Below are 144,179 nucleotides of genomic sequence, written 5' to 3' on the forward strand. Positions count from 1 at the left end.
CGTACAAGATGCTAATAATAGGGGACTGGGAGAGGGGAGGATTATGGTAATGCTCTGTACTTTCCACTCAATTTTTCCATAAACCAAAAAAACTGCTTTAAAAAATAAAGTCTATTAAAAACCAAACCAAACACTCATTTAGCTTCTTTTAGGAAGTGTAAGGGAATGTGTTGGCTTGAATCGGGCAAAAAGAGAGCTATGACATTTTCTTCTGAGTGAGAGAGAGAGAGAGAGAGAGTGTGTGTGCATGCGAGCGGGGGCGGGTGGGGGGGAGAGGTAGAGGGAGTAGGAGAGAGAAAATCCCAAGCAGACCCCACACCCAGCACAGAGCCACACAAAGTGCTCAATCCCAGGACCCTGAGATCATGATCTCAGCTGAAATGAAGAGTCAATGCTTAACTGACTGAGCCACCCAGGCGCCCTGAGAGCTATGATTTTTTTTTTTATTTTTTATTATGTTATGTTAATCACCATACAGTACATCATTAGTTTTTGATGTAGTGTTCCATGATTATTTGCGTATAACACCCAGTGCTCCATGCAATACGTGCCCTCCTTAATATCCATCACCGGGCTAACCCATCCTCCCACCCCTCTCCCCTCTAGAACCCTCAGTTTGTTTCTCAGAGTCCATACTCTCTCATGGTTCGTCTCCCCCTCTGATTCCCCGCCTTCATTTTTCCCTTCCTACTATCTTCTTCTTCTTCTTTTTTTTTTGATTTTTTTTTTTTTATCTTTTAACATGATCAGAAGCCTTGGCTACTAAGTTTCCCAGTCAAGGACAACACAAACTCCATAATATTCTTCCTCCATCTCTATGGTCCATTCTTTTTTCAAAATGAATATTAAAGACAACAACTTAATTTGTTGTTTGATGCTACATGAGATTTAAAATATTTTGTATTTTTCCTTTTTTTAAAAAAAATCAACTTGTCTTCGTTTGCCTTTAAATAGCCTTACTATCTTATTTGTCATTTTTTTTTTTTCTAAGCCAAGATCTCATTATGGCTGCTTCGTATTTTTTCTCCATTTTTTTCCCCGTTTATCCATTATGGTTTACAGATATTTATAATATTGTAAATGTACATATGATGGGACTTTTAAAAAAGTATCAAATATTGTAACAGTAATGCAGATCAAAACCAGAAAAAACTCAGACTCTCAGGGAAAAAAACTGCCCATTTTCATTTTTCCATCTTACTTTTTATATATTGTAATCATTGCAGAAATACACTATGTCTTCCTTACAATAATTTATATGTATTTTCATGTTTATGTAGTTTTGACAGTTATAATTTTATTTTATTTTTTAAAGATTTTATTTATTTGACAGAGAGAGACACAACGAGAGAGGGAACACAAGCAGGGGAGTGGGAGAGGGAGAAGCAGACTTCCCACTGCAGGGAGCCCAAGGAACACAGCGCTCAATCCCAGGACCCTGGGATCATGACCTGAGCAGAAGGCAGACACTTAAGGACTGAGCCACCCAGGTGCCCCAACAGTTATAATTTTAGAGGAAATATATTTCAATTAAAATAACACAATTATTATTTATTTTTTATTTACTTTTTTAGAGAGCAAGTATGCATGCACCGAGCGGGGGAGGGAGAGGGAGAGAGAATCTTAAGCAGTCTCCTAGCACAGAGCCTCACGACCTTGAGACCATGATTTAAGCTAAAATCAAGAGTTGGACACTTAACCGATTGAGCCACCCAGGTGCCCCAACACAATTATTATACATTTTTTAAAATTTTATAAACAAAATGTATATGTGTGCATGCATGTGGCTTTTCACTTTTTAAAAAAGATGTTACATTAGAATAAATTCTGGGGGGTGCCTGGGTGGATCAGTCATTAAGCCTCTGCCTTCAGCTCAGGTCATGATCCCAGGGTCTTGGGATGGAGCCCCCCATCGGGCTCCCTGCTCGGCGGGAAGCCTGCTTCCTCTCCCACTCCCCCTGCTTGTGTTCCCTCTCTCACTGTGTCTCTCTCTGTCAAATAAATAAATAAAATCTTAAAAAAAAAAAAACAGAATAAATTTCTGGGTAAAGGATGCCTGATCTTTTAAATTTTGCTGCTACTATAGGCCAGAAATTCATTTATACCCAGAACTATGTGTTATCTTGAGGCAGATTTTGGACTTCATGTCTCTCATTAGATGAAATTACAGAGTGCCTCATATCTAAATAATACCTAGATATAGCAATGATTCAAGTGTAAAAACTAAAACCAGAAAAAGGAATAAAAGTAAACAGAAAAATACGGTTATAGTCTTGAACGGGAAGATGTTATTAAGCCTGAGGCAAATAAATAAGCCAATTGATAAGTTTAACAAATGAAAACTAAAATCCTCTGCAGAGCTGAGGACAAAATGCAAGCTGAGAAAATATATTTGCAACAGTCAGTAGCCTAACGTGCTTAGTACAGAGTACTCATAAATCATTAAGAAAGGGTGAATAGTCCCATAGGAAAATGGGCAAAATGAGGAGAACAAAGGCAAAAGGAATGCAGATAAAATTAAATCTCGTTACAACTTGCAGCCCATTGACAAATACTTGAGACAGGCAGACTGTGACAATCCTCAAGGAGTTCACAACCGCCTTAATGTCAGTGCTTTGCAGAGGCAAAAAGCAAGCTTAGCTTGACAATCAATAGCCAGACCTCCTGTTCTTTAACATAGGAAAATCCTTTTGGAAAATTCTTTTATCTCTACTCCCCCAACTTAAAAGTATATGATCAATTGCTCCTCGAAATCCCAGTGTAGAATTTTCTGCCCACAGGCCCTGTTCCCATGCCTTAATAAAAACATCTTTTTGCACCGAAAACATCTCGAGAATTGTTTCTTGACCATTTGCTCCTGGCCCACCCCACATCAAAAAGACCAAAAAAGCAGGGGTTGTTCAATATCCTCAAATCAACCACATTAATACAAGAAAGGATAAGAACCATATGATCCTCCCAATAGATGCAGAAAAAGCATTTGACCAAATACAGCATCCATTCTTTTTTTTATTGTTATGTTAATCCCCATACATTACATCATTAGTTTTAGATGTAGTGTTCCATGATTCATTGTTTGTGCATAACACCCAGTGCTCCATGCAGTACGTGCCCTCCTCAATACCCATCACCAGGCTAGCCCATCCTCCCACCCCCCTCCCCTCTAGAACCCTCAGTTTGTTTTTCAGAGTCCATCGTCTCTCATGGTTTGTCTACCCCTCCGATTTCCCCCACTTCATTCTTCCCCTCCTGTTACCTTCTTCTTCTTTTTTTTTTCTTAACATATATTGCATTATTTGTTTCAGAGGTACAGATCTGAGATTCAACAGTCTTGCACAATTCACAGCGCTTACCAGAGCACATACCCTCCCCAGTGTCTATCACCCAGTCACCCCATCTCTCCCACCCCACCCCCCACTCCAGCAACCCTCAGTTTGTTTCCTGCGATTAAGAATTCCTCATATCAGTGAGATCATATGATACATGTCTTTCTCTGTTTGACTTATTTCGCTCAACATAATACCCTCCAGTTCCATCCATGTCGTTGCAAATGGCAAGATCTCATTCCTTTTGATGGCTGCATAATATTCCATTATATATATATACCACATCTTCTTTATCCATTCATCTGTCGATGGATATCTTGGCTCTTTCCACAGTTTGGCTATTGTGGACATTGTACAGCATCCATTCTTGATAAAAACCCTCATCAAAGTAGGGAGAGAAGGAACATACATCAACATCATAAAAGCCATATACAAAAGACCCACAGTTAATATCATACTCAATGGGGGAGAAACAGAGCTTTTCCTCTACAGTCAAGAACAAGATAGGGATGTCCACTCTCACCACTGTTATTTAACATAGTACTGGAAGTCCTAGCCTCAGCAATCAGATGACAAAAAGAAATAAAATACATTCATATCAGCAAGGAAGAAGTCAAACTCACTATTTGCAGATGACATGATACACTATGTAGAAAACCCAAAAGACTCCACAAAAAAATTGCTAGAACTACTACATGAATTCAGCAAAGTTGAAGGATATAAAATCAATGTACAGAATCTGTTGCATTTCTATACACCAATAATGAAGCAGCAGAGAAAGAAATCGAGGAATTGATCTCATTTACAGTTGCGCCCAAAACAATAAGATACCTAGGAATAAACCTAATCAAAGAGCTAAAAGATCTGTACCCTGAAAACTATAGAATACTTATGAAATTGAAGAAAAGACACAGGAAATTGGAAAAAATTCCATGCTCATGGATTGGAAGAACAGTGTTAAAATGTCTATACTACCCAAAGCAATCTACATATTTAATGCAATCCCTACCAAAACACCACTAGCATTTTTCACAGAACTGGAACAAACAATCCTAAAATTTGTATGGAACCACAAAACACCCTGAATGGCCAAAGCAATCCTGAAAAAGAAAAGCAAAACTGGAGGCATCACAATTCTTTCAAGCTATATCACAAACCTGTAATCATCAAGGCAGTATGGTATGGGCATAAAAACAGACTAATAGGTAACAGAATAGAGAACCTAGACATGAACCCTAAAACTATATGGTCAACTAATCCTTGACAAAGCCGGAAAGAATATGCAATGGAAAAAAGACAGTCTCTTCAACAAATGGTGTTGGGAAAACTGGACAACACGAAGAAGAATGAAACTGGACCACTTTCTTACACCATACACAAAAATAAATTCAAAAATGGATGAAAGACCTAAATATGAGACAGGAAACCTTCAAAATCCTAGAGGAGAACACAGGGAACAACCTCTTTGTCCTCAGCTATAGCAACTTCTTGCTAGACACATCTCCGGAGACAAAGAAAACAAAAGCAAAAATGAACTATTGAACTTCATCAAGATGAAAAGCTTCTGCACAGCAAAGGAAACAATCAACAAAACTAAAAGACAACTTAAGGAATGGGAGAAGATATTTGCAAATCACATATCTGATAAGGGGTTAGTATCCAACATATATAAAGAATTTATCAAACTCAATATCCAAAAAACAAATAATCCAGTTAAGAAATGGGCAGGTGGTGCCTGGGTGGCTCAGTCAGTTAAGCATCTGACTTCGGCTCAGGTCATGATCTCAGGGTCCTGGGATTGGGCCTCGCATTGGGATCCTTGCTCAGCGGGGAGCCTGCTTGTCCCTCTCCCTCTGCCCCTCCCCACACTTGTACCCTTTCTCCCTCTCTCAAATAAATAAAATCTTTAAAAAATGAGAAATGGGCAGAAGACATGAATAGACATTTTTCTTTTTTTTTTTTTTTTAAAGATTTTATTTATTTATTTGAGAGAGAGAATGAGACAGAGAGAGAGAGCATGAGAGGGGGGAGGATCAGAGGCAGAAGCAGACTCCCTGCTGAGCAGGGAGTCCAATGCGGGACTCGATCCTGGGACTCCAGGATCATGACCTGAGCCGAAGGCAGTCGCTTAACCAACTGAGCCACCCAGGTGCCCAGAATAGACATTTTTCCAAAGAAGACATCCAGATGGCTAAAAGACACATGAAAAGATGCTCAACATCACTCATCAGGGAAATCCAAATCAAAACCACAATGAGATACCACCTCACACCTGTCAGAATGGCTGAATCTAACAACACAGGAAACAACAGATGTTGGTGAGGATGCAAAGAAAGGGGTTGGTGGGAATGCAAGCTGGTGTAGCCACTCTGGAAAAGAGTATGGATGTTCCTCAAAAAGTGAAAAATAGAACTACCCTATGACCCAGCAATTGCACTACTAGGTATTTATCCAAAGGATACAAAAATACAAATTTGAAGGGGTAGATGCACCCCGATGTTTATAACAGCATTATCAACAATAGCCAAATTATGGAAAGAGCCCAAGTGTCCATCAGTTGCTGAAGGGATAAAGAAGAGGGGATATAGACAGACAGACAGACACCCCCCCACACACACAATGGAATATTACTCAGCCATCAAAAAGAATGAAATCTTGCCATTTGCAACAACGTGGATGGAGCTAGAGAGTATTAAGCTAAGCAAAGTAAGTCAGTCAGAGAAAGGCAAATACCATATGATTTCACTCATGTGCAGTTGAGGAAACAAAACATGCATGCGTGGGAAGGGAAAAAGAGAATGGGAGAGAGGGAGGCAAACCACAGGAGACTCTTTTTTTTTTTTTTTTTTTTAAATTTATTTGACAGAGAGAGAGACAGCAAGAGAGGGAACACAAGCGCGGGGAGTAGGAGAGGGAGAAGCAGGCCTCCCGCCGAGCAGGGAGCCCGACGTGGGGCTCGATCCCAGGACCCTGAGATCATGACCCGAGCCGAAGGCAGATGCTCAACCAACTGAGCCACCAAGGCGCCCCACCACAGGAGACTTTTAATGATAGAGAACAAACTGAGGGTTGATGGAGGGAGGGGAATGGGGGATGGGCCAGATGTGTGATGGGTATTAAGGAGGGCACTTGTTATGATGAGCACTGGGTGTTAAATGTAAGTGATGAATCACTAAATTCTACTCCCCAAATCATTATGACACTATATGTTAACTAACTAGAATTTAAATAAAAATTTGAAAGAAAAAAAGCAGAAAAGATACAAACATAGCTAATAAACATGAAAATGTACTCAATTTTTTTCATCCCAAAAGAAATGCCAATTAAGTTAATGAGATTATTTACATTTATTCGATTGACAGGGATAAGGTTTGGTCATACTTAGGCTCCTGGGTAAATGGCAGTGTAAAATGGAACTGCTTTTTAGAATGCCCATCTTCTTTGATGAAAATGATAGCTTGGATTTCCCAGAAAGCAAAGCCTAAGGCAAAGGTTTATGTACCCCAGGTTTATCCCAGGAAACCACAGTGGAGCAGAGTACGCAGGGCTGGAGGGAGACCCATCTGGAGTGTTCACTGTGCCTGGTTGCTCCCTTTTACCAGACTGGCTCCTGAGATGCACACACAGGAAGGCTGCTTGGGACAGCAGATCCAGAGAGAAGCACGGGTACCCCGGCTCTGCACTCCCTGCTCAAATATTCTCCCTGTGGGCATTCTTCCCCCACACTTGTGCATCACACATACATCTTGCAGAGTCTCTTGTCAACCATGAAGGAGAGTGGATTAAAGAAATTATGGAAAAACTGCTACAAATATTTTAAAACTATAGAAATTATAGTTGGCATGACCATCCTGGGACTTTCCCATGTGGCTAATATGGAATAAAAAGAATGAGCAATTATGTGATATTCTAAATTCATAATTTTCAGTGTTTAATTGAAGTATAATTGGCATACAATGTTATATTAGTTTCAGGTGTGCAACACAGGGACTCACTAATTCTTTACATTATGCAATGCTCATCACACCAAGTGTAGCCATCACGCGACATTATATTATTGACCATATTCCTATCTTGTGCTTTTCATTTCTATGACTTACTTATTTTACAACCAGAAGTTTGTACCTCTTAATCCCCTTCAACTATGTCACCCATCCCATCACCCATTTTCCTTCTGGCAACCACTGGCTTGTTCTTTGCAATTAGGAGGGCTTGCTTCCACCCTTGGCTATTATAAATAGTGCTGCCATGAACGTGGGGGCACAACTAGAGCTCTTTTTAATGGCTTACCAGGAGAGCCTGCAGGACCTGCCTGCATCCGGGTCTTCCCAGCCGACATGCACACCTGAGCCTGCAGCCAGGGGGCAGATATCTCTGGCGTCTGCTTCGTGCCCTATAGGTCCACTTCTGACTTCCTATGAGGCTGTGCTGGACAGGTGCTCAGAGCTCAGTCACCTGCCTTCTGCCCCAGGCCCTTCTCATGAGCCGCAGGAGCTGCCTTGGCTTGGAAGTGCAGGAGAGTTAAGGTCCGGAGTCAACCCTCAACCAATGGGTCTAGCAGGTGGGTAACGCCCAGTCTCCCATCTTTCTGGTGGGGAATTCTGGAAAGCGTTCAGCTTCCTAGAGGTCCCAGGAGAACTGAGGGACCTGAATAGCACACCTTTATGTTGGAGTGTCCTCCCTCCGGGCGCCCTCACTCCTGCAGCTTGGGATCACCTCCAGATAAGCCTCAGATAAGCCACTGCTCCCAAGTCTTTGCTTCAGGCTTTGCTTTCAGGGGAACTTGAACGAGCACAAGGGGTGGTCCTTGCTTCTGAGCATTTGGCTTGTAGTTTTCCTTTCTGCACCCTGCCCAGGGCGCCAACCATTGGTGGGCTAAAAAGACCAGAGGCTTCTATGAGGGGAGAAGCAGAAGGACCCGTGAGAGGTTGTCAGTGACCTGGCCATGGAGCTCCCTGGGAAGGTGACTTTATCCTCACAGAATCCTTTCTTCTACACCAGCAGTTCTCGAAGTGTGGTCCCAGGATGGCGTCCGCAGCAAGCACCAGAGCCTACTTAGAAGTGCAAATGCTCAGACCTCCCCCCCCCACCACCGGACCTACTGGATCAGGAACTCTGGGGGTGGGCCAGCAAATCGCATTTTAACAAGCTCTCCAGGTGATCCTGATGCTGAAGCTTGAGAACAACTTCTTTACATTTACCACTGGTGTGAATAAAAATAGCATTTCCTTGCACGTGGGGGGAGGCGGTGGTCCTCCCTTCTCTGGCCCTACTGCTTTCTCTCTACCACTTCTCAGATGCTCACACCTGGGAAAGAAAAGAATTTAAGCCCTTATTTTATGTGGGCTCCCCTCCCCCCAACAAATACAGGTTTTTTTTCTTCCTCTAAGTAGCAAAGTCCTTGCTACCTAGATATAAGGCTAAAGACAAAGCCTCAATGAACTTACATTTTTTCCTTTTAGTTATTCAGTCGGAGTTCACTTGCTGCTAATCAACTTGTGAGTTTTGCTTTATCACACACTTTGTGACTCTTGATATGATTTAGTTATTTCAGGTGATTGTGAATTACTGGTGAGAGAAATTACAAAACAACAGTGTGAAATTAGTGATTGTCACCAAATTGTATCAATTGTGGTAACGATTCAGCAGTGAGTTTTGGAAGATTTTCCTTAAAGGTGTATTGGATTCTGTGGGGAAGGAAAAACACTCTTTTCTTTTACCCTCTTGGATTCAATGACTGGGCCCTGCAAAATAAACTGACAAAGCTAGATTAATAGGAGAAAAGATTTATTTTGTATGCACAAGGAGAGCCTCACAGAAAAGAAGTGAAAATCCTCAAAGGTGGTGAGGCCTGGGGGCTTTTATACCATTTTAACGAAGGTCAATAAATTGTGCCGAAGTGACAAGACAAAGAAAGAGGTTTGGGCTTCTAGGAGTGGTAAATTGTGTCAGGGTCAATATATGGGGAAAACTAATGGAAGAGAAAGGCTATTTAGTAAGATTTGTTATGAAGACTCAAGTCAGTGCTGTCTCCAGTGACAGAGTCATCTCCTCTTGCTGGTACAGAAGAACAGAGGGTGGCCAGGACACTGTTGCAAAGGGAAATTTTATGCCCTGCTTTTGGGCAGAAAGGGAGAGGGCAGAGAGTGCAGAGGAGAATGCTGCAACGTAACGCAAAATTCAAGGAGCATTTTTAGATTCATTTTAGTTCAAGAAAAGTTTAGTCTGCTTGAGATTCTCTCTCCCTCTTCCTTTGCCCCTCCTCCCCACTCATGTGGGTGCTCTCTCTCTCTCTCTCTGTCTCTCTCTCTAAAATAAAAAAAATAAAACTCTAAAAAAAAGAGGTAAGTGTACTAAGCCACAGTTTGCACTGTGCTTGTAAGAGGTGCTTGGCTGGCAGAGCAGATGCATGTGTGTATGGTTGCTCCCTCCAGTGGCTGGTGTGTGTGCTCGTCTGTGTGTGCGAGGTGAGAAAGTGGTTTAGAGAGGGGATGGGTGTGTGGATGGGTGGGAGGCCTAGAAGGGTTCACAGAGGCAATAATGTTGCATAACAACCCACCCCCAAACTCTAGGGCTTATAGTAACGAATATTTATGGGTTTTTTTTAGTAGGCTCCATGGCCAAAGTGGGGCTTGAACTCATGACCCTGAGACCGAGAGTTACAGAGTTACATACTCTATCCACTGAGCCAACCAGGCACCCCTGGAAGACAGTACTATTAACCATAGTCCCTGTGCTGTACATTACATCCCCGAACTTATTTTATAACTGGAAGCTTGTACCTTTGGCTCCCTGCACCCGTTTCCCCCACCCCCTACCCCCACCACTGGCAACCGCCAAGCTGTTCTTTGTATCTGAGCTTGGTTTTTGTTGTCGTTTTCTGTTCATTTCTCAGTTCCACATATAAGTGAGATCGTACGGTATTTGTCTTTCTCTGTTTCCTGACTTACTTCATTTAGCCTGCCTGTCTCCCCTTCACCGTGGTTCACCTCGGCAACTGCACACAGTCTCTTGGCTCCTCCAGCCTGCTCATCTCATGTCTGCCCTGGGCCTTTTGCACTGGCCGTTTGCTCTGCCCAAAATGCTCTCCCCTTGAGTTTTTGCAGAACTGGATCCTGTCATTCAGAGCTCAGTTCAAATGTGTCTTCCCAGGGCGAGCCTCCCTGGTCACCCAACCAAAAGCAAGTCCCAGTTCCCATCTCTTGCTCTTTATGCCCTTAACTCGTGCCCCGCACCATCTGGAATCTTTACATGTGGGTCTATGTACGTGTTTATATGTTTATTGCTGTGTCCACACACCAGAATATAGAGATATTGTCTCCATCCCTGCTTATGGGACAGTGCCCGTCCCATAGGAGCTGCTCAGTAGATAGCTTTCTAACAACGAACTAATTGAATGGGCTCCCAATTCAATAAAATTACATTTTCTTTACTTTTTTTAAAAAAGATTTTATTTGTTTGTTTTTAGAGAGAGATCAAGCGAGAGCAGGGGGAGGGGCAAAGGGGGAGAGAGAGAATCTCAAGCAGACTCTGTGCTGAGCATGAAGGCCAAAGTGGGACTCAATCTCACGACCCTGAGATCACGACCTGAGCTAAAACCAAGAGTCTGACGCTCAACCGACTGAGCCACCCAGGCGCTCCTTTTCTTGTCTTTTTGAATTATGCTTCTAATTTGCTATTTCTTTTTTTGGCTTCTTGCACAAAACTCTTACTCACATAGAATCACTTGTGCCAGACTGTGGAGAATCTTATTCCATATCCTCATTGTTCCTTCTTTACATACAACCTATATATATATTTTTGCAATTATGAGCAAAATTCCAAGAGAATTTTTTAGGGAGCTTCAAAAACCCAATTCAACAGTTTATAGGGAAGATATAGGAAGGGGAAGAATATTGTAGGAAGAGCTAAAAATATTTTGAAAGAGAATAGTAGCTGGAGATATATGTACAAGAGTGTGTACCTATAGCCCTGGGCACATCTTAAGTGGGATTGGGGCTGGTTAAATAAATTATGAAACATCAACCCAATGAAATATCATGTGGTCATTAAGAAAAAAAGAAATAGCTCTCTATCTGCCAATATGGAAAGATCTCGACGCTAAGTGAATGAATGATATGTGAAGAATTAATTTGGGGCAGACTAAGCATTTGAGGCATCAAATGACATGGGTTGTTCTTTCCCACCTTGGCTTAGGGTCTCTGCTCCCATTGGGGATGCAATGAGACAGACCACGTCTTTATACCAAGAACAGTTGGAAGGCACTGAGTAATTTTGAGCAAATGGGAGAGTTGAACATGATTAGGCTTACATTTTGGGAAGATTACTCTGGCTGCCATGTGGATAATAGATTAGAGAGGATTACAGAGGGATTAGCAATGATGAAAGGAGACCAGTTGGGTAATCCACAGGAGAGATAATGGTGGCTCACAATATGGAGGTGGTGATAAAGATGGAGAGAAATGGATGGATTTGAAAAAACATGTATGGGGCAAAATGGACAGGACCCGGTGACAGATATGGGGTATATGTGAGGAGGAGAGTCAGGAGTGACTTCCAGGCACTGTCATACCTGGTTCCTGCCTTCAAGGAATTGGCAGTAGTTAAACCAACACAGCAACGGCTGAAATTAGTCTACTTAGGGGTTTTTCCTACTGGGTGAGTGATGATATCTCCGTCTTCCCCAGGCCAGCCCCCTTGCATCCCCTGTGTTCTCATCTGTGGTTCTGCAGCAGCACCTAGCTCTGGGCCCAGCATGTGCTAATCGATGCACCTTTGTGGAATGAGGGGGAGTGCGGGTTACCATGGCGTGCACTGATTATTTAAAACCCTGTAGCCAACTTGTGCAGGGGATTCAACATAGGAGGAGCCAAATCAATGACTCTTTTTTGAAAGGGCAGCAATAAAATGCATAAGCAGTTACCAGAACGTGAGATATGGTATTAAAACTGATGAACTGATTACATTAGAAAGAGATTTTTTTTTTTTTTTTTAAGTCTAAAGAGCATAGCGAACATCAATGCAGGGACTAGAGTTTACTGCCTCTGTTCCTTCATACCTGTTGTGCCTCTGCTGGGGACACCCTCCTTCCTGGGGCCCCAAATAAGTTGAAAACTCCCATTTCCTTTTTTGAGATGAGGCTTAACCATCTCTGCCTCTGGGAAGCTGCTCACGATCCATCCAAACCAAGAGGACTTCAGTGATGACATTTACACTGGGCTGTACCTCTTTGTGTCCAGGTGTCCCCCACTGTGGGCAGGGAACCTGCCGCGTGTGCACTTTTTTTTTTTTTAAGTAGGCGGCACACCCAGCATGGAGCCCAATGCAGGGTTTAAATTCACAACCCTGAGGTCAACACCTGAGCTGAGATCAAGGGTCGGACACTTAACTGACGGAGCCACTCAGGGGCCCTGATGCACTCTGCATCCCAGCATCCATTAGAATGCCTCTCTTATAGTAGTATTTCAGTTGAAAATCTTTTCAGGGTCAAAGTGATCATAAGAATGAAAAAGAAAAAGAAAGAAGGGAAAGTAAAAAAGAAGGAAAGAACAAAAATGCTCAATCAGTTATTATTAAATAAGAGCTTGAAAAATGTAATAAGGAAAAATGTATCAAGGTACATGAAGCACATTTTGTTCAACTCAAGTTAGAGGCAGCGTGCTTTCCGGAAAAAAATAATGTGCTGGACCTCTGATGCAGAAGCCGGTTTTGACACTTGACTTTGTTCACCCTGCTGGGTTTTTGTTTCTCATCTGTTAAGAGAGGAGGGCCGGGCCACCTCTGTAAGGTCCTTTCCAGTTCTGAAGAGTCAGGACAGCAAGTTGGATGTCAGGAGGTCTAAATTCAAATTCTATTCATTCATCAAACATTATAGTCAGATGCTCTGCTCAGCTGAGTGTAAGATGACGACTCAGAGCTGTTTGTCCTTTGTGCTCACATGATTACTCACATAATGTTTCCAAAAATCAGAACTATATGCCCTTTTACACAGTAAGGTCATTCTCTTCCCTATCCCTTGATGCCTGCACCTCCTCACCCCTTGAAGGCAATCAATCCACTTCATAGTTTCTGGGTTAATCCCCAATGTTTCCTTTTTCAAGATAAGCACATCCGAGTTATGTTTTCTTATTTTCCTCCTTAAACAGAACGTAGCTTACCCACATATGCTCTTTTGCACTTTGTTCTTTTCAATTAACAGTATCTCCGAGAAATCACAATGTATCAGTGCATGGAGATCCTCCATATTCTTTTTTACTTTTAAGAGTTTATTCATTCATTTGAGAGAGAGAGAGAGAGCACAAGCAGAGGGAGAAACAGGCTCCTCACTGAGCAGGGAGCCCGATGTGGGCTTGGACCCAGGACTCCAGGATCGTGACCTGAGCTGAAGGCAGACACTTAACTGACTGAGCCACCCAGGCACCCCCAACATATTCTTTTTTATAGCTGTGTACTTCTCCATGTAATGTATGTGAGTATTTCACCAGTCTCCTGCACTTACATGTGCATTTCATACTGTTGGAGAGAGATCTTCAGAATACATGCATTCTGAGAGGCTTCCATGCTTACTGCTGACTTGTCCTCCAGAAGACTGTGTTAAGTTATACTTTCACTTCTAGGGCTTTAGACCATAGAATATTTTTTTTTAAATGAAAATAGACTTTTTTACTTTCATGGACTATTTGGTATTGTAGACTTAAATTTCTTCCTTTCTTTGTAAGATGAAACCATCTATCAGATGCTTCTCGCTCATTGAAGTAAAAAATTCAACCTGGCATAGATTTCTTTTCTTTTCTTTTCTTTTCTTTCTTTTCTTTTCTTTTCTTTTCTTTTCTTTTTGTTCTGGGGAGAGTCATTCGGTGGTGATGGTGCTCTCTTAGTTACAGTGAGTGGAAAATATAAGCGAATAAAATACTATGTTCATGGGGCGCCTGGGTGGCTCAGTTGTTAAGCGTCTGCCTTCGGCTCAGGTCATGATCCCAGGGTCCTGGGATCGAGCCCCGCATCGGGCTCCCTGCTCCGCAGGAAGCCTGCTTCTCCCTCTCCCACTCCCCCTGCTTGTGTTCCCTCTCTCGCTGTCTCTCTCTCTGTGTCAAATAAATAAATAGAATCTTTAAAAAAATAAAAATAAAATAAAATACTATGTTCATCTCGGTGTATTTGTTTGAATAAATAACAAAGCTGTCTGAATACCATATGTTAAGTGAGATAAGAAATTCAGATTATGCTTTATAAATGGTAAAACTCTGAACAAATAATCATCATCCTCTCTAAGCTCAGAGACCACAAAAGTACATCAAAAAAGGGCATGCTGGGGCACCTGGGTGGCTCAGTCGGTTAAGCGTCTGACTCTTGATTTCTGCTCAGGTCATGATTTCAGGGTCATAAGTTGAAGTCCTGTGTTGGGCTCCATGCTGGGCATGGAACTTACTTTAAAAAAAAAAAAAAAGGCATGTTGTCAGCTGGGACTAAATAAGTGCCTAGGTAGGGGCACCTGTCTGGCTCAGTCAGTGGAGCCTTTGACTCTTGGACTTGGGGTTGTGAGTTTGAGCCCCATGCTGGGTGGAGAGATTACTTAAAAATAAAATCCATGAACCAGGGGCGCCTGGGTGGCTCAGTTGGTTAAGCGACTGCCTTCAGCTCAGGTCATGATCCCAGGGTCCTGGGATTGAGTCCCGCATCGGGCTCCCTGCTCTGCGGGGAGCCTGCTTCTCCCTCTCCCACTCCCCCTGCTTGTGTTTCCTCTCTCGCTGTGTCTCTCTCTGTCAAGTAAATAAATAAAATCTTTAAAAAAAAAAAAATCCATGAACCAATCAATCAGTAAGTGCGTGCCTAGGTATTATTTGGGGTGGGAAGGGGGCATCTAAATAAACATGATGTCCTAAATCTAAACCCCAAAGTACAGGGTTGTTCTGTGTTTCAAAAGCCCAAGGCTTAGTTCAGCGTGATAGGTTTTGGTTGTTTTCCTTTTTTCCTTCTATTCATGTGTATCCCAAATCCTTTGATTAGTGTCACCAAAAGATCTGGTTTATTATCACCCTATGCCTCTAGTGACATGAAAAATAATAACTCCCTTTCTCAAGATTACAATGTCTATTTCTATTTTCAAAATTGACAGTAATTAGATTATTGGTTCTGTTTCTGGACCTGGTAAGAGACCCCAGGAGTTCCTTTTTAATTGGCCCATTTCCCCCTTAATAATTATTTCTTAATAGAGAGCTACATTAATTCAGAATTATTGTGCTTATTTTCATTATATGATTGTATCATTCAAACATTAATTTTCCCACAGTGATTTTGCAGATGATTATATTTTGGTGATTTCTGAATCCTGATTAGGTTACCTACTCTTTTAACAAAACACTGTGCGTTTCTGTAGGCCCTAATCTTATTTTTTAAAATATGATTTAGGTTGATTTTATTACCATTCTAGAAACAGATACAAATTACAGGGAAATTAGAGACCAAATTGGCACAACAGGCTCTCAATTTCACGATGCATTAAATTTGGAGGCAATTTATTACAAGTGGGAAAAGTGGCAGCAACGACAATGTAACTGAGAGCCTGGGGAGAGAGATGATTTTATCTTTAAGAGGTAGAGCAAGAAAACTCATCTAGTCCCTGCCTGAATAGGATTGAGCTCATGGGCTTCATCTTCAAGAGTGCAACCTACAGATTATTCAGGGATTGATTCTAAAATTTTTGCTTTGGAAAATAACTTGGCACATGCGTCATGGTGTCTGCCACTGTGGGGTTAGTAGCCACATTTGGAACTGTCTGGGGCACTCCCAAAGCTACAGAAATGTTATCTTCTCTGACAAATTTCTGGGGAAATGATTATGAGGAGAGAAAATGTGTTGCATAGTGAAGGGAAGATGTTCTCATTCATTCAGTAGATACCTGGGATTATTTTATGCATTTATTCATTCACTCCACATAGAACTATGAATATTTATTATATGTCAAGAAATATTCTAGGCACTGACAATATGACAACAAACAGAAGGACAGGATTCCCAGTGGGAAAGATGGACCAATATTAGTGGACAAGGAAAAAAATCATATACAATTTTAATAATGATATAGTAAAAAAATCATATATAATTTTAATAATGATATAGTTGTAGGATTATACAATCATATAGATACTAAGCAGAGAATTAAAATAAGGTTGTGTGTTGGAGATGGATGGGGTGGCCTCTTTAGACTAGCTGGCCAGGGAGTGCTCTCTGAGGTGAAGCGCTAGAATCTGGGATATAACAGATAAGGAGGAAGCAGCCATGAGAGATCCAAGGGGATCTCACTCCAGGCAGGAGAGAGCCCACTATCAATGTCCCAAGGCAGGAACACACTTAGTAGTTGAACCAAAAGAAGGCCGTGTGGCTGGATGACGGGGTCTGAGGGACACTAAACGTACGATGAAGTCACCAAGTATGAAGGGATCAGAAGATGAGGGTTTTGTGGATGTTCACTTATACGCCTCATTGTTGACATGCCAGGACCTACCCTGTTACCATCCATCCCTATTTCTTCCCTAACTACCATTTTGTTTGGGGTTGCTTCGTATCGAATGAAAAGCCCTTAATTCCCCAGAGTCCTTTGCATCTAGGGATGGTCACATTACATGGTTCTGTTAATAGTGTGTATCTAGAATTCTGATGGAAAGAGCTTCCCTTCCAGAATAAAAACGGAAGCTTATCAAAGATGGCTTTTCATTCTTCCCCATTCTTCCTGCTTGACACATTAATGCAATGTCCATAGGTGTAGCAGCCATCTTGAAACCATTTGAATGAAAACCACAAGTAAGAATTGAGATAAGAGAAAGGCAGGAGTCTGAGAGACTGACGATGATGTCATGGACCTACCACACTGCCCAGTTCTGCAGACCTCTGCACATCTTGTTGGATGCAATGAACAAAACTTTGTGTCTTTTAGGTGCTGGCATCCGGGCATTCTCTTACTTATAACCAAACACAATCCTCAATCATAGGACACAGAATAGGAAAAAAACAATAGTTTAGGGAATTAGGGAAAATATTGAAATAAATCCGGCAATAATGGTAACCCCAAAAGAAGGAAAACTAATCCTGCATAATGGCTATATGTCATCGTGAAATTTAGTCTCAAATATTATAGAAGCCAAAACGAAGAAGAAATTTCTCAACACAACAACTACTACTAGTACTATTGTTAATACTAGTAATACTACAGAGCAAAGGTACACACTAAGGCAAAGCTCACATTTCTTATGTGTTTACCATGAGTCAGATTCTAAGCACTTGATATGTATTTAATCATTTAAGCCTCAGATATTTCACAGATGAAGATATTGAGGTATAGAGAGCTTAAGTGGGCTTGCCGTGGGTCAAAGAGCCAGGATTGCAATCCAGGTTGTCTGACCACAAGGCCTTTAGTAGTAACCAAAGTTTAGCAAATTCTCATAATGTCTGATGTATTTTCTTCTTTTATCTTTGGCAAAGAGTCTGCTCAAATCTTTTGTCTAAAAAAATTGGGTGGGATGAGCGTAAGGAAGACTGGAGCAAGAACCAGTGGCTAGCTCTCCCAGGCCATAATATTCCAGCATGGAAGAGCTCTAAGTGTGAATTTAGAATTATAAATTTGAATTTGGCCTTCCCAATTGTCATGAAGGATTATTGGTAAATGTAGAAAATAGCATATATTGTAGTCATTAATTCGCTAGCTTGATTTATACTTTAAACTATTTAGATATACTGTGTATGGGCCTCCATTTGTACTCCTCTGAGAAATAAAAATGTTAGGGGGTAGATCTCTCTATACAGAATGAAAATACATGAAAACAATTGTACATACATTGAAATGGGGAGAAGTGGAATCAGAGGGTCCTAAGGTAACAGTATGATTGAAACGTGGTGAAACAACGAACACACATTGGTTTTTAAGAAGTTGAGGATGTTTGCTGTAATATCTAGGGTATCCACTACAAGTATAGGAAGATCATGTATAATTAACAAGCAAATAGAGGAGGGGTGAGGAATAATAAAAGTATTCAATCAACCCAAAAGTAGACAAGAAAATCAAGAAAGAGTAATATAGTCCAGGTAGGAAAAACAGAGAGCAAAGAGTAAGATGTTAGATATTGATTAACTAAATGATTAAATTACATGGGAATGGAATAAGTACTTCAATGAAAATCAAATATTGTCAGTCTGGATAAAAAAATTCCAATGGTATGCTGCTTATAAGAGACATAGGTATGAGAATACAAAAAGGTTAACTAGAAAAGGATGGGAAAAGATATATCATCTAGACATTAATAGAAAGTTGGTATATCAGGGTACTTGGGTGGCTCAGTCAGTTAAGCATCCGCCTTTAGTTCAGGTCATGATCCCAGAGTCCTGGGATCTGGCCTCTCGTCAGGCTCTGTGCTCAGCAGGGAGTCTGCTTCTCCCTCTCCCTCTGCTCCTCTCCCCACTTGTGCTCCCTCTCTCTCAAATAAATAAATAAAATCTTTAAAAAAAAAGAGAGAAGAAGCATCATTAGAGGGAAAGAGGATGCTTCCTCTTAATCTGAAAAGTTTTGTTCATCCAGAAGATACAATATTTCTAAATTGCATGCCTTGAATAACAGCCTTATAGATGAAGCAAAAAATTAATAGAACTGAAAATAAAAGCAAAGCCCCCTTGAATCACAGTGGCAGATGTTAATACACACTTTCTCTCAGTAACTGACAAACAAAAATCAGTAGATCTACTGAACATTTGAATGACATGACTAACAAATTTGACATAATTGCTATAAATAAAAATCTATGTCCAATTATAGAGGGATATAAATTCTTTTCAAGTACACACAAAACATTTACCAAAACTAACTATATGCTGGCCCTTAAAGCACATTTCATAGCACAGAAGTCACACAAAGTATGTTCTCTGACCACAGTGGAATTAAGCTAGAAATCAATAACAAAAGAATAACAGAACATATCCATATATTTAGCAACTAAGAAATATACTTCTAGTTATTTAAACACAATACACTTTTAAATAATCTTAAAGAATTCAAAGATGATATCACATTGGAAATTGGAAACTATTTTTTCTAAAATTTTTTTTTTAAGATTTTATTTATTTATTTGACAGAGAGAGAGAGCACAAGTAGGCAGAGAGGTAGGCAGAGGGAGAGGGAGAAGCCGGTTCTCGCTGAGCAGGGAGCCCGACATGGGGCTCCATCCCAGGACCCTAGGATCATGACCTGAGCCAAAAGCAGCCGCTTAACCGACTGAGCCACCCAGGCGCCCCTCTTTTTCTAAATTCTTAAGATGAACGTTAAATAATTGATTTTTGCTTTTCTTCTTTTCTAACATATGCATTTAGGTCTATAATTTTCCCTGTAAGCACATCTTTGAGTTGCATCCCACAATTTTTTTGGATACCCAAATGGGGAAATAATGAATCTTGCTCTCTTTCCTTATCATGTACGAAAATCAATCCAGGTGGATTGTAGATCTAAATATGAAACATAAAACAATAAAGCTTTGACAACATAAGTAGAGAGCTTCACAATCTTGGGAGAAGTAAAGAATTCTTAAACAGAATCCTCAAAGCTTTAGCCACAGAGGAAGAGACTGATAAACTAGACTCCATTAGAATTAGGAATTTGTTTGTCAAAAGACAATACTAAGAAAATTAAAAGGCAATGTAGGGAATTGGAGAAGGTATCTGAAATACATGTACAAAAGAACTCATATCAGAATGAAGATTTCTGACAAAGCAGTTAGAAAAAAGGGCAACACAATAACAAAAAGCTGACCAGTAAGCACATGAAAAGGGGCTCACCTCGCAAGTAAGCAGGAATATTCTAATAAAAATACAATGAGATATCACTACACCTACCAGAATGACTAAAACTTAAAGGGACAACAATACAGTCTTAGAAAGCAGTGAGACTTCATATACTCTGCTGGTAGAACTGTAAATTGGTACCACCAACTCTGGAAAAATGTTTTGCATTATCTGCTAAAGTTGAATATCTTCAGACTCTGAAATCTAGCAATTCCACCCAAGAGAATTGACACGTGCACACACGTGTATCAAAATAACTTCATAGCAAGAGTGCTGTGCGGGTTAATTCCAGCAGGCCTAGAATTAGCCTGAGCTCTTTTGCTAAATGTCCCGCATCACAACCTACTGTGGCATGAAAACTACTGATTTATATTGTGGCTTTGTAACCATAGGTCTAAGAAGTTTGGGGGTGGTTTGTACCACCTTATCAACATGGTTTATTGATAAGAGTGATATTGACGATTCTCACCTGGTTCCATGAGACTAGCAGTTGCTGGTTATGGAGCAGGAATACGCCTACTTGACCAATAAAATGTAAAAAGTAGTTGAGACTCCAGTTCATGCTCCCTGATTCTAAAGCGTTCCATGCACGCATTGATTCCTGAATGGAGAAAAGGAGTGTGTCCAGTATGGTCCTTACAGAGGGAGGACAATTCGAGCCTCCGTCTGGTCCCTCTGTACCCCTTGCTGTCATCTGTGACGCATATCCTTACTTTACTACTTTGCCATAATAAGTCCTTTTCCTGCAATAAACTGGAGACTTGTAAGCATTCAGACTTCGGGTCCTGTGAGTCTTCTCTAGCAACCAAATCTTGCTTAATGGCCAGTGGTATTGCAAAGCCTTTTTTGTAATAACCCAAAACTGCAAATGACCCAAATATTCATCAATAGCAGACTGGATAAATAAATCAGGCTATATTCATACAATTGAATACTGAACAGCAATGAAAATGACTGCTAACTACATACAGATCATAGATGCATCTTACAAACATTATGCTCAAAGAAGCCAGATACCAGAGAATCTGTTGAATACATGTTCAAATGTGTGTTTACATTTGTATAAAACAGTGCAAAAATAGACAAAAGTGAATCTAAGGTACACACTGGTCACCTCTGGAGGGCGGGGGTGATGGAGTCATGATTAGGAGAGGGGCTTGTAGGCCATGTTATATTTCATGACCTGGGCTGTTTCCATGGATATGTTCAGTGTGCTATAATTCATCAAACTTGTGATTTTCTGTGTGATATTATAATTTTTTAAAAAGCTTATTAAAGGGGCACCTGGATGGCTCAGTCGGTTAAGCGTCTGCCTTCAGCTCGGGTCATGATCCCAGGGGCCTGGGATTGAGCCCCACATTGGGCTCCCTGCTCAGCAGGGAGTCTGTTTCTTCCTCTCCCTCTGCAATTCCTCCCTCTTGTGCTCTCTGGCTCTCTCTATCTCTCTGTCAAATAAATAAGTAAATAAATCTGAAAAAATAAAATAAAATCTTTAAAATACTGCAGCAGACACCACAGACCCAATAACAGATTGGAACAGATGAACTAAGCATTGGGAAAATCTCTCTCTCTTTTTTTTTAAGATTTTATTTATTTGAGAGAGAGAGAGAAAGTGTGTGAGACAGAGCGAGCATGAGCAGGGGGTAGGGGCGGAGGGAGAGGGAGAAACAGGCTCCCTGCTGAGCAGGGAGCCCGATGTGGGAGATGTGGGACTCCATCCCAGGACCCTGGGATCATGACCTGGGTTGAAGACAGATGCTTAACCAACTGAGCCACCCAGGCGCCCCGCATTGGGAAAATCTTAATAAATGTTGAATCTAGGTGATGAGTATGTGTATGTTTTTTTTTTTTTTAAAGATTTTATTTATTTATTTGACAGAGAGAGACACAGCGAGAGAAGGAACACAAGCAGGGGGAGTGGGAGAGGGAGAAGCAGGCTTCCCGCAGAGCAGGGAGCCCAATGCGGGGCTCGATCCCAGGAACCTGAGATCATGACCTGAGCCAAAGGCAGACGCTTAACGACTGAGCCACCCAGGTGCCCCGAGTATGTGTATGTTTATTACACAATTTTATTTATTTTTATGACTTTAAATATTTTCACAGTAAAAATGGGAAGAAAGATGGCAGGACTAGGTGGTTTATAAAACTGAGCGCTAGCTAGATTTTAAAGAATAAATATTTCCAATATTTAAATAGCGATGGCTTCACACATAAGATGAGCCCCCCCAATTCATTGTATGAAGGTCAGACAACTTTTAAAACTTTTTTTAAAAAACTAAAACATGCATGAAGAAAAGTTTATAGTTGTGAGTACATAGCTGGGGGAATTTTTGCATGCTCAACACACTTGGGCACACGGATGAAAAAACAGAATATTACGAGCACCCTAGAAAACCCCTTCATGCCCATTTCTAGACAGTATCTCCTGCTGAAGATATTCAGTATGCTGAAGGCAAAATCCGATTTTAAAAAATAGTGCCAAAATAGGAAACTGCAGAATAAAAACTTAAATTGAGGCAAATTTTCTCTTTAAAAATGTTTTTATCTTATTTTATTTTAAGCTTTTATTTATTTATTTGGGAGAGAGAGAGAGAGAGATAAAGATAGCAACAGAGAGCATAAACAGGAGGAGAGGGAGAAGCAGACCCCCTGAACAGGGAGCCCGATACGGGTCTTGATCCCAGGACTCTGGGATCGTGACCAGAGCCGAGGGCAGTTGCTCAACAGACTAAGCCACCCAGGCGCCCCTCTTTTAAAAATATTTTTAAAAGATTTTATTTTTAAATATCTCTACATCCACCGTGGGGCTCGAACTTACAACCCCCAAATCAAGGGTTGCTTGCTCCTCCGAATAAGCCAGTCAGGCGCCCCAAATGGAAGCATATTTTCTAAATAAAACATCAGGAACTCGATTCCAGAATTATATTTTAGTATCTACACAACCACACACATATATTATTGATCATTTATTTGTTCACCATTATTTCTTGCACTCCTCCCAGTTCTTACTAGAATACATACTTTGCTAGTGGTTTTTTCAGTAAGAGATTGTGGGTGGTAAACAGTTTCGGCTTTTACATTTTTCTAAAATGTATTTATTTTAACCCTGCTCTTTGAAGGACATCTGGCTGGCTGGTGAGTTTCAGGCTGCCAGGTGTTTTCCTTCAGCATTTTGAGTATGTGACACCATCGCCCTCTGAAGTGTGCTGTTAATGGAAGCTCCGCTGTTGATCGGTCACTTGTGTGTGTGCAATTCATCATTCTCTCTGTATTTTCCTTTCTTGCTTACTGTGGTGCAGTTATGCTACGGTGTTTCTGGGTAGAGAGTTATTTCTATTTTCTTGCCAGTCATTCAGTGAGGTTTTCCATTCAAGTTTTCATTCATATCATTTCTCGAAAATTATCAGTCATTTCATTTTCAAACACTGCCGTTCACCCTTTTTTCTTCTGCATCTTCCAGTGGCTAGACTTCTAAACTTCTCATTCTACCCTCCACAATCCTTCTTTCAGAATTTGCTCCTTTGGTCTTATTGCGCCATGATCTAGAAACTTCTCTCTCAGTGCTCTTTCAAGTCATTAATCCTCTCTCTTAAGATACATCCAGTATACCATTGCAATAATTTATTGAGGGTTATTATGATTATTGGTTTACTTTCAATAATTATATGTTTCACTTTCAAGATTTCCAATTTGTTTTTTTTCCCCAAATCTTCCTGTTCTTGTTTTGTAAATACTACTTCCTTCCTCATGTCTTTAAGCAGTTAACGTATTATTTTTAAGTTCTCAGATTGATCTCTACATCCTCAGATTCTTTGATTTGTTGAAATTCTTTGATTTGTTGAATTTACCAACTTTTTAAAAATGATAATACACTTCTTCATGTGCGTAGAACATTTTAAAGAGCTAGTCTTGCTTGGTAGTTGTTCTTCATAGGTGCCCTTACTTTTCACATGATCTAGATTTACCTCAGCCCTGGTCCAGATGGGCTTCACTGGTCCAAACCTGGTCTTATATAAGCAGATCAATCTGAATCTTGTTCTCTATATTAATGGTTCAATTTTGGACTTTACATGAATATCGTATAGACTCTGTTCCTATGTTCCATCTGCTTCTTTACTTTTCACATATAAGTTCAATGTTCTCAAAAACAAAATCCACATCCAAAACATTTAATACACTACATATTTTATTTAAGAAGAAGCTGCATTTTTTTTTAGATAATCAATTTGAGGGTAAATGACTAAAGACCTACGAACTACAGGGGGGTAAATGACACCAGGCATCTGCTGGTTCGCCACAAATCTCTTCTCACTGACGTAATTTATGTCTATGAATGAATCTAAAGTACTGTGCTTCCACGACGCAAGCCCCTTGTAGTATCTCCATTCCAGATCCCTTAGATCCATGAATTGTTTTTCTGCAAAGAATCGTATTTTCAAAGAATTACATGAAGCTGTTATTTAACCTTCAGCTATTCAGAGATGCTTCATGGACAGAATAAACCTTTGATGAACTTGAGTTTCCTTCTCCCTTCTGGTAGAAATCTGTTTCTAGAGCTTTATAAATGAAGTGGGCACCTATGGTGTTCATCTGATCTAAAGTCCTCCTCCAAATGGGAAACTGGGTGGGCCTGGTTAACTGGGCTGGAGTGGACACTGCAGGGCCATAGCAGGTGGAGGGGCTCCCAATTCAGTGCCTGGATACTAATAATGGACAAATGGAGAGATCTACAGAGCACCAAGATCAAGACGGAGGAGAAAAGGATCGTAATGAGGGCTTAAAACAAGGACAAAGATTAGTCAGAAGTATATAGATTGCTAGTGTCATTTCTTCCAAGATGCTGGTGTAAGCCCTGGGCATAAAAGGCAGTGGCTAGCTACTCTTTCAGGACCTACCAACTTCAGGTGTCACTAGTAATTACAATCCTTTCAAGAAGCCAATGAACCATGGAAAGTCAGGCCAAGATACACTGCATATTCTCCTACTCAGCATTTTCCTTTCCCTTCCTTTCAGTTTCCTTAATGACTACCTAAAATGTAAACCACCACCACCCCCCAAAAAAGAACAAAACAAAGAGCAAGGCCTGAGGCAGAGACTTGAGTATAAAACCAGAGGCCAGAGTCAGGGAGATGAGTGTGAGGAGTACAAGGAGAACAATGGGTACAGCAAACAAGCAGGAAGGCTGGTTTAATTCTCTCTTATCATTCTCCCTGTATGGTGATATTTGAGCAGATCAGCTATGGTCCAGATATGGCCCCTGTGCCAATCAGGCCTCCATCCCTGTCCTGGAAGAGCCTGAGTTTCGGTATATATTCTGTACATGTCTGAAATAGGAGACTGGAACCAGGGACTGTTCCTTGAGTTCATACCTTCCCTAGTGGAACAGATACTGGAGCAAGCTACTGGTGTTGAACATTGGTAGGCAACAGTGTCTCCTTAAGGGCAATTACCAAGTGTCAGGGAGTTTGACAAGATCTTGGCAGGCTTGGCATTGGAAGATCTGGTTACAGAAGGAAGGAAAGGGATATTTGACAAGAGAAGGCCACAGAGTTGATGATTTTGATTACTACAGAGCTTTAGATTGTGATCTATGGTAGATACTATAGGTTGGCTCACTGCACATCCATTGCAATCCTCTTTTGCCTTCCTCTACTACAGAGGGTAAAAAGCTAAGATTTCAATGCAGTAAAGGGTGGCTATTGGACACAATTCTGACCAATGAGATGTAGGGAGAAGTCACTGGAGGAGGAGTGTTCTGAGAAAGTTTTGCTTCCCTATTAAAAGAGGACAGAAGTAGCCAATGTGGCCCTTCGTCTTAGCCCCTTTTCCTGCCTGGAATGTGGCCATAGTACCTGGAGGTGAAGGAGACATCCTTTGGCCATGAAGACAAAAGCCATACACAAAAAGTTGGTGGAGCCTGGGTCCTTGACAATATCAAAAAGCATTGCTCCAAAACTTGTCTGCCTACTTCCAGACTTCTAAGTATATAAGAAAAATAATCTTTATTTGGTTTCTCTGTCATTTTTCATCAAACACATTCCTAACCTACATGGTCCTACAGAATTTAGCCTGAGCAAGAGGAGCTGGTATGATAGAAGAACAAAATGGCAACACCCATTCTCTTTTCTTTCCCCAGTGTTTGGTGCTAATAAGCATATGTTCTATAATATTCTTTGATACACTAAGAGTCCTAAAGTTCTCCTGGGCTGAGAATACTTTAGGGACTGGCTGGCTGATAAAATGATAGTAATACTGGGCAATATAAGAGAATAAAAGATGAATTGCTGCAATACCAATTAAACCTAAGAAATTACTGGATATTCTTCATATGGATGCCTACCTGGCTTCACGCATATTCCTTGAATAGACAGGATATGTACTTGAAATTCTACCTATAGGATCTGAGGAAATGAAGTCATGAAGACAGAGAAGAAACTCCGACAGAGTCTGGAAGGCCACAAGAGAGACCTCTAGAAGTTAGGTAGCCAGGAGGCAAGCCATGCGTTGGGAAGAAAGGACAATTTGGCTCCTGTGGATGGCAAAACCATAAACATCCTATCAAACATCCAAAGCCCTCAGTACTTTTTCAATAGGCTCTTTGGCAGTACTAATTGATTCCTAATACTTTCCATGCGTTTTCCTCTCTGGTCCCAGACTTTACCTTATGCACTTCTGTGGATTATCTAGGTCATTCTTATAATTGCCATGGTTTCTACATCTGCCTGGGTCCCAGAACACACAAAGTATAACTCTATCAAAGGGATTTAAAACCTGCATTAGATTCTGTCAAGACATTAGTGCGGGGAATTATAGCAAAGACTGTTCCAGCATCTTGGACCAAATGTGAGCACAGTAATCAATCTATGCCTTTAAATTTGTTCCTCTACCTCTCCCACTACTTTTAGTATAAAAATGGTGCTGTTAAAATATTTGCTGTGCAAATGGTTTTATCTTGAGTCAAGAACCTACTTCAGGAAGTTTCAAATATTTTGTCATTGACTTAATCTATTTTTTTACAGCTACATAGAATGACAAATTATTACCTCCCTCAAATGAAGGAAAATGAAGACCTTAGAAGGCACCCCCTTCTCATTGAAACTCACCATCATATATTTTATATATTTTTAACTTTCTCTGAATAGTCTCTGTTTTTTAAGGAACATCTTCCTATTAAAGTGTGAGAAATGAAGGGAGGAGTTTCCTCTTGTTGTTTGTAGAGATGTATCAGTAAAGAAAGAGTAAAGGTTCCTGAAAAAATATCTAAAAATACCCCTCTCAATTGCACTAAAGCAAAGATACTTAAGAAAAATAAGCCATTATTCAGTAAATATTTAGCTAAGTTCATAATAGTTATGGGTGACTTAGGGTCCAAGTTTAACTAGCTAATTTTATAAAGGTGACTTTAAGTACCACATCCATAATACACCTTTGCGAGACTGGACCTGAGACTGGACCCTGGAATGTTCGGGTCTCTGTTCTCTACCTCACATTGGCACTGTAGGCAGCAAGCACCTCAGCCATGAGTCCCAGGACTGCAAGATTCCCATGGGTCACCATTTGACTATTTTGGCTCTCATAACCTAAATAAACCTTGCAGTAAGATTTCCACGAATTTCCCCCCACAGAGCCTCAACTGTTTAGATTACCTGGATCAACTAAGAAGTACTTAGCAATTTTGTCTTCAAAGATAAAATTTTCTGGCCTGATCCTGGAAATGCCGAGCATGTGTAATATGTTGGCACTCTGAGTCTTCTCATCTATGGGGACGGGGACTGGTGACAAAGATTTGGAGTGATTGGTGAGAATCTCATAGGGAAAAGTGTGTGCAGGAGGAGGAATCCCACATTGAAAGAGCCTCTGCTGGGATCTGGTGAGTCTCTCCACCGGAGAGAGTGAGCTGGTCAACAAGCTTCGGTACAGCAGTTCGGTCATAGAGTCTGGTTTCTCCTCTTCTTTTCTCACCACCTTGCACACAAAAACAGGCTGGAGGTGTTCTCCCTTCACATCGTCAGTTCCACTGGTGAGTGACATGGCATTCACATTTTGACTAAGCATTTTCTGAGCTTCACTAGGTGAAATACTGTGTGTTTTTAGGAGATTTGATTTCTTGCTGTCCTTATTAAAATCCTCAGCAAAAGCATACAATTCTGGCAGCTGTGGAGGGGAAGAGGTGGGAAGTCATGAGATTGGCTGACAATGTAACTGGTAGACCCCAAAACCCTAGAACAAAAAGGATACCAAGTAACCATGAAAACAGAAGCATCTGTCTTTGGAAGATATTTTTGCCTAACTAACCCGGTTAAGGGTGGCAGTGTAAATCTCACAGTCATTCCCAGAAAGGGGTATTATTTAGATGCACCACTTAAACCATGAAATGGGCCCGTCAGACTTGGACCCTAAAGTCTGTAAGATCTTTCTAATGTAAAGTATGATGAGCTGCCATGGAGAGAGAGAGAGCTGTGGAGGGTTGCAACCTTTGTTTTGAGTAAGGCTACGTTTTTTTTTAAGTCAAGAAAGAGAGCCAGATAATGCAGATATCAAAGCTTCATCCTGGTGTGCAAAGGGTTCAGAATGTTCGGGAATGCAGTGCAAAGGAAGCTCTAATAGTCCTCATTCACTGGAATATTTTACCAAAGCAAGTAGATACATTTGCGGAGTGTTTGGCAATAGTTGCTGGCAGAGAAGACAACAAAGATTTTCTCAGAGTACCTTCCTTATCTAAAATCCTATACTGAAGGAATAAAATCTCACTTTCTAGAGCATCTTGCTTACTAACTCCATTATTCCTAAGGAACTAGTTGGAAGGCCAGAAAGGCCAAAGTGAGAGCCCAAATTTAGGTCATTGGCCCCAGTGCAGTTTCCCGTCAATCCTAGGCTGTTCTGTGCAAGAGCAACAAATACAAAGTGGGCTGAGGTGGGTGAATGGCTTTTTAACAACTACCATTATCGTGAAAACAATTTAGCTCTCGCACTTTCCTGCCCGAGGAAGTGCTTCATTTCACTGTGACAAAAGAGCATAAGTCTTCCTGGGGCCCCCCAAGTATGCCACCAGGTATTCGGTAGCTCAAATTTTCACCATTTTTGAAATGTCAAGTTTCCCCTGTGGAGTATTACAGAATTGTAAGCACGTACCGAACATCTGAGAGACTCTGCCGCCTCCCCGTCTTCATCTGGATTGGTGTCACTACTGAGAAACATTATGAGGGGATTTTATTCTCTAATTCCTGAGAAAGCAATAGAAGAGAAGATGGAGTGAAAGGTCAACAATCCAGCAAAGTACAAGGCAGGAGGGTTGGGGATGGGTAATACTTTTTATGTCCCCAGAACTTTGTAAGTGGGACACTTTTAAAATTTTATACCATTTTAAATTTTCTTTTGTTTTCTTCTTACCCTAGGTCTATCAAATTACTCACATGCCAACCAAATATTTTCTCTGAAACACCTCAAATTCATATATGACATATATGCTCAGGCATTTAATACTAATTCAAAGAATCCTATATGGGTTGTTTAGTATTTTTGTCTTACATATTTTTTTTGTCTTACATATTTTGATCCACTTCCAGTTTATCTAAAGAAAAACTCCCTTATTCCTTACCCAGGAAAAGTGCTTTTTATTCAGGAGGAAAAAGCTAATAAAACAATAGCAGCAATTAACCTTTTGAAATGATTTGCTTTGGGCCAGATGTACCAGTCCGCATTTTACAGATGGAATTGTGTTTAATCCCTTTGTGAGGAGTTAGAGACATCCACAGAATCTTTATCATTGGTCTCATCAGTAAGTGGCAGTTCAGGATGCTCCCACATTTTTAAAAAAGATTTTATTTATTTAGAGAGTGAGAGAGCAAGTGGGGGGAGGGGCAGAGGGACAGGAAGACAGAATCTCAAGCAGAACCCCCCACTGAGCATGGAGCCTGAGGTGGGGCTTGATCCCACCACCCCAAGAGCATGACCTGAGCCAAAACAAGAGTCGGGTGCTCAAGCGAGCCACCCAGGCGCCCCTGTCTGCTCCCACATGTGACCCTGGGTTGGCTTTATGCTTCTCTTTGACCGGCAGCATGAGGTATAAGTGACATTGTGTGGGTGCCAGAGCCTAGGCCGTAAGCTTTGCAGCTTCACTTCACACTCCTGGAATCCCAAGCCACCATGCAAAGAGGTCCAGCTACCCTTCTAGGAACCCCATGGGGAGCTGAGAGCCAGCACCAACCACTAGACATGTATGTGAGGCCATCTTGAATCACCCAGCCCCATTCACGCCTCCAAATGGCCACAGCTGCCTGAGCAACTCCAGATGAGCCCAAATGGAGAACAACAGCCACCCAGCTATGCCAGCCAACAGCAAAATTATGGCAAATAATGAATTATAGATGTTTCAAGACACTAAGGTTTGAGTGGACTGTTAGTTACACAGCAATAAATAGCAGATAAACCTCACAATACTTCACATTCTTGGTTTAATTTATTCCAGTGAATCCTCTGTTGGAGATAAGGGAGTGTATGAGGGAAAATATCTTCCTGGGTACCACTGCATCCAGACTGGTAACTGCAATAATTGGATGAGTATCAGAGATGAGCCAACAATACTCTTGGTGTTTGGGGTGAAGTAAAAATAATTAGGTTCTTCCTCTTTTCCAAGCAAAACAGAAAAGCCCAGAATGAATACATTTATATATGAATATGTTTATATTCATTCTGGGTTTTTCTATTGCTTGAGAAGAAGGAAAAAGTAATATATATTTGAATATATATTCATTCTGGGATATCTATTTATCTAACTATCTATCTACCTATTACTTGGATATACATATATCCAAATATATTACAGTCACTAGTGAGTACACTATATCAATATATATGACCAAAAAAAGCACAATGTAATGCAGCGTGATGACCCCCTTTCCTACATTTGCACAGCGGCTTCATAGATATGTCTATCGCTGACCAGTTAAAATAAGACTTGATTGTGCTTTCCTTTTTTTGACTGTACTTTCCTTTTGTTAGTTCTTGCAAAGGAAAACATTTCTCTAACTCGCTTCATTTAAAACCTCATTGTCTCCTGGGCAGCCATTACCTCTGTCTTCCAGTGGTAACACCCACCATGAGAGGGTTGCCTTTTCCCATGACCAATGGACAATACATTTTTTTCCTTTTTCCTCCCCCTAAAGAGAGTTTGACTTAACCCCCAACTACACACACATGCTGAACTTTAATCAGAATTACTGATGCAGATAAATGATTTCCAACTTCAGTGGCCAATCTGACAAATCTGTACTCATTTCATTACAATAAGATTGACAACAGGGAGTGGGACACAAGGAAGGTTAGATTCCTGGTGATTCTCTTTGCAGAATTACTATGGAGGACACCTCCCTTTTGTTGAAGAGTCAGGGTCAGGATTCAGAATGCTATAATAGATCACTAGCCAAAGATGCTTTTATCCACTCTAATGCTGACTTCACTAACATGCTTTTCACTTAATGCTCTTGGCTGGAGCCAAGACAATGACTAAACCTAGATTAGCCCCTTAATCCAACTTCTCATGGAGAGTGTTCCTGGAGAGATCATGAAAATATAACCAGTGGGCCTGTTACAGATTCATGCAACTTGAAGGAGCCTCTGCAGGGGCTCTTCAGTACTTCTATTCATCTTTTATTATTCCTAGAAATTCCCACAATAAATTCTAGTTTTCCTGAGAAGAGCCAGGGCATCTCACAGGAACTCCCTCAGGTGGCATCCTCTTCTCCAGTTGTATACACATGCAATTCTTCATCCTGCCCTCTGATCCAGAAGGAAGAGGCTCCCTGCTCATCTAATGGTAGCATTCTCTCTCCTACCCAGGGGGTATATTCTATTCTCCTCTTAACTCTTGTGCAAAATTTCCCTGGCACTGGGAAAACAACTTTCTCCTCTTTGCTTCTCCACCATTCCCTTACCTTCAATCTCATGCTCCCCCATGGCTTCTTCCTTTCTTTACAAACATGTAAAATCTTTTTCATTTGGGAGAAAAATACAACTTCTCTTTTCTTCTATCATACCACTAACTCTCCAATTTTATCTCTCTTTTACTTCTGCACTTGCTATTTTTATATACTCATGATCGAATCTCCAGTATAATGACATTAGCTTCCACTCTTCTTGAACCAAAATTGAATTTTTTTAAAGTAATCTCTACACACAACATGGGGCTCAAACTCACAACCCTGAGATCAAGAGTCACAAGCTCTTCCTACCGAGCCAGCCAGACAACCCCCAAAACTGAATTCTTGAAGGCAGTATTGACTTCTTAATCATCAATTCTAAAGTAGTTTTTCCAGTCCTCATTTTTATCCATCTCAACTCTTTTATTCATTTATTTTTTTTAAGTAGGCTCCATGACCGGCACAGAGCTCCATGTGGGGGCATATCTCATGACCCTCAATCTCATGAGATCAAGAGTCGGATGCTGAACCGACTGAGCCACCCAGAATGAAGCTGGACCCCTACCTCAATCCATAAAATGAAATTAACATAAAATGGATTATAGACCTGAATGTAAGAGGTAAAACTATAAAACTCCTATAAGAACATGGGAGTAAATTTTCATGATCTTGAGTTAGGCAATGGCTTTTTGGATAGAACACCAAATGCACAAGCTAAAGAATAATACAATAGATAAATTGGAACTTCATCAATTAAAATTTCTGTGCTTCCAAAGACACCCTAAAGAAAGTGAAAAGATAAGTCACAGAATGGGAGAAAATGTTTGTAAATCATATATCTGACAAGTGACTTGTGTCCAGAATGTACAAAGAACATTTACAACTCAATAATACAAAGACAAATAACTTGATTTAAAAATGGACAAGAGATTTGAATAGAGATTTCTGCAAAGATATACACATGACTGATAAACACGTGCAGAGATACTCAACATCATGAACCATCAGGAAAATGCAAATTAAAGCCACAATAAGGTATCTTTCACTCCCACTAGGATGGCTATAATAAAGACAGATAATAACAAGTGTCAGCAAGGATTTAGAGAAATTGGAACCATCACACATTGGTGGAAATAAAATATGGTGTGGTCATTTTGAAAAACAGTTTGGCAGTTCCTCAAAATGTTAAACACAGAGCAGCCATATGACCCAGTTGTTTTACTCTTAGGTATATACCCAAGAGAAATAAAAACACAATCCACCCAAAAATTTATATATGAATATTCACAGCAGTATGATTCATAATAGCCAAACAGTGGAAACAACCCAAATGCCCATCACCTAATGAAAGGATAAACAAAATGTGGTACTTCCATACAATAGAATACTATTCATTGATAACAAGGAACGAAGTTCTGATACATGCTACAACAGGATAAACCTTGAAAAATTAGGCTAAGTGAAAGAAGCAATTCACAAAAGGTCACGTATTGTATGATTGCATCTATATGGAATGTATAAAATAGGCAAACCCATAGAGACAAGAAGTAGATTAACAGAAACTAGCCTAAGGCTGGGGGGCATGCAGGAATGGGGAGTGACTGCTAATCAATATGGGGTTTCTTTGGGGGCGTGATAAAAATTCTAAAATTGATTGTGTGATGGTTGCACAACTCTCTGAATATACTTAAAATTATTGAATTGTGACTGGAAGAATTTAATGGTATGTGAATTGTTTGTCAATAAAACTATTAAAAATGATCTGGAAGGAAAATGATAGCTATGAAAGATAGACTAAGGAGATGCAACATATTTAACTGGTTACCCCAAAAGAAAAAACCCCAAATCATAGAATAGAAAAATATTTAGAAATAAAATTCTAGAAAATTTTCCTGGAATTAAGGATTTAAATCTGCATATTAAAATATCAGAATGGCTAGCACTAAAACATATTCTAGTAAAGTAATTGAGTTTCAGGAAAAAAAGAAATGAAGTCTCAGTTTTATCTATAGCAACAGTCAGACAAAAAGACAAAAAAGCAAAACAAAGTTTGAGTCAAGGATTTTTCTATTTATCCAAGCTATGTTTGAAAGAATAAAAGCTCAAGAAAAATTTTTGATCTTGCAAGAACTCAGAAATATTGTTCCCATGAGTCCTTCCTGAGAGAACTACCTGTTGATGGACTTCAGGCAGCCAAGAGATGAATGGACTTCAGAAGTAAAGGATCTTCCAGCAGTAGGGCAAGGTTGCTTGTAAGGGAAAATTACAAATGCATATACTCTCTGAACCTAGGATTCCCACTTCTAAATACTATATATTCTTACATTTGAAAAACATATTTTCATAGGCGACAATGAAACATGACTGAGGTTATTCACTGCAACACTGTTTATAACAGCAACAGACTGAAAACAACTTGAGGGTCCTAAGAGAATGAGGGCTCCAGACAAACTCAATGTCCATCCACAGTATAAAGGATAAGTTGTGTTTTTTCATACAATAGAATAATCTTCAGCAAAAGATTCTATACTTTATGTTACAATGCATGTAACACTCAAATATAAGCAAACTTAATCTATAAGGTTAGGAGCCAAGATAGTTTTTACCTTGGGAGGGGTCAGTGCTGGAACATGAGAATTCCATAGCTCTGGTCATGTTTTGTTTACTTGATCTGAATGCTACTTGTGCTTAACTTACAGAAATCCACTGAGCTTTATCTCTATAATCTGTGCACATTTTCATATGTATGTTAGACATCGGGGCACCTGGCTGGCTCAGTCAGAAGATCATATGGCTCTGGATCTCAGGGTCGTATGTTCAAGTCCCACTTTGGGCAGAGAGATTACTTAAGTAAATAAAAATTTTTTTGAAAAAGATATCAACAGAAACTTTATCTAAGATGGAGAAAAACAGTTTCCAGGGAAAAGGGAAGAAAGTCAAGAAAAATCCATTCACAGTGTTTGTGGGCAACCAATGGGTCTGGATGTAACTGTCAATACTGAAGGATTAATGATAATGGAAAGGATCCAGTATGATAAATAGATGTCACAAAGTAGGAAAAAAACACATTGGAAGAGAAGTATAAAATAAGCAAAATCTAGGTTAAGGATGTTCTATGACAAAACATGAGGAACCATAGTTGATAATCATTGACTGTGTAACTGTTTCATTGAAATTTATGATATTTTTCTACTTTTCTTCAATTTTTAAATTATATTTTTATCTCCACATTTTGTTTTTGCAATTCTACTTTTGTTTGCAATTTGTCATAAATAATTACCTAAATGCTTAGTTTATGGAAGAATTATTCAAGGAAACAGGCAATTTTATAATCAAAATTCTCCATGCTCTCAGTAATGTATAGAATTGTTGAATCACTATATTGTATGTTATATTCTATGTTAACTATACTAGAATTAAAATAAAAAGCTTAATAAAAAAAATTAAAAAAAATTCTCCATGCTCTGAAAGAAAATAAAACGTGGGTTCTGTGAAAAAGAAGGGATAAGACAATAGAATATATTAGGAAAAAAAGAATGAAGGCATTAAGACTATAAGAAGATGATAATTATAAAAAATAGTAAAGAACATATACTTGGTCCTACTAAAGAAGAAAACAGAACAAAATATTAAAAGGTATAATTTTTTAACTTTGCTAAATGAAAGGCCCATAATAGTTCATCATGACTGAAAAAGTAATAAGAATAATAGAGATGGAGCCACATATTGTCAAGGAAAATAATAATCACAAACACATATAGCGTTTACAATGTGCCAGACACTGCTCTGAGTTCTTTTATATATTAACTAACTTGATATTCATAAAAATGAGTAGATGCGGGGCACCTGGGTGGCTCAGTTGGTTAAGCGACTGCCTTCAGCTCAGGTCATGATCCCAGGGTCCTGGGATCGAGCCCCGCATCGGGCTCCCTGCTCTGCGGAAAGCCTACCTCTCCCTCTCCCACTCCCCCTGCTTGTGTTCCCTCTCTCACTGTGTCTCTGTCAAATAAATAAATAAAATCTTTAAAAAAAAAAATGAGTAGATGCTATTATCAGCCCCACCTTACAAACTGGGGACTGAGGTATAGGTAGGTTAAGAATACAGTTAAGACTCCAAAATGGTGAAGATAAAAACATTGAAATTATTTCATATCGATGAGCTGTTGGGAATAAAGGCAAACTTACAGGACATTTGGGAGAATACAGCCTTCTTGGCAATCTGGCAATATCTATTAACATTCAAAATGGTGTTGTTGCTTTTTTTTAATGACTCTAAAGTTGTGTTTCTTGAAATTTTTCCCGCAGAAATTGTTGGCCAACTGTATAAATTATGAACCAAGTTCTTCATGCAGCATTATTTATATTAACAAGAAATAAGGAGAATTAAGATAATGTGCAGAAGAAAATCTGAGGTAAGGAAGACAGATGCAGAGAAAGTCCTGGTGCCAGTCCATTTCCTGGTGCCTGTCACTCCTGTAACTGGCACCATGGTGTACCTTCTGCATTGTAGTTATGTTTGCCAAAAATTTCCCTTTGCTTATGATCATTTATATTTGGGTTTCTGTCCTCCCCAGCCCAATTCTGATAAATATATTTGATGTATAAAGAGGTTTTTTTTTTTTAATTAATTTTTTTTTTTTTTAAGATTTTATTTATTTGACAGAGAGAGACACAGCGAGAGAGGGAACACAAGCAGGGGGAGTGGGAGAGGGAGAAGCAGGCTTCCCGTGGAGCAGGGAACCTGATGCGGGGCTCGATCCCAGGACTCTGGGATCATGACCTGAGCCGAAGGCAGACGCTTAACGACTGAGCCACCCAGGTGCCCCTATAAAGAGTTTTTTAAATCATTAAGAAAAAGATGAACAATTCATTAGAAAAAAATAATGGAAAAATAGTCAAAGGGCTTGAAGAGGAAATTCTCAAAATTAAGCATGAACAAAGTCAGTAAACATAAGGATATGCTCAATTCACAGGAAATTGCAGGCAAAAACATGTAAAATGACATTTTAACATTATCAGGTTGGTAAATGTCAATATAGTGATAATGTCCATTCTCATTCAATGTTAGAGGGAGTGAAAATTGTCCAAACTTTAGAGAAAAATCTGTCAATGTGCACTAGAATATGTGGGCTCTTAGAACTAATAGTGCTATTTCTAGGGATATGTGCTAAAGAATAACCAGAAAATTGGGTAAAGGATATTCATTTTCAATTGCTCATAATATTAAAATGCTGAAATAGGTAATTAAATCAGTAAGAGATTAACTTTTTAAAAATCATTTAAACTACAATGCCATGTAACCATTAAAAAGGAAAAGGTAATTTAAAAAATATTTTTCTTGGAGAGGACGATGGTGACAGAGTAGGAGGCATTAGGTTTGCCTTGTCCCACAAATACAACTAGATAACTATCAAATCATCCTAAATATCCCAGAAATCGATTATAAGACTGGCAGAACAAACTCTACACCCAAATGTGGAGAAGAGGCCACATCGAAGAAGGTAGGAAGTGCAGAGACACATGGCTTGGGAGAAAAATGGGTAGTGGCTGCTGTGGTGGGGAGAGAGCCGCAGTCATGAAGAAGTGCAAGAGATAGACCAGCACACAGGAGATCTCAGAGGAGAGCTAAACGAATTCCCACAGCAATTGGCTTGGAAAGCAAGAGGGCCTGACTTTTGTGAGTTCTTATAACCAGTGAGGCTTAGAGCCTGGAGTTTCAAAGGTCAGTGTGCTTGGCTCTGGGAGAGCTCAAAGGACATTAGGGCTGCTCTTGGAGAGAAGGTAGAGCAAATAGTCCATGGACACACAGCATGGAAACAGCAATCTGAAAAGCACCTGGGACATACAGTGGGGAGGTTAGTTGCTCATCTCAGAGCTGTCCCAGAGAGACAGCATTCCCAGAGAGACCCTTCTGGGAACAAAGGAACTAGCCAGCACTGTTTCCCTCCCCCACCCCTCAGCATAAACACAGACCCACCTGCAGGAACCAACAATGCACCAACACTCACTACCTAACTTGCTTACACCAAGCCCTGCCCATCTTGCACTGGAAATGCCCCACCCCCCAGTAATACTTGCCTCAATCCCAGCGCAGCTGGCCCCCTCTCCCAGAAGACTGGCCCAAACCCCTGCCAGTACCATGTGTCCTGACCTGAGAGCTTTGTGAGGCCTTGGCTCCAGTGGTGGTGGCAACAGGTCTCATTTTGCAAGCAGGCCAGAGCTTACCTAGTTAAAACGTGCCATATTCAGGCCAGGGACCAAACACTGCCCACGACAGGCAAAAAGAACCCCTGCCAGTGACTGGCACAAAGGATAAAGTGGCCAGAATACAAAAGCAGAGTGTACACAGCACATACTGGAGACACTCCCTGAAGCACTAGGCCCTGGGGGAAGAACAGACACAGTACAGGAGGCACTACAGGACCTCTTCTTCAGAAGGCCATTACCCTCAAGAACAGGAGACGTAGCTAACTTTCCTAACACAGAAACAGGCACAGAGACTTAGACAAAATGAGAAGACAGAGAAATTTGTCCCAAATGAACAAACAGGACAAGGCCATGGACAGAGATGTAAGCAAAACAGATACAAGTAACATGCCTAATGGAGAATTTAAAGCAATTATCATAAGGATACTCACTGGATTTGAGAAATGAGTGGAGGACATCAGTGAGACTATTAACACAGAGATAAGGAATAACATAGCAGAGATAAAGGACTCAATAAACAAATTAAGAAACAGGCTTAATGGAATGAACAGCAGGCTGGAAGAAGCAGAGGAACGAATTAATGACCTAGATGACAGAGTAACGAAGACTAAACAAGCTGAACAAAATGGACTAAATGCTCCAATCAAAAGATATAGGGTGACAGAATGGATAAAAAAATAAGACCCATCTATATGCTGCCTACAAGAGATTCATTTTAGACCTCAAGACACCTGCAGATTGAAAGTGAGGGGATGGAGAAACATTTATCATGCAAATGGATGTCAAAAGAAAGCTGGAGTAGCAATACTTATATCAGACAAACTAGACTTTAGAACAAAGACTGTAAAAATAGACAAAGAGTGACACTATATAATAATAAAGGGGACACTCCAAGAAGATATAACAATCGTAAATATTTATGCACCCAAATTGGGAGCACCCAAATACATAAAACAATTAATAACAAACAAAAGGAACTAATCCACAATAATACAATAATAGCAGGGGCCTTTAACACCCCTTTATATCAATCAATGGATAGATCATCCAAACAGAAAATCCACAAAGAAACAGTGACTTTGAATGACACACTGGTCCAGATGGACTTAACAGATATATTCAGGACATTCTCCTAAAACAGCAGAATACACATTCTTTTCAAGTGCACATGGAGCATTTTCCAGAATAGATCACGTATTAGGCCACAAAACAAGCCTCAACAAATTCAAAAAGATTGAAGTCATACCATACATCTTTTCTGACCACAACACTATGAAAACTAGAAGTCATCCACAAGAAAAAATCTGGGAAGAACACAAATACAAGCTACTAAACAATGAATGGCGAACCAGGAAATAAAACAAGAATAAGAAAGTACATGGAAGCAAATGATAATGAAAACACAATGGCTCAAAACTTCTGGGATACAACAAAAGTGGCTCTAAGAGAGAAGTATATAGAAATACAGGCTTATCTCAAGAAGCAAGAAAAATCTCAAGTAACCACAACCTAACCTTATACCTAAAGGAGCTGGAAAAAGAATAAACAAAACCTAAAACCAGCAGAAAGAAGGAAATAATAAAAAAATTAGAGGAGAAATAAATGAAATAGAAACTAAAAAAACCCAGTAGAAAAGACCAATGAAACCAGGAGCTGGTTCTTTGAAAAAAAAAAAAAAAATCAATAAAATTGATAAAACTCTAGCCAGACTTATCAAGAAAAAAAGAGAAAGGACAACCCCTCCCCCCCAAAAAGAGAAAGGACCCAAATAAATAAAACTACAAATGAGAAAAAAATAACAACACACACCACAGAAATACAAACAATTATAACAGGGTATTATGAAAAACTATGGGGCACCTGGGTGGCTCAGTCGTTAAGCATCTGCCTTTGGCTCAGGTCATGATCCCAGGGTCCTGGGATCGAGCCTGTCAGGCTCCCTGCTCAGTGGGAAGCCTGCTTCTCCCTCTTCCACTCCCCCTGCTTGTGTTCCCTCTCTGGCTGTGTCTCTCTCTGTCAAATAAATAAAATAAAATCTTAAAAAAAAGAGAATATTATGAAAAACTATATGCCAACAAATTGGACAACCTGGAAGAAATGGATAAATTCCTAGAAACATACAACTTACCAAAACTGAAATAGAAGGAAATAGGAAACTTGAACAGACTGGTAACCAGCAATGGAATTGAATGAGAAACCAAAAAACTCCCAGCAAACAAAAGTCAAGGACCAGATGGCTTCACAGGCTAATTTTACCAAACGTTTAAAGAAGAGTTAATACCTATTCTTCTCAAACTATTCCAAAAAAAATAGAAAAGGAAGGAAAACTTCTAAATTCACTCTATGAGTACAGCATTACCCTGATACCAAACCAGATAAAAACACCACAAAGAGAACTACAGGCCAATATCTTAGATGAACATAGATGCAAAAATCCTCAACAAAATACTAGCAAACTGAATCCAACAGTACATTGAAAAAAGTCATTCACCACGATCAAGTGGGATTTATTCCTGGGTTGCAAAGGTGGTTCAATATTCACAAATCAATCAATGTGATACATCACATCAGTAAGAGAAAGGATGAGAACCATATGATCATTTCAACAGATGCAGAAAAAGCACTTGACAAAGTACAACATCCATTCATCATAAACTCTCAACAAAGTAGTTTAGAGGGAACATACCTCAACACAATAAAGCCTATATATGAAAAACCGACAAATGATATCATCCTCATTGGGGAAAACCTGAGAGCCTTTCCCGTAAGGTCAGGAACAAGACAAGGATGTCCACCCTCACCACCTTTACTCAGCATAGTACTAGAAGTCCTAGCCACCGCAATCAGACAACAAAAAGAAATAAAAGGCATCCAAATTGGTTAGGAAGAAGTAAAACTTTCACTATTTACTGTGACATGATACTATATATAGAAAATTCAAAAGACTCCACAAAAAAACTGCTAGAACTGATAAAAAATTCAGTAAAGTTGTAGGATACGAAATTAATCTACAGAAATCTGTTGCATTTCTATACACCATAATGAAGTAGCAGAAAGGGAAATTAAGAAAACAATCCCATTTACAATTGCACCAAGAATAATAAAATGCCTAGGAATAAACCTAACCAGAGAGGTGAAAGACTTATACTCTGAAAACTATAAAACACTGATGAAGGAAATTGAAGATGACATAAATGGAAAGACATTCCATGTTCATGGACTGGAAGAACAAATATTGTTAAAATGTCTATACTACCCAGGGACTCCTGGGTGCCTCAGTTGGTTAAGTGTCAGACTCTTGGTTTTGGCTCAGGTCATGATCTCATGGTGACAGGATCGAGTCCTGCATCAGGCTCTGTGCTCAACGGGGAGTCTACTTGAGATTCTCTCTCCTCTTTCCCTATCCCCCGTCCCTCTCCCTGCTTGCGTATGCTCTCTCTCAAATAAATAAATAAATCTTAAAAAATGTCTATATGCAAAGCAAACTACACATTTAATGCAATCCTTATCACAATACCACCAGGATTTTTTCACAGAACTAAAACAAACAATCCTAAAATTTGCATGGAACCACAAAAGACCCCAAATAGCCACAAAAAGAAAAGCAAAGCTGGAGGCACCACAATTCTGGACTTCAAATTATATTACAAAGCTGTAGTAATCAAAACAGTATGGTACTCGCACAAAAATAGACACATAGATCAATAGAACAGAATAGAAAACTCAGAAATAAATGTACAGTTATATGGTCAATTAATCTCCAACAAAGCAGGAAAGAATATCCGATGGGAAAAAGACAGTTTCTTCAACAAATGGTGCTGGGAAAACTGGACAGCTACGTGCAAAAGAATGAAACTGGACCACTTTCTTACACCATATACAAAAATAAACTCAAAATGGATTAAAGACCTAAATTTGGACAGAAACCATAAGTATCCTAGAAGAGAACACAGGCAGTAAATTCTCTGACATTGGCCATAGCAACTTTTTTCTAAATTTGTCTCCTGAGGCACGAGAAACAAAATAAAAAATAAACTACTGGGACTATATCAAAATAAAAAGCTTCTGCACAGCAAAGGAAACCATCAACAAAACTAAAAGGCAACCTACAGAATGGGAGAAGGTATTTGCAAATGATGTATCAAATAAGGTGTTAGTACCCAAAATATACAAAGAACTTATGCAACTCAACACCCAAAAAACAAATAATCCAATTTAAAAATGGGCAGAAGACATTCACAGACAGTTCTCCAAAGAAGACATACAGATGGGCAACAGACATATGAAAAGATCCTCATCATCACTGATCATCTGGGAAATGCAAATCAAAACTACGGTATCACCTCACATCTGTCAGAATGACTAAAATCAACAACATGGAAACAACAGGTGTTGACAAGGATGTGGAGAAAAAGAAAAGCTCTTGCACTGTTTTTTGTTTTTTGGTTTTTTTTAAGATTTTATTTATTTATTTGACAGAGAGAGATACAGCGAGAGAGGGAACACAAGCAGGGGGAGTGGGAGAGGGAGAAGCAGGCTTCCCATGGAGCAGGGAGCCCGATGCGGGGTCCATCCCAGGATGCTGGGATCATGACCTGAGCCGAAGGCAGACACTTAACGACTGAGCCACCCAGGTGCCCCAGGCTCTTGCACTGTTGTTGGGAATGCAAACTGGTGTGGCTACTGTGGAAAACAGAATGGAAGTTCTTCACAAAATTAAAAATAGAACTACCTTATGATCCTGCAATCACACTACTAGGTATTTACCCAAAGAATACAAAAACACTAATTCAAAGGGATACACACCCCTCTATGTTTTTAGCAGCATTATTTACAATAGACAAGATGTGGAAGTAGACCAAGTGGCCATCAACTGATGAATGGATAAAGATGTGGTATTATTTAGCAACAAAAAAAATGAAATCTTGTCATTTGCAACATGGATGGAACTAGAGACTATGAGTCAGAGAAAGAGAAAGACCATACGATTTCACCCATATGTTGAATTTAAGAAACAAAACAAACAAGCAAAGGGGGGAAGGGAGAGAGACAAACAGAAATACTCTTAATTATAGAGAACAAACTGATGGTTATCAGAGGGGAGGTAGGGTGGGGGATGGGTGAGCTAGGTGATGGGGATCAAGAGTACAGTTATCATGATGAGCAGGGAGTAATGTATAGGATTACTGAATTACTATATTAGACACCTGAAACTAATATAAATTTTTTTCTTCACTAAATGAAAATGAGAAATAGTAGAACCATATGCACAATATGATCTTGTTTTTATCTAATATATATATATGTATACATATATCATAGAAGCTTATATATTCATTGTAAAATCTCAAAGGATATATCCCAACAGTGGTAGTCCCTAGGAGTTTGGGTTAGAGTGTAACTTTGTTCCCTTTGAAAATTTTTCTTTCATGAATTATTACAATAAAAAATGAAAGCATTCACAGTTGGATGACAGGGAGTGATGTAACAGATGTCAGAGAGGTGTATAGAAATGTAAACACAGGGGCGCCTGGGTGGCTCAGTCGTGAAGCGTCTGCCTTCGGCTCAGATCATGATCCCAGTATCGTGGGATCGAGCCCCGCATCAGGCTCCCTGCTCCGCGGGAAGCCTGCTTCTCCCTCTCCTACTCCCCCTGCTTGTGTTCCCTCTCTCTCTGTGTCTCTCTCTGTCAAATAAATAAAATCTAAAAAAAAAAAAAAAAAAAAAGAAATGTAAACACATTCAGTAGAGTGTTATGTAGAATAGAAGACAAATGGGAAACAAATGTCCAGTGCTGAGCTCGTAACCTAACAAATTCGGGGAAATCAGAAATATTTAATAATAGGGAAGTTTTTAAACAAAAAGATTCTAAAAAGGATATTGTAATATTACCCTGTTTCATTAAAAAATCATATATGGTTCACCTAAAAATCTTAAAAAAAATTTTTTTTTAAGATTTATTTGAGAGAGAGAGAGAGAAAAACGCGGGGGGGAGGGGCAGAGGAAGAGGGAGGAGAGAATCTTGAGCAAACTGCCCCAGCAGAAATCAATAGTCAGGGGCGCCTGGGTGGCTCAGTTGGTTAAGCGACTGCCTTCGGCTCAGGTCATGATCCTGGAGTCCCTGGATCGAGTCCCGCATCGGGCTCCCTGCTCGGCAGGGAGTCTGCTTCTCCCTCTGACCCTCCTCCCTCTCATGCTCTCTGTCTCTCATTCTCTCTGTCTCAAAAAAAAAAAAAAGGAATCAATAGTCAGACGCTTAATAGACTGAGCCACCAGGCGCCCCATTCACCTAAAAATCTTTTTTTTTTAAAGATTTTATTTATTTATTTGACAGAGAGAGCAAAAGAGCACAAGCAGGGGGAACAGTAGAGGGAGAGGGAGAAGCAGACTCCCCACTAAACAGGGAGCCCGATGTGGGGCTCGATCCCAGGACCCTGGGATCATGACCTGAGCTGAAGGCAGAGGCTTAACCATCTGAGCCACCCAGGCGCCCCTCGCCTAAAAATCTTAACAGTAGCTCTATGTGTAGGATTGATTTTGGGTAATTTGTATTCTTTCTTAGGATTCTTTGTGCTACTATGCCTTTTACAATAAGCATTTATTTTGCAATTGAAAGAACATTTGAAGGTCAGTATTAGGAAAAATAAAGAAATGGCTAGAGGCAGTTATCTGTGGAAAATGCACATCATAGGGGACTGCTCATAATGTCTGGCAGAGGAGTTAGGGCAGGGGACTCCAGGGGAGGTACGTCCTCGTAGTCCCTGACCGCTCAGCTCACAGCTGAAGAGACGGGGCTGTAACTCAAAAGCAAACAAAGGATCAGTGGTTACCTAGGGCTGCAGGTGGGAGCTGGGAGTGAATGCAAGTGGGCACTGGGTTTCTTTTTGGGGACCACAGAAAAGTTCTCCTGGTGGCCCCGGGCTTTCGGCTGAGGATTGGGGGGTTGCTTTGGCGCCGCTCTGAGCGAGCCCCACCCGCTCTGCGCTTGCCCTTCAGGAAGTCCAGCCTGGAGCCATACACAAACCCTCTGATTTCCCCCTTTGTTAGTCACGTGTGGCCTAGAAAAGCTCTAGGAGAATCCCTTGATAAAAACAAAGGCGAAGTAGAAGGCTGCAGGCATAAATGTATTACCAACAAAAGGATCAACGCAAATCTCTGATAAAAAGAAAGACTAAAGTGATGGTTCCAAAGGATCTCATTGTTTTTAAAATGGACCTGATAAGGGGCGCGTGGGTGGCTCAATCGGTTAAGTCTGCCTTCTGCTGAGGTCATGATCCCAGGGGTCCTGGGATGGAGCCCCTCGGGAAGCTCCCCGCTCAGCAGGGAGTCTGCTTCTCCCTCTGCCCTTCGACCCGCTTGTGCTCTCTCTCTCCCTCTCAAATAAATAAATAAAATCTTTCTAAATAAATAAATACATAAATGCAAAGAGAAATTCTAAAATCAGATTCCAGTGATGGTTGAACAACTCTGTAAATGTATTAAAAGTCATTGACTTGTGTGCTAAAAGGAATAAATTTTACTGTAAGTAAATTACACCCCAATAAAGCTGTCTTTAAAAAGGAAACAAATGAAAAGACAGAGCCCCCAAATGGGTCAATTATATTGTGATCTGCTTGAAGAAAAATTGTATAAACAGATGGGTGGTGGTCTGCGTGGTGCCCATAAAAGGAACCTGGGTGGTTATAAATTTACAGCAGTATTCGGGCTCAGCATTTGTGATGATGGAGTAGTTCAGTGCCCTGAGCTGTGTGCTAGATGTAATAGAGGTACCAGGGCATACAAACCAGGGGTACTGACCATTAGTAATGGCTATGAGTGCTAGCTAAGGGTTTGGTGAACACTCACTATGTGTGCCAGACATGGTTCCAAGAACTTAAATGAATCATTCCATATAATCCTCTCAACAGCTCTTGGACATAAATACAATTATAATCTCCGTTTTATAGATTAGGAAATTGAGGTATAGAGAGGAGGAGCACTTTGCCCAACATAACAGGGCTAAGAATTTGTAAATCTGGGATTAAACCAAGCAGTCCTACTTCAGAACTTCAGAATTATTAAAAAAAAATTTTTTTAAATTATTTTTTAAGTAAACTCTACCCACCAGCGTGGGGCTCAAACTCATGACTCTGAGATCAAGAGTTGCATGCTCTACCCACTGAGCCAACCAGGAGCCTCCAAGAGCCCAGATTTTTATATATTATGCTATTGTCCATAAATATAATCTTGTCACACATGCATTTTTCAGTGTATTTTTATTTGCTTCTCCTTTTTGCTCCTTCTCCTCTCCCCCACCTTCTTTCATTAACTCCTTCATCAGGTAACCTGTATAATTAAATTTCTTTTCCTCTGTGCTTATATATCATATATTGCCATATATGCACACTCATACCATACACTTTCATGGTAATTATTTACAGGGCTGAGATCACATTCTGCATCTTGTTCTTTCACTAACGATTTCTCATGAAAAGTCCACAACTCATCTAGTATGCCTCTGGCCATTATGGCTGTTCCCTTTTATTATTTCTACAAGAACATGTTCTAGTTTCTGCTTCAACCCTATAATTCAATGTGCGCCCCCAACAGCTCTGGCAGCCACACCCCAGGCCCTCCTGCTTGGGGATGGGAAAGATGCCATGAGAAAACTGAGACTCCTTGCTCCAGGTTTTGTTTGGACTGCCTGGGGGGCATCTATCCCTTCTTCCCCAGGTGGGGGAGCCCCATTTATTTCAGGGCTTATTTTAAAATACAGTTGACCCTTGAACAATGCAAGGATTAGGGGTGCCTAGCCACCACACGGTGGAAAATCTGTGTGTAACTCCTGAAAAACTTAACTACTAAGAGCCTACTGTTGACCAAAAGCCTTAACAGTCGATTAACACAGATTTTTTATGTTGTATGTATTATAGACTGTATTCTTACAACAAAATAAGCTAGAGAAAAGGAAATCATAGGAGAAAAATACATTTATATTACACACACACAAAATCCACATTTGCAACGACATGGATGGAACTTGAGGGTATTATGCTAAGCGAAATAAGTCAGACAAATACCAGATGATTTCACTCATAGGTGGAATTTAAGAAGCAAAACAGATGAACACAGGGGAAGGGAAGGAAAAATAAAATAAGATGATAAATTGAGAGGGAGACAAACCATAAGAGACGCTGAACTGTAGGAAACAAACTGAGGGTTGGTTGTGGGAGGGGAGGTGGGTGGGGGGAGGGGGTAACTGGGTGATGGGCATTAAAGAGGTCACTTGATGTAATGAGCACTGGGTGTTATATGCAACTGATGAATCACTAAATTCTACCCCTGAAACTAATAGTACACTACGTGTTAAACTAAACTGAATATAAAGAAAATTTTAAAAAATCCACATATAAGGAATAGAGGGACAAAATTAGGAACAATAATACCCACCTAATAACTTGTATTGTAAGGATTATTCTATTATTTGTTTTTATTATCTGCTTCAGTAGTAAGGGTTGAGGAACTTGGATTTCCTTGGAAAATGTTTTTTTTTTTTTTAATTGTCTGAATAGGCATTTAAATACTTATCACTATTGAATACTTGGAGCAAGAAGTCTCCAAGGATATACTTTCCATCCCTGTCCTCAAGGACATACTACCCAGAAATAATTCATATGCAATCCCTTTATAAGGGCCATGCAAAAGTGTGGCTTTACAGGTGTTACTTTAGGGGCGCCTGGCTGGCTCAGTTGGTGGAGCATGAGACTCTTGATCTCAGCGTTGTGAGTTCGAGCCCCAGGCTGGGTGTAGAGATTACTTAAAAATAAAATCTGGGGCATCTGGGTGGCTCAGTCGATTGAGTGACTGACTCTTGATTTCAGCTCAGGTCATGATCTTTGCACCACCCCCCCCCCGACTCGTGCGCACACGCGCACTCTCTCTCTCTAATTAAAAAATAAACAAACAAAATCTTTAAAAAATAAAGGTATTACTTTATCTTATTCACACAAATCTGTTCTTTTTTGCCCAGGGAGCCTGATGGCGCTGTCCTGCCACCAGATGGCGCTCACTGGAAGTTTTCGTCCACCATTTCCTATTTTTTCTTTCTCAATCTCCTTTCTTCCTTCTTGACTGAATTTTTGGCTGTGAGACAGCATTAATCCAACAACACTCAGTGTTCATAATGTGTCGGGTACTGGACTAGGCCTTAGGAATAGAAGGCAAATGAAGGGCAAATAATAAGGAAAACATTTTAAAACATTTACAAATAATTCATTGAACCCCTGTTCTTAAGCAGGCACAGCTTCGGCCCTGAGGATAGATCCACTGACAAGCAAAACAAACATTTCTGCTCTTGTAGAGTTTACATGCCAGCAAGGGGAGGCACACAGAAAATCATATAGTTCATAAATGAATTAATAAGTTTGAAAGTCAGAGTGCTCTAAAGGAAGTAAAATATAAAAGGGCCAAAGGGGTAGTGGGAGTGCTGGGGGGCTGGATGTAACTTTAAATAGGGTGGTCAGGGTAGACCTCATTGGGAAGGTGACATCTGAGAAAGACTTGTAGGAGGTGAGAGCCCTGAGAATAACTGGGGGGGGGAACTTTTGAGGCAGAGAGCAGCCAGGGTAAGGGCCATGTGATTGACTGACTGGAGGAAGAGCAGGTTTCAAGAGGAATGAAACACAGGGGGTGAGGGGAAGAGGGCAGGCAGGAGGGAGGAGGGCCCTGACACCCTGGGGCTTTGAGGCAGACACAGACTTTGGCTTTCCTCAGAGGGCACTGGGGAGTCACTGCAGACTCTGTGACAGGCTCTGACTTACATTTGTAAAGGAACGCTCTGGCTGCCGTGTGGAGAAACATATTGCTAAAATATGTTCCATAAATGTTAATGGTAGTTGTACAACGATTCCACATGTGTAACAATAAAGCCATATATGTATTTCATGTAGCCGACAAATATTTTTGTATATAAAGTGGATATATGAACACAGTTGTCAATTCATAGCAAATTATCTGGAAGGACATGTACCAATTTCAACAGAAAGAGAGGTAATAGGAAGGGAATGGAGGGGAGATTTGCTCTCTGCTCTTTATCAATAGTGTGCATTTTGCTTGAAGTTTTTATATGGTAAGCATATATTCCTTTTGTAATGTCAAAATGATGAGGAAACAGAAGGGAAGCTGAGGACAAAGCAGAAGCTGAAACCCCACAACCCCCTCCCCCCCACCCCACTGCCATGGGATATATGTGACATTCCTCAGGCACTCCTGGCTGCCCTAAAACTAAGGAAAGGAAAAACAAATAGTTAACTTATAGAGATCACAATCCTGCAAGACCTGAGTCTCCCTCAGTTTACAAATGTCCTAGTGATTTACAAGGAAGAAGCTTTCTTTTTTTTTTTTTAATTTTTTTATTTTATTCTTATGTTAATCCCCATACATTACATCATTAGTTTTAGATGAAGTGTTCCATGATTCATTGTTTGTGCACAACACCCAGTGCTCCATGCAGAATGTGCCCTCCTCAATACCCACCACCAGGCTAACCCATCCTCCCACCCCCCTCCCCTCTAGAACCCTCAGTTTGTTTTTCAGAGTCTATCGTCTCTCATGGTTCGTCTACCCCTCCGATTTCCCCCGCTTCATTCTTCCCCTCCCACTACCTTCTTCTTCTTCTTCTTCTTCTAGGAAGAAGATTTCTTATCAATAGCCTAACTTCCGGAGGACTCAGTGTCCTGAAGCCCTAACATCACCCTCCCCTCCATAAAATTGAGGGAGGCTGAGGCAGAAGGAAATGTAAATAAAATTGAATTTCTTTTAAACCTTTAGCCCATTGATAAGGACGTGTGATAGGAGGAATGTAACATTCCTCCAGGAAGCTCCCAACTATCTTACTGTTAATGCCTTACTAGAAGGAAAATACCCTTAACTTGACAAATAGCAAAGCCTCCGGTATCCTGTGTGTCTTCTTTAATACATGAAAGTTCTTTCAAAACCTCCCTTTTTCCTTACCTCCCCCAATCCCATAATATAGGATCAGCCACCCTTCACAACCCTGGGACAGCAGCTCTTCCTGGCCACGGGGCCTGTCCCCACGCTTTCATAAACCACCATTTTGCACCAAAGATGTCTCAAGAATTCTTTCTTGGCCCTTGGCTCTGGACTCCATCCCACTGAACCTAACCTATATTCCAAAACTACATCAACAACAATTCCCTTAGGACACAGCTGACTTCCTGTTTTGAGGAGAAAGTGGCACATATGGGAAAGAAAGATAACCTTATGTCTTCTTGTATCTACAGTTACTTATGTGCTCAGTCACAGGATAGGCCCTTTTGAGGCCTTTGAGGATACTTGAAACAATATTTGCAACAGTTCTTAACTCTCAAGAACATTTTTTTTAGGGAGAGAGAGAGAGTGGGTGCATGAGCAGGGGGAGGGGCAAAGGGAGAGGGAGAATCTGAAGCAGGTTCCACACCCTGCACGGAGCTTGACGTGGGGCTTGATCTCACAACCCTGAGATCATGACCTGAGCCAAAACCAAGAGTTGGACACCCAACCCACTGAGCCACCCAGGCACCACAAAAATATTTTTCTATATAAGAAACTGGGCCCGGAGAGTTTTCTCTCTTCCTCTTGAACCCAGTAAGATGACAATAAAGGAGTTAGATGTTAAAGTATAAACTTACCACTACAACAAAACAGCAAAGAAAACACTTATGAGGGGAGCCACGAAGTGGTCTTAGGTTTTGCAAACACCAGCTCTCCCTCACAGGTACCTCACAGGGGAAATGTGCACAGGGGAGATCAGGGTAGCAGCAGTTAGGTGTTTGGAGGGTGCCGTGCAGGCCTCCTCGTGGGGATGGACTGTCGGGGCTCCCCAAGCCTCTTTGACTCTTCACCATACTCCAGCAGCCTGACAAGGTCACAGAAACCACCTTCAGCAAGGCTCTTCCCCTGAATCTCACATTCGAGCTCCAGGTTCACTTTCTCGAATGCACCCAGCCCCCAACTCCCTACATCATCCTCAGGTCTTCGTACTAATAACCAGTCCTTACACCACACGCCTTGCATGACAACTACTGTATTGTATCAGCTTCACACTTCAACATCTCTGAAAAGCAGGATGTAGGTTACAGTCAGTGGGGGGCCTCACCGTTGATGGTAGCCCAGTGGCTGTCAAGACTATTCTCATGGCCTGTGCTTGCGTGAAATTGGACATGGCTGTTGATGTTCAGCCTGATGATATTGTTGAACAGCTGTTGTTCATTCACCTAAATCATATGCATTATGGTAGCACAGGCTGCATTTAATTACTATTTGAGGGTGCCTGGGTGGCTCAGTAGGTTAAGCGTCTGCCTTTGGCTCAGATCACGATCTCAGGGTCCTGGGATCGAGCTCCACATCAGGCTCCCTGCTCAGCGGGGAGTCTGCTTCTCCCTCTGCCCCTCCCCCCACTTGTGCACGTGCTCTCTCTCTCTCTCAAATAAATAAATAAAAATTTTTAAAAAGCATGTTTGAAGTGTTTTTGTCAGTCTGCTCTGTCCAATATGGTAGCCACTATCTATGTGAGGCCATGGAGCCCTTGATATGTGACTAGTCCAAATTGAGATGTGCTGTGGTATGAAAAAAGGAATCAAAATATCTCATTAAGGATTTGTATGTTGGTTATATGCTAAAAGTATGCTATTTCAGATACACTGGGTAAATGAAATAGGTTAAAATTATTTTTCCTATTTCTTTTACTTTTTTGAATGTGGCTACTAGAAAACTTAAAATCACATTAAGTGACTTGCATTCTACTCTTTTTGACAATGCTCATCTATAAAATAACACCAATTTAGCATTTATCACAGGCGGGCACTGAATAGAGCAGGATATATATAATAAAAGTCAGGGCCTAAATAGTCTAAAAGAGCTCTTTTTCTTTAATGGAGAGTAGATACACAATAGAAAATGTAATAGCGAAGCATGTCAGCATTTCTTTATTTATTTAAAAGATTTATTTATTTTAGAGAGAGACGAGGGTGGGCAGAGGAAGAGAGAGAATCTCCAGCAGACTCCCCATTGAGCGCAGAGCCCCACTCAGGGGGGCTTGATCCCAGGACCCTGAGATCACGACCTGAGCCGAAATCAAGAGTCAAAAGCTTAACTGACTGCGCCACCCAGGTGCCCCTGAATCATGTCCACATTTAAATAGGAATGAGTGATCATGGAATTCCATGTGCCTAAAACCCAGCCAGGAACAGCCTGAAGCCCTCTGGACCACCCCATCGCCATCTCCTTCCCTCCCTACACCCAGAGATAAACACCCTCCTGAATTTTGTGTTTAGCATTCTCTTCTTTTTTTCTTTTCTTTCTTCTCCACTTTTCTCACATATGTAGGTCTCCCTACAGGTTTCTCTTGCAACTTGCTTCCCTCTTTTTAAAATTTTAATTGCAGCAAAATAAACATAACATAAAATTTACCATCACAATCATTTCCAAGTGTAGAGTTAGCTAGTGTTAAGTATATTTCCACCGTTGTCCAGAACTTTTTCATCTTGCATGATGGAAAACGATCTCCTTTTTAAAATGGAAGCACAACCGTGAGCGAGAAACCGCTGTTGCTCCAGTGAGATGCAGGCTCCAGTGGAAAACAGAGGCCCGGGGCCTCGTCTGACCTCCGTTCCCCTGTGAGTCTCAAGGGTCTCTTTTGGGGGAGTCAGAAGCAATGCGGTGACTGCGTCCTGGCTAGCACGGGGTCCACCCCTGCTGGGGCATCAGGTGGGATACGGGGTGGGCCACTTCATTTTGTATTTTCTGCAGTTTCTGTTCACAATGGCCAACCTCCAAATCTCAGGAGTGGGTCAACACAGAACTTCCCTTTGGGGTGCAGTAAATACCCACTGTTCATCTTTTCTCTCTGGCTTTTTATCTGGCTGTCTTTTATCTCTTTTCTGAGATGAAGAGCACTTTATCTTCCAACCCTTCTGTTTTGTGACCGGGCCCTTGGGTTTATAAGAGCTGCTCTTGTTCTGAGTGTTCCTTTCCATGTCCTTTCTTGCTCCATGATGCAGCGTTTCATCCCTCTGAAGACACTACAGTTTTTTGTTTTTTAAGATTCATTTATTTGAGAGAGCATGAGCTGTCTCCTCCCAACAGAGTCTTTCTGTCTCTCTGACTCCTGTTTTGGCCCCTAACTTCCATGATAGGGGCAGTCCTCAGATGTCTGGTAAGCTGTGATTGTCTTTTCACGAGTACAAATGGGGTGCTAAAAAGCTGGCAGGAAACTCTATACACACTAATGGGGATTTAAGCTTTGAGTGGACCATTTGGGGGAGGATCCCATACTATGAGCACCTTTAGGCCTTTCCTGGGCTGGTAAGATACCCCATTCCCTGGTCTGGAGGGTGCTAAGTATCTCACGGTGACAGGACAAATGCAGAGCATGGGTAGGGCCAGGGGTCCCTGTATCAGGCACTTACTGTACACACATTCACAGAATCCCTTGTTTTGTTTGGGTGACTGCTGGTTGTTTTCCGGTATGATACTAACACCCTCTACTGGGCCTGGCTCTCCCAGTCTGCAGACTCTGTGTTAGCTTCTCCACAGAGAAATTCTTTGGGTTACAGGCAGAGGCATGAAGTGGGGAGGGCATCCGGGGGTCCACCTTCTCATACAGTGCTCAATAACCATCCTCTTGGCCCACCTTTCCCATCGAAGAGCTGGTGTCGCCTGCGGTGAAGCCTTTTGAGAACTGGGGGGCATAATAGGGCCATCTGGTTCTCAGTTTCCTCCAGTTTGCCAAACCATTAGTAGCCCCTCATCCATCTACCTTCCAACTTCCAAAATACTACTGATGTTAGCATCTCTCAGGATCTTACCTTTGTGTAATGTCTTTTTAACAGACATCCTTGTGTTGCAGTTTTATTCTAAAATCAAGGCATGAAATTACTTGGAAGCTTCTTTCCCTTTTTTTGTTTTTGTTTTTAGATTTTATTTATTTATTTGAGAGACAGAGTGAGCGTGCAAGAGAGTGCACGCATGAGCAGGGGCAGAGTGAGAGGGAGAAGCAGGCTCCACACTGATCAGGAAGCCTGACGTGGAGCTCGATCCGGGACCCTGGGAGCATGAGCTGAAGGCAGACACTTAACCAACTCAGCCACCCAGGCACCCCTGGAGGTTTCAGTCCATCATCTTAACGTACATCAGTGGTCTCCCTTTATCCCCACTTCTTTACAGGGCAGAGTGGACATGCGGTGACCACAACTTGATCTTGTGTCGCGTTCACGGTATCTGTCCAAACAGCATCATAACCAAGAAGTAGCTCCCTGGGAGTGAGAAGGTGTGTGGACGGGTGGAGACAGGTCCTTCATTTCTGGAACAATAGCCCTCCTCCACTGCACCTGCGGTAGGACACCTGATCATCTATTTCCGTCTACAACCCACCCCTCCAATGGCTTTTCACTGCAGGTTCAGTGACACAGAACAATGCATCACTGTGGCTTCCTTCCTCGTGTTTACATACAGCACAGGTCTGCAACTGGAAATGCTTCTGTCATATTGTAGATTATTAATCGTTGTACAATAAGATCTTTGATGGGGCACCTGGCTGGCTCAGTTGGAAGAGCATGTGACTCTTGGCTCTCAGGGTTCGAGCCCCATGTTGGGTATAGAGATTAACTAAATAAATAAACTGACAAAATGAAATTAAAAAAATCTCTAAAGGGGTGCCTCTTGGCTCAGTTGGTTAAGCATCTGACTTTTGGTTTTGGCCCAGGTCATGATCTCACGGTTGTGAGATCGAGCCCTGCGTTGGGCTCCACGCTCAGCTGAGTCTGCTTGAGATTCTCCCTCTCCCTTTGCCCCTCCCTATGCTCTCACACACACATTCTCTCTCTCTCTCTCTCAAATAAATTAATTTTTAAAAATCTAAAAAAATAAGATCTTTGATTAAACTATTTGGCCACTAGCTCATTTTGTTTCTCATGGAACATAACATATGTGAGTAACTCTGTAGACAGGTTTCTAACAGAATGGTAACATGTACCTACCTGCTTCAATAAGTAAAGCTTTTGAATAACAGATTGACCATTTTTGTATTTACTTTCTGTTTAGCAATGAATCATTTTATCCTTTTTTTTGTACTTCTTCTGGAAAAGTGCCTCATCATCACCACCTTTTACTGTTGAAGAACTCAAAAGCTTTGATGGCACCCTCTGACCAGGTTTTGTAACTTTGCTGGGGAAGACCCAGGCAAGCAGAAGCTCCAATCTAATTAAATTCAGTTTTCAGATATTCATTGTGGCACCTCCCATTAAGTTCCTAAGTAAGCTCTACACCCACTGTGGGGCTTGAGCTCATGATGCTGAGATCCAGACACATCTCCTATTAAGTTTTAATGTTCAACTGCTTTGTGTAAAATCACACCTGCAGATTTGCTTGACCCAACAAATCCTGACATTCTAAATCATTCTGGACTCATAGTTACCTTGGGTATTTGAAAGATTTTTCTGATCTGTAGGATATAAAATACTGTTTCCATCATTATTTTACATTTCTGTGAACACTTTTGGGCCACTAATCCCTTTTTAAAAAGTGAAATGGAGTAAAATATAACACAATAGCAATAATAAAGATTGCGAATTTGAGGGGTGCCTGGGTGGCTCAGTCGGTTAATTGTCTGCCTTTGGCTCAGGTCATGATCTCTAGTCCTGGGATCGAGCCCCGCATCTGGCTCCCTGCTCTGCAGAGAGCCTGCTTCTCCCCCACTCTCTGTTGCTCCCCCTGCTTATGCTCTCTCTCTCAAATAAATAAATAAAATCTTAAAAAAATAATGGCAAATTTGATACCCAAATTGACTGGTAAGCCAGCCAATGGTGTGAAAAATACATTAACCAGGATGAACCTTGTCAAATGAATGTTACTTAAGACAATCTGATTAATGTTGTCCTTATGGAAAATGCTCAACATTTAAATATGGAATGGTTGTGAAAATAGGGTTTTTGTGAAGTCGCTACAATCTTACATCTCCAATTCAAGACATGTGACTACTACTGTGTCATTGCTTTTTCCTCTGAAACCTCCAGATGCCTGTGGCCCACTGGAGAGATTACAGGGTTCCACACTTTGGGAATGTTGGTCTGAGAAGAGGACCCCTTGGGAAGTAGGTGCGAGCCCACAGGGACCCAAGGATTCATCCGGACTTTGTTAGCTCTTGCATGATTTTGTCACCAAAATGCCTACTGGGCTTTCCTGGTGGATTTCCCCAGATTCCCCAGCCTTGGAATCTGTCTGCCTATGCCCTCCTCGTGTGTGGCATAGTGGCCGGCCCAGAGTGGGTACTGTTATTACAGGCCTTCTGTTGGGCTCGTCAGATGAATTGCATATAACACAACTGACTAGGGAATACAATGTGCTACTATTGATTGTAATGCAATCAGAATTGGAACTATGGATCCATCAGATTCAGCACCTCAGAGAAAGAAAAAGCCTGTGGCACTGGCCAAGAGCAGACCGTGGAGTGGCCTTGTTTACCAGCACGTGGCATGGGAATAAGGTGAGAACAATGGCTTGGGAGTGCATTGTGGAAGGTGGCATGCACCACCCTGCCACGGCTGATATGCCAAGAGAGCTTATCAGTCTTGAGCAGATACCAGACACAAAGGTCAGAGTGTTTTCTGATATGTGGATTTTATGGCTGTACACAGCCAACTATTCAAAATGACCTTTACTGGGGCCCTTGGCTGGCTAAGTCGGAAGAGCATGTGACTCTTGATCTCAGGGTTGTGAGTTCAAGCCCCAGGTTGGGTGTAGAGATTACTTAAATAAACTTAAAAAAAAAATGACCTTTATTATTTAAATTTTGGTAGGAAAAAAATGAACGAAACTGTCAATCCTTCCTTTGAAATAATTGCTTTCAAAATGCAATTTTTGAAAACCTGAGTTTCTTAGGAATGCAACTTTCTGATTATTTTGCTAATAAAAGACATCTTTTCTATTGAATCACTTTATCGGACACCTGAAACTAATATAATGCTGTATGTTAATTATACTGGAATTAAAAATTTTTTAAAAAGCTCTTTAAAAAAAAGACTTCTGAGGGGCACTTGGGCGGCTCAGTTGGTTAAGCATCTGACTCTAGGTTTCAGTTCATGATCTCAGGGTCATGAGACTGAGCCCCACTCAGGCTCAACATCCAGCACGGAGTCTGCTTGTCCCTCTGTGCTCCCCCGCCACCCCCCTTCATAAATAAATAAATCTTAAAAAAAAGACTTCTGAATAATTAATACTTTGTTTTTTAAAAGAGCAGTTTCAGGTTTACAGAAAATTGTTTGAAAAGTGTTCACATTTCTCCACCATCCCCTATTTTTTTTTTTTTTAAAGATTTTATTTATTTATTTGAGAGAGAGAGAATGAGAGAGAGAGAACACATGAGAGGGGATAGGGTCAGAGGACGAAGCAGACTCCCTGCCAAGCAGGGAGCCTGATGCGGGACTCGATCCAGGGACTCCAGGATCATGACCTGAGCCGAAGGCAGTCGCTTAACCAACTGAGCCACCCAGGCGCCCTCCACCATCCCCTATTAACACCCCACATTAGTGTGATGCATTTATTGTAACTGATGGACCAATATTATTATTATTTTTTAAAGATTTATTTATTTATTTGAGACAGTGAGTGAATGTGAACAGGGGGAAGGAAGAGGGAGACAGAATCTCAAGCAGACTCCCTGCTGAGTGGGGAGCCCAATGCGGGGCTCCATCTCACAACCCCGAGATCATGACCTGAGCTGAAATCAAGCCGGATGCTTAACTGACCAAGCCACCCAGGTGCACTGGACCAATATTATTATTAACCCAAGTCTTTAGTTTACATTGGGGTTGACTTTGTGCTGTACATCTTGTGGGTGATGACAAACGTATCCACACAAACGTATTACACATAACACAGAACAGTTTTAGTGCCCTAGAAATCCTGTGCTCCAATGTCTTATTTTCTATAAGCCACACTGGGTCAACCCTTCCTAAAAGAGAATTCTGATCCAAACTTGCTCTCGCTCAAAACCCTCAGTGGCCCACAGCATGCAAGCACATTCACCTAGTGCTGAGGGCTTTTCAGCCCAGCCAGCAGCCATAAGCACCCGTGTCCCCACCACTTCCCTGTCGGGTGGCTCTCCTCCCGAGGGTGGATCGTCTGACAGCGCCCACACACATGGCACCCACGGCCCTCACTCTCCCACGTCCGTGCCTGTTTATCCATTCTCTCCAGACAGAGGCCCCGGTGCCCTTCTCCTCACAGTGGCAGCCCACCTCTGCTCCCTCGTGTAGTCCTCCCGCTTCTCTGAGCCTCCTCGACAGTGTCCCTGCGTCTCCTCAATGGCATCTATTGTTTTCCATCTTGTTCAGTTGTACTGGTCTTACCTTCCCCAGCTGAGCACAGTGGAGAAGAGAAGCAAGGTCTTTCTTGCTAACCTTGAGCTCAGTACTCAGGATACACATATGTAAAATGGGCCTGGTAAGTATAGTGTCCACTCCCCAAAGCTGCATGAGGATTCAGTGTGCTGAGTCCTGCAGACTGCCTGCAAGGCGGCCTCGCTCCCAGGACTTGCTCACTAAGTGTGAGCAGCTTCATCACGGCCACCACCTGCTACCACTATGCTCTTCCTCCTCCTACCACCACCCCTCCTCCTGCAGGGTCACCTCCGGGCGGGGGGACATCTTTGTGTCCTCCACAACACGAGGCATGATGATAGCAAGGGCTCCATGAACACTTGATGAAGCAGCTGGAGCCGTGTGGTCCCACACAGAAAGCAAGCCCAAAACAAACCAACAGGACGGATTTGCGTGGGGACAGTGGCATTCCTTGGAGGCCTCTCCAAATGAGCCAGCCCCCATCCTCCCTGAGCCAGGGAGAAAGCAAGTGGTAACGAACATCTTATGGTGATGTGGGCAGTTCACAGTCTGCTGTGTCACAGGCACTCAGGTCAGGGGATGTGGGAGTGGCTCAGGGACCTCAGGAGAGAACAGAGGATGCCAGTGTCTTTAAAAATGGGAATCAGTACCTGGTGTAGGCTCCAGGGAAGATCTCTGCTTGATTCTGGTTTGCTTGGTGGAGGCAGCAGCATGTGACCTATAGGATAGAATCCCAAAAGGAAGGAGCCAGACTCCCAAAAACAGAAACCAGAGAAGAGGGGCACTGTTCCACTCACCAACCTAGAGGAGGAACAGATGTCCTTGGGGTTTCCCGTGGTCAATGCCAACCGTGCCCACCCATCTCCGCACCTACAACCACTTATACTCCACTTCCTTTGATACCAAGGACAAGCTGTGCAGCCGCAGGGGGGCTTACTTTCTCACCTCTTCTCCAGGGAACTGGCTAATGTTGAGCAGGATCCTAGGCCAGTTTGGAAGCACTGGCTGGGTGACCAGCCTTAGCTTCGTCTGCCGTCCACACCACCACGGTGTGCTTATGGGTGCCCCTAGCACCTGAAACGTAAGGTAGTATGTATGGAAGGGAAGAAGAAAGATAAGACCCTACCTAGGTGGGTAGCAGCTGGGGTACGAAGTGGTGAGATGGATTGAACAGTGCGATTCCATCCAAAGGAATTGCCATCGACCGATGCTGACTGTCCTCTGAGCTCTGTGGACGGTCCCCAGGGAATGATAGTTGCTCAGTGGCATTGGCTGGACTGACAGGCCTGCTTGGGCAGGGGCAGGAGGTTAACACCTGGCAGCTTTGGATGGAAGCCAGTTTGAGGAGTTCATTTATTTCTACCCAGTTTGGGCCCAAGGGAAACAGCTTGTCTGCATATGCTGGTTCTGGAAACTGGGAGAGGAAGCTCTCTACCATTTTTTGATCTCCTCCTTTCAGACTGTCCTCTCTACCGAGGCCATACACTCTCAGGGCTGGATGTGGGGACAGGCGTAGTGAGAGTAGAGCCAAGTCAGGGCTAGGAGTCCGTGGGAACATGGTGGGGAAGGAAGGTACAGAAACCCAGGAAGACGGCAAGGCTGCTAAGTGAAGGCCCCAAGGGAAGAGGGCGACTGGTGAGGCTTAGTCATGACCAGCTGGGTCCAGCTTCCTGTAACCTGCTGGAAGGAGGTCAGTTTCCCAACCCTGATTTGTAGACATGAACCCAGCTACCACCTCATCTCTCAGCGCCAGTCTCTCCTGTCTCTCTCCACCGCCCACTTCACCCCTCCTCTCCTAGCCACGCCCAAACTGGCTGAATTTTCCCTTTTCTCTTCTCTCATTATGCCCTAGGAGTGGGTCAGTCACAGCACTTACCACTTGCTTTGTAATTATGTGGCCATCTTGTTTGTCTGGGAGCAGGGCTGGGCCTCATTCATCTGGTACCCCCTGGGCTAGCCTGGCATCTGGCAATGCTAATGCTTAGTGTTGGTGAGTAACTGCATTGTGACATATGGACCTCCTCAAGGTCACATAAACAGCTGCATGACATGAAGGGTCAGGGGATTAACTTCCTGCATGAGGGTAATGGGTGGAATGTGGAGGATGGACATTTTATTTTATTTTTAAAGATTTTATTTATTTATTTGACAGAGAGACACAGCAAGAGCAGGAACACAAGCAGGGGGAGTGGGAGAGGGAGAAGCAGACTTCCTGCTGAGCAGGGAGCCCGATGCGGGGCTCAATCCCAGGACCCTGGGATCATCACCTGGGGACTGTCCACAGAGCTCAGAGGACAGGACTGTCCACGACCTGGGCTGAAGGCAGATGTTTAATGACTGAGCCACCCAGGCGCCCCATGGACAGACATTTTAAAAAGCAAATATGAAGTAGCTGAATTGTCAAGTTTTTTCCTTCTATAGATATGGACAAGATGCAGAAGAGAAATGGAGGCAGTTACTAGGAGACAGACTGCTTCCTACGTCTGCCCACATGGTTGGGCTGGAAGTGGATTGGGGCTGCATTGGAAAGAAAATGAGGAAGAGAAGATCTGTTGTAGCACCAAATGGTGTCTCTAGACTTTGTTCCCTGACAAGAGTGAGGGTCGTGCTATAGATTTAACTTCATTTTACCTGTTTCTCCCGAGTCCTCATAAAGAATTTCGTCTGGGTCAGTCGAGTGCACAGTCTTTTGATGCTTTTATTCCTGTTTGATGCTTTTCTTAAACTGCCCTCAATTGTTCATAAATAACCATCAGCAGACACATCATCAATGGACAGTCTCACGGCTGAATAGAGGACTCCATCAGAATGGGTTAAAGAGCAACAGTAGTAACTGTTTAGGCCAACTCTCCTGCTGATGAAGATTAAAAATGTACCCCCTGATCAGACACAAGAGGACAAATGCTGTATGGCTGCAGGGCTGAGGTGCCTGGAGTGGACAAGTCCAGAGACAGGAAGTAGAATGGTGGTTACCACGGACTGAAGTTGGGGAGGAACGAACAGTGTTTAATGGGTACAGAGTTTCGGTTTGGAAAGATGAGAAAGTTCTAGAGATGGATGGTGACGGTTGTGCAGCAATGTGAAGGTACTTACGGCCACTGAACTGCACCCTTAAAAGTGGTTTAAATGGTAAATTCTGCTATGTGCAGTTTACCACAAAACACATTTCCTGAGGAATGGCAAGGCCCTGTGCCACCTTATGTGGCCACTCAGAGAAGGGCCGTGCAAGATTTCCCCTCCCTGAGATGTCAAACTTGGTCTATCCGAGAAGACTCTGGTTCCAGAGTATTAGGGTCAAAGCAACTTAGGGGCCGTCCAGATCACCTGGTTGTGCTGGGTAATGCAGTGGGGACTGAGCTGGGGACCCAGCCACGAAGGAAGCTACTAAGTGGAAATGGGCATCCTTGAGACATTTAGTATTTCACAATACTGAAAGGAATCAGACAGCACTTAAGAGTTAAAACTGGCAGCTAAGCAGTCTGGGAGGCCCTGTGATCTCAAGAGTGGCAACACGGCCACAACTCATGCCCATCAGAAGCCCTGCAGTGGGTAGTTGGTAAAAACAAACACAGGTGCGAATTATCACTTAATACAACCAGGTACTTCTGGAGATAGTTTAAAACCTTGCTACTCAAAGGTGGTCTGCAAAGCACCAGCATGGGCTTTACGTGGAACTTGGCTCAACGTGCAGAACCGCAGGCCACCCTAGACCTTTGGGATCAGGTCTGCACTATTAACAAGATCCTCAGATTTATTTGCACTTTGAAGCTTGAGGACTGCTTGAAGACCTGGACTCCATGGAGAACAATAAACATGTAAGGTTTATTCTTTTAGTAATCTCTACACTTGATGTGGGGCTTGAACTCACGACCCAGAGAGCGAGCGTCGCATGCTCTTCTGACTGAGCGAGCCAGGCACCCCTAAATGTGTACTTAATAGTCAACAGTTGGGAATTACTTGTTCACGGAAGTAAATCCATGATGCAATCCACTAGGGCTATCAAAGACATAGGGGAGTTTTACACTGGGAGGCTATCACTGGTACAGAGCCCTTGCCTTGGGGAAGGTTACGTTCTATGCCATTCATGAGAACCCTAACCTTTACTGAAGATTTTGGTGGACAGCAAGGGAGGCAGTCGACATCACATATCCCACTGTGACTCTAACCCCAACATGGGCTCTGCATTGCAGAGGGACAGGGTAGGTGGACCCCCAGCCTGGCTAAGTCTGGTGTGGACCCCTCGCCCTCCAGTCCAAGGAGGGGGTTCAGCTACTACTCCTTAGTTAAGACACATCCATGTGGGAATTCTTTAAGATTTTATTTAAGGGGGCGGGAGAGCATGCACAAGCAGGGGGAGCAGCAGTGGCAAAGGGAGAAGCAGGCTCCCCACTGAGCAGGGAGCCGGACTTGGGGCTTGATCCCAAGACCCTGGGATCATGACTTGAGCTGAAGGCAGACACTTAAGCGACTGTGCTACTCAGGCCCCCCAACATGGGAATTCTCTTAATAGCTAATCAGCTATTTTTCTGTATAATTATATTTGTAGTTCTTTTCAATCAAGTTGTTGTGGTCATGTAAAGAAATAAGGAAATCTCCTTCAATAGATTTTAATATGGGGCAGTAACTCCCTAATTGTATGGAAACGCTCCTTTCCCTAAACTCTTGCTTTGACTGATAACCACAGGTATAAGGGACTAAAACTACAATGTACTGAGTGTCAACTCTAAGGTGGATGCTGTTTATGTGCAGTTAGCTCATCAACTTCCCCAAATCCTGAGACTGTTCTACAGAAGGGTCAGCAGGCTCAGAGAAATTACCTGACCTGTGCCAGGTCAAAAGGCTGCAACACGACAGAGCCCATGACTTAAATCCAGGTGTATCTCCCCCCAGACCTACAGCTTTGCATGCTGGCATCTCATGAACTGCCGAACTCAACCCCAGCATCAGGCTGGTTACATGCGTATTCACCCTTGAGTTGATGTGATCTCATGGCCCATGTCACGTCTGCGCCGAGGCACTAACTGGATATCTGTAAAGAGCTCTGCAGGCTCCAAGGGTCTCACAGCTGTTTGATGGCATGAGAATGACCAGGCAGCTTAGTATCACAGATTTTCCCATTTCCTGGTCTCTCAGGCATCAAAACAAGACAAGAAAGGCCGTTTTTTAAAGGTATTTCCTGATGAATGAAACCTAGGAAGTACCAGAAATCTTAGGGATGTCTGATCTTGTAGAGATTTTTTCCAACCCCCTCCCTATTTTCCTCTTTGCCAAAGAGAAAATCGTTCTTGTGGGGCAGAGGCAGAGGGCAGGGAGACACTAGGTAGCAGAAGAGCACTGTAGCCTCCGTCTCCTGAAATCTTTCCTGGGATAGTTTAGCCTCTGGAGTGGGCTTTTAAGCGTGCTCTTCTAACTAAAAAATCATCGGCTCTGTCTCTGCGTGAAGCTCCCACCACAGCAGCTGATGTCCTCCATGTCACATGGGGGCACTATGAAGTGACCTCTCAGGAGGATGCCCAGGGTTTGAAGTGGAGCTTGGCTGAAATGAGAAAGAACAGGACATGGCTGTTGGAAAGTCTTTTTGTCAAAAATAATTACAACATGCTTGGTGTTAAATGAACACCAAAAAAATGATAAAGCTCCTCTCTTCAAAAACCTTTCAATATTGTGCAAGAGACTAAAAAAACAAAAAACAGGAAAACCCAGTAAAGTGTTGCTAGTGTGATTAGCTAAGGGCCACAACACCACAGCCCTGCTGAGCTTGGTCTGTTCACAATGGAGTCTTGCCAATGGCACCTCCAAATCCTCACACTGGTCTCCCCCTCAGGCCCCACTTGGGCTTCTGCGGTACCTCCTTCCATCCTCCTCTCCGGTCAGCTTTCTCCACACTCCACAGGGCAGCCAGCCACTTTTTTTTTTTTTTTTAAAGATTTTATTTATTTGACAGAGAGAGACACAGTGAGAGAGGGAACACAAGCAGGGGGAGTGGGAGAGGGAGAAGCAGGCTTCCCGCAGAGCAGGGAGCCCGATGTGGGGCTCGATCCCAGGACCCTGGGATCATGACCTGAGCCGAAGGCAGACGCTTAATGACTGAGCCACCCAGGAGCCCCCAGCCAGACACTTCTGAATGTAGATGTTTTGATGGCCCCCTTGTAACGACTCTGAGTGGCTCCCTGCCCTTGTGACACTATAGAAGCCAGTGAAAGCCCCAGTGTTCTTGGTCTGATTGCCCCTGCTGCCTCACGTTCTTCAGAGCGCTTAGCTTCCTGCATGTTTTCAATCCTTTTTAGTTTTGTCCATTCTCTTCCCTCTTCCCCTTATCTCTTAGGGCTTTTAAAACTTGGGCTAAGTGTAACAACCTCTAGGATAACTTCTTAGAAAGTGCACCCATCTTGGTTCTAGAACATGTAGCATGGCCCAACTGCTAGGAGCACAGGCTGGTGCCAGATGGTGTGGGCGGGCTGTCATTCTGACCTGGCCACTGACCGTGTTACTCAGGTCAACTATTTTGTTCATGTTGTGCTTTAATTTCTCACCTATGAAATGACAGGAGTCAGACGTACTTCACTGGATTGTTGTGAAGACTGTATTCAAACAGCTCCTGGCACGTAGCAAGTATGCAATAAATTTTACCTATTACAACACTTACGGTATTGTCTTTATTGGTGTCTCATTTGCCAACTCTTAAGATCTCTGAGGTTGGGGACTGTCTCCGGTCATCTGTGAAACCTCAAGAAGGTGGAGAGCAGGTGCTTACAAATATGCCTGAGGTGAATTGTTAAGAAACTTTCTGAAGGTGAACATAAAGCCTGGATGACAGATCTGGAATTCCAGGTAGGGATTATGACAGGAGAACATAAGAAGGAATCTGTGCAAGAGGATGGAGGAAGCGAAAAAGGGAGAAAAGAAGGCTGAAGAAGAAAGGGAATGCCGATGTCTGGGGCCAAGAGGGATGCAAAATGGCTCTGTCAAAGGGCTGCATGGAGAAGAAAGAAGAAGACGATGCAACAGAATCTGGTGGAGGAAATTCCTGGAAGCGACGAGACTGGTTAGAGAAAAATAGCCATTATTCATTAGTTGCTGGAATAGCTACTATTCCCAAACCCTTCTTCCTTAGAAAGAAAAGGCAATTTTATGATCACAAAGAGGCCATGTTTTTTTTTTATTGACAACTCAATCTCTACATACGTACAGTATTGCACAGATTATAAGTGAATTGACAATTATATTAACAATATGGACTCATGAGCATTTACATACAGCTACTACTCTAGGTGTTGGTGCATTTTGTGCCAGGTACTTCAGTAAATACAACGGACATAAATAGGACAGCTACTTCAATTCATGAAATCAGCTTTCAGAAAAAGCGTACATGTCTTCGCATAGAACACTTAGTTTGTCAAACCCAGGAAAATCAATAACTAAATGACAAAAAGAATGCTGTCAAAAAAAAGTAGGTGATGAAAATGTTAAGAATTACAGTCATTGAACTTGAGATCCAGAAAGTGTACACGTATTTGGAATTTGAAGAAAAGACCCTCATGTTCTGCTTCAAAATGACTACTATATTCGAAAAGGATATTTCTGGGTTGGTACAAATGTCTTCTCTGCTAATATAAACCACTGTTTCAAAGTTCTAAAGAAACAAGATGGTAACTCACATAAGTGGGTTTTAAAATAAGATTCTTCTCACTCAAAATAAAATAAACTAAATACGATCTTCATCAAATTATAAAGAAATCTTATCAAAATGCCAACCAGATAAAGAAGCCAGACCACACACTGATCTTCACTGACTGCCTCAGACTGCAGAACTAGTGGCCCCTCCACGGAAGGGGAGAGAGAGTAGTTCCAACTTCTGCCACTACATAGCCCATAGTGTGAAGGTGGACGGACGTCCTGCAGGTTCCCTGGGGATTGCTTCCCCAGGTATAGCATTGAGGGGGTGGGCTGGATGGCTTTTAAGACACCTTGCAACCAAAAGGATCTAAGCCAGCTTGAGATTCCACCTTTGAGGGGATGTTCTGGGTAGCAGAAGAAATGGATTAAAAACAGTGAGTGAAGTATTTCTTACCTTTTGATGCCATCGCTCAGAACTGTTCTGCACTGCAGTTCAAGGAAATCTTTGTTCGATACTTTCATCTACCGGCTGGTGCTGCTAAAGGGTAAAGCAAATGAGGCATCTGACAAAGAAATTTTGGACACAAACGTAGAAACGCTGTGCCAAGTTTGGGTAGAAAACCAGTGCACTTCCACGTCATGCCAGCAGTCAGGATCTTCTGCCATCAATCTGGTCGGGAAATGAACGTTCACGCCACTCTCAACAGTGAGCTATGGCGTGCACACGTATTAAAAATACGTTTCCTGAAATCCTCCCAGGTAGGCAGCTTTCATGAAACTGGTTCTAATAGAAAGGATGCAAGACAATTAAGTACAGGGTAGGATTTTTTTTTTTCTTTACAAATTAGGAAAATGACCCAAAGAGAGCAATGGTTTCTCATTTTGTGCCCTCTAAAAAGAATACATATATTGCTTCTTCTGGAATCTAACACACTGGCTTCACTTTCAAAAGGCATCATTTTATTTTCCTCATAAGGCAGTCATACATTATAAACTTTAAGCACGTGACAGTCACATGATTTCTTCAGTAAGCCCTAGGACTTCCATGAGTTTTCCTGGAGCTTACAGCCAGAGTAGTCAAATATTAAAGCTTTCTCCACAGCCACACGTTCCTTTGATGTTTGGGTTATTGAAAACAAACTCACTGGATAATTTATCTTCAACATAGTCCATTTCTGTTCCTAAAAGTGTTAGCTGTGCTTTCTTTTCGATGAACACTCTGACTCCTTGGGGAGAAGAAAACACGTGTCACATAAAGCCTGCAGGTCTATGGAACCTGCTGATTCAGAGCACAAGTGAACTTTTTAAATAGTAACCACTGACAAAAGTCAAACAGGAAACTTCTGAATCTGCTTCATTATTTCCTTTAAGAGATTAGGGCTCAGTTTCCTGTCTGTCCCTTCTTTTCCACCCAATAATCTATGTCAAACACAGTATTAGGCTTGGCAGTTGTAGAGAAGCATATTCCAATGACAATTCCATGCAAAACTAGAATTTGCTTTTCACAATACTTCACCCATTTTTCCAATATGCAACATGAAATATGTGAAAAGCCTTAACTGACATCCGTACACAGGACACACTGGCAAGCCGAGAGACGCACAGGACTGTGATACACTGGCCTGGGGTCATAAGGCCCATCAGTGCAACAGGGCTGTTCTGTTCTTCTGCTCAGGGGCCGGAAAACTGGCAGTAACGTAACTCCCTAGAACTATGCAGGTAGAGGTTGGTATCTTCGTAAATATAATTGGTTTAAGAAAGCTTTCTTCCTTATAAGAAACTACTCACTCAAATGTAAACTATATATAATTATTAGAGCTCATCTTCTGAAAAATTTAATATTTAAGGTATTTTATGTAGTGATTTAAAAAACAACGTATTAACAAAAATGTCATTATTGGTCAGTAACTTCAGTTTAATGAGATGAACGGTGGGAACCTGCAAGCTAGCTGACAGCACAGCTCTGACGCAGAGCCACCACTGAAATGCCCGTGCACGCTGAAGTTCCCCCAAGGCTGTGGCATTATTTTCTTTTAAATAGGTTTTATCAGATTACTGGGTAGGGGCACGGGGGCAAGAGAGAATTAAAGCACTGACATTTTAAATAAAAATTAAAAGTACAGATTCCTCAAAAGCATAAGATGACATTACTTATTTGGTATAGATGTCAAACTGCTGCTTCCCACAAAAATGGATGGCTCAGTCTGAAGTTTTAGCGTTTTAAAACCTTTCCGCACACAATGATTATCTTTTGTAATTGAAATAAACAAACAAATGATAAGAGCACAGCCTCTAGAATCAACTTGAGTAGGTTCAACTTTTCACCAGGCCACTGAACTAGCTGAGTGACCTTAGGCAAGCTATTTCACCTCTCCATGCCTCAGTTTCTTCATCTGCAAAACTGGGGACAATATGGTACCATCTCACTCAGCTGCTGTGTATAAATCACTTGATATATGAAAGTCTGTCAAACCACCCTACCTCACAGCGAGCACTATATATGCTTAAAACTCACCATCTTGAACAACTTCTTCATCAGAATCTCCTTTTGTCTTTGTATATTCTAGAGTATAAGAAAGGCCATTACAACCCCTGGTTCGGACACCAACTTTCAGACCTACCTGAAAAAGCAGTGTAAATATAAACTTAGTTTTAAAGTAGTTCGTATTAAGCATTTATAAAAACCCTGGCTATTTGACATTATTTGTTTCTCCATAAGCTTAAAGAGGAATATTAGATTTCTGGCTATAACATGTCCCTTTAGGAAGTATAAGTGGAAAGGGGAACAAGCATTTAAAAAATTTAGCCATTTAACAAACAGCACTACAATACTAGTGGGGAATCCTAAAATAAAAACAATTATATGCAAAAAACCCAAAACAATACATAGGGGGAAAACCCCCCCAAACCAGTCACTTTCACTCTAAACATATATTTTTTTCCTTTTTTCTTCCAGTTCTTGTCATATATACATATAATCTAAACACAGGCTTTATTATACAGTAATAAGTCTTAATTCTCTGATTTGTTTTTGCCACTTAAGACATCATCCTTCCATGTGATTAACTTTCACAATTATCATTTGCATATAATGCCTTAACAGTCCACTATACCAAGGCATGTTAACTACTTAACCCTTACTATTAGCCGTTTAGGTTGCGAATAACATTTTTAAAGGAAGAGGTTTTTGTTTGTTTGTTTGTTTTTTTAAAGTAAGTTCTGCCCATGTGGGCCTTGAATTCACAACCCCGAGATCAAGAGTTACATGCTCTACCAACTGAGACATCCAGGTCCCCCTTAAAGAAGAGTTTTAATTCCAAACATGAATACTTTTTTTTTTTTAAAGGAAAAAGAAACTTATCTGATGGCAGAGATGACTACTTAACAAATTCTCACTTCCTCAAAACGTTTGTGCTCCACCTCATCGCATGAGATGTTCTCAGGAAATTTCCCTCCCTATGGTTAGGTTCACTGAGGTCCCCAGGCTGTCCCCTGGCAATCATACCTGCCTCTACACAGGGCCTTAATTCTAAGGCAGAACTATGAAAACATTCTCAAGTACCAGAAATCAAAAGACTGCAGCCAACACAGATGTTAAGAAGTTTATAAAGTGACCAAACTGCACTTTTAAAATACCAATGTCTATCTTAATGTGATTTTCTAACAATATCTACCGGACTTCTACTCTTGGATCCTATCTGCTTTTTTGAAGTATACAGTAAAAGTATTATCATAAAAAGTATGATTTCACCAAGCAGATCTTGATTCTCTTAAAAGTAGCAATGTGTACTTGCTTCAGGAAAAGCAATCACGAGTGGGAAGACACTTGGTGAGACCGGGAGTTAGAATGCTAAGCTGCCTGGGAGTTCTGATGAGCTGAAGCATCCTGACAGTAGTCTCTTCTGTCCTTAAACAACAAGGAGACAGAACTGTGGTTTTATTCACTCTCAGAGTGAGAGCTGAAAGAACGTGTGGGGCGTTTCACATATTCAGTATTACCAATAGTAAACTGTCTAGCTGAAATTCTGGAGCACAGGTCCTAAGTATTGACTTGACTTAGCTTTTATCTTCATAAACAGGAAAGACTCAAGCAAGCAGAAAGTCCAACTCCTAGGAATGAATACAGATACTTACAGAATACAGGAAAATACAGCTTTAGGTACCTGGAGTTTGGAAAAGGGACTGCTTGTACCAGCAATGAAACCCAATGAAGTGTTTGCTCCATCCTTTTCATGTCATTGTCATCCCTCAAACCTACACTCAGTGTTTCATTTGGTCGATGCGTATATACTCTTTTCATTAGTCTATCCTAATGGAGTTGGCATACTGATATTTTTAGCATTTAATAATTCTTAGGAGGAACATGCCAGAACTTCATTACATTGTAATGCAGGTTGTACAACAGAACCTAGAAACCATTCCATAGTCTAATTACTAAATTTTAAGAGTTTAGTACTTGGATGTAATTTACAATATTCCACAGGCAACTAACAATTCACGAAGGTGAAGGTGATGCATACTCCCCTTACTCAACAATTTTGCGTCTAGGACAGCCTACATAGGTGCACTAAACCAGGCTTACAGGCTTAGTCTTCTAGAACAATGGGCCTGGCACACTACAGACACTATTTGCTGAATGATGTTTGTGGCAGCACTAGATGTAAACAACCCCGAAGACCTTTAATATGGAGGACTGGCTAAATAAATAAAATACACTAATATATGCAGTCATAAAAAAAGAATGAGGTGGGTCTTTCTGTAATGTTCTGGAAAGAACTTCAAGCTATATTATTAGGGGCAAAAAGCAAAGCATAACCACAGCATGTATGGAATGCTTTCCTCTAAGTAGGCAAAGAGATACACAAACATTCCAAGCATGATCTAGGCCAGTAGTGCCCCTCGGGGAATTATTATTGGTTGTCACAACTGAGGAGTGGGGCGGTGCCACCGGAATCTAGTGCAGAGAGGCCAGAGAAATACTAAACATCCTGCAATCCACCTCTAACAAAGAATTATCCGGCCCAAAACATCAACAGTGCAGAGCCTGAGAAACTCCAGTGTAGGCAGATAAAAATGTACAGATTGTCTGAGGAAGGACACTTAAGAGGTGGCCCCTTAGAAGGATGAAAGACAGCCAAGAGTTTGGGGTCACAAATGATGTCTTTTTCACTGAATACCCTGTTATATTTTATTTGAATTTCTAAAAACCATGAGCATATTTTACTTTTTAAATAAAAATCCCTAGCCAGTGAAAACATGCTGTTTATCACAAGATAAATTCAGTGTGAAAATACAACCTCAATTTTTTACTGAATATTCATTTGATTGGTTTTACTTACGTGTTCGGGCTTATCTTTAAGAAGCTGTTTTATCTTGTTTACTGCTGAAGGTGTCTGAAAAAAGAACAAGTTATTAAGTTTTTAGCTACAAAACTTGCTTTCTTTAAAGCCTTATAGTTCTGTAGTCTTTAAGACTATTCAAGTATATCTTTAGCAAATTCGTCTGACAAATTTATATTCTTGTCTGAGTACCTTGTGGCTTTTATACACAAACACATCAACTCTCGTCAACTCAAAGCATTCTATTTTTATTTTTAAAATACCTTCTAGCAACATCCTTTGAATCTTGTTCCACTCCCCGTCAAGATCAGCGCCCTGTCATAAGTTCTCTGGTTCTCTCTACTTACATCACAAATCTAAGTTTTCTAGGCAGCATCTATTTTGTCCTTCTACTGCATGCTCAGCAACAAGCACAATCCCTGACACACAGATGGCGCTCAATAGCCAATGAATCAATTAAGTCATCGCTGGGGAAGCCAACCTTCAGACATTTTTTCTTTTGATCATTATTAACCTATTGTTTTTATTTTATTTTATATTTTTTGCTTACCCCAAATCTATTTCAAGTCCATCAATACGCACAGAGGGAATAACGTAGCATCATCAACCCAGAGGGTGCCTCTTATACCAGTCCCACCACATGTTCACACAGCTACTAAATGTGGTTTAAAACAATATCATCTCAGGATATCCGGATGAACAGAGCTAAGCTAGTCAACTATAGAAACAAGCACAGGGAGGCATTTTTCAGGAGCAATGCTGTCTAATTACCTAGCCCATTTGTCCTCAAAATGACGAAAACACCACAATGTATTATATGTGTATAGGTCAGCATCATCAATCCCATTTTCTGGGGAAGTGCAATTTTCCAACATCTACTGAATTTCTATTCTTGGATCCTATCTGCTTCTTCACGGTGCTGTCAGTGACAAAGTCTATTCCAGGGCATTCCTGCCCTACTTCCGAGCTGTGTCCAAGCCTGTTACTTGGCTTAAATGGGGAGAACAGACCCTCCTCCTCAGGATTCTTGTGAGGATTAAATAAGTAAGTTCATGAAGTACATTTAGAACGGTGCCAGGCACAAAGAGCTCAATATAAACTGCTACTTTACAATGATGAGAGTGTATTAACGAAGAGATCATGTCCTTCCTACTTTGTTTTATTAGCTCCTTAGCTGGCAATGCTGTGCTGGTCCTCCAGTTTTTTACTGGCATTTTATTGGCTTGTGGAATCCCAGAGTGGACATTATGACCTATGACTTGGAAGTAACCGTAGCCAAAACCCCAGCCTGTGCAAAGGGAGCAGACAGAGAGGATGGCCTCAAAGTGTGCTCTTCTTGCCTGGCCGGTGGGGCTTGGCCAGATGAGGATGTTGAAGCAGAGTCTGGACCCAATTCGGAAAGGCCATGAAACCAATTTAGAAGGCTGACACTAGTATTTTTTAAAAACACAAACTAGAAGAGAAAAGAAAACAATGTATTACACTTGATAAATAAAGATGAATGTTCAAAGAAACTCTGACTTCAATTATTAATGTACGGTGGGTGTGCACATATATACTTACTGTGCATAACTGTAAAAAAAAAAAAAAAAAGTAAAAAAAAAAAATCACCACCAGTACGTGGTTTATAAAGGCCTTTTCCCACGACTCTACCAGAACAGAAGCCAACCAGTGTGACAATAGTGGACAACAGGGAACAGTATGCCAGGGGAAGAAAAAGGAAATGGAGAAGAGCAGAATTATCGTTTTGGTTTTTTTTTCTTCTTTTGAGATCACAGCATGTCAACCTCAAATAGTTACAGGAATATTTCTGAAAAAAATGTTTAAAAATGCTCATTTACCCTTCTAAACAATTGCCAGTAAAAACTAGCTTCTGTTATTCTCATGGTCTTATTTCCCACATTGAGTCCTGAAGAAATTAATCTAATTACTGTCAAAGAGCAAAGGATTTCTGATAAGTTAAAAAAAAAAAAAAAGGCACAACCATGGGAAATATTTATTGCAAGTACAACTTGCCCTGTAATGCTGGAGAGTCAAAGGTGAGGAGGGTTACGGCTGCATGACCAAAACAAGGAAGACAGGGTGTACACACTACTCTGTCAATAGCCTCACGTGTTTTTATCTCCACGTGATTATTAAATTACCGAATTTGATTTTACAAAATAATGTTTCTTCTTCTTTTCCCAACTCTTAGTAGAAAACACTTACACAGAGTACACAAAAACACTTCATGGAGTGGTCCACCTATCCCGAAGCGGTCGACTTCACACTCCTACACTGTTAAGGGAAAAGTAACCTGTGTGCCTGGGAACTGTCATTATAGGAACCAAAATGAGTCTTTCTTAATTTTCCTGTGTCAGGCCAAAACCAAACATACTGCATTGGGAGGAGTGTTATTAATGATGGAAACCCAGTGGCGTACTTACTTAAGGGGAAAGATAGGGATCTTTTAACTTTCTAAGTGAGGGACTGCTTTTCAGAACAAGTCAGAATGGCTAAAATTAGGGAACATGTGGCACGTGAAAAAAAATGCTAGCTATAAAAAATACTTTCTGTATCTCAGGACCAGGCAGAAGCTGAGGATCCTATGGGCTCACATCTATTTGCAGGCTCTGGCAACTCTGCGTAAGTACACTCAATCTGGCAAATAGTCTGAAAACTTCACAACTAAACAACAGGCTGCGGGCCTGGTAGCCTTCCAATTTCCACGCACTCCCCTCAAACAATTAAGACACCTATACTTTTCTAAGAAATGTATGTAGAATTAATGACTTATTCACCTGAGATTTGGCCAATGAATTAAAGTTTAAGATTCCTGAAACTCAATGAAATATAACGATGGTTTTTAATCTACTCAGAGGTAGATCACAGAACAAGACAAAAGGCCCTTAAAAAAGATTTTTAGTCCATTTTTGTATCAGAAGCTTTTCATCCTCAACACTGTATTTCCTTAGGTAATTCCCCAGGCAATTTTAATATTTTGCTGTCCAAGAAAACAAATTAAAACCAAAGCTAACTCCATGACTATGTATACTAAACATGTGCCAACAACTACAACCTATTTTCATTTTCATTATAAATGTGGCGTTTTAATGTTTAAAAGATGGTAGATAAATAGCAGCCAATGAACAAGTTGCAGTATATTTTAACTCATTATGGCATTATGGTGTTTCCCCTTTTGTCTTTTCCTATTCATCTGTGTGTGTGTATATTTTGTGGCCTACATTTTAAACAGTTTAACAAGTTTCCCATGCAATACATAGTAATAAACATATTAACCATTTACTGAGTACCTTCCAGGTGCTTAGTGGTTTATATGCATCATCTTATTCTTATAATCCTGTGATTTAAGTATTAAAGATTAAATAATTGACACAGGGATAGTAAAGAATGGAGTTATGACTCCCAAACTTAAAAAAACACATTATTTACAGTGACTACATAATAGTTCACCAACTGGATCTACTCGTTTAACCTGTCATTGTTATACATTTAGGCTACTTCCAATTGTTTCCTGGAGAATATCCCTTAAATTGCCTAACTATACAAATTACTGCTTGGTCATTGTTCGAAAGGACTTCTGTTACTTGTCCTTCAATGAATTAACAGCTCCTTACTGGGGCTCAAGTAACATGTTTCCTTGTCCTTCTCAACCAGGTGCCACTAGAAGTATTAAAGCACCCACTGCACATAATGAATTAACTTCCCTCTGTGCATGAAGAATGATGCTGGCTATGTACCATCATTCTCTTACAACTTTGGTTGCGCTTTATGAACAGCTATAGGTACGTCCCTAATCCTAAATTATAGTTGCACTAATTCTGATTTGTAGAACGATGGAAATAAAAGCCTCTGCCAGGAGGGCAGTGTTAAATCTTCAGGCTTTCATCATATTTTACTCTGGCTCCTACAAATTCAGTTTCTTTTGCCAACTCCTGGGTATGCAGAGTAGGGACACCATCCTCTTTGGAAGTTCTCCACAGGTGTCCAAAGTTACTTACTTTGAGGTGGTGGGTGGAGTCTTAAAACATTCAATCAAAGAACCATCTCTGGTTGCATAAAAGTGTTAAGGGCAGCCTTGTCACCAGACTAAACCTTCTGTTCCAGCAAACCACCAGTCCTCTCCTGGATTAACGACAGTTAATGTGGATAACTGGGCGCTGACAGCATGGAACCATGTTTTCATTTCATCAATTCCTTTTCCTTTTCCTAGCCTTTTGATGACCTCTGGTAGGCTACACAGGTACAGCACTTAGACAAGTTTGCACCATGTCAAACTCCTGATGTCAAGTTCATATATCTAGGTAACACTGATCTCTTCCTACCCATTTTGTTCAATCATCTTTAGTTTCATCTGCTTTCATCTGTATTCACTCATTAGCCCTTTGATCACCTCCTTTTGCACTCGACAGAACATGCTGGGATTTACAATGTTTGCAAAAACACCCAAAAACTAAGAACAGACAGCAATTCACGCATGCCAGTGTCCTGAGACTAGGGAACATATGCTAGGATTAAAATGACTGCAAGCCTGCTATGCAGGCCGTGGGTGGAAAGCAGCGAGGACCTGCTTTATCTCTGGCACCAGCTAAGACTACAGGGAAAGGAACTTCTAAAGTTAGCTAGACAGTTAAACAGGCTAAATTCACACAATGGACTTTGGCAAGTTAATCAGAACACTTGATCAAAGGCAACATGGAGCCCCTGTGAACTAAGAATTGACAAGATAAAGAACTGACCGAATTCTGTGAGCAGAATTAGCCCAGTAACAGGTCATGAGGCAGGAGCAAGTGTAGAGAGCTGAAGTCTGAGAATGCGAGCTGTAATTCTAGGGGTGGCAAAGGTCTGGCCCACAACGGTGTCCCTGGAGGGTGGGAACTGTGTAACTCAATTTATTTCTTGTCCTGAAACACAGGAGGTCTTAAATGTCAACTGAATGACAAGGAATGGAGAGGAAAGGAATGACTCAGAGATTCTGAACAAGCAGGTAATATGCTAGATGATGGACAGAGAAAAGGCCAAAAAGCTTCTCTGTACCTCTTCTTTCTCGCTCTACCATTACCAGTGGTAGAATTCTTTTCAGTTCTGAATATTTTTTAATTGAGACTGAAAGACACAAAGTATGACTCATGCCCTTTAGTTCTTGTGATTTCAAGACCTTGGAGAATTCTAAGATCTGATGATGGTATCTTCCAGACATGAAACCTGCTTTGTGGTACAGAAAACAGTAATATAGAATAATCGGGATAACCTCTGTACAGGCTGGAAACATTGATCCATTATAAAAATGAGTTCTCCCACCTGATCACAACTTTCTTCTATTTTGGTACAACTGATTTTCTGACAACAGGTCTTCTTATAGCATTAGCTTGAATGGAATCCGTGATTCATTCTAATTCCCACTCTCCAGGTGCTGAATGCTTGCACAAGAGTGGAGTGAGAAGAATGCTGACCTGATTCATAAGCTTTCCCATGAAACCCAACTCTTTCAAAACACAAGTGACTGTCTAACGGATACTGAGTTTTCTTGGAGTATTTTGGAACTAGATAGAGGTGATGGTGGCACAACATTGTGAATGTACTAAATGCCACTGAATGGTACATTTGAGAGTGGTTCATTTTATGTTATGTGAGTTTTCCCTCTGTTAAAAGAAAAAAAACAAAGCGACTGCACTGTACACCAGGGATCCCGTCTGCGTGGTAAATCCCGCGGTGAGCATCTGCGGCAGGGACTCTGGTGCCCTCCCGGTGTGTTGGACCTTTCACCCAGAAAACGCCCAACGCTCACTCACGGTAGAGACTTTTATCCTTCCTTGTCCTTTGTGAGGGCCGACCACGGCCGAGGCCCGCTGGAGGGACAGAGGGTGTTTCAAAAAGCCTTCCCTCCCAGACCCCAGGAAGGAACCCTTTGTGCACTACAGCCTTGATCTCAGCGAGGGGTGGGCTTTGTTGAGGCTGCGCTCTCACGTCGCTGGCCACGCTCGCCCCGTCGTACCCCGGCGAGCTTCCGCCCTCCCCGCGCACCTCGAGGGCAGGGGTCCCGGTTCCCTCCCCCAGCTTCCCGCACGCCGAACTCTGAAAGGCCCGCGACTCGAGCACAGTCGCACCCCCAGGCTCGCAGCGGGCCGCCTCGCCCGCTCGGGGATTCGCGCACACGCGGCGACCCCCACCCCCGCACGCAGCGGCGCACGGCCTGCTGGGAAACGTAGTTCCCGGGGCGTCCGGCTCCGGCGGAGGAGCCCCGCCCGCGCTTGTTTATCTCCCAGCCGGGGCGAGGAGGACAGGGCGGCGACGTAGCGGCCGCGGAGCGGGCCCAGCGCCCTGCCGCCGTGACCTCCTCGAGGGGGCGGAGGTGAACCAATGTCACCCGTCCGACCGCGCGCCCCGGCCACTCACCAGGGTGAGGGCGGCCCGGGTGGGCTGCAGCTTCCTCTTGCTCACAGCCCGGACAGTGGCCCGGACTAAAGAAGCCGACATCCTCGCCGTCCCGGAGCCCCGGTGCCTCGGGCCGGAGCTCGGCCACCTCAGCCACTCTCCATGGACACGGCGGCCGAATTGACGCCACAGGCTCCGGCGCACGGCGCCCAGGCCCCGCCCCGCGCGGGCCCGCCCCCGCCGCTGCCATTGGTCGGGCCGCGTGAGTGACGGGCGGAGGGCGGGGCGCGGCGCGGCGCTAGGGCCGTAGGCACGTGACGCGGGGGCGCAATGGCCCGGGGCTTTGGAGGTGCGTGGGGGAGGGAGGCGCAAGGTCGTCTGCGCGAGGACTACCTCCGCGCGTCGTGGGGAGTGGGGTTTGGGCACGTGGAGTGACTGCGGACTTGTGGACTCTGGAGGCGTGTCGCTCCACGACCTGTCCCTGGGAAGGGTGCGGCGTCACTGCATAAGAACGCTGAGCACGAGAGCTGGTGCTCTCCAAAGCAGAAAGATTCCGAGGCCCAGGTACATACATTTGTCTTCCTTTTTGGTCGAGCTAGGCAGTTCTTAAAGAGCATAGACTTACCGCATTTTCGTGAAATAAACAGCTCAGACACCCCCGGACCCCCGCCTCACCACATGCTCTACTGCAAGGGATACTGGGGGATGGTGCTAATGTAAGTTTCGCTTTTAGGTGCCGACTTTGGAACCCAAACAGTCCGAGGATGTGATTGGGCAGCTCTGTCAACACTCATAGCGTGAACCGTCGAATAAGCTTGATCGAACACCTGTTGTTTGTCAGACCTTGTCGTGGCTGCTCAGGGGCTTCTGCCTTTTAATTCTGCCTGTTAATTCAGCAAATACACCTAAGCACCAGGCATTATACCAGGCATGCATAGGTAGCCTGGTAAATGGAGAGCCCAGGAAAGAATGAAGTTAGCAGTCGGGAGGAGGAGAACCGAAGGAAAGGCGGCTTTTCTCGTGGCGGTGCTAGAGGTAAAGGGAAAAGGAGGTTCGGTGGGGTGGTGCTGGGGAGGATAGACTCTTGCTCAGTGTTTCAATGTGGAAAGAACGATCAGTGAAGTGTGTTTTAGAGCCCAGTTTATGTTTCATCCCCTAAAACCTACAGGATTGGAGAGTTCAAAATCCCCTTAAGTAGTTGGGTCTCCCTACTACTGAAATACAACTCCATGACACTAAGAGAATGGTTATTTTTGCCTCTAAACCCGGCTTAACCCAAAAGAAAGGGTGAGATTAGGAGATGGTAGTATGATGGGTTTGTCTTGGCTTCATCTGACTAGCTGGGTGATTTGGCACAAGGTGTTTTACTTCTCATGCCCTTCCTCCCACAGACACTGTGAAGATTAAATGAAAGGCCCTTAGACGACTGTATGGCACCTAGCTAAGTACTACAACTCAATAAACGTTGCTAGTTGTTCATGGATATTTAAAGAGGTCATATATTGTGAAACTGATATTACAATGGTGGATATACATGCTGTTATACATTTGTCCAAACCCATAGAACATATCACACCAAGAATGAATCCTAATGTAAACAATGGATTTTGGGGATAATGTTGTGTCCACATAGGTTCATCAGTTGTAACAAATACCCCACCCTGGAGCAGGATGTGGATAGTGGAGTATTTGGACTTGGGTGGGGACAGGGGCATATCGAAACTCTGCACTTTCCATTCAATTTTGTTGTGAACCTGAAACTGCTCTAAGAAATAAAGTGTGTTAATAAAATGTAAAAAAAAAAAAAAAAAAAAAAGATGCCATGTATCATTCTTAATTGTTGAAATATTGTTATGTAGTTATGTAGCACTGTATAGTTTTCAAAAGCACCCTTGGGCACACTGTCTCATGGTAGCCTCACAATTTTAGGCTGAGTATTGGGACGGCTAGTTTAAAAATGATGCATAAACTCTGGCCTTTTAGTATAGTGCTTTAGAAAAAAAGTGCGTTTTAAAAATCTAGTCCTAAATTTCGTGATTCAGGATCCGCCATGTGTATGTTTAATTCTTTCATCTATTTAATACACACTACTCAGTTTTTAACTTGGTTGGCTGTTTTGCATGTGAGTGATAAGTCACATAATCTACTTGTTAGTGGGTCAGGCATACCTAATACTATCTGAAACTGGTGCAGGTCCCCGAGATAAATTGGCCTTAGGTTTTCATGATTGTGTAAGAAATATGTGGGCTCCCTTATCTCAGGACAGCAGCTGTCCTAGGGTGTCATGAGGTGGGTGTGGTAACTGTTGAGGGAGTTGGCAAGCTGTAACCACATTTAGATTTCTACCAATGGGTTAAAAGCTTAAAATAGGGAAATGTTCAGTGTTGCACTCTGGGCCTTAGTTTCAGGGCTTAGACATTTAAAAAAGTGTTTTTCCTAGTTAGGACCTCACTTGCTTCTCACTACTCTGTGAAAGGGCAGGGGTGACTTCCATTTTATAGGCACGGAAACTGAACTGCCATGAGGTTAGGGGGATTGCCACACTCTCAGCAGGAAAACTGACAGAACCAGAGACCCGAATCAAGTCTAGAATTCCACCCAGGGAAGTGTGCTGAATTCTTGACTGCTGTTGTCCAAACATGCCTACTTTCAAAGAAAAAAAACACTGAGCACATCTTTACAGTTTTATGGGAGTTTGTTGAATTCTGTTCTGAACAATTTTTTTTTTTTTTTTTTGCCTGTAACACCATGAACCCTATTGACCTGTCTAAGTCAGGATTTTTTTCCACTCAGGAAAGATTTTTTTTTTTTTAAATAGAACCATTTGTGAAACACATTTGAAAATGAAAAGTAAACTGAAGTTATGTCAGAACATTTTAGTAACATCACCAAGTGTGCACGTTGTTGATACTGCACACACTGAGCAAGGGATTAGAAAGTGGAGACTGGGGCTGTAAGAATAGATTTCATTTTCTTGTTTGTTCCTGGGAGAAAGAGGAAAGGAAATTGTGCTAGTGGAGCATCTGTGGAGCTTGCGGAGGGACAGGCCAGCTGCATTTGAACGATAACTACACCCTGGAAGCTGGCCTCAGCATGGAGCAGATGCACCTGTCCCCTGGCTGGGGCGCTGAAAAGGGGCTGTGACCAGTGCCCAAGTCAAGGGTCATCCATTCCCCAGGTCTGGCAAACACTGGTCACTGTCCCATTGATCAGTGTGAGGGACTGAAATCTACCACAGGAATTGGAATAAAATATAGGAAGCTTTTTAACATTCTTAAAAGGATATAAGGAAACATGGTTTCCATGAAAAGGAAGATAGTAACAATAAACTTGAATGAGAGGAAAAGGGAAGGTGGCTGAGGTACATTGAGGACGATTAGAAGTGAAATGACAAAATTCATGTGAGACAGAAAACAGCAAAATGACATCAAAAATCCGGCTAGTCATGTAGAGATTAAATTTGAGTTTTCCTAGGGTGAAGGAAAAAGATGATAGAGAAATGCTGGGAAAAAAAAAGTATTTTTGAGGAAAAAAAAAAAATTTAAGAACATACTTTCCCAAGTTGAAAAAAACCAACAACCAAAAAACCAAACTGGGCTAGGGAGATACATGGGATTCGCTTTTGTTTTAGACAAAAGTCACGGACACAAAACTTACAGGGATAAGTAAACACGGAAGTATCCAAGTAGAAAAATAAAATCTACAAGGGAGGCCTCTGATTTCTGCTATCATGCCAGAAGACAGCATTAATAGGCTTTCCAAAGAAAGTGTGACAAGAATTACGTGCCCAGTCAAGTTCATTTTCATGCTGAAGGCAAGAGAAATCAGAAGAGCAGCTTCTGCCCAGGGTACATAATTCATGCGGTTAATTGAGGAGTTTGGGTTCATCCAAACTGAGTAAGGAACGATCACTAATCCTTTCTACCACAACTTCCCAAAATCTGTACGTAATTTTGATAGGATTCTTCTTTAACTGGAGTAGGTCTTCAAGTAGGTGAAAAGAAGGGCTCACAGGTGTTATTTTCTGAGCCCTCTCCTACCTGGGAACGCTTGCCCAGCAAACACCCTCCCCATCCTTCTCTGTCTTCATCCCACCAAGCCTGTACCTCTCCTGTGGGCATTCCTTTCCAGTGCTTGGCACACAGTGGGGTCAATGAACAGCAGATCCCATGAGCACAAGTAGAGGGAGCATGAGATAAAGAGCAGATCTGTACTGCCCTCAGTCCTTCATCTGGTTTCCTCATGAAATTTAGGACTCTGGCTAGAAAGTAATGTGGATAAAATTACAGGTTGAAATTCTGATTTTATTTCAAAATGATAAATAAACCAAGGCATAGTTCTGACCACATACTACTTCTGGATGGCTTGTGGAGTTAGAGAAACAGTTCCAGGAGGGCTCCAGTCAGACCCAAAATGACACCAACCAAATTTGTGATTGGCAGAGATGGCCTCTTTAATCCTCAGGGATTTTTTAAAAGTTCTCCACCCTAATTTCTGAGTATCATAAAAAGTAAAAAGCACTTCTACTTTGTCATTTTTCCTTTGAAAATGTTTTTAGCAGCAAACAGGACTACTTGTTTTCCTTACTTCATTTTTATGAGTATAGGAATTCTATGTCAACTTACTTAAAATTAGAGAGGGAAAAAACCCCAGAGCCCCTTGGTGGTGCTGCTTACCCACGGAAGGCTCGCATAAATAGGTACTCATGTTCGCGTTGTCACTTCTACAAATATCAATAAAATAAGGTTTGTAAATTGTAAATACAGTAGTAGCAGTTCACACATATTTGATATGCTTTCACACAAGGATTCAGTAAACAATAAATATAATTTCCCCTCTTCAAAACAAAAAAGGGATTTGTAGGTGAAAAAACGGGTTAATTTACTCAGGGTTTATCAGCACACCCCTTTCAGTGTGCTTTGAAAGAATTAAAAACCATGAAATTGTATTCACTGAATACTGGCCCACAGTTATACTTTTTTTTTTTTTTTAAACCTGGCTTAAAAAAAAAATAAAACCTGGCTTAAATACATACATCATGGCTTTCTCTTAAAATCCTTACATCTATGGGGATTTGTGGTACGTGAGACTGTATTAAATTTGTTTTTCCTCATTAACAATTTCATTAAGTTAAAAAAAATCTGACATTTCCCTTAAATGTTAAGTTGAAGCCTGATCTATGCTGCTGTGTCCTGTGAAATGAACCTAATTTCAAAGTGAATAGGAACGCCTGAGTGGCCATTTAGAGTGCTGCATTTTTTCCTTCCCTCATGATTCCTGCTGGGTCCTCTTCGCTGAGGCTTTTCCCTGAGTCATATATTTACTGGAAAGGCTACCTAGAGGGGGGGAAAAAACAAAACCCAACATAAATAAAACAAGCCTCACTTTATCACAAAAGCCATAAAATTATTTCTTATTATTAATTATTTACAGAAACTTTTCACACTGGTATTGGTCACTTATTTTGAATTGAGTAAGCAAGGCTAGATATAAAGAAGGTATGTAAGGAACATGGTCTATTAAACACAAACCTAGTCAAAATTCTTTCTAAATGCAGGCAGGTTGCTAGAGTGACATCATTCTAATCACTATTTCCATGTTGGTGCAGAGGGCCAGGTGGACTTTTTGAAACCTCTGCTTTGCATACATCAGTGTCCTCACTTACAACCACATAGAATAGATTGCAACAAATTCTTTGGTTAGAAATAAATATCTTGTATCATTACTTTGCAGATATGAACCCGTGAATGGTGACATTCTAGCAATAACTTATTGACAGAAATGAAAAATAGGAAATTTATTATATTTACAGGTAAAGGACAGAAATGTGGATTACTAATTAAAACCATACTACGGAAGAGTTACTAAGTTTTGTTCTGGAGTGTAAACAAATCGATCAATGAAACAAGAAAACTGAGAAATTCCTAAGTGATTATGTTTCAGAAAGTAGTATATAATAAAGGTTGCATTTCTAACCGATGATGTATAGATTGTTCAATAACTGGTACTGTGTCAAATAAGTGATTTTGGGAGGGAGGGGAGAGTTAGTTTTCTTTCCCACAACATACCCTTCCTCTCCACCCAATTCCAAATGAATTACAGAATTAAATATAAGAGCATCAAAGTATAAGAAGTAGTGAATATTTATAAAATTTTGGGGTGGGGAAGTTACCTAAGCACACCACCTCCACCTATGAGAAAGGCTTGCTATGCTTAGTACTAAAGCAAGTCAATAGAGAAAAGATGAACACCAATATACAGCTGGGAAAATAAAAAGCGATATATGGAAGAGGATAAAGAAAGCATGAGTATATATAAAAAACATTTAGTATCAATGAGTAATCAAAGAAATGCAAATTAAAACAATTTTTGATCACCAAGTTGAAGGAAGATCAGAAGGAGAGAAGTGGGTTGGAATTTTGCTAAATGAATATTCATAGAAATCTTATAATAATTGAAGTATGCAAACAACTTAAACATTCAAAACTTGTGATATGAATGACTAAGTATATAACGGACACAACAGAATACTAGATTTGCATAAAAGGATAATTAATAATATAAAAAGTAGGTTATAAAACCACACAAATAGTATTTTCATAAAACTAATGAAAGGGGCACCTGGGTGGCTCAGTTGGTTAAGCGTCTGACTCTTGATTTCGGCTTAGGTCTTGATCTCAGGGTGGTGAGTTCAAGCCCTGCCCTGGGCTCCACACTGGGCATGGAGCCTACTTAAAAAACTACTAAAAATTAAAAACAAACAAATGAAAAATCCCATCAGTCAAATGTTTGGTGCCTCATTTTCCTCATCTGTAAAATGTGAGCTATTACACCTACCCCCTTGGAGTTATTCTGAAGATTAAATACACTGATGCAGGTAAAGCAACTGAACAGTAGCTGGCACATAGCAAAGTACTCAGGAAATGTTAGCCATTGTTAGTACATTGATGTGAAAAAATGGGAAGACTTTATTTCTCAAACCTAAATAGTAGTTATGCTCCAGAATGAAGTATAAATGGCTTTTATTTTATTCATTTTGCTTAACTGTCCACATTTACTAAAGCAATCATACTAAGTATGCAAATAGAAACTTATGCCCCCCAGAAGCAACCTTTTTGAAGCAGACCATCTAGATAGTCAATTCACAGTGAAAAATGAGTGATATCAGGAAGAAGCAAAGCACTCTCCTTTGGTATTTATACCCTAGAGCCTTGAGTGGTCTACAGGCAACAAATCTTTGATATTCTGGACTGCCCAAAGCATTGAGAATAGACTTATCATTCCAGAGACAAAAAGTTTAGATCACTACACCTCGTACTTTACAATCCAGATGCGTTAAAGATCTAAACAGAAAAAAAATAAAGTTTTAAAGCTATTGGAAGAAACTATAGATGGGTAGCTTTATGAACTCAGGGAAGAATTTCTTAAAGATGACCCTAAAATCATTGAGCTACATGACCATGAAAACTAACCATGGAAAATCCATCCTTGATTATCTCAAAATTTAAAACTTTGGAGTGGCAACAGACACAAGTTGAAAGACAAGATATACTGGAGGAAGATATCTGGAATGTATATAATAAAGGAGTATTCAGGAAAAAATGAAGAACACTTACAAATTAAGGAAATGATAATGCAACAGGAGAATAGGCAAACGAGGAATAGGGATTTTTACAGAACTCCAACTGGTCAACAAACATGTAAAATGGGCAAATGATATGAACAGGGAATTCACAGAAGAATAACTCCAACTGGCTAATAAACATATAACAGCATCACCAGACTCAAGAAAATATACATTAGAACAACACCAAGGTATTTTTCACCCATCAAATTTGCAAAAATAAACACTGCTGGCGGAAGTGGCAATTATTTCAACCAATAACTGATGATAATCTAAGTTGAAAATGCACATATGCTATGACTTAATAGGTTGACTTCTAGATACACAAACTATAGAATCTCTCGTACATGCTCAAGGAGATTCAGACAAGAATGTTCACTACAGCACTGTTTATAATAGCAAAAAACCAAATGCAATCTAAATGCTCATGTGCTAGTAATGGATAATATATTCTGTATTCATAGATGGAATACTGGAAAGAAAATAAAACTAAATCTCTATATAGCAATATATATAAATTTCAAAATCACTACATTAAATAGATATGAGAAAGGGTGTAAAACATTCTTATTATACAGTATAATACATCATTCAAATTAAAAAATTCACCAAGGATACATATGTAAGTTTAAAAAAAGAACTGGAAGAACATCTGAACTCATAATAACAGATACCTCTGGGGTGGAGGGGACACGAAGGAATGGGTCTGGGATGGTAGTCAAAGGAGACTTCAACCATCTTAATGATCTTTTATTGAAAAAAGATTGAGAAGAAAATAAGAAAAAAAATGTCAGTTCTCTAGTAGATGAGTTCTATTTGTATCTATATATTTTTCCCAACATGTTAGGAAACCACTCTTTTCTAAGAACAGTACTAATAGTCTTATTACTACATCCCCTATATAAAAAAATAAATCTCATCATACCTGAAGAAATTTCATATAAAAATGTGCATGTAAAAAAGTAAACCCACTAGAAATCAAACATGGATGAATTTTTATGTAATCTGGGGGAAGAACATGAAATTTATAAAACTCTATAAGCATGACTTGAAATCACCTAAGAGTTGGCTAGATGAAACTACTAAAACAAACAAGCAACAAACTGTCTATATGGCAAAACAAATCGTAAATGAGGCTGAAAGAATGATAAACTGGAGTGGTGGTGGTGAAGGACAGAACACATTTGACAAAGCACGAATGGATTTCTATGTGGAAAGAGAGAAAAACAAAGATGAATACCCTCATTAAAAAATAGATAGATAGAAACATGAAGAAATACAGATGAAAACATGTGAAAAACAGGAGACTTCAACAGAGAATACAAGCCAATGGGCAAAAGACTATTCCCATGAAGTGAGGGTCTGGGAAGCAGGCAGTCAGGACTCTCTGGGGTGGTCAACAATCCCGTTGGCATTGCCGGCATCATTGTCAGAAGGTGCGTACTTTTTAACCTATCATTCTACTGACTAGGAATTTATCCTGAGGAAATAAGTAGGCAAATATGCCTGGTGGTGTTTGACATAAACAGTGGTCTTCAAACTTGGGTACGTGTATTCCTGAGCCAACTAAACAGGATGAGCGGACAGGGAGCTTTAGGGGACTTGACTGCAGTGCCTCATGTCTACCTTGATTCTTTCAGAGAATGCCTCTGTGGCCAAGGTTTTGGGCTGGTTCTCAGGAGGCACACCGGTCTTCCTTTCACAATCCTCCTCCTATTTTATAAAAGAGAGGCATGTTTCCTACTCATCCAAATCTTAATGTGGTACATGGCTCTGGGAAAAAACCTGAGGAGGCAGGAAGGCAAACGACATGCTGGTATCTAATAAAAATTCCAAATTTTTAGCTTTCGTAAAATTACACTGATAGCTGATGTTCATCACAGATAATTCCTGATGATTCATTACTATGTGATTTTTGGTCATTTAGTTTAAAAAGGAATGGCAATAACTGAGTGACACTGTTGTAATACATCTTCCATTTCCAAAGAAAGCATATCTATTATTTTTAATATGCTGTCATAAAGACTACTGGGGTTTCTTGATGTTTACCAACTATAAAAACAAAAAAGATCTGGAATAGAAATGATAAGGAACACTTTCATTCCTGTAGTATTGATCCAAAAATACATGACTGCATGGGGAAAATCCCATCTATTTCATTAAATGGCAGTCATTTTCAGTATGTAAGCATAAAAAGAAAAATCTCTTTCACTAATTTTTAATGAAAAATTGTTACATTTGTTTTAATTTATATATTCTAATGCAAAAACCCAATTTAGAAGAAATTTTTACATTTTGATAAAAAGCTTAAAAAATCCAATTTATATAAATATTTTTGTTTATGATAAGGAGGATAGGCTGATCAATAAAATGCTTGAATTTGAATCTTTTTTTTAAAAATAGATTTTATTTTTAAGTAATCTCAGTACCCAAAGTGGGGCTCGAACTTACAACCCCGTGATCAACAGTCACATGCTCTACCCACTAAGCCAGCCAGGCGCCCCTAAAATGCTTGAAATATATAATGATAAAAACATACCAACTTAAGATGGAAGTAAAACAAAGGAATTCAAGGAGGAAAGTAAAATGATGTAAAATTTCTGCCTATTACGGAGCTGTAAATGAATGGTAGTGTGTATGATAAAGTAGTGACATATTAATTTCATTTGATACGTTTAAGCGTTGGTAAGTTTTATTTTGAAATGTCAACATTTATTTAAAAAAAACTCAGGGATTATATGCTTTGCAATTTCGATGAAAAATTTTGATATCAACTTAAAAATATACGAGATATATGGGCTTTCTACATTTTGAGGGAAGAATATGAGAGCAAAAAAGTTTTGGAGGATACTGATATACCAAATATTTGAAAGTAGCTAGTCCATTAATAAGTAATGATTAAATAAATAATGGTATGTTCATATACTGGAATATCAAGAAGGGTATCAAAAAGAATGATCTGTACTCAATGATAACAAGGTCTTCCTATATTGTTTACAAAGGTATTTCTGTTATTTTATTTTACTAAAGATTTTTTTTTTTTTTTTTTTTTTTTTTTAAGATTTTATTTATTTGACAGAGAGAGACCCACAGCGAGAGAGGGAACACAAGCCGGGGAGTGGGAGAGGGAGAAGCAGGCTTCCCGCGGAGCAGAGAGCCCGATGTGGGGCTCAATCCCAGGACCCTGAGATCATGACCTGAGCCAAAGGCAGACGCTTAACGACTGAGCCACCCAGGCGCCCTTTTACTAAAGAGTTTAAGTAATCCCTACACCCAATACAGTGCTTGAACTCACAACCCTGAGATCAAGAATTGCACGTTCTACCAACTGAGCCAACCAGGCGCCCCATTTCTGTTATTTTAAATTTACTATCATAAAGATCACTTTTTTTTTTTTTTAATTAGTTAGGCTTTTAAATTCTGGTCAAGGAAAAAAATTGTAATAGTATATGTACATCATCATGAGGGAGTAAAGATAGCATCAATCTCTTACAACATCTCCAGTTTTTAGGATATCAAACTATGAGACTAAAATGGAATAAATGAAGAGACAGACGTAGTTTTTTTTGAAATATAACTTTCTTTGCAAAAAGGGGGAGGCATAAGGAATAGGGAAATGTTAGTTTTTTTGAGATTCTCATTCTGAATAAATTATTATGTAAACCAGAGTAATTCACTGATGCATGAAAACCGGTGGACTATGGTTCTACAACCTCCACATACTCCTATTTTGTTACAAATTTCCATGATATATTTGTCCTATTAGAACAAGAGGGAGGTAACAGTGAGGCAGGAGACTGTTTACACCAGTAACAAGGCAGTGATAACTTGCTGAGGAATACTATGTGCCAGATGCTGTGAAAAGGGCTTTATGTATAGGAAATTAATCCTTATAACTGTCCTGAGGTGTCAGCCCCAATTTATTGATAAGGAAACTGAGGCACAGAGAGGTTTGGTAACTTGACAGAGGCTGAAAAGCCAGCAGATGGTTGGGCTGTATTTCAAAACTCAAGTACGTCTGATTTGAAAGCTCTTATTCTTGACCCTCCTCCCACTCAGTCTTTATTCTTTCAAAATGAATATACCTCTGATCAGTAAAACTCACTAAACATCGAAGGCACTGTGTCAGCTGTGTATGAGGGAGAGGGGAGTCACAATGAAGAACAAGGAAATTCATGGAATCTTCTATTCACTACTCTCTCATTTGGGAGTAAGGGACTATATGTAGCCCAGTAGAAAGGAATGGAGCAGGAGGGATCAGGAAAGAGAACTTGGCTTATTATGGGCTGGGTGCTTTAATCTCAGGATCTGATGAGATAAATGGGGCTACAGCCCTTCTCTACATGAGACATCTGGAGCTCAGAGAAAGCAGGTCTCTTGCCTGAGGTCAATATGGCTAATGGGAGAGAATAGGGGCTGTCCTACTGACAGGAAACCACCCGTGTGTCACATATTTAGTACCGTGGAAAAGAAGAGCTCTCGGGAAATTTAATACTATCTACAATTGAAACATATTTCAGATATATAATATAGACAATTTGGGTAAATTTATTGTGGATACATCTGACAAGTCTTAACAGTTGTTGATTGAGGAGTTTAATTAAGATAGATTTTAACCACCCATAAATATTTTCTTTTTTTCCCTGGTATAAAGTAGGTATGTTTGTTGTAATAATTTTTCTTCTGTAGTAAATTCAAGCTTTAATTTTTACAGTTGCTGACAATATTTATAAATATGTAAGTCTTTGACACAGAAGGCATTACAGAAATCCTTATTGTCAGTTGATAATGCCATTTCCAGGTATATGTCCAGATGTCCAACATCTGTATTCTTCCCCCACTTAAAAAAAATTTAGAAAATTATAATAGATTCCTACTTTCAAGAAGTGTAAGGCCTTTAGCAGGAGCCACGCGACGGACGCCGTGCAGGAGCATCCATGTAGCACCACCCTACAAACCTCTGCTCTGCTGCTACGTGCAGGTGCTGTTCTAAGTGCTTTTACATGGATTTCTCAACATTCCTACAAGCCAGGTATTATTATCCCCTTGTAACAGATGAGGAAACTGAGTCAAGTGGAGCGTAAGCAGGTTTTTCAAGCTCACAAAGCTAGAAATCATATCCTGCAATCTGACGGCAGAGGCCATGTTCTTCCACACCCTACCCTTGGCAAAAGGAACATCTCGACTAAGCAAGGATCGGTATTTTTCCTCTGTGTAATGTTCTGGAAATATCTCTTCAAGGCTGAAGCTTGTAAAAACAACACTCTTTTGGCTTGTTTACATATGGTACAATTCTGTGACCCTCAAACTCTCAGAGGATCTACGGGAAGCAACCGCACACACTGCGGAGGAGTCTGTTCCCTGTACTTGGCTTTCAGAGGCAGCCTGTCAGCCTCTTCCTCTGTCTTTCATGGTCGCTCTCGCTGTCAATCAAATCGTCTCACAATAGGGCCCCAGTCTCATTTCACTTCTATTGGATTTGGGGGGTTTTCCCACTAGAACTTTTCTTGTTTTTACATCCGTCCATGCATTCTACTGAGAACAATGACAAACAGCTGCTCCCGCATTTTCTCATAGAGCCTCCTGCGTCTCTACCTTTATGTTCACCGTTCCCTTTTTAGGTAAGTGTGGTACTTCTCTGAAGATTTCTGGTTCTTTCTCTTTGAATCATCTGACCTCACTCTATACCAACCTAATGCCCATGCCTCTTAAATTGTAATTGTTAAGAGATCTGATGCCACTTTAAATGTTTTCTCCAATCATTAAAAAAAAAAAAAATCCTGAAATTCACATAGCATAAAAATAAATGCCTATTCCTAGATTACTGTATATACTTGAGATACTTCATCTCCATACTGACAGAAACGGAAGTAGCTAAATAAGTTAACAATTCCATTTATTTTTCTCTTGTTAACAACATTCAGAGTAGAGACAATCAAACATTCCTTGCTGGGAGCTTTCGGAGCTTTCCCAGGGTGAGATCACTGCGCCCTGGCTTATCTCAGACCAAGCTGGTAAAAGCAGGGAAGCGCTCTCTCTACTTTGGGACCTACAAGGCTCCAGGGGTTGGGAGTGCTATTTCTCAATAACTGACAGCAGAGACAGCTTCGTCTCTTCACATTCTAACCAACACAGCATCTCTCCAAGCTAAAAACAAACAGTGTTTGCACATCAGCAATAACATACAATATGTAAAAGCTGATCATAAAATATGTGGGTTGTTTTACACTACATACAAAAATGTCAAGTTTTATCAATGAAGTTTTTAAAAAAATTTCAGAAACCTTTCTCATAAACTGTACAATCAAGTTAAAAAGACTACACATGCTCTATTTGCTTATATAATTTCCCTTCTTAAGCCTACCTTATTGAATAAGAGAGACACACAGAGAGAGAGACTAAGCAAAGTTACTAAGGGTGTCTGAGAGAGAGAGAGAGAGAGACTAAGCAAAGTTACTAAGGGTGTCTGCAGGCTGGAACTCAGAATATTTGTTATCGAGTTTAGAGTTTCATCCCTTCTTACTAAAAAAAGCTGAAAAAGTTCCTCAGTTACTTTGTTTTTCCTTTTCCCTCCCCTTTCCCGACTCAAAAGCATTCTCAAAACACCGGAGAAAGGCAGAGCCTCCCGGTTTGGCCTCCCTCTGAGCATCTGTGCACAGGCCTGTGGGCCAGGTGGGGATGGTGTGAGGTTCGGTTGCCCACAGTTCCCCTTCCAGCACTTCTTGCCAGAAACCCCTGCAGTCAGCTTTCTGTCCCTCCACTCCAGAGGGGTGGCTCTTTTCAGAGTCCCTCATGACTTGAGCACTGCCAAATGCAATGCTTACAGTGCAGTCTACACCGCACCAGACTTCGCAGCGGCGATGCCCATGAATGGTCAAGCCCTCTCTGAGGACCCTTGTCCTTACAGCCAGCTCTTGACTCCAGGAGCCAGCTCTCTTGCCACCCTGTTCCCTCACTGACCATCTTCTGTCTTATTTATTTTGAGTCTTTAAATGTTCTTTTTTCTTTCTGCATTACTTTCTAGGTGACCCCATTCCTACCCAGGCCTTCGAACACTATCTTTACACTGAAAATACTCAGGTCTTGGTCTTCAGCCTGGACCTCTGCTCTAAACACCTAGCTCGTACATCCCGCTGGCTACCCGGCATCTCTACCCGGACATCTAGCAGTCTCCTAAACGGACATGGCTACAACTGGACTCTCTTTCTTCCCAAAATCTGCTCTTCCTGAGTCTTTCTCAATACAAGAAATCCCACTTCCATTCTTCCAGTTGCTCATCTTGGGTTCATTTTTTGTCCTATGTCATCATCTAACCCAGCGACAACCCACATTGGTGCCACCTTCCAAATATCCAGAACACGACCAGTCCTCACGAGCCCCTCTGCTCCCACCCGAGTGTAAGCCGGCACCATTTCTCCCCTGAGCTCTCTCAGGAGCCTCCTTATGGGTCTGTCGCCACCCTCACTGCCTCACAGCAGCCACAAGGAACCTTCTGCAACAGAATTCAGATTATACTTCCTTTGCTCCAAACCCTCCAACAGCCGTCCATCTCACAGGCAGAAAGAAATCCAATCCGGCCAGTGCGCAAGGTGCCTCATAATCCACAGCCACCTACCCTGACCTGGCCTCCTACCACGCCCCTCCCTGCTCCCGCCCTGCAGTGACGCCAGGGGACAACAGTGGTTTTTAGTTCTGTGGTAACGGTCTACCTCCAACTTCCCCTGACTTGCCCCTTCCTTGATTTGATTCTTTGCATAAATGTTGCTTAACAGAACGGCCACCTCCCTACCCAGCATTCCCTTTTCCTGCTTTGTATTCCTCAGCACTTGTTGCCATCAGAAGTCCGCACCTCTTCTGACAAGAATGTAGAGTGAATGAGAGCAGGGGCTTTGCTGGTTCACTGCTGTATCGCCAGTGTTTAGGCTCATACCCTGCACTTGGGGCTGGCCAGGGGTGGTGGTGGCTTAATAAGTACTTGTTGAAGGAATGAATAAACGGCGTAGCTGAGAGACAGAGAGAGTGGAGTTCAGGCCAACAATTTCTTTCTTTCCTTACTTTGGCACATGGCAAATAGTCTCATGAGGAGAACACACTGCTGACAAGACAGTGGCAATTTCAAAGCAGAAAGAAAAAGTGTGAAAGAGGAACAAATAATTAAAGACCGTGGTTCCTGCTCAGGGATGGTATAGGAATCACCTTAGAACACTTAAAAGATACGCAGGCCCAAGCCTAACCACTGAAGAACTGGATTTAGGAAGTAAAGGTGGGGGCAGGGCAACTGTATTTTTAAAAGTTCCCCGAGTGATTGTGATGTCCAGTCCCTGTTAAAACCACTTACTCAAAGGAAGCATCTCAAAAGGCATGTGGTAAACTATGCAGTAAATAAAATAACACACATTTTTTTTTTAAAACCCACATACCTGACTGGGGACTCAAAAATATAGTTGTTTTTTGTTTCTTTTTGTCTTCATGTAAAAGCACTGCCTAAAAAACGAAATAGACTGGTTTACAAAATCGAAAGGAAGAGCATTTGAAAACAGCCTTAAAACGGTAACCATATCCAAGGAGGGCCGAAATTAGGCACGTGGAAGGCAGAACTTTGCAAGTTAATTGAAAAGCAAGACAGAGACTCAGGAATCCTTAAAGCACGCCCTGCCACCCGGAACATAGCAAGCCTCAGCACACACTGCACTGAGGGCAGAGAGAGGAGCCAGGCGGGTTAGCCAGAGGAAGGAGGGCAGGGCCGGGGGCTGCCCAGCACCTCGCGGAGGGCCTGGCGCAGAGCTGCTGGCACTCAGTAAGTGTTCGCTGCACAGACAGATGACCCCAGAGCTTCCTGCTCAGGTGTGAGCTACGTTTACCTGAGCAAATGTGCCAGTTGGTCTCAAGGGGCTAGGTGAAGAAGGGGATCCAAATACACAATCTGATTTAGACACACCTGAGAAAAAAATTAGCATTTTGTTCTCACTTTAAAATGAAAGCAGTAGCCCTGTTTTCAAACTTCCACAGAACAATTTTCCGTGGATAGGACAGAAGCTCCACTCAGTATATTGTGTGGACAAAATAATAACATATTTGAAGAAATGAGAGGGGGCAGCATAATTTTTCCATAGGAAGAAGCAACTGAGTATTTTGACTTGCTACTGGAGGAAATGCCCCATATTCTAGCCCCACTCCTCCTTTCCTATTTTACTTTTAGGATATAGTGACTACTTGATTTAATGTGTAAATACTGCATTCTGAGGAATCCAAGATTCTATTGCTTTTCTTTAGGTTTGATAATACCCAGCCTCCCGCCACAGGATACCCCTGGCTCTCCTTGATTTGCTGCTGCCCCTGCAGCCTTCCAGAAGCACTGCTCTGTTTTGACAGCTTCACTAGTAGACAACTTAAACCTCGCTACCAGCGAGGAGGAAGAAATCCATCAAAGCTGGGGGAATGCTGGGGCCTCCCTTCACCGCTGTGCTGTACCCAAGAGGGACGCGATAATGTGCTTCGTGCTACGAGTAAACACAGACCGCCAGTTCTCCATAATGGTCTACAAAAATAACTTTGGTAGAACTTCATTATATCTGATCTATACTACTTCCAGTTTCCTCATCTGTCAACTGGGATTACCAATACCACCATCTCATGGGGCTGGGGAGAAAATTAGATGAGACTGCCTGCGTAAAGTACTTAAAATAGTGCCTGACTCATAGTAAGCACCCCATGAATGTTAGCTCTGGCTATTATTTTAATTTCTCTTAAATACATATTCCTCTTATAATCATAAAAGATCTGGTCTATGTCCCATGTCAGGGTAAAAAAAGCTTGATTTACATTTGTCGGAGTTGCTTAGAAGTAGGGCAAGCTGTATCTTCCATAAACACTGAAGTCCTATTTTAAAACCAATAATTAAATAATTTAAAAATATACTTCATTCCATATAAAGCTCCTTTTTTAAAAAAAAATAAGAATAAGTGCTCTAAAAATTTTGTCTTTAAAAAAAGAGATACTATATTGCTGCTATGATATAATAAAATGGAAGAGAGGTACTAGTGTTCCAGGAACGATGAACAGTGGAGAGTTTTAAGGGAATTGTCGTCAGTGCTGACTCTGTTACACCATCCATACACATATACAATTGAGGACAGGAATCTAAAAAATGACTTCGCCGGGTTTCTTTCCTATGCCAATCAAATTCCATCCACTCTCACAGGTTTGTTCTGAGAAACAAAGTGAGAGTGTATAAACTGCTTTGTAAATCCTAACTTCTCATACACAGAGAAGGTACCTTCACGCTTAACCATCTGTTAAAAAGGTGCTCACAGTGGACACTTTACCCATTTAATAGAAAGGGTCAATGCAGATCCAACAACTCAAAGGAATGGGACGTATGGATGATATTCAACTATGGACTGATAATGTATTTTTCCTCATCGTAAGAATAATCACAGTTGCTGCAGGAAACTATTACTGTACTATTATGTACTCCATAATCCTCTTCTGCAGCTAGAACCACCCTGTGTCACAGAGTTCCTTCGGGTCCCTTTTCTAGGCATGTGCATGTACATATTCAAACAAAAGTACAAGTGGCTCACTATGCACAGCTTGGTGTCCTGAGATAATTTAGCTACTCCCCCCCTCCCCCCGCCTTGGCCAGTCAGTGCTTCAGTTTCAAAAGTGCACATACTGAGAAGTGAAGCTCAAGTGGCAGCTTATTTTCTGGTCACATAGGCTACATTTTATAGGCACTGTGGATGACTGGGTTTTCCATTCATTGATAATCTTAGAAAAGTCAACCAAGTGACTTCTATAAACCTCTCAATGAAATTGGGAATACGTTTAAAGACATATAAGAGGATCTGAATTAAAGGGGGTGGGTTCACTTTCTTAAAATCTTTTTCAGTAAGTCGATCTGTTAAAGAAATAAATATAACTAAAAGAGTAAAGAACTCTAAACTCTAAAAAAGAGATTTCCCTTGAGATGTGAGTGCAAACATCGAGGTATGACCGGTATCCATACCTGGAGAGCCTTTAAATTGGGGGCATTCCTTTTTAATGTGCCCTTCTCTTCCACAAATAAAACAACGTTTTTCTCTTAAGTCTTTGTCATCCTGTCTCTTCCATTTTTCCACCGGTGGCCTGAGAATTTTCTCTCTGCCCAGGTCGACAGCTGTCCTCACTGGCTTGGCTTTCTGAGGTGTGCACTGCATGGGCTTATCTTCTTTTGTCGACACCTCCCTCTCTGTGTACTTGTTCTGAATTTCTTTGTCCTCTTTGCTTCTCTTCTCTTTGTTCTCAGGGTATCTTTGGTTCAGGGTATCTTCCTGATCACGCCGTCGCCTCACTCTAGAAGATGATATAACACCGGTAGGAAAAATCTAAACAGAAACCTGACAAGATATTAAGGGCGCTCCAGGTTTGGGAGATAACCAGAGATAGAAGGTATCAAAGAATTTAACAAATTGAAGTCCGTCTCCTCTTTCAAGAAGCAACCTCAGGGTGATGGTATAGTTTTTCTTTTTGATTTTCACAACTACTCTAGTGCCATAAAAGCAGTGTTTGCAGTTAGTGGAACTCCTTGGTCCAGTACCTACTGTGATATGGATGTAATGAAACTCCAATGATCCTTGGGGTGATTTCTTGCAACTCTTGTGGGCCATTCTTTACTAGGCACTAGAAATTTGAGACGTGGAACCTTCAGTTCACAAGGGAACAAGGATTGTAAGGAGATTTATATTCTTAAAATGTTGAAAATGTTTCTTTCTTGCTCTACATGATCAGTGACTATTATTTGAATACAAAACCAAAGTACTAAATAAGAGCTTCAAATTCCAGATGGTGCCTTGTTTTAAGAGCATGTTTTTAAATGAGAGTATTATTGTTCAGTTAAGACCACCACACCATCAAGCAACCAGCACTGCCCTCCACCCCCAGTCCCACCTCCCGCAAACATCACGAGAAGCAAGCATGCTGACCAAAGTGAGTGGGTCACCACAGCAATCATTAAGGGTTGAACTGCGCACAAGTGAAGGGTTCTATCTAGCAATAAACTGTACGTGAGTCTGGTACAGCCCCATTACTGTACACTGGAAGTATAACTGATGTCCTGAAGAGCCCATTTTACTTTGCTCGTTTCTTCTTCCATCCCTGTTGGAGAGGCTGGTGACCAAATGGCTGAGTAGCAACTGGGGCAGTGACCAAAATGAGGAAAGGGGAGCAGGCCTGGAAGACTGTTATCTGTACACCTGAGGGACATCTGGTCATCTGCGCTTAAATGCATGTTTTAAATCACTTCATTTTCATTGTGAAAAATCATTTATCTGAGAACTGCTGGATTTAATACAAGTTTATTCTCTGTTACAATAGAACCTCATTTAAAAACTGGTACAATAAGAGAGTAAAAATGAAACCACCCCTTTTGAACACTGACTTACTTTCTCCTCATAGGACAGTCCTTCATGAAGTGTCCAATTTTCCCACAAATTCGGCAACATCTATCATTTGGGGCCAGCTCTCCTTCAGTTAGCACTTCTGGATCAAAAAAGTACTCCTAGCAGAACATAAATATAGAAAAGTATGAATTATTAATGTGAGATCAAAACACAAAAACTAACCAGATATCGATCAGAGACCTTCTTTTTAATGATTATTATACTATTTAATTCCAAAATCTATGACCATTAAGAGGTTTACTTCAGGATAGTTTTATCGAAATTCATGTTGGTTTATTCTTTTTCATCATGCAGACCATGGTTTAACCTAACCACAAAGGGAGCCTGTTTTTCCAAGACACTTCTACCCAAGAGCATCACACATACCCATGAGTCGGCTTTCCCAGGACCTGGGGGAGGCTGAGGTCAGGTTCAAAGGCTTCGCTTTCTCATAAAATGAAAAGGCTAAAACCCAATAAACTGAGGAATATGATCTGCATTACATATACAGAGAAAAAGGAAGAAGCTATGTGTTATTCTGTTTGTTGTGGCTTCTGGAGAAAAATATCAGAAGAAAGGAAAGACAATGTCTGGACTGAAGCCTCCTTGCCAGTGAAATCAAGGTGAGGACCAGAAGTATCAGCACCACCTGGGAGCCTGTAAGAAATGCAAGTCTTGGTCCCCATCCTGAGCTCCTCAATCAGATCTGCATTTTAACAAAATCCCCAAGGTGATCTGTAGGAACAAATTTCAGAACCCTTGGTGTAGAAGACAGCCATAGCATATCCAGCAAAAACTAGATGCACAGATGTGAACCAATGCTGAATGCATACCCATACACTTAAGGTTCATTTAAAAAGTCTTGATTAAGAAAACTAATGTAGGAAAAAATAACTTTAACAGAAAATCCTCTAGTTCCTAACTCCCTTTGCTCTCACTGAAGGGAATTTTTACAGCGCACTTTTGTTTTGTTTTGAATGAGTCCAGTTCCATACGAATTTTGAGTGTCGGGTTATATGACACCAGTGAGCTTGCTAGCACAGTGAGCGTGGTCTCTCTCCCAGTCCCATTAAGAAATGTATTACCCTGCAAGTCGACTGAAAAATCTAGACTTCATATGAGGAGGGTGGAGGACCCTGAGCTACATGCAAGCTGGACTTGGCAGAGGCTGGCCCGGAGCTGAATGCTGGTGGGACAGCGATGCTATCTACATGCGTTACCAAGGCAAAGCAGCAGCACCAGTGACTAATCTTCCCACCCAAATTCCACTTCCGGCTGTTTCTCCCTTTTCTCCTGATAAAAATGGCCTCAGAACTGGGATGCTGAAAAAAAGGTTGTTAGGAATTACTTTGTCTTGCAATTGTTTATCTTGGCTAGACTCACCAGACTTTCAGGGTATGTATTACCGGTGTGTTATGTACAAATTAATAAAGCACCTTTTTTTGGTTTTTTTGGTATTTCTAATAGACACTTACCATTTTTGAGGGGCAGTCCTTTGGAAATCCTTTGACTGGAATACCAAATACTCTTCTACCATTAATAAATGCTTTCATTATAAAATTTGTCACTAAGAAGAAAAGAGTAAGTGCTCAATTAGATGGACTAAAAGGAAAAGGGATCGCATTAACATTTATAAAACAAAGCAACTTACTTTTCCTTGATAATCCGGCTCCAAGATTATGATTCAAATCAAAGGGATCTAAGTAAAGAAAATTAATGAGAACAAAAAAGATAATGAAATTGGAAATGCCACTATTCATACATCAAGTGAGTATATAAGAAGAAGGAAGTGTTACATACTTTATCATTAATGAAAGTACAGTTGCCTCTTGAACAACGTAGGGGATAGAAGCACCAACCCCCCCACAGTCAAAAATCCACACATATCTTTTGAGTTCCCCAAAACTTAACTACTAACAGCCTACCACTGACCAGAAGCCTTACCTATAACATAGGTGATTAATACATATTTTGTATATGTATTGTATACTGCATTTTTATAATAAAGTAAGCTAAAGAAAACATTAAGAAAATTGTAAGAGAAAATACATTTACTGTACTGTATTTATTGAAAAAAATTCACATGTAAGTGGACCTGTGCAGTTCAACCTCTTGTTGTTCAAGGGTTAACTATATTAAATGACTGCCTTTTTAATGAGTTTCAAATGTGTAATACAGCTACATAATATAGATTCCTAAATATAAGTCAAGTGTTTTATCCAAAGTGTCCATCAGAAGAGAGGGTGTTACTTTATATTTGAATCTGTATAGACTCCTTCCTATTATGAGGCGTTGCTTCATTTTGAACAACAAAATATTGTTTGGAGAGGACATATTAGGCGAGTATTATCTAATGGTGCTAGTTTGGGAAGCATAAAGGTCAAAATATATTTAGAACATTTTAGTACTGGATGTTCCTTCTAACTACCAAGTGTTTTAAGGGTCACTTTAGTCATCCTGGAGATCATAAAACACACTTGTAAGACAAATTAAGACACACACACACCTGTCCCAAAGGCTACTTGACCTCAGTTTTTAGTGAAAGCTTCATAAAGGACTCCCACATGATGTTAAAGGTCTGCATCTCAAAGTCTTAGTTAGCTATATATATATGTTGTGTTCTGCAGTATTATTTATTAGATGACCCAGAAAGTGGTAGGAATGAGGAAAAAAAAATACTGATGTCAAAGATTTATTTGAGATCTGAATAAAACTTGTTCATAAAATAAATGGAGGTAAGGTACTATTTCTAAATTAAAATACTATTTTATATATGATTTAATATACATACATAATAATTCATACTTTGAATATTATGTGTAGATATTTATTTCAATAAATGCCTAAGAACATTGAAGAAGAGTAAAGTAAAAAACCCCCAAAACCCTTTTTGGGGATCAAGAAAGTAGAAGACCGCTTGTGTACAGTATACACAAAAGGAGTACATAAGTAAAAAGAGGCATCCTTCTGGTTGTCTGTTACGCTTTTCAATGTACAATAACTGGGGCACACCGTTCGGGATTCAGACTCACTAACAGGTTACTGGAGTGGAGGAGCCTTCGCTCAGTATAACCCTACACTAATAACCGCCATCAGTAGGTTCCTAGTTCCCAGTAGGTTTGATCATGCTTTCTTCTGGTGACTTTCACGTGCGTGTATGTGGAAGTATTTTTGGTTGTTTGCTTAATGCAGCAGAGACACTATGATATTAAGCTATTGGGCAGTTATAAACACTGCTCCCGCCACCACCCCTAAAATTCCTCCATTCTAGAATAGCTGGTTAAAAGTGTTCTTTCTGATTTAGCCTATTACTAATGGTTCATCTGAAAGTAATGTAAAAATGAGATGTAAAAAGATAAAGAGACTTCAAAAATTAAAAACAGGGCGCCTGGGTGGCTCAGATGGTTGAGCGTCTGCCTTCGGCTCAGGTCATGATCCCAGGGTCCTGGGATCGAGTCCCACATCGGGCTCCCTGCTCCTTGGGAGCCTGCTTCTCCCTCTGCCTCTCTCTCTCTGTCTCTCATGAATAAATAAATAAAATCTTTAAAAAAAAAAATTAAAAAAAAAAAAATTAAAAACAAAATATGAACAACTGGAGACCATACGAATCCACTGTGATAATGGAAAGGTTTAAGACAAAGTTCTATGTTTTTGACATATGAGATCCTAAAAAGTTAAAACCCTATCTAAAGCCACAGTGATCTGAATTTATTTTTATAAATGTTCACAGTGTTAATACTGCCAGTAGGCAGAAGTAATGATGGAAAGAAACATAACCTAGAGTAACACACATTATTTAACTAATTAGAATATTAAAAAAATTAAAAACATTAAAATCAATAAAATATTTCTTAAGCCAATTCTCAGTTCAGTTTTAAGCATTTAAACACCATTTTGTCCCTAAAATTAAAATCCCACAAATTGCAAATAAACAATCAACTACAAACATATATGGCCCAAGGATCCTTGCATTCAATGGAAGAAAAGGCTGCAGCGAGGGCAAAAGAAATATCAAAATTTATATATAACTACTTATAGGTAAACTCCTTCATGAATAAATAGCAAGTAAGGATCTTGAAAATTTATTCTTAGTGCCCTTTCTTCACACCCTCAATTCGGAAGGTGTTAAAAGTCCTGCTCTTTTGAAGCTGCCTTATCGCTACTGCAAACGTATTCTCCAGTACGTGTTCAACAAAAGTCAAAGATGTGTCCTGGTCAAAAGACTTCTGAATTGGTGAGAGGCCCCACAGGAGGACGTGGGTCACTTAAAAATACATCTTTATGCTGGAAAGAGACACGTGTGCTGCTGTGGACAGTCACAGGGAGGCTGTGCCGCCCATCCCACCCAGTGGCTCCCTGCCGATCTGCAAGAGCTCTGCAGGGATGAAAAACAATGCCCTCACAGTTCAAACTCTATATTCTATTCCATTTTAAGTTTCATTTTATTTGTACCTTCAATAACAATGTATTTTGAGGTCCACTGTTTCTTAAAAGTTGTAAGCAGACTTTTTCTCCTGATGCTAATAACATGTTCTTTAAAATCAAATTCCTCTGTGTAGAATCGAAGAAGTCCCAACCACAGCTGCCCAACAGATTCTGTATTTTTCCCATATTCTGGCCAATAGATGGGCTAGAAATAGAAGGGAACAAGAGATATCATGCTCTATAGTAAAGTGTTAATATCTATCTTCATTTGTATCTTAGGGAGTAAGTTTGGACTTATTTTAATTAACTGGAATTTAAATAAAAACATAATAACATAACTTTTCTTTCACATTTTAAAATACCATTTATATGAGTTTATTAATCTCTACCCTGTGACTTCGAGATAGGGAGAGCTCAGGGTTTTAAATGTCAAACCCCAGAATGCATGTTTGTGGAAGAATCTGGAAATAAATTTTAAGAGCCTTGATGATGCCTGGGTTATTAGATCTTTGAACTCAACGAAAGTCTTTCCAAACTCTGAAAAGCACTTGGCAAATATTTGTTCACTTGGAATAAAGTTACATAATCATTTGGAATTGACAGGCATTAAAGAAATCCTAGATACAGTCCCTGGCAACTCACCTGGCTTAATAAAAGTGTTTTCAACTTCAGAGGAAACATCTATATATGCTAGTTTTTTACTCTCATAATATAAATAAATATAACAAGTGATAATAGAGTTGTTGACCACTACATCACAGCATAGTACAGCTAACTTTTAGTCAAGGATGTAAAAAAATCTTTACTCTTAAAATACGTACCAGTTCATCTATTTGATCAAAAAAATAAATATTCCAGCCATCAACAAATATTTCAGGTTTCTTTTCACCTTTGTATATCTGAAATTAATTTTTAAACTATTAGTATGGATTACAAATTTAATGCATTGATACAAAAACTTGTAGGAAAATAGTTAAATATTTAACTACAGAACCAAAGAATATTAGAGAAGGAAGAGGGCTCAAAGGCAACCCAGCTTTACAGATGAGAAACACAATTTCTTTTACTAATACCTCTTGAAGGACAGGAATGACTGGTGGATTCCTCTGCTGGAGAAAATATAGCACCATAAGTGTGTATGCATATGATGATAAGCTGCCTCTAGATGCGTCACCAATATCACACATCTAGAGGGAAGGAAAACGAGGAACAAAGGAAAGATCACCAGTGTTTTCTGCTAGATTTGCAGCTACCCTACTATCACTAAAAGGTGCTTCTATAGGGCATTAATATAAAAATAACACCTTCAAATGCTAAAATATGCCAATAAAACCAAGTAAGACCAACAAAAAGGGTGTCAGAAACAAAAGAAAAACCCCAACCATCAGTCACAAGCAAGACCAGATTATCCTATGTAAAATTTAAGATGACAAAATTTTAGCTTGCCATGGCAGGCTTCCCAAAGTAGTTAAAGGAAGCATTTAACATGGCCATGGTTCTTTAAAAAATACAGACTTATGTTTTCAACTAGGTTTGAAGATGCAGTGAAATTTCCTGATGAATCCCAACAGGAAGCATACTCACCTTTGTAAATACTTTCATGGTATAGCATAAATATTTCACTCTGGGATCAATGGCTGAATAAGCAGATAAGAGCCTTGTGTTATGAAGGGCCTGTTAAAAGGAAAATTACACTATAGGGGATCAATTAGAAGAAAAAGTTTTAGGCTGGAATATTCTGAAAAGGTTTACACTGTAATTCACTTTAGGTTGAACACATTTAGACTGAAAGTAATATTTTTTTCTCCAAAACTGAGCTTCATTAACTTACTAGATAATAAGAATTATAAATGACATCTGAGCTCACAACGTCCATTATGTTAGTATGTCCTTAGTCTGAACATTCCTAGAAATAAGGGCTATTAAGATAATTCTGTCTAAGCAGATGCTAAGAGTCCCCCACCTCACCCTGGCATTATTTAAACTGAATGCCCCCAGGGTCCAGAGAAGGTCCATAAAGCCCTGAAGCAAACCAAGTATAAGACCAAAGACAGACAGACACTCCAAAATGAACTCTCTCTCTCAAATAAATAAAATATTAAAAAAAAAAAAAATTCAAGCCAAACTAAAAGCACCTGCCACTCTGACCTAATTTTAAATAAATACTAACAACTCTGTTATATCCCCAGTCTCAGAACACTGCCAGGCATACAGTAAGCTCTCCTAAATAATGATTAAAAGAATGAACAAGATAAAAATAAATGGCTTAATTCTACTTGAGATTTTGTAAATTAAGAGACATTCATTCCCCTCGATCTCCCTAAAGAAAAAGCCTAGAGAAAATCTTACCAGTGTGTTATACAAACTGATGTCCACTTCCAAACCACTTCTCAAATGGAAGAACTTTACAATTGGCACCTTTGCTGTTGTAATAGGCAAGATGTTTCTCAGACCTAGGTTGGGAATAAGATAATATTGTTATATATAGCAGCTGGGCCATAAGCTACTCTTGTTAATGTTCCAACATAACTTTGGCCTGTTTCACTGCAGTCACTAGAACTACTCAGTTCTGTTATTCAACATCTGAGAAGACTTTTCTGGCAAAGTTTATATTAGTTAAACACATCGGTATCTGAAGAACAAGGATGAACAAGGCAGCCAGTGCCCTCCAGGAGCTCACTGGATCGTGTGCGTGTGTCGGGCTGTCAGTCTGATAAACCCCAGAACAGAAGAAACTACTACAGAGTCCAGGCTATGTGGACCCTTCCTATTCTCTCCACCTGACTATGTCTAATATAGAGAAAAGCCTTTGGGGCAATCATCTGAATCCTTGAAACAAAAATTACTTATCACAGAGCTAGAAGTGAAGACAGTAAAAGAGAGGAATCAACGTTGATAGGAGAGGAGGAAATTGCCTGAACTAGGCTTTGAAAAAGGAGAGTGACAGGTAAAGATAGAGGCGGCTGAGGGGATTTAGCAGGCAAGGAAAAGTACACAGGGACAGGGCAGACGCCTAAAGCAGAAGGGCATGCTCGAGAACTTCCATGGAATTATGAAGGCTATAGAGTAGACATGAGGGAAAGGAATAATGAGTGATAGGAGGTGGGGCAGAAACCAGGAAGAACCTAAATAGAGAACATATATGTCATCCTGCTAAGAATTATCCTTAGAGGCAAAGAGACACCAGTGAACTATATAAGTTGGGGAGAATCACTGACCACATCTATCTGGACAACGCCCCTGGCTACGGACAGGTTGGACACAACCGTCAGAGGGACAGGGTAACCATTATGAAAAATGATCTATCTGGGCCTCAACTATCTTGGTGGCATGAGGATGCAGAGAAGCAGCAAGACATGCTTCAGAGTGTGTATACCTGGATGGGCTAGGGAAGCGGAGGTAAGCAGTAGAGGAAGTGGAGACGGGAGGCGGGGGTGGATAAGGGAGAAGAAGGAGGGCTATAAGAGTAAGAACTACCAGTTCCTGCATACCCAGAATCCTTCACAAACATTACCTCCTAAGAATGTTCACCCTCACCCAACAGATGAGAGGACAAAGCCCCAGACATATTAATTTGCTTAGGAATATGGAGCTAGTAAGTTGCAGAGCTAAAATTTGCACGTAGGTGTGACCAACTCCAAACTTCTACTGAACCTATTCTAGGATGAATTAGTTATCGCTTCACCCATTTTGGTGATTCCAAGGATGTCAGTGTCAGTAACAGAGAAAGTGGATTCAGAAGGAAGGGCAGGTAGTAGAGGTTGCAGCAGAAGGAAGGCAGTAAAGAGAAAGAGGAGTTCATTCTGAGATGGAGTTGGAGTTTCTTCTCAAAGAGCTAAGTGGTGTGATCCAGAGCTCACGAGAAAAGTATGTAGATGATAGAAGAAATTTCAGAAAAAAAATTTGTGTGGGAGACAGAGGAGGTCTAACTTTTACTGATGGGGAGGGGGCAAGGAAGTTCATAGTTGCTGAATACCTGGCATATGCTAGATCCTGTACTTTAATGTACATCTTTCTTAACCTTAAATGCTATTATTGTTATTCTACTTTGTAGATGAGGAACCAAGCACTTATAATGAGGTTGAGTGTCTTTCTGGGAACATACAGCCAACAAGTGGGGAGGCAAGATTTAAAACAAGAGAATCTGATTCCAGAACCCCACCAACTATTCTGTTACACTGTGTCTAAATTAGATCGCCCTACACTCCATTTCCTTCCCATTCTAGAATTTGACACTGTTGCCCATTACCAGCCTGTCCTCTACGGTTTATTCACAGCACATTGTCCTGGTTCTTGTCATTCCAGTGGCTCTTTTTTCAGTGTCCTTTCTTAATTTCTACCCACAGAAATTTAGTCCTTAACTTCTCTCAAATGATCCCTTAGAATTCTCTTTTATTCTTGGTCTCTCTCTCTTCAAGGATTTCAATGCAAAGTTGTTTTCTTTTGTTCTTCAATCCTGACAACTCCGTATTTCTAATTGCTTGCTGGACTTTTAACTCTCGACTGTACCTTCATGGCAAACTACACACCTCCACGTGGTGTCCTCTACAAACATTCCCATTTCTCAAGTACCCAAACGTCAGTCTGAACCCTTATTTCCTACTTGTAGGTACCAAATCTAGGAAAGTTCCCCTTGGGAATCTCTCCTATTCTTTTCCTTTTAGGATCTTTAGCACCTGGTTAAGGTCCCTCTGCCCTTAGATTCACTTATATTATACCCTCTCTGAGAGGCTCTACCAGCTGCCGAAAAAGCTTAAGTTTTGTGTTTTTATTGGGTTGCTCCTCTTTTGGAAGAAACTTCACTGGTTTCCAAATATCTGCAGACTTTACCTTATCTAGTAATAGGAACCCTGTGAAACTCCTCTCTAAATGTACTGATCCTCCCACTGTCCTGTAGATATACTACAGTAACCCTCATGTTCACATGTATGTACTCTTAGGAATGACTTCTCTTCTGGGAGAAGATCCTTCTCGAATCCGATTCATCATCACCTGAGATCAGAATAAACCCATCTCTTGCATGAATCTCCCCTATGCAACTCTTTCCCAGAATCTCTCTCTCTTCAGAACTTATTGAATACTTAAAATAGCTTCTGACTCATTCTGAAAAATGAATGCTACCCTACATTGTTACATGGTCTGTCAGATTACCTCCCCTTTCTTTAAATCTGAAAGTTGCCCAAGGAAAAGACTTGTATAGACTTATTTTATTTTTCCACCATTCCTAAGTGCCCAATATAGTGCTGAGCACATAGTAGGCACCCAATAAGACAGGTGGGGACTGTTTTAAAGATACTAGGTTCCATGCAATCTGTGTTCCATTAGTGTATAAGTCCTATCAGTCTAAAAATGACCTGTTTTTAACATGGTTCATTCTTAAGATAGATACGCTGCTATATTTAGGGGAAAGGAACATGTCTGCAGTTTAATCTCAAATGGTACAGAAAAAATTGTGAGCAAGCAAGAAAGAGAATAAATCGAATGTAGTAAAATGTTAATAGCTGGTGGATTTGAATGAAGGATACACAGAGTTTGTTATACAATGTTTGCTGCTTTCCTCTAAGTTTTAAATGATTTCAAAACAAAAAGTCAAAATCTAGCTCAGTACTAAATAATTAATAATTGTGGCAATTTAGCAATTTAGTTTCTCTGCATAATCTTCAAAAAGATTTAAAAAGCTCATGATCTTTAGAGGTAAAATTCCCAAGTGAGGGGAATGTATATTTCAGTGACCAAAAAATATTATCAATGCACTTCAAAAAAAAAATGCTAATGTTCTTGGTTAACTTTCAGAGGGAATAAACTGAAATTAACATTGTTTTTCTTGTTATTCAAGTAACATGGTATCCTTTTTATTTAAACTCCTGGAAATAAAAAAGTACAAAAAAAAGGAGGGGGTAGCACTCAAGGTGTATGTTTGTGTGTAGCTATATGTGTGTACTCATGACATTAATGTTAAGTCTACTCTTGACTGAGATAAAAGAAAGCATCTTATGGACAGACCGTGGAAGTTTTGTGGGGTCACAGACCATACTGTGTCCACCTTCATTCCTAGCTCCTAACACAGAAATTTGCCGAACCACATTTTAAAAGAAGATTCCCACTGTTAATAGCATCCATAGCTGTCCCTGACAGCAAAAGAATATGTTAATGGCATGTCAGCACTGTGCACAAATGGACAGCATCTGTACGCTGTACAGCTATAAATATTTAGAAGTGACCCAGTTCAGTGTTCTCAATTTATTGGTGAGAGAAAAAGAGATCAAGTAAAGTTAAATGACTTGTTCAGGGTTGCGTACAACTGTCGAGCAGCATAGCTACAAATACAGCCCATAACCCCAGGGCTTTCCACGGTGCTTCACACTGATGCCAGCAACATTTTGACTGGTACAAGTGAATACAGCAAAACGGGTTTCCAAAATTTCTTACCTGTATGGTATGCTTTGTTTTGAAATAAAACTAAGCTAGGCAACAATATGCACACAATGATTACCTCAGTGTTTTCATGTTTTATCATGCTTTATCACACAAAACTTTTTAAAGACACCGATACTGCAAATGTGCTATAGATGGGCCACTAGACTGTTTCATCGGCATTGATAAATTTTAAGTATGCAAAACACTAATAAAAAAGACAAAAATATTTTTAGACAAAGTTTGCAGAGGTACCTGAATGTTTTTTGAGGACTCTTGCCAATTCTTCAATAGTTCGTACACAGTCCAACCCCTGCAACAAAAATTGCACATACTGGCTCAAAAAGGGAAGACGGGTTCCAAACCTGGCTACAGATAGTTTTCATTACCTTCCGAAATAATGATATTAACTTCAACTCATTCTATATACATTTTTCCCTTTTAGGCAAGCCTTGGTCAGTATTCATAGGAAATAGCCTAAGGATACAAAAATTCCCATAGACCCTATTTACTAATTGTTTTTGGAGGTACAACAGAGGCTGAAATCAGATGCCCCAGGAAAGTCTGAACCATTGTCCAAGTGAGGACCTCCATTTTTCCCCTCTATGTAACTCCGTTATTCAGAAGGGCCCTCTGCCAGAATAAAGAAGGAGCTTCTGTGCCCCATTTTATTAATTATGGGTGGACTTTCATTATATTTCAGTTAAGAGCTGAGGAACTGTTGTGGAAAGTGATTAAGCTCAGACGATCTCTCCATGGGACTGTGCATAATGCACAAATGAAAGTCATACTGCAAATACAAATGTTTCAAATAAATTATACTTAAAAACACTGGGCTTCGCTTTTACAACATAAACCCTTTTGATGGCTATACACATCCCAGAATGTATTTGAAATTTTCCTTCAGAAATGCCCATAAAGCTCGTTTCTAAGCCATGTAAAAATTCAATATTGATGATGCACAATCAGGTAATTGCATATACTGGACCCAATCTTGCTTATCCTCTTTACTCACCAAGCTCAGGGTAGATAACTTTTGGCTATTTTCCCAAATCAGATACACCCTCAAAAGACAAAGACTTGAAAGTAAGGAAAGACATAAAAAGATCTTGAGTGACAGCAGCATCACTCATTTGGCTTTACAGCATTTGGGCTGTTGTTAAAAATAAAAAAAAGAAGGGCGCCTGGGTGACTCAGTCGTCAGGCGTTTGCCTTCAGCTCAGGTCATGGTCCCAGGGTCCTGGGATCGAGCCCCGCATCAGGCTCCCTGCTCGGCGGGAAGCCTGCTTCTCCTTCTCCCACTCCCCCCTGCTTGTGTTCCCTCTCCCACTGTGTCTCTCTCTGTCAAATAAATAAAATCTTAAAAAAATAAAAAATTAAAAAATAAAAGGAACTTTGCACTTCTCAGACTTTATACCTTTATGCAGTATTTTATATTTTATAAAGGCTTCATATTTGTCAGGGGCTAGCAAATCTTTTCTGCTCTGCCGACTGTATGACCCTGCTGTGACTACTCGACTCTGTCGTTATAGAGTGAGGCAGAGGCCGTCAACACTTCATGAACGGAGGGATGGGACTGTGCTCCATACTGACAAAATAGGCAGTAGGCTGGTTTTAGCCCGTGGGCCATAGGCTGCTGACTCCTGACATACATGATCCAAGCTGATGTGCACAACAATCTCCTGAGGCAAGAGGAACAGAAGGTACTCTTTCCTTTTATAGATTATCAACCAAAGACCACATGTTTACAGACATATGAAACCAAGCTTGTCTTGGATCTGGGTCTCTGAACTGTACGTTTAGCGCTCTTATCATGGTACCACATTTGCCTGCCTGCTAAACAAGTCTCAGAAAACCACACTGCCTGCCTCCTAAAATACTTTTCAAAAAGCCTTATGTGGGTGTGTGCATCAAAGTCCGCCTACTGGCCAGTGAACACCGAGGGGCTGGTTTGGCTTTGCAGTGTTCCCACAGGCTGCTTTCAAATCCGCTTTGTACTATAGGTTGAAAATACAAGCCCTGGTACCTCCTCATGTTTACCTCTAAGATTCTTAAGTATTTGACAGAGAGACTGGGCCAAATGACGTACTTCATATGCGCTTATGAGTTTGGAAACTACCAAGCTGTACTGTCAGTCGAGACTGTCAAACCACACCGCCACAGCAAATTCAAGTTTTATGTGGTCACTGTACCTCTGCAGTTTCAAGTCCATTAATTGTCATACAGACGTCAAGGTCACTCTGCTTGAACCCAAATCCATTTTTGGAGGAGCCAAACAAGCTCAATTTAGTTCCTGTTAGGGATATATGAAAAGTAATAACTAATTATCTGAGTACATTTAATTTTCTGATTAAAACGGCCCTCTCATGAATAAAAAATACCCAGTTGTTAACTATCCTATATGAATCTCATCATAATCATGTTCTTTTATTAACCAGTCATTTATTACAAACTTTTCTCTCAAAATTTACTTTAAATAAATACAGTCTGCATATGGTGTGAAAGATTACCAAGTGCCAAACTTTATTCTCAAATGCAAGGATATTTCAAGGAAAATGTGGATCACATCAATATATTTAATAATGTAATTTTACTGCTTTTTAAATACTCACTTTTTAGAGATTTAAAAATAACCCAAAATGAAATTTCACTTGTGGTATCTGTTAACAGAAATCCCACACTGCTACTGTCTTCTCTGTTGGTAAAGTAGGATCGGGCAGACCAAAGACCATCCTTGGTATATCACAAAGTAACTGAAGCCCCATCCCCACCATCACCATTCTTTCTCATTCTCAAAGTTAATGTGCTTATAACACATGTACTCATTCTGAAGGAAGGTTATGCTACCTTTCTTTTCTTAAAGGTAAAAAGTTATTTACCTGGAAACTCCTGTCTTATGAAACTTTCTAGGTTTTGACGAATATGTTCACGAGCTTGATCTTCTAAAATAGTTGGAGAAAAATCCTCTGTTTAAAATAAAAAAAGAAAAGATTAAGAAACAAAGATTGTTCACATTCTCTGGGGAAAAAAATCATTTTTTATAAAACAAAATCTAACAAGTTAAAAAGAAAACTAAATTTTATGTGTCTTCTTGGTAGACAGCATTAGTACTATAAAATAGAGGATGTCTTTCTTTGAAAAGAGTCTGTTCCCACCCTCTTACGCTGCTGGTGGGAATGTAAGCTGGTGCAGCCACTCTGGAAAACAGCATGGAAGGTCCTCAAAATGTTGAAAATAGAGTTACCCTACAACTCAGCAATTGCACAAAGACACAAATGTAGTGATCTGAAGGGGCACCTGCACCCCAATGTTTATAGCAGCAATGTCCATGATAGCCAAACTTTGGAAAGAGCCCAGATGTCCATCAACAGATGAATGGATAAAGAAGATGTCATACATACACACACACACACACACACACACACACACACACACACACCAGAATACTACTCAGTCATCAAAAAAATGAAATCTTGCCATTTGCAATGACGTGGATGGAACTAGAGGCTATTAAGCTAAGTGAAATAAGTCAATCAGATAAAGACAATTATCACATGATCTCACTCATGTGGAATTTAAGAAACAAAACAGGATCATAGGAGAAGGGGAGGGAAAAATCAAACAAGACAAAATCAGAGAGGGAGCCAAACCATAAGAGACTCAATCATAGGAAACAAACTGAGGGTTGCTGGAGGGGAGGGGAGTGGAGGGATGGGGTAACTGGGTGATGGGCATTAAGGAGTGCACGTGATATAACGAGCACTGAGTATTATATGCAACTAATGAATCACTGACCTCTACCTCTGAAACTAATAATATATTCTATGTTAATTAATTGAATTTAAATTAAAAAAGGAAAAAAATAAAAAATTAATACTGTATTATACCCCGCCCCCACAATGAAAAAGAAAGAAAGAAAGAAAGAAAGGAAGAAAGAAAGAGTCTGTTCCCAGGAGCTGCTACTGAAATAGAAACAAATCTGAACAATGGTTCTGCTCCGAGGTTTCAGAAACCCTGGGTTCTATAAAGGTGGTCCTCAGGGAACTGCCCCAGAGTGTGAACACAGAAGTTTGTGAGCATGCACATCTATATTATTTTCTAAGGGGAATCTAGTTTCCTTTCATAGCTTATAACCTCCAAAAAGGTTTAAAAGCGGCTCAGTGACTGGTTTACAAGTAAGGGCCTTCTGGCACTGTGATGCACCAAGTTCATCTCAACAGCTGCCTGCCTCTCCTCAATGTTCTTCCTTTAACTTTAACCCTCTGTCTACCACTGCTTCCCCGAACTGGTATTCCTCAAAGGGCTATTAGGGGGCTATTAATTAGTGTTAAAGTATTTTATGCTCAAGTTTTGGAAATGCTGGGATAAAGAGTTAAATACGTTCTTTTCCATAACACTGCTCAGAGGCCTTTATTATGCTAACGTGCCCTGCAAATCTCTCCAGCAGGGAAAGGCGGGTACACTCATTCCCTACTTGGAGTACTTCTTGCCATGAAATACTATTAACTGCACTTAGGAAAACAGTTCAAGGAACACTAGTTGGGAATGCTAGTACTCCAACTGTTAGACTTAAAAGATCCTCCCTCCTTCCCTGTCTTTCCTTCAACAATTGTTTACTGTGGGTCTCAACTGGAACAGGCAGTACATAGAGCTCTGTTGACACCATGGAGAATGGAACAGACTCGGTCCCAGTGATGGAGCTAACAGGTCAGTGATTCAGAGGACTCTTGAGCAAATGTCAATGCAATATTTGGACAAATGAAAAGAAATGTTAATAACTTACTATAACACTGGATGCAAACTTGATCTAAGATATTTGAAAATTTGGGTGTCAGTGGTGGCAAAGGTTCCAGCTGAATTCTTTTGAAGTCTTCGGGACAGTCCTTCTTGAGATGACCTTCTCGTTTGCATAAGCTGCACACAACCATAGGAGACTGCAGGAAGGTGGCAAAGTAAAACAAGACATAATATACAACTCTGCCAAATAAAGGGGTCCTGAATCATTTTTTTAAAAGTCCACAGTCTACTCTCACTTTCCAAAGGAATAAAAATAATATGCAGTCACTCCAGAGGGGGACATCTTTTGGGATACTCATGAGACAAAGGTAATAATTTCCACTACCAAGAGCATTCCCTTTCTCCAATGCAAATTTGCATGGGTCTGAGGGAAAGAGATGGAGCAGCTGTACTGGAGTGTAAGACCAACTCCTCACTACCACCCAGACAGGGGAGAGCTCTGTTCTAGTACACAAAAATTAAAATTACATGCATTAAAACTGTTTAATGTCTCTTGGTTCTGGAAGTGGCACTGATTACCTTGCCTTTGGTGAATGTGAGTTTACTAAATTCATAGAAGAAATCAGACTGATCCACAGTTGAGCTTTCCTCGCATGCACTTTCTTCTTTAAGACAGATCTTATTAAATGCCATTAGTAGAGCCCCATCCGCAGGTTTTCCACTTTCTTTCAAGTCTTTATACTTAGCAGACTCTCCTAATTCATCCTCCTCCTCAGACAGGGCATCCTCGTCCCCTGATCCCATGTATGTATTTTCTAACTCATCTTCATTAGCCAAGTCGTCCTCATCTTCCCTTCGGGTAATGGACAGCCTGGGTTCTTCATCGTCATCCTCTTCCTCTTCCTCCTCCTCCTCTTCATCGGAATGAATGATTCCTGATGTATGGCCCTGTCTTGAAGGGGTGAAGTGGCTTAGAGCATCTTCGAGATCATCATTACCTTCTACGCCTTCTTCGTCAACATCAGCCTTGTCCTCTGAAGTAGTGAATCCATCACACTCTCTGGCTGCAGGATTCTGGAAGCTTTCTAAATCCAAAGTGCTCTCTGTCTCATTATTTTGTGTGCTGCCACAGATGACAAGCTCTCGATGTCTGCTGCGCCTTAAACCCTGGTCATCGGCAGTCAAGGGATGCTTGCCCTCTCTCCCAATTTCACTTCCTGTTTCTTGATGGTGTCCTTTAATATCCTCATACTCATCACAACTGGCCCCTGCCTTGATACAGTCTGGGTTTTCCAGGTGGACACTGACGTGCGCATTTCCCATTTCCTCCGTTGGGGGGCTTCCAAAGCTTTCAGCAGTCTCTTTAAGAGTCAGTGGCTGTACCATGCAGGTATCTGCAGTCAAACTGGCAGCACCTGGCCCCTGAGCCAAAACTGACCTTTTGAGTTTATCATCTTTTGCTTGTGCAGCCGGGTCACGCTTGGCGACCTCTTTAGAATGTTCGGAAAGACATGTGACAGTACTCAGAGGCTTTGGAAGGCTGGATTTTGTAATTTTGTGTGGAAGAGCAAAATACTTATACGTTGTCCTTAAACAATGAAGTATATATTCAAACACGGGTTGATTATTTAGAGTCCTTGCCACATTTCTTTTAACAGAGTAAGGATCTGTAACAAAAAAAAGAAAGAAAAATCCACCACTTCATACATTTCTATTTCACGTTTTAAAAATTAGCCTGCTGTAGATAAAAACAGACAACCAAACAATACTAAAGTTGAGCATGAATCTTGTATGCTTTTTAAAAAATTGGGGATGGGGAATAAGAAAGGTGTAGTTTAAGAACAAAGAGAAATGTTTTCTTAAACGTCTGCTCTATGAAGAGAACCCATTCTGTTCTGAACCAATTCCCCTTCCCTATTTTGTTCTGTGACTGTGGAGGTAAAAAAGGTGTCATTAGTGTGCTTTTGTGCCCTGGGGAAGTGAGGACTTCCCTCCAGGCTCTGCTGAGTGCTCTGCCTCCCCACTCAGCCAGGCCCTGTGGTGTGTAGAGCTTACCTCCACTCTTCTGCCCTGGGAAGCCCCATCACTGAACTGGCTGGACTGAATTCAGGGGCGAGAGGGAGGCACCAGGAGGAGACACCACTTCTCTCAATCTTTTCTCCTCCCCTAGAACTCCAGCAGGTTAGGCAATTGGCCAGAAGAGCTGTGCCAGAGAAACTGCAGGGGAGGGTTTAAAAATGTGAGATCCCCATGACTGCACACAGAATTTATGCAAAATGCAAAATGCAAAAAAAAAAAAAAAAACCTTCTTATGCAATATAAAGCTTGAAAAAAATCAAGCAAAAATACGAGAATTCCATTTAGGAGGTTCTTTAAGTTATTTCAAGGAGGAGAATTAAGATTTCTAGAGGGGTTTCAACCTCCTGACTTTGCAAAGATGAGAAGAGCTAGTCCATTTAATGTAGTCTACAGGGCACATCAGAGAGCCTTTCATACAATGGTTTTAGTTAAATGAGCCTTCGGTAGAAAAAGTGTTCTCATGAATCAGTTCCAAATGCTACTGTAGATATTCCGATAATAACCAGCCCCTCTTTCTATGAAGAGGAATCCAACGAAGAATTATTTTTCATGAGAAAAAGTATTTTCTCACCTTCATAAAACTAAATGACAACAACAATCCAGGAAAGGACTGAATCTAAAAATCCAGCAAGGAGAACAGTAAAGAGGAAAGGGGGATTCACACATCATGGGGTGGGGTAAAACTCTGTATAAGCGTTTACGTTGTTAAGCAATTTACAAAGAAAGCAGGGACTCAGCCAGCCACTGTTTTAGCTGTTTTTTTTTTTTTTTTAACTAAGACGTTTTACTGCAGTGCTTAAAAAAACCCAGGATGAACAAACAGTTTGGTCCCTGGGAATGACCACAGTAACACATGCAAGATTCTAACTATTTCACTTTCGGGGTCAGGCCTACATTACGTGTGGAGGCTGAAAGGAGAATGAAGTAAAAAGCATGCGGTTAGACTGGTACCTTAAAAAAAGGGAATTACAGATAAACATTTTGAGATACCTTCAATGGCAATGCGCTTTTTGGGCCAATCCTTTGATTCCCGAGATACAGATTCTTTGACACGAATACTGATCACTAAATCAGCCAAATTAAATTCTAAAGCATAGAATCGAAGCATTTCCACCCAGAGCTGCCCAACTGGAACTGACGGGACGTGCTTGGAATCAAACATTAATGATACCTATTAACAGCAAAGAGAAACACACAGGTTAGTCGAGATGTCAGCACAATCTGAAAAATTAGAGATCATTCAAGCAAATTACAAAAAACCTAAAAACCTTAGCAAAGACAGGAATTTGACAATCCATCTAGGTAAATCAATCTAGGTTATATTTCGTTGGTGAGAAAATGGCATTCCTACCCTGCACTCCTGGGATGAGAGCATGTTAAAATCTAACCATCATCATAGGAGCAGACAGGCAATTTTAGGCAACCAGGTGGCACTCCTTATTTTGAAGCCTGAATGACAAGTGGAGAGAAACGTGCCCGGATTGCTACTCTCAGCACGGAGCTCTCCCTGGCGCTGCCGCTGGAGGGCGCGTTTACACTTACACACACAAAAATGGGACGCAGCTATAGGCGGAGAGCAAAAGGCAAAACACTCCTTTCATTTGCTCTGAGAAGCTACATACGCTCACTGAATCTGCCAGGGACAAATGATTTTAAAGTCAACTCTTTTTTTTTTTTTTTAAGGTTTATTTATTTAAGTAATCTCTCTGCCCAACGTGGGGCTTGAACTCATGACCCTGAGATCAAGAGTCTCATGCTGTTACGCCTGATAGAGCCAGGCTCCCCAACGTCAAGTAACTCTTGACATCAGAAATTGATGCAGGGTTTTACATTCACTGACTCTTGACAAACTGGAATATACTGTGATGGACTATACTGGAAGGTGCACAGGACCTAGAATATAAACAAGAGAGTCCAAATACTGACTCTGCCACTTCATGGCTCTTAGCTGCTCTTGGACTTAGCCTCTTCACTCTCCGTCAGAGTGACAGCATAGTGGCTAACAGAACTGGTTTTGCAATGGGACACTTTAGGCTTGAAATCCAACTCTGCCATGTACTAGCTGCGTATGATCCTGGCCAAGCTCTATGCTGTCTAAGGCTCAGTTTCCTCATCTGAACAATGGGGATTACAGTACCCACCTCAGAGGGTTGTTGGGAGGACTGAGTGAGAGAATGTCTGTAAAGAGCTTAGCACAGTGCCTGGCACACATGTTCAAAAAATGGTCGCTATCATTATCTGCAGAGTAGGGATGGTACCACCTATAACACAGGATAGTTATGAGGATTAAATGAGAAACAAGGGAAAGTATCCGGCGGATTTGGTTGCTCTCTGTATTCTTTCACTTATAGTCTTTCAAGTACAAGAAATCCATTTATCATTGAAACATAATGTCACAACTGTAAGATGCTCTTGAGGGGTAATCCAGCTCAACTCCCTAAGTTACAAGAGAAAACTGAAGCCCAAAGAGTTGACATGACTTGTCAAAGGTCCCACTGCTTGTCAGCGGCAGAACGAGCACAATGTGTCTCGATCCCGGTATCTCGCCATGCAATCAATCTCGACCCTATCTAGGTCTTCATTTCTGAAGTGGTAGCATGACTGATCTCTCCAAATAGCACAAAAATGTAAACATCAAGTATTTGCTTGGGCTTACAGCAACAGCTTTTCCTTCTCTAGGTATACGAATCTGTTGCACAACATACTTTATTATACTGAGCTTCAAAACAAGTGGTATAGTATTTTATTAATCACTAAATCCTGACCACAAGTATTCTGTCAAGTACGATAAAGTCATCAGGTAGATTTACAAAGCAGAACTGCCTGAAAACGGAAATTATCTAGGTCCCGAACACTGTAGTTGAGGACACAAAGAAAACCCCCAGAAATTGAAAGCCTCATTAAATTTCACCTCTTTATCCATAAGCCTTATTCAGCATCACTAATGGCTCTTAAGCATCTCACTGAGATGACTTGATAATACCACAATATGGAACTTACAAAACCTTGGACATATCTACACTAGTGGTACTTAAGCTGTTTTTCATTATTGTTTTTATTCTTTTAAAGTAGGGAACGCTTTCTTTTTCAAAAACAAAAAAATGGCAACTAACATTTACTGAGAGCTTACCACTTGCTTGGCACTGAGTTAAGCATTCTAGAAGCCAATGACCCTATGAGAGGGTACCAATATCATCTCCATTTTTAGGTGAGGAAACTGGGGCCCAAGAAGATTAAGTCATTTTCCCATGGACACACAGCCAGGACGTGGGAGAGCTGGGATATGAATTCACAGATTCTGGCTCCACAGCCTGAACTCTTCTCCACTACTGGAACCCCAAGTAGAAAAGAGAAGAAAGTGGTGGTGTTCTGGTGGCAACAGGGGTTGAATGGCACCACTTCCCTTCTCTCTCCAGCGCTCAAGGATTCGAGAAAACACAACTGGAGAATCTATGATTCACCACCATTTCCCCATTTTAAGCATGGACCTGAGGAGCGACAGGACTTGAGTAGAGCGAGGACTAGAATCCTGGTCTCAGAAGTCCTTTGCGGGTATTGCTATCATTTCATCCCAGAGAGTTACGGGGAAGGTTGTGGGGTCAGGGCCCATACACCAATTTGGGGCAGATTCCTATTCTTATTTCTAGTATAATTACATTGCTCAGTTTTGTTTGAAATTTCAATGGCAGTTCTTCCCTTGTGCATAAATTTCCTGCCTCCCCCTAATGGTACTGATGAGGACACTGAAATACATTATATTGAATACTCCTTCACTGTGGATTCAGTGATCTGAATTTTACCTTCTCTCATTACTTGTCTATTTCAAGGACTGAACAAACTAGGGAATGAAATATCCATGAAAGAGTTTAGTTGACAGATGAAAGGAGGACTGATTAACTCACAGACTCCACAATTAACAATGAAATCAAATATAAATGGCAAAATGAACAATGAGAGAGAACAGACCTGTCCCCTTTTAACAGGTACTTCTTTTGGTGTGTCTGCATCCCCGGCGGCATTGTCAATGTATTCCCAGACCACGGTGTCTTTTTGAACATCTTTAAGGTTGAAGTTCCCTAGTTTGTTTAATGAGAATCCTTCGATCTAGAAAAAATTAGACATATACTATTATTATGAGGTAGAAAGGATTTTATAGCAACCAGAGTGTATTAACCCTGGAAGAAATGAAAACACAGCCCACTGAAAATAGAAAAGGTATCAGTTTATGGACTGAGACATCTGTTAATTTAAAAATATTTTTTAAAAGTAAAAAACAAGGTTTTCACGTGCAAAAGAAATGGTGATTTTGTGAGATAATTCTTTAGTGAACAGTCTAAGAGAAGGTAACACAGCCTAGGCCCAAAGCCACGGGTTCTGGAGTAAAACTGCACAGGCCCCAACCTCACCTCCCTTGTGGAGCTGTGAGACTTTCAGTCAGTACCTTCCTCCTGGTCTCAGGTTTCTGTAAAAACGGGTTACACTAGAACTTCCCCTATGAGATAGTTGTGACATGAAATAATGGACACAAACCACTGACACAGCATATGGCACACAGGGAATGCTCAATGTGAGAAACCATTTCTATTGATGCTGCTGAGATGCCAGTTGCTAAAGAACACAGTCTGGGCTCAAAAGGTCTAAGAAATGTGGAACAAAGTTGAACAGATTTCTTTATTGTGCAGGGGGCTTGATCATAGCCTTTAAACTGGTTAATGTAGCTAATGGGTCATGGTGTGGGGTGTGGATGCGGTATCCCGTTTCTCAAATGTATTTCCACGTCAGATGGGACTACTTTTTTGGTTTAGTACACAGAGTGATCCTTCTAAAACATAAGCCAACATTTCATTTTACCTGCTCACAATGGTTTCCTTCTTACTCAGGATAAAATTCAGTCCCTTCCAGGGCCTAGGTAATCTGGCCCTTTGCCACTTCTCTGTCCCATCTTCTCGATACATCCTCCTGGCTCAGAGTGCTACTCCCTCTGCTTTAAAAGCTCCTCCCCTAACAACCACGGAGCCACACTCCCTGGCTGGCTTGTACTTTTAGGGCTCCACCTAAGAAATCCTTGCCCACCCTCAGGCTGCAAAGATTTTTTTTCCTTTTTCTTCTGGGAATTTGATTATTTTATTTTATTTTATTTTGAGAGAGAGCGAGCGAGAGCATGAGTTGAGGGAGAGGCAGAGGGAGAAGGAGTGACAGATTCTCAACTGAGCAGGGATCCCAACAAGGGGCTCGATCCCAGGAGCCTGGGATCATGACCTGAGCTAAAGGCAGACACTTAACCGAATGAGCCACCCAGGTGCCCAGGGAATTTGATAATTGTAACTTCTACATTTAAATCTTTGATCTATTTTGAGTTAATTTTGATGGATGTTGGGAGGTTAAGGGTTGATGTTCATATTTTTTTTCCTTATGAGTATCTAGATTCTCCAGGATCAACTGTTGAAAAGACTTTCCCCCAATGAAATGCTTATGCACTTTTGTTGAAAACAGTATCAATGCTTCCAATCCACAGACTTGGTATGTCTCTACATTTATGTATGTTCTTATTTAATTTTCACAGTAATGTTCTACTGTTCATGTTGGAAGTCTTACACAACTTTTGTTAAATTTATTCTTAATTAGTGTATGTTTTCAAGCAGCATTATATGGCATTTTTCAAAACCATTTTTAAATGTTGCTAATATATAAAAGTACAAATTTTTTAGTATATCATCTTTGTATTCTATGCTCATACTAAATTTAATTAAGCTCTAGAAGTGGTTTTGTAGTTTTCTGAGGATTTTCTATGTAAACCATCATGTTATCCAACATAGAGAAACTTCTACTCCTTCCTTTCAGGTCTTTATGACTTTTTATTTTCTTTCCTTATTGTAATGACCAGGACTTCCTTTAACTATTTGGATAGGCAGTACCTACTGCCAGGGACCTAATCAATAGGGACATTAGTAAGATGTCGGAACTAGAGTTCAGAATGACGATTTTAAAGATACTAGCTGGGCTTGAAAAAAGCATGGAAGATATTAGAGAAACCCTTTCTGGAGAAATAAAAGAACTAAAATCTAACCAAGTCGAAATCAAAAAGGCAATTAATGAGGTGCAATCAAAAATGGAGGCTCTAACTGCTAGGATAAATGAGGCAGAAGAGAGAATTAGTGATATAGAAGACCAAATGATGGAAAATAAAGAAGCTGAGGAAAAGATAACGACTGGATCACGGGGGCAGAATTCAAGAGATAAGCGATACCGTAAGACGAAACAATATTAGAATTAACTGGGATCCCAGAAGAAGAAGAGAGAGAGGGGCATAAGGTATATTGGAGCAAATTATAGCAGAGAACTTCCCTAATTTGGGGAAGGAAACAGGCATCAAAATCCAGGAGGCACAGAGAACCCCCCTCAAAATCAATACAAATAGGTCAACACCCAGACATCTAATAGTAAAACTTACGAGTCTTAGAGACAAAGAGAAAATCCTGAAAGCATCTCGGGACAAGAGATCTGTAACCTACAATGGTAGAAACATGAGATTGGCAACAGACCTATCCACAGACACCTGGCAGGCCAGAAAGGACTGGCAGGATATCTTCAGAGCACTAAATGAGAAAAATATACAGCCAAGAATACTCTATCCAGCTAGGCTGTCATTGAAAATTGAAGGAGAGATAAAAAGCTTCCAGGACAAACAAAAACTAAAGGAATTTGCAAACACAAAACCAGCCCTACAGGAAATCTTGAAAGGGGTCCTCTAAGCAAAGAGAGAGCCTAAAAGCAACATAGACCAGAAAGGAACACAGACAATATATGGTAACAGTCACCTTACAGGCAATACAATGGCACTAAATTCCTATCTTTCAATAGTTACCCTGAATGTAAATGGGCTAAATGCCCCAATCAAAAGACACAGGCTATCAGATTGGATAAAAAAACAAGACCCATCGATATGCTGTCTGCAAGAGACTCATTTTAGACCCAAAGACACCCCCAGATTGAAAGTGAGGGGGTGGAAAACCATTTACCATGCTAATGGACACCAAAAGAAAGCTGGGGTGGCAATCCTTATATCAGACAAATTAGATTTTAAACCAAAGACTATAATAAGAGATGAGGAAGGATACTATATCCTACTTAAAGGGTCTATCCAACAAGAAGATCTAACAATTGTAAACATCTATGCCCCTAACATGGGAGCAGCCAATTATATCAGGCAATTAATAACAAAAACAAGGAAACACACGGACAGCAATACAATAATAGTGGGGGACTTTAACACCCCCTCACTGAAATGGACAGATCATCTAAGCAAAGATCAACAAGGAAATAAAGACTTTAAATGACACACTGGACCAAATGGACTTCACAGATACATTCAGAACATTCCATCCCAAAGCAACAGAATACACATTCTTCTCTAGTGCCCATGGAACATTCTCCAGAATCGATCACATCCTAGGTCACAAATCAGGTCTCAACTGGTACCAAAAGACTGGGATCATTCCCTGCCTATTTTCAGACCACAATGCTTTGAAATTAGAACTCAATCACAAGAGGAAAGTTGGAAAGAACTCAAACACATGGAGGCTAAAGAGCATCCTACTGAAGAATGAATGGGTGAACCAGGAAATTAAAGAAGAATTTTAAAAATTCATGGAAACCAATGAAAATGAAAACACAACTGTTCAAAATCTTTGGGATCCAGCAAAGGCTTTCCTAAGAGGAAAGTATATAGCAATACAAGCCTTTCTCAAGAAACAAGAAAGGTCTCAAATACACAACCGAACCCTACACCTAAAGGAGCTGGAGAAAGAACAGCAAATAAAGCCTAAACCCAGCAGGAGAAGAGAAATAATCAAGATCAGAGCAGAAATCAATGAAATAGAAACCAAAAGAACAGGAGAACAGATCAACGAAACTAGGAGCTGGTTCTTTGAAAGAATTAATAAGATCGATAAACCCCTGGCCAGACCTATCAAAAAGAAAAGAGAAATGACCCAAATGATTAAAATCATGAATGAAAGAGGAGAGATCACAACCAACACCAAAGAAATACAAATGTAAGAACATATTATGAGCAACTATACGCCAGCAAATTAGATAATTTGAAAGAAATGGATGCATTCCTAGAGATGTATAAACTACCAAAACTGAACCAGGAAGAAATAGAAAACCTGAACAGACCTATAACCACTAAGGAAATTGAAGCAGTCATCAAAAATCTCCCAACAAACAAATGCCCAGGGCCAGGTAGCTTCCCAGGGGAATTCTACCAAACATTTCAAGAAGAATTAATACCTATTCTTCTGAAACTGTTCCAAAAAATAGAAATGGAAGGAAAACTTCCAAACTTGTTTTATGAGGCCACCATTACCTTGATCCCAAATCAAAGACCCCATCAAAAAGGAGAATTACAGACCAATATCCTTGATGAACATGGATGCAAAAATTCTCACCAAAATACTAGTCAATAGGATCCAACAGTACATTAAAAGGATTATTCACCATGACCAAGTGGGATTTATCCCTGGGCTGCAAGGTTGGTTCAACATCCGCAAATCAATCAATGTGATACAATACATTAATAAAAGAAAGAACAAGAACCATATGATCCTCTCAATAGATGCAGAAAAAGCATTTGACAAAGTACAGTATCCTTTCTTGATCAAAACTCTTCAGAGTATAGGCATAGAGGGTACATACCTCAATATCATAAAAGCCATCTATGAAAAACCCACAGTGAGTATCATTCTCAATGGGGAAAAACTGAGAGCTTCCCCCTAAGGTCAGGAACACAGCAGGATTGTCCACTATCACCACTGCTATTCAACATAGTATTAGAAGTCCTAGCCACAGCAATCAGACAACAAAAAGAAATCAAAGGCATCCAAATTGGCAAAGAAGTCAAACTCTCACTCTTTGCAGATGATATGATACTTTATGTGGAAAACCCCAAAGACTCCACTCCAAAACTGCTAGAACTCATACAGGAATTCAGTAAAGTGGCAGAATATAAAATCAATGCACAGAAATCAGTGGCATTCCTATACACCAACAACAAGACAGAAGAAAGAGAAATTAAGGAGTTGACCCCATTTACAATTGCACCCAAAACCATAAGATACCTAGGAATAAATCTAACCAAAGAGACAAAGGATCTGTACTCAGAAAACTATAAAATACTCATGAAAGAAATTGAGGAAGACACAAAGAAATGGAAAAATGTTCCATGCTCATGGATTGGAAGAGCAAATATTGTGAAGCTGTCAATGCTACCTAGAGCAATCTACACATTCAATGCAATCCCCATCAAAATACTATCCACTTTTTTCAAAGAAATGGAACAAATCATCCTAAAATTTGTATGGAACCAGAAAAGACCCCGAAATAGCCAGAGGAATGTTGAAAAAGAAAAGCAAAGCTGGTGGCATCACAATTCCGGACTTCAAGCTCTATTACAAAGCTGTCATCATCAAGACAGTATGGTACTGGCACAAAAACAGACACTTAGATCAATGGAACAGAATAGAGAGCCCAGAAATGGACCCTCAACTCTATGGTCAACTCATCTTTGACAAAGCAGGAAAGAATGTCCAATGGAAAAAAGACAGTCCCTTCAACAAATGGTGTTGGGAAAATTGGACAGCCACATGCAGAAGAATGAAACTGGACCATTTCCTTACACCACACACAACAATAAACTCAAGATGGTTGAAAGACCTAAATGTGAGAGAGGAGTCCATCAAAATCCTAAAGGAGAACACAGGCAGCAACCTCTTTGACCTCAGCCGCAGCAACTTCTTCCTAGAAACATCACCAAAGGCAAGGGAAGCAAGGGCAAAAGTGAACTATTGGGACTTCATCAAGATAAAAACTTTTGCACAGCAAAAGAAACAGTCAACAAAACCAAAAGGCAACCGACAGAATGGGAGAAGATATTTGCAAATGACATATCAGATAAAGGACTAGTATCCAACATCTATAAAGAACTTATCAAAAGCAACACCCAAAGAACAAAGAATCCAATCAAGAAATGGGCAGAAGACATGAACAGACATTTTTCCAAAGAAGACATCCAAACGGCCAACAGACACATGAAAAAGTGCTCAACATCGCTCGGCATCAGGGAAATCCAAATCAAAACCTTGATGAGATACCACCTCACACCACTCAGAATGGCTAAAATTAACAAGTCAGGAAAGGACAGATATTGGCGGGGATGCGGAGAAAGGGGAACCCTACACTGTTGGTGGGAATGCAAGCTGGTGCAGGCACTCTGGAAAACGGTATGGAGGTTCCTCAAAAAGTTGAAAATAGAGCTACCATACGATCCAGCAATTGCACTACTGGGTATTTACCCCAAAGATACAAATGTAGGGATCTGAAGGGGTACGTGCACCCCGACGTTTATAGCAGCAATGTCCACAACAGCCAAACTATGGAAAGAGCCAAGATGTCCATTGACAGGTGAATGGATAAAGAAGAGGTGGTATATATATACAATGGAATATTATGCAGCCATCAAAAGGAATGAGATCTTGCCATTTGCAATGACATGGATGGAACTGGAGGGTATTATGCTGAGCGAAATAAGTCAATCAGAGAAAGACATGTATCATATGATCTCACTGATATGAGGAATTCTTGTTTGTTGTTATTGTACATTCAAAACTTCCTATCTAGTGAGTTAACTTATTTTTTCTTTTTATTTATTTAATTATTATGTTAATCACTATACATCATTAGTTTTTGATGTAGTGTTCCATGATTCATCGTTTGCGTATAACACCCAGTGCTCCATGCAGTACGTGCCCTCTTCAATACCAATCATCAGGCTAACCCATCCCCGCCCCCCCCAGAACCCTCAGTTTGTTTCTGAGTCCATAGTCTCTCATGGTTCATCTACCCCTCCGATTTCCCCCTCTTCATTCTTCCCTTCCTCCTATCTTCTTCTTCTTTTTTTTTAACATATAATGTACTATTTGTTTCAGAGGTACAGGTCTGTGATTCAACAGTCTTACACAATTCACAGTGCTCACCATAGCACATACCCTCAACAATGTCTATCACCTGGCCACCCCAGCCCTCCCACCCCCCACCACTCCAGCAACCCTCAGTTTGTTCCTGAGATTAAGAATTCCTCGTATCAGTGAGATCATATGATACTGTGTTCTTTCTTCTTTTCTCATGAGTCTATCAGGGGCTTATATTACTGATCAAACAGTTGGCCTTGTTTTCTCTATTGTTAGTGTATTTTCTCCTTATTGATTTTGCCCTTAGCTTTAATACTTCCTTTCTTCAAAAACTTACTTTGGGTTGGGACACCTGGGTGGCTCAGTCAGTTGAGCATCTGACTCTTGATTTCAGCTCAGGTCATGATCTCAGGGTTGTGAGATTGAGCCCTGCCTCAGGCTCCTGCTCAGCCTGAGTTGCTTGTCCTTGTCCCTCCCCCTCTGACCCTCTGCTCATGCTCATGCTCTCTAAGATGAATATATAAAATCTTTAAAAAAATAAGAACTTACTTTGGGTTTATGTGGCTCTTTCATTTCTGGCTTCTTGTGAAAATTTAGGTTACTGACTTTAGACCTTTCTTTTAAATTTAAGCATTCAAAGCTATAAATTTCCCTGTGAACACTAATTTAGCTGCATCTCACAAATTTGGATGTACTGTGTTTTTATTAAAATTTAGTTCAAAATATTTCTAATTTCCTGTGTGATTTCTTCTCTGACCCATGGATTATTTGTAAGTACACTGTTTAGTTTCCAAATAGATATGATTTTCCTACATATGTTGCCATTATTATTTCTAATTTAATTCCATTGTGGTCAAAGAATATATGATTTCAATCTTAAAATGCATTGAAACTTTTTAAAACAGCATATGGTCTACCTTGATAAAAGTACAATATGCATTTGAAAAAAAAAAAGTGCACTCTGAAGTTGTTGGGTGTAATGTTCCACAAATATCAACTAGATCCAGGTTGTTGTCAATAGTGTCTGTCAAATCCCCTAAATCTTCACTTACGTTTTGTTTAGCTAATACATTAATCACCTGCTGAGGGGGTGTTATAATTTCTTACTCTGATGGGATAGATTTTGTCAATATTTGGCTCATGTTTTTGGTGCTCTCTTAATAGACACAAACATTTAAGATTGTTTTGCCTTTTTGATGAATTGACCTATCATAATGAAATGTCCTTTTTTGTCTTTGGATAACATTTCTTCTCTTAAAATTGATCTCATCTGATATTGTAGAGCTTTAGTTTGACTTTAACCCCCCCCCCCCAGCTTTATTAGTATAATTCACAAAAACTGGTATATTGTATATATTTAAGGTATATAATCTGATGATTTGATATGCATACACATTATGAAATGATTAATTAATCACTAGTTTCTGATGAGTAGTTGGCCAAATCATTGTTCATTTAGGTAAGGTGTTTCTCTGCCTGCTTTTAAGTTTTGCTTTTTATTTTTGGTTTTGACTATCATGTGCTCTCCATGCTTCTCTTTGAATTTATCTCATTTGAGGTTTCTTCACCTTACCGAGTCTATAAATCTCTTTTATCAAATTTGGGAAGTTTCTGGCTCTTTTCCTGTCCCATCCTCTTAATCCTCTCCTTCTGGGACTCAAATTACCCATAGGTTACATTTTTTTTTTAATTGTCCCTAAGTCCCTGAGGTTATTTTTTCCAAATATTTTTCTTTTTCTTCTCCAGATTAATTTCTATTCATCTATTTTCACTTTCACTGACTATTATGTCACCTCCATTCTATGTCCATCCAGTAAACTTTTTATTTAAAAATAATGTATTTTTCACTTCTAAAATTTCCACTTGCTTCTCTACATTTTCTATTTCTCTAGCTGATACTTCCTATCTCTTCATTTATTGCAAGTATGTTTTCTTTATCTCATGGAGCATACTTATTAATAACTTTTTTTTTTAAAGATTTTATTTATTTATTTGACAGAGAGAGACAGTGAGAGAGGGAACACAAGCAGGGGGAGTGGGAGAGGGAGAAGCAGGCCTCCCGCAGAGCAGGGAGCCCGATGTGGGGCTCGATCCCAGGACCCTGGGACCATGACCTGAGCCGAAGGCAGACGCTTAACGATTGAGCCACCAATAACTCTTTTGTGTTATTGGCGCCCAATAACTCTTTTAAAGTCTTTCAGAGTTCCCATATCTGGGGCATCTTGGTTTGGCAACTGGATTTCTTTTCTCTTTTCCTTTTCTTTTCCCTTTTCCCTTGAGAGTGGGCCCCATTTTCCTTGTTCTTTGTATATTGAGTAATTTTAGATTGCATTCTGGATACTGTGATCCTATATTGTATTATGAAAGTTTTGGATTCTTTAAGTTACTCCAAAACATGTTGATACTTTTGTAGGTAATTAACTGGACTACATAAACTGCAGACTGTCTCTTCTCTGGTGGACGGCAATTCTGATCTCAGTTCATTTTTCTAAGGCTTAGCCTTAAGCCTGTTTTTAGTCTGCTTTACATATGTGTTTTGGAACTGTGTCATTAATTTTGGAAAATTCTGTCATTATTCCAAATTATTTCTTCTGTTCCTTTCTTTTTCTTCCTCTGATACTCCCATAATACATACAACTCTTAGTAATTGTCTTGCACTTCTTAGGTATTCTGTTCCATCTTTTTTTTTTTTTTTCATTCTTTTTTTTATCTCCTTGTTTTTCAGTTTGGGAAGTTTCTGGTGAAGAAAGCATGATTCTTTCCCCCCACCTGTGTCCAACCTACTGATGAATCCATCAAAGGCATTCTTCATTTCTGTTACAGACTTTATTTCTAGTATTTCCTTTTGATTTTCTTAGAGCTTCCATCTCTCAAGTTGTGTTACCCATCTGTTCTTGCATGTTCTCCATTTTTTTCCATTCAAGCCCTTAGCATATTAATCCTAGTTGTTTTAATTTCCTGGTCTGATAATTCCAATACTTGCTCTGTCTCTTTAAACTATGTCTTTTTGCCTTTTAGTATGACTCGTAATTTTCTTGTTGAAAGCTGGATGTAGGGGTGCCTAGGGGGCCCAGTTGGTTAAGGGTCTGCCTTCAGCTTAGGTCATAATCCCAGGGTCTTGGGATCGAGCCCCACATGGGGCTCCCTGATCAGCAGGGAGCGTACTTCTCCCTCTGCCTGACATTCTGCCTGCCTGTGCATGCGCATGCTCTCTCTGTTAAATAAATAAAATCTTAAAAAAAAAAAAAGCAAGCTGGATATATGTACTCGGTAAAAGGAACTGAGGTAGAAAGGCCTTTAGTGTGAAGTTTTATTTATTAGGAGTTAGGCTATGTTTACTGATTGTTGTAGCTGTAGATGTCAAGAGGCTAAAACTTTCTCTGGTGTCCTTGTTTTTATCTTCCCTGTTGTTTTTGGGTTTCCCAAAAGATTTCTTGTGAACTGAGGTCTTTCCATTGTAACCCCGTTTTATGCAGGAGCCCTAACAATGTGGTAAGGTCTGGGGGAGGGGAAGCATTCTGTAGTCCTCTATGATCAGGTGTCAGTCTTTTAGTGAGCCTGTGGTCCTGGACTGTGACTTTGACAAAGTGCTTTTCAATCCTCCCCACCTAAGACAGGAAGGCTCAGGAAAGGGGATGGAGTTGGGTATTTTTCTTTTCCCCAGGTCGGTTAGGCCCAGGTAAAAAAAAGTTTCCCTTGAAGGCAGGTTTTTGTTTAGGAGAACAGCATGCTCTGGGCATACTTCAAAATGGTGACTTTTTTCCTCACCCTGCCAAAAGCACAGGGGGATTTTTTCTTGGATCTTCACCCTGAGAACCTGGTGGGGGTTCCTGGGGTAGAACCTGTGAAATCATTGGGAGGTTCCCTAAGGCTGGGGCCCCTGCTATTTTTCACTCTCAGGCTTGCCCAGACTGAGCTTCCAGAACCACAGTCTAAGCCCTCCTACCCTGGTATTGGCTCTGTTCCTGGGCTTCTGCTCTAACAAGTCATAATTTGCTGTATTTGCCTGTCTCTCCAATTCTGGGGGCAGTGGCTTTCCCTGTGACCTCAACTCTCTGATGGCTCTAAGAAGAGTTGTTGATTTTCAGTTTGTTCATTTTTTTTTTTTTTCTCTTTTTGTGAAGACAGAATGATGACTTCCAAGCTCCTTATAGGACAGACTGGACTGGTTCGGGAGTTAGTCAGAGACATGCTGAGTTTACACACAGAATTAAGGGTTCCACTTCTCAGTATCTTTCCCCCGGGTTTTCCCCCTTTATCTGGTGGCCCTAGTTCCTCTGGCCAGAGAGAGGACTGGTTTTGCTATCAGAGGTACGTGCCTTTAGGGTAAAGCCACAGAAGAACAGAAACTCGCTATGTGTCGGACACTTGCTCCAAAGTTTGACTTCTCTCCAAAGTCTGCTTGTGCTTGTTCAGTCTCCAGAGCCTTCACGTTGTTGTTTTCTTGTGTTTTGTTGAGAATTTATAGCTGTTATTTATACAAGGATCACTTGGTTAGGAGGTTGTGCCTCCACATCATAAGTAGAACTTGACTTTCCATTGAGGGGGAAAAGAACTACAGTTGTTCTCCTGCCTTGGTTCAGGAGCTTTACATTCATGATCTCATTTCAGAATTTTTCAGAGGAGGACTCTGAGGCTCAGAGAAAATAAATAACTTGCCGAAGGTCATAAGGATATGTGTAAGTGACGAAATCTGGAGGAATTGTAGGGCTAGCAAACTTTAGACTACTCTTCTTTCGACTATATTAGCTGGCATCCTTCATGGGTAAATAACTGCTAAAAGCTAAATCTATATAATCTAAAATAAGACAGATGCCAAAGAATAATACTAGGAGACTAGTAAAATATTGTTGTAGGGATGAAAGATGCTGAGAGGACAGGGTTAAACCAATTCATCAGTCACAACTTGTTATGATTAACTTTTAGTCAAATCAAAGTCTAATAACAATACATGGGAGTAAAAGGTCAGCGAGGACAGCCTCCAACATGGAAGAGGTTGGCATAGATTGGCTTAAGAATCTCTGAAGAGAGATGAGGGCACAGAGGCATGATATCCTAAACTTCTTGACCAGGAATTTCATCTTATTCATCTGTGTATTCCCTTCAGAGCCAGGTAAAATGACAAACATACACAGTGCTTTAAAGATTTTGAAGGAATTAACAGTTTAGATACTTTTATAAACATCATTTTGAAATCTTCAATGCATTTTGTACAGAAATAATGATGTAAAATTTCTGGTACCAATAAGTGAATTTAATTAAATAGTGAATTTAATTTCTTTTCCCACACTTGCTTTATATTTCTATGACTCTAGCAGAAGTTTCTAGCATTTACTGGTAAGACTTTAGCATTGATGCCTGATGAGTTTAAAATACTGAAAACTGTAGATCATTTTGGTTCAGGCAGTAGAGGGTGCCTTATTTGATGACAGAATTCAATCCATTTTTGTCCACCACATACCTGTTTCTGTCATTAAATCTTAAATGAACAAATGGTGTAATCAAAAGCAAATTCAATGTCACTTTAGAGAATGGCCAGTACCACTGCCTAGAATATACTGGCCATAGAATAGGGTATTCATAAGCAAATCCTGAGGAGAACCACATCACCAGAATAGAAACATCCTTTTTCCTGCATCCTCACATCAGTGACAGCTGACTACTCAGAGGTGACCAGGACACCAGAAAATGTAGATCTCACTAAGACAATAGTGAGTATGGGAACACATACAAAGGCCCTCTTGGGCACAGGAATCTAAATGGTTTGGTCCCATCCTAAACTCCTGTCTCTACTGGATTAAAGTGAAAGGAAAACCTTAAAGACCTTCACAGGCCCTTCTGGGTCTGATGGGAAGGGTTATTTATCAGCTAAGGGTTGACTATTCTCTCTTCTGTCCACCAGGACAGCTATCTAGCAGACACCCGCTGGGGCCTTGTATTCTTTCATTTCAGTACCACAAGCACAAAGAGAGTGCCCTTCAGGCCACTGGGACGCACAGCGGACTGTGATCCGTCTGCCAGGAGAGTTTACGAGGGGCTCATTCTGCTTTGGTCTTTGTTCCTAGGACCCCGCAGATAAAGGTCCTTGCTCAATACTCATAAGAAAAAAAATGTTCCCTATAATCATGTATTTTTGATATATACTCATAGTTAAGCTACTGCTGTAGAACAAATCCTCCTTAAATGATGAGAATCCTGTGTACGGTAAGAAGAAAGGTGGTTACAATACCATATGTGCCAAAATAAGCTTTTTACCAAGTGAGACTTTTTATACATTAAGTATACATACAAGATTTTTATCAAGAAAAACACCTAGGATTTAAAAGTGAGGTTTCCAAAAGGATGAGAAGAGTATTATTTTGACTTTGAGATAGAGACGTCTTTAATCCTACTATTTGAATAAATCAACTTTAACTTATGCAGAAAGAGTGGTCATATTACTGAATTCTAACTCATCTTAAACACCGAAATATTATTCGAGAGGTGACGACAACATTCTGCAACTTGCAGAACAACTAGCAATCTCAATACTTCTATTTTCTTTTGTTTCACAGGGAATGGGGAATGCAGAGAGCTCAAAGACTAGAAACAGAAAGTAAGTTACAGCAACCAAATGCTTCATACAGTCTGTCTGGAGGTGACTTGTAGATTTAAATATCTAATTATACCCAGAGGAAGTATGTACCAAAGGATAAATTTAATTCAGGTTCACATTGTCTTGTTTAAAACCCTCAGGATCCTATGTGTTTCGCAAATTAAGAGCTTTTTCAGTTTAGAAAAGTAATCCTATCCCCAGCAGAGTACACACCAGCATCTTGTAGGCAAATACACTAATATTTCAGCAGTGAGAGGCATGAATATTCATACTAGTAGGATAAATAAATTCATGTCCATTCTGGCTAAGTTTTTAGATTTTGAAATTATGCATAAGCAATTGTGGCCCTGGAATAAAATTAGTATCAGATATATAAGCAAAAAAAGTTTTATACCCATGATCCTAGATAAACAGGCAGAAGAGGTTCTTTCCTTTGTTGAAGAAAGAAAATAGCCATCAGGGCAAACACATAAGGCGGCAAACCTCCTTCTTCAGGGCGATCTATACTGCAAAGCTACAAATGAGAGAAAAAAAGGATAAGCATTCTTTTGTACCAACCTATCATTTACATATTTTGTTCTAAAACCTTTTATAAAATACCACAGTGACAAAAAATAAAACTTCCATAAACTTTTGGAGCAATGACATATTGTGATGGTGTGTGGCAACTTCAATTTCAAATTTTTAATCTAATATTTGTTATTTCTTTTTTTGACATCCATAGCAAATCCACTCAACTTGGTTAAAATGCTTGTTAGTGAAATCAAAATGATGGTTCAATCCCAAGTGCAAGCCAACTGGCTCTGCTCAGTTCAATGGTCTGAACCTACATCTGAACCTACTGCCTTGAAAATTCATGCTTTGCCCAGAAAGGTGATTGGGGAAAGAATGTAGGCAAACTCATTAGCACCAACAGGAATAACAATTTTTTTTTTTAAAGATTTTATTTATTTGACAGAGAGAGAGATAGCAAAAGCAGGAACACAGCAGGCGGAGTGGGAAAAGGAGAAGCAGGCTTCCCGCGGAGCAGGGAGCCCGATGCGGGGCTCGATCCCAGGACCCTGGGATCATGACCTGAGCCAAAGGCAGACACTTAACGACTGAGCCACCCAGATGCCCAACAGGAATAACAATTTAAAAAGCATAGCCTACTTAGTGATGAAGTGGGAAGCAGCTTTCAGAGGACAGTATATTGTAATTATCAATTCACCTGGTTAAGACTGATGCAATCCTCTGCTTATCCTGGACCGGAGCAATAGGAACTATATATTGTTACTGCTGTACCTTTTTTTTTTTTAAGATTTTATTTATTTATTTGTCAGAGAGAGAGAGAGGGAGAGAGTGCATGCACGCAGGCAAGGAGAGCGGCAGGCAGAGAGAGAGGCAGGGTATCTCAATGCAGGGCTCGATCCCAGAACCCTGGGATCATGACCTGAGCCGAAGGCAGACGCTTAACCTACTGAGCCACACAGGTGCCCCTGTTACTGACATAATCAGTAAAGCTCTAGCTTTTCTCTCTAAAGTACCTACACAGAATCTCAATTTTATAATCATCATGGGACCTTAAGTTTTAAGGAAATACTAAATGCTCTAATAAATATGGAGAAATGTAAGTATGAGCAGAGAGTGGCTTCCATTTTTTGGATTCTCTGGGTACATAATTAGAAATGGTATCTCTCGGGGCGCCTGAGTGGCTCAGTCGGTTAAGCGGCTGCCTTTGGCTCAGGTCATGATGCTGGGGTCCTGGAATCGAGCCCCACATCTGGCTCCCTGCTCAGTGGAGAGCCTGCTTCTCCCTCTTCCTCTGCCTACTTGTGCTCTCTATCTCTCTGTCAAATAAATAAATAAAATCTTTAAAAAAACAAAAAAAAGAAATGGTATCTCTCCAACTTTCCTGTGCCTAAGAAGTATGCTGGGAAACCAATTAGAATGTAAATTCTTTGGGCCATATCCTATATTTGACCCACAAATTTGATTTTTAATAAGCACTATAAGTCATTTTGATCTTTTCAGCGATACTGTTACAGTGAAACAGAAACACTAAATTTTCCTTTCTGCAGATATTAAAATTTCTGTTCCGATACTCAGATGCCTACTCTCTTCATGTCTATAAATAATGCATCCAAACGTTTAAGATTAACCAAGCAAAAAATCAAAGCATACTGTTTATGCATACATAGAATGTGCTCACACATTTAAAGAACTCAAACCTACCTTTGCCCAGTATCTAAAGGCAATCACCAAAGGAACCAGCTTTGATTCAAGTTTTCCAAGGGCAGTTAAATGGTTTGTCGTCAAACAAGCATTTTCATTTCCTGCACTCACTTTACAAAGAAGACCACTGGGGGGGTGTGGGTAAGGGGTGGAGATGAGAAAGAAAAAGAGAAAGATAAAAAGCATTACACAGGTATCAATAACTAATTTGCACTGATAATAAATATCTTCAAAATGAAAATAAAAAACTCACAAAATCTTTATGGGTCATTTAGGTCATTGCATTAAGAAAAAGATAGGGCAGCTATTCTCTGAGCGAACTTTATTTTTCAGAACTAAAACTGTATTTTCATACATTAAAACTATTTCTGGGGGGAAATGAAAATTAGGAAAATACTGTAAAATGGTTCAAATGGGAGTAGGAATTCATCTTTGTAAAAAGTAAAGGAGTGTTTTCCCAAGAGTTGGAGGAATCTGCCTAATGAAGAATCATTACAGCCTACAAACCACCCATGTACTATGGTGATGGTAATGCTTCCAGATGGAGGGAAACACACATGGGGGAATTCACACTAATTGTTACTCAGCATTGCTAAAAATGCTGCTAAAAAGCATGGCAAAGTAAGGTGGCTACAGCAAGTAACCCTTTGATAAAGTTGTTTTTTACTGAAATGAAGTGGGTCAAAATGCTTCCTTCCTCCACTGTTTCAAATAATTTTATTCTTTTTAAAATAAAACACCTTCTGCTCCTGCATCAAATGCCAAAAGTATAGAGAGAATGCTAACAGTGAGCCTGTGAAATTAATCACATGAGGAGCTTGCTATTCTAGAAACTGGACATTAAGATGTAATAAAGTACATGTGCTCCTGGCAAGTTTCTATTCAATATACAAACAGCTTAAAGAAACAGAGACCTTTGCTTTTCTCTGCACACCACCACTGGCACTCTAGCGTGGAAGTCTGCATCCACATCAATAAAAGAGTCTGAGGAAAGAAGAAAAAATATTAAGTAGGTTAATTAAACCTCTGTTTAAAAGCAGAACTAGATGAAGTACAAGTTGTGACTTAATCGGTTCGGGCTTTTGAAAGAGGATTATGAAATAAAGCTCTGAGATGACTTGAAAAGGGAAACAGTATTATGTACAACAATCAAGTAATCACATTAATTTAAAACCCTTATTTTGCAAAACTCACATTTGATTAAAAATGACTACATTATTGAATCAGAATATTTAAGTGTTATGTGGATAAGGAAATTAGAAATGTGGATGGGATATATTCAAGAACAAAACTGCTGCAAAAGCTACTAAAATATCTGGGTTCATAATACATTATTGGCTGAAGTAAGAAGAAATGTCTGAATGTTTCATTCAACCCAAACAAGAATGATGGGAAAGACTAATTCATGGGATGAGACAGTTTAATGAGGCCTATGGAGAGCATAAAAAGTCATCAAGTCCTAAGCCAGATAATACTTTGGACAACTGATAACCTTAACCAGGAGCAAATATTTGGGGATTTATTAATCAGGGTTGGGTCACACCTATTTATCGTATTAAACCACAGAATGGTTTTGTTCGAATATTACCCACAGAAATAATTAAAAGACATATGACTTCCCATTTTCAACGTCTGACAAATAAGATATATCCAAATTATAGACAAAAGAAAAAAAATTAAGAGCAAAACGTGGAAAGAATTTGGCCTTACCGCTGTTCTTTAAGCATTCTTGAACAAGTAAGAGAACATCTGGCTGAGACATCTAGGAAACAAATCAATGAATACATCACTAATCCATAAGTACTGTTGTTTCACTGAGATAATACACGGTCATCTGAAGTTATCCAAACTCCTTTCCAAATTAGAAAGCACACTGCTACCCCAGTAAATAAATTAATCATTATGCCATGTGCACACATTAGTCAGAGACAGAGATGAATGCCAAATGAGGGAAAGCGACCTGTTACAAAGTTAACTCCTGATTAATGAATTCCTGAGGTAATCAGCCTCTCCGCAAATCTCCAAGACACAAAACTGTTCATATCACCTCTCACTCTAAGACTACTTCAACAGATTGCTTGCTGGTCTCCACTTCAGCCTTGCCTCTCTCCAATCCTTGCTCCGCATAGGAACCACAACCATTTAACATCATAAATCAGACCTAGGTGTGCCCCTCCTTAAAACTCTCAATAGCTTCCTACTGCCCTTAGGTCACAGTGAAACTCTTTACCAAGGCCCACAGATCCTGCATGTTGGGTCCTCAGTTCTAATCTTAAAGCTGCTTCTTTCTCTTGGTCCCTCCACCATGGCTATACAATCATCCATTCAGCTCCTCAACTAGGCCAAGCTCTGTAGGGATTTAGGGTGATTGCAAACACTGCTCCCCCTGCCTGAAACACTCACCCTTTGTCTTCCTGATTCCTTTTCATTGTTAAGAGCCTAGAGTCAATGTCATCGCTTCAAAGGGGACTTCACGACCGCTGGATCTACACATCCCCTGATCTTTTCTGTCACAGAACTCTGTTTCCCTGCATAGCCCTCATTATAATTAACCATATATATGTAATTACTTATCTCCTCCACTAGGTATGAGTTCCACAAGGGAGGAATCCTACCTGTTTTGTTCTCTGGGATCTAGGATGGTGCCTGGCACACAACATGGACTCAGTGAGTATTTGCTAAATTAATGACGACACCAAAATAACTGCTATGCTGGTAAATTACTAATAAAAATTTGAAGGTTAAAAGACGAGTAAAATCTGTTGGTCAGCTGACCACGTAGCTATAGCAGTCATGGATGGCAAGGAATGAGAGGCTGTATGACAGAACATCTGGGGGTGGTGCCCAAGAATCTTCTTTATTATTTTTAACTAGCAACCTAGGCAAAGGGGCATAACCATCTGCAAACTGGCCTGGGGAACCACCATCGGATGAACAGATGATCTACTAGAGTGCCTTCCAGAGTCAAAATTCTGACTCAATGACATCTTTTTCAATCACATTTAAACCAGAAATCAAGGCTAGGTGTGGTTCTTCAAAAGCATAAATATTTTAATAAAGTAGGCGTATAAAAGTGGAAACTTAGGAGCAAATGGAGCTTTCAGGTCACAAATGTTTCCATGTCCACACTGTTTAAAATCTGAAATCCTTCTATGACATTGGAAAGTTGACTTTACCAAGATAATTTAATCTTCTCAAGTTAACAGAACCTAAAAAGCCCCATCAGAGTCACATAGTTAGAAAACCAGCATTTGAAGTAAATATAAAAGATCTCTAGAGTAAAAGAAGTACAAAAGTCTGTACAGTATTAAAAGAAATGCTCTAAAATCGAAGGTTGGCAGAAGAGCATGGAACTGGAAATTTTAGGGGAAAAAGCTATCACTTATATTATCCTCAAGTATCTAAATATATTCGTATATAGCTCACATTTGAAAAAAAGAATTTCCATACCACTCTGAAAATTCTAACATTTTATTTTGTACTTACAATGGCTGGAAATTGAATGTCGATATTTACATCTGAATTTTTGAAACCCAATCTGCTACAGGATGACCCATATAATCTCAGAGAACAATCTGAAAAAAAAAATTAAGTCATAAATAAGGTGAAATTTCTCGAAAGTCATAACAAAACACTGCTATTTAAGAAATGGAACCATCAATTAAAACTACGCATGAAAGTAACATAGTATTCAAGTCTGGCATAAATAAACAAAAAGGAACGGTTGACTCTTTGGCTTTTGTCTTCATTTTATTTTATGTAACAGGGAAGGCTGTGTTGTCTGCAGTTTATGTTAACAGCTACTCTTTCATGCCAATTGTAAGACATGTTTAAAAAAAATTCTAAATTATTTTATATTTTGTGCAGAAAATACTATTTGCAAGGATTTTCACAATGTGAAAGCCAAAAACAGATGCCTGACTTTGTCTTATATTTATAAACCTGATAGTATACTAAAGAGTTAATGCAAACATTTCACCTTTTAGAAAACACACATGTGTAATTTACTATAAAGATCATGTTTCAGTAAAATAATCATAAAAATGACCGTCAGCATAAAGTTACTTTTCAGTATGATTATGAACCAAAAAAACCTTAACATAATATGCTCTCTTTAGGAAAACTTTTGCAAAATAATTTTAGTATCACTGATATAACTTAAAATACTAGGCAATAAGCAATTCACTCTTCAGAGGAAGATGTGTGTGTGTGTGTGTGTGTGTGTGTACTGCCTATATTTATTTATGGCATTTTCCCCCCAATGTTTTACTATTACTGTGCCAAAAAGTTATCTCCTTCCTATCAGGGGATTTTGTGGGTTTTTTTTTAGGTTTGTTAAGTCAAGTGATTTCTTTGAGTTTTAACAGTTTTCCGTGACAAAGTATATTAAATTTTATAATGGAAATCTATAGCAAAAATCATTGACATTACAAATGCCTTTCTGGGAACTTGTCTATAACACAAAGGATGAGCTATAGATATAATGAAATGAACAGATTCTTGCTCTTTATTTTTATGAAAGTATACACAAGTATGAATGATATGCTATATGAATGCTTTTTCAGTACAACAAATAGTTCTATGGGTGATATGGTGATAACCTTTGAATAGTGATTCCAATCCTAACTGTGGGTTAGAATCACTTGCGGAGCTTTCTAAAAAAAAAGTTTTCTGTGGCTCCACAGACAGAACCTGGAAAATTAATCAACAGTACACAAAATCTATTACAAAATAGGTTCAGAGCTCATTTTAGATGTTGCAATTCTTTTTAAAAGTGGTTAAACAGAACCTTTTTCGGACACAGACAACCTGAGAATGACTTGAGTATACTTTTTATTTTAATTCAAAATGTTGCATCAATTTGAATAGGTAGGAAGGTAAACAGGTAGATACACAAGAGTCCCACAGTGCCCCCATAATCTGGAACATTTAATTTAAAGTACATGTGTAAAAGGAAATTCATAATGAAGACAGGCTTAATGACAGTGCACGTAAAAGTCTTTGTTACCTTGGGGGAAAGCCAGAAGAAACAAAAACACACAAAAAATTAAGAGCTTCAGGACATGGTAACTCAATTTCTATTAGATGAAAATTACTACAGGTTGGAAAAATGCATGAGGCACTTTTAGGTAGCTAAATAGAAAAACAAATCTAGAAAATACCTGGTAACTTGTGTTGGAACACATTTTCCATGATACGTTTAATTTCTAGTCTCTGTTCCAAGTTCTCATTGTGTAAGCCAAACTCCTGTACCACTCTGTCAATGGCAATACCAATTGCATTTATCTGGGAGGGTGTAGGCGGGGGTAACGTAGTGAGCAATTCTTCCTCTTGCTTCTCCTTTTAAGATCAATATTGAGATTAAAAATGACTCACACAGTTTTTACCTTCTACCATTCCCTGAGACAACACTGTAGAATGTTCTGTAGAATATTCTGGAATATTTTTCTTAGCTCTCCCTCTCACCTTAGCTGTGTTAGTCTTCAGTTCATCAAACACTTCTTTATGCACATAAAGTGATAAAAGAAGGCAAAAATAAGGAAAAAGTGCAGGGAAAGAACATTAAAAGCAGCAATGACAAATTATTTGCTTTATTGTTACTGGCATAAGGGCATATACTGAGATCCTATCAATGACTTCACTCATCCTATACTGTTCTTAATGAAATTCACAAGACTTCCCAGCAAAACATATCTGACCAATGTATTTTGGCTAAAATAAATTCAGTAATATATGTAGTGAAGTTATTAATATCATAGCCTTAAAGAGAGGAAAGTTGCAAAGATGACAAGTAAAAAGAACTGACAATTAAACATATTTGTTTGGGTTACATTAAACTTACCTTAATGTTTTTCTTGTGCCTCTTCTCTTTGATATGCTTATGGGCAAATGCAATGGATTCAATTAAAACATCACAAAGTTTGCAGGTGTACTTAGCTGTAGGGTAGTTTCTTGGTCGCTATAATTTGAAGAGATTTAGAGAGACATATATACTTATCTTCCAAAACACAGGCAAACAAAAGTTAGCCAGAAATGATTTCCCCATCACTTTAAAAACTGCTAATATATTATTATCACTCTTTACCACTATTCTAATAGTCATTTTTTGGAAGTGATTCTATTAAATCAAATTGAGTATCACTTTTAACTCACAGTGCTTAAATGCTAATAACTGTAGTAGGATACCTAACTCATCAAAGCACATGTTCCAATTACTAGCTTAAACAAAGACAAGGATTTTAAGTAACAAATAAAAGACATTACCCTTTTTAGCCTGTCAATGAAATCTCTTTTTAATCGCTCCTCTGCCTGCTGTAAGCCCAGGAGCTCCTTCGTTGAAAGCACAGACTCGTCAATCACGGGGCCTTCCAAGTCTCCGCCCTGCTCATTTTCCTCATTTCTAGTCCTACGTGGCTTCCGAGGTCTGGACCTCTGCTTCTTGTTTTCTTAAGTTAGGGGGAAAATATTATTGGCCATATTGAGTAATACTGCTCTGACAAAAAAGGAGACCGTACATATTTATTCATACATATTAACTAAATAATGTGATTATCTGAATGACATCTGAGCACAGCAAAAGGAAAGCTCTTCCATGGATAAAACACGTGAATACTCATTGACCACCTCATCTGGATACACCAGCCCATAGAAATCCTCTTTTAGGAACACTGGAAAAGAATTTGCTTCAACCATACAATGTGATTTTATCATTTCTTCCAAGTATACTCCTGAACATACTCAGCCATAGTAAAAATTATCCTCTGAAGGCAAGTATACTTGCCTTCTGTAATTCTGTAATTATCCTACTGTAATTCTAATACACCTAATTTATTGTAATATATAATATAAATATATTGAATATATTCTAGTATACCTGTTATTCTAATGAAAACTGTTCACTTACAAAAATGAAAGGAAATGTGGATAATCTCAACAGAAGAAAGATGGACAATATGATCTCCAAAGAACTCAGAAATCAACTACATTCTTTTGTGGAATGAAAATCCATCATTTAGCTGTAAATTTAGCTTTCATGTCATTGGGCCTTCTCCCCACACGGATACAAGAAGTCCAAGCCAAAATTTTATTTACTGAGGACAACTAGTTGCTATCTTATCTTTATTTTCATTTTAGCTTCTTTGGACAGTCTGTACACTAAGCACATTTCAAAGAAAAAAGGCCATTACTTGAAATAAAAGTTTTCTACAAGTATAGACTAATTCATTTAAACTCTGTTGTTAGTTCTACAATCTTTATAACTAATAAATGAATCTGTTCCCTTTTTTAAATTTACAACTTTTCTACCTGTGAAACTGAAGATGACTGTGGGATTGATCTATAAAAAAATCATTTTAAATAGCTTTGATAATGTCTATCAAGCTCTGAAAATAAATCTATCATTAATACATGATTAAAATAAAAGCTAATTTCCCCAATTAAAATTGTGATAAATGGTTTGAATAATGTTTAAAGGGCTGATCAAAAATTAGTCTTTCAAAATATAAACCTACTGAAAAGCTCTGCATGAGGCAATTCCTATGTCAAGTTTTCAGTGGAACTCATTTCTTGTACAGCAGTTACAATGAATCCGTTGGCTGAAAAAACTTGAGTCAGAAAAGGGAGGTATAGGATCTCTAATTTGCAAAAAGCTGTTGTCAACAGCTCTAAAGGAAAAGTAGCAAGCACTGTGCTCAAAGTACCATAAGATGAATATATAATGAAATTCTATAAATAGCTTCTATAATATAAGTGGCAATTGAAAGAAATTAATTAGGACAAATAGTTTTGTTTTGCTTTTTAAATCCATCAAAATGGACCAAACAAATAAAATACTAAAAGGGAAGTAGTCATTTGCAGAGAAAAACTAGTCTACTTTTAATACTTGCTTTTAACACTCCCCTACTCCCAATTATCACCATCTTTTAAGGACTGTGCTCTCCGTCTGCATCAACTTCTGAGATAAGCACTTCTTTTAACTTAGAGGTGTGTCTGTTCTCATTTGTGTATCTTTACGAGCTCTACTCTAAATAATTACATCTAATTTCAGTGTTCATAACAAGTTTCTTACTTTGGCAAACACTCATTAGAGATTTACACCAATATGTGCAATACCCATTAGAAAAGTCCGTATTAGTTCACAAACCAGTAATTGGTATGGAACCAAATTCCTTTTCTAACTTCTCCTCTCTCAAATCACAAAGGCTTTTCACTTAACTGTATTTGCTGTCATCTTCTGGAATGACAATTTCCCTCCAAAGAGCCCGATTAACTCCTTGCTTTTTCTTTTTAAAAATTTTATTTTTAGGTAATCTCTACACCCAACGTGGGGCTCAAACTCACAACCCCGGTATCAAGGGTTGCAGGATCCAACCGAGCCAGCCAGGTGCCCCACTCCTTACTGTTTTTATACAGAGAAGTGGATGGCTGCAGAAATTCTGTCTGATGACGATGACCACGACGATGACAGCAGCTGTCATTACTGAGTATTTTTTATGTAACAGATGCAATGCAAGCACTTTATGTGCACTGCCTCATTTAATCCCTGTAGTGATCCTGTCATAGATGTTGATATTATCCCCATCGTACAGATGGGGAAAATGTTGGCCCAAGAAAATAACTTGTTCGGGGACAAATGACTAAGTGAAAGTAATGGGACTTAAAATAAACATTAAAGCATGGATGGAATTCTGAAATTCAGCCTTTTATCTAACAATATAAGAACTGCAA

General features: G+C 40.4%; 3 protein-coding genes and 1 long non-coding RNA gene across 10 annotated transcripts in view; 1 reads left to right on the top strand and 3 right to left on the bottom strand.

Annotated features, from left to right (window-relative positions):
- Positions 1-3,433: 3,433 nt before the first annotated feature.
- On the bottom strand, positions 3,434-66,853 carry CUNH9orf153 (chromosome unknown C9orf153 homolog). Of its 6 annotated transcripts, none has more exons than XM_064579260.1 (7): positions 66,719-66,853; positions 61,279-61,576; positions 59,593-59,721; positions 59,298-59,365; positions 29,280-29,371; positions 27,794-28,301; positions 22,129-24,564 (listed from the first exon to the last, which is right to left on the bottom strand). In XM_064579260.1, exons 5-7 carry the CDS (start codon positions 29,343-29,345, stop codon positions 24,338-24,340), a joined length of 801 nt encoding a protein of 266 aa, XP_064435330.1. In that variant the 5' UTR covers positions 29,346-29,371; positions 59,298-59,365; positions 59,593-59,721; positions 61,279-61,576; positions 66,719-66,853; the 3' UTR covers positions 22,129-24,337. The 6 variants fall into 6 exon arrangements, 5 of the variants coding, with proteins under 5 accessions (XP_064435332.1, XP_064435331.1, XP_064435330.1 ...); XM_064579259.1 differs by having other exon boundaries at positions 59,298-59,448; XR_010407651.1 differs by lacking the exons at positions 22,129-24,564; positions 59,298-59,365; positions 59,593-59,721; positions 61,279-61,576 and adding exons at positions 3,434-3,705; positions 7,617-8,633; positions 8,774-8,894.
- A 349-nt stretch (positions 66,854-67,202) lies between these two features.
- On the bottom strand, positions 67,203-78,134 carry ISCA1 (iron-sulfur cluster assembly 1). Its single transcript, XM_045882348.2, has 4 exons — positions 78,000-78,134; positions 71,604-71,657; positions 68,780-68,885; positions 67,203-67,490 (listed from the first exon to the last, which is right to left on the bottom strand). Exons 1-4 carry the CDS (start codon positions 78,078-78,080, stop codon positions 67,342-67,344), a joined length of 390 nt encoding a protein of 129 aa, XP_045738304.1. The 5' UTR covers positions 78,081-78,134; the 3' UTR covers positions 67,203-67,341.
- Positions 78,135-78,333: 199 nt separating this feature from the next.
- Positions 78,334-79,794, top strand: LOC123849608 (uncharacterized). The gene is made up of 3 exons (XR_006792112.3): positions 78,334-78,542; positions 78,712-79,013; positions 79,370-79,794. It is a non-coding gene; the product is annotated as an uncharacterized LOC123849608 (long non-coding RNA).
- A 2,467-nt stretch (positions 79,795-82,261) lies between these two features.
- Positions 82,262-144,179, bottom strand: part of TUT7 (terminal uridylyl transferase 7) — a 66,537-nt gene continuing 4,619 nt past the window's right edge. Inside the window, exons 3-27 of one of the 2 annotated variants that reach the window (XM_064579258.1) lie at positions 141,717-141,898; positions 141,295-141,411; positions 140,615-140,792; positions 138,939-139,027; positions 137,163-137,214; positions 136,367-136,436; positions 135,453-135,579; positions 133,633-133,752; positions 119,643-119,780; positions 116,667-116,847; positions 114,177-115,264; positions 113,644-113,794; positions 111,740-111,826; positions 111,053-111,153; positions 109,116-109,173; positions 104,796-104,899; positions 104,031-104,120; positions 103,520-103,633; positions 103,268-103,345; positions 102,474-102,651; positions 99,673-99,720; positions 99,497-99,588; positions 98,025-98,140; positions 96,611-96,936; positions 82,262-83,314 (exon numbers count right to left, since the gene is read on the bottom strand). In XM_064579258.1, coding sequence (XP_064435328.1) covers positions 83,247-83,314; positions 96,611-96,936; positions 98,025-98,140; positions 99,497-99,588; positions 99,673-99,720; positions 102,474-102,651; positions 103,268-103,345; positions 103,520-103,633; positions 104,031-104,120; positions 104,796-104,899; positions 109,116-109,173; positions 111,053-111,153; positions 111,740-111,826; positions 113,644-113,794; positions 114,177-115,264; positions 116,667-116,847; positions 119,643-119,780; positions 133,633-133,752; positions 135,453-135,579; positions 136,367-136,436; positions 137,163-137,214; positions 138,939-139,027; positions 140,615-140,792; positions 141,295-141,411; positions 141,717-141,898 — 3,953 coding nt within the window. In that variant the 3' untranslated portion in view covers positions 82,262-83,246. Of the gene's footprint in view, positions 83,315-94,092; positions 94,541-96,610; positions 96,937-98,024; positions 98,141-99,496; positions 99,589-99,672; positions 99,721-102,473; positions 102,652-103,267; positions 103,346-103,519; positions 103,634-104,030; positions 104,121-104,795; positions 104,900-109,115; positions 109,174-111,052; positions 111,154-111,739; positions 111,827-113,643; positions 113,795-114,176; positions 115,265-116,666; positions 116,848-119,642; positions 119,781-133,632; positions 133,753-135,452; positions 135,580-136,366; positions 136,437-137,162; positions 137,215-138,938; positions 139,028-140,614; positions 140,793-141,294; positions 141,412-141,716; positions 141,899-144,179 lie in introns of those variants that run through there. The other variant, XM_064579257.1, reaches the window with a different exon arrangement.

Source organism: Mirounga angustirostris, unplaced genomic scaffold, assembly GCF_029215605.1.
Source record: "Mirounga angustirostris isolate CCGP_5_RB_7025 unplaced genomic scaffold, mMirAng1.0.hap1 SCAF_15, whole genome shotgun sequence".
Taxonomy (NCBI): Eukaryota; Metazoa; Chordata; class Mammalia; order Carnivora; family Phocidae; genus Mirounga; species Mirounga angustirostris.

Coding starts and splice junctions, on each gene's coding strand:
- CUNH9orf153 (XM_064579261.1), bottom strand. CDS start 29,345: ATGTTTCTCAGTAGTGACACCAATCCAGATGAAGACGGGGAGGCGGCA. Junction 28,302..29,279: donor CAGAGTCTCTCAGATGTTCG/GTACGTGCTTAC, acceptor TCCCCTCCACAG/CTGCCAGAATTGTATGCTTT. Junction 24,565..27,793: donor GTACTTCTTAGTTGATCCAG/GTAATCTAAACA, acceptor GATTCTTTGCAG/AAAAACAATTCATGGATCTA.
- ISCA1 (XM_045882348.2), bottom strand. CDS start 78,080: ATGTCGGCTTCTTTAGTCCGGGCCACTGTCCGGGCTGTGAGCAAGAGG. Junction 71,658..77,999: donor CCCGGGCCGCCCTCACCCTG/GTGAGTGGCCGG, acceptor TTCTTTTTTCAG/ACACCTTCAGCAGTAAACAA. Junction 67,491..68,779: donor TGAAGAAGTTGTTCAAGATG/GTGAGTTTTAAG, acceptor CTTCTCCCCAAG/GAGTCAGAGTGTTCATCGAA.